We start from the raw sequence: 144,179 nt of genomic DNA, 5'->3' as shown, positions 1-144,179 counted from the left end.
GAGGGCCAATCAATTGGTCGCCTAAGACTCCACACCAAACATTAATACTAAAACGCGTTTGAAAGGATTGTTCCCTTGTCCGGTGTGGGTTTTGTTGATCCCAGTGGTGCATATTATGACAACTGAAAATTCCTGCTCTTGTAAACAATGACTCATCAGTCCAAAGGACTTTTCGAAAAAAATGACGCTGCTCTATGTCTCTCTGTTTAGCAACCAACGACAGATTTGTACTCTAGGAGCATAATCAGTTGCTTTCAGACCTTAAACAGGCGTAAAATGGTATGGATGGAACTTATTCTTATGTAAAATGTCTAAAACCTTCCATTGTGATACACCTACGTCTCTAGCAAGTTGTCTACTACTAACTTCTGGATGATTCCGAACTGAATTTAGAACTACATCATCTAATTCTACATCATGAACAATGTGTCCTACTTCGTTAGGTCTTTTGTGAACTGTACGTCCCTCCACAAGACGTTGATGGAGTCTTGAGAACACAGAATGACTGGGAAGTCGGCGATCAGGGTAGCGAGCTTCATACTCTCTTTGGGCAGCACGCGCATTTCCATCACAAAACCCGTAAATAAAGTGCATATCAGCGTATTCTCGAGTAGTGAACTCCATGACAGCCTACACTTCACTAAATTGAGCAGAAAAATAGTTTATTGGAGGTAGAAGTAATTCATGTGGGCACTGGTCTTACAAAACAAGATAAGGAATTAATGTACAATACTGGTAACAGTGATAAGATAAGGAATTAAAACATTGATAAATTAATGATGTGACCATTAATCCATAACTAGCATCCACAAATTATTTTAAACTGCTTTACTTTTTTGTAATCTTCAATTCCTTGTTTTATGAGGCAGTTTTATAAAACATAAAAATTAAGTACAATTGTTATTAAACTGTTTTAATCTTTTTGTAACTTGCATGTTTTTTAATATTCAAACCGATAAAAGTACGTAACCGAATACTTAACTATGGTCATATGGCATACCATTTCAAAGCCTATTAAATGGCAAAGTTTTTAATATCAACTTGACACATTCTTGTGTACAGGGTGTGGTAAAAAGATGGGGTTCAATGATATTTCAGTTTTTCTTAAACTTAGCAACTTTGCCATTTGAATCGATCTGAAGCTTAATTTTCTTTTCTTACTGTTTGAACCGTTAACTTTTTCAAAATGAAAATTTAACGGAGAATATTAAATGGCAAAGTTTTTAATATGACTTGACACATTCTTGTGTACAGGGTGTGGTAAAAAGATGGGGTTCAATGATATTTCAGTTTTTCTTATACTTAGCAACTTTGCCATTTGAATCGACCTGAAGCTTAATTTTCTTTTCTTACCGTTTGAGCCGATAACTTTTTCAAATTGAAAATTTAACGGAAAATCTAAAAATGATGTAGTTTGCTCACATATGTTTATACGTTGCTGAGAAATATCAGATTTACGTACAAAAACACAGGTGTTTTAGAAAAACTGAAAATAATTCATTTCAGACGTAATTTTTGTAGTTAAATTTTTTATAACCACCATTGTATCACATTTACGTTGCATTACAACCAAAAAAATTGTGTCACACCAAGAGCCACTCACCCTGTATATTTAAATTCTCGGATATGGTGTTGCTACGAGAGTATTTACGGATATACAATCTGTGCTGAGGGAATTCAATAATAATAATAATAATAATAATAAATATCGTAAAAGTAAAGTTTTAATAATAAATAATGAATGGATTCATTTATTACTGCTTCTAGTGAGGGTGACACGTCACCTCCTCCCACCCACAAGCCCCAGCCCCGACAAGGAGAGAGGAAGAGGCAGGAGATACATATTGTAACGCTCCCGACTAGAGAGGTCTGATTGCATTTTAATCAGTGACTGGGAGCTATAATCAGGCCTCAATCACAGCGGTCTGTACAACATGGAGAATGTTTGTCACTCATACACCGCCCCAGCCTCATCCTCATCCTCCTCCTACTCCTGCTGCTGCTCCTGCCCCCCTCACCAATAGGTGCTGCAGCAAGGCAATAACAGAGCGCAAGTCACACAAAACTATGGGCAACCGTTTCCTGCCTGAAATATGGCTTTTAATATTTTCATGGGTTAATTTTTTTACTTAAAGGCTTACGACATTCCTTCCAGTTTTTCTGCTAAACATTATAAGGTGTTCATGTTACGGTTCAATATTTACGTTACTATGCGATTTAAAAGTATGTTGTTTATTATTAAAAAACAATCAACTAAGTTATGGTTTATACGTTTAGTCCTGATGGAGCGCAATTGTTTCACGATTCTATTTATTTAAATATTATTTAAATTAATAGTTTAAATTAATATTATAATTATTAAATTTATTAATATTACCAGAATAGTTTATGTAAACCATTCAAACACATTAGTTTGCAAACCTGCCCAGAATGCGTGTTTCTCAAAGCTTGTTAATTAAAATGTGCAGAGCTTTCAATAACTATCCTGCAATATGGTTTTATTTCTTTTGTTAAATGATTTACCAAAGTTTATTGAAATACTGAATAAGACTATTTATATTATAATAAAATATTATAATATAATATAGCTTTATTTACTATGAAAAAATTACTTCTTCTCAATCATGCATAAATAAAAAATTAGAAAAAAATACATTTTATAAGAGTAGACCTAGTAAGAATGGATTAGGTTTTCTCGTGCGAGTAGAAGACACGTCTAACCTTCATTATTGGAGGCAATTTAAACCGATAGAGAAATTTAAACTAGGCAGCACCAGGACGTCCTGAAAGACTGTTTTTATTAGTTAGGCCCTTTATAACTGAGATAAATAACAATAACAATATGGTGATATCCTGTATGAGAATTTCAAAATCCCTCATCGATAATTTCTCCACCAAGTCATTCGTACCTTGGTCACTTAATGTATATATATATATATATATATATATATATATATATATATATATATATATATATATATATATATAGATAGATTGCCTGAACGCAAAAGAGTTGTTTACAACTAAGATAAACCGATTTTTATCATCAGTAAAAGCACATTGAATGAGTTAAATATCTTTTTAATTTTATATGGATTTTTAAACAAACCCAAACCTGAGACATAAATTATTTATTATCATTTGATTTAAAGCAAGAATTTAAAATCTGCCGGTTCTTTAAAACAGTGACTTTCAATTTATCTAAGAGTAGATCATAAGGAGTGAAAGAAATATAAAGAAATAAAAGTGGAAGAAAAGAGTTTACAGGTCTTAAGCGCGTGTAAACTCTCTAGGAGTTGTGTTTGATAGGGAGAAGGTGACTGTTATGCAGAAAGGTACATCATTTCTTAGTATCTATCTCATTCGTATCGTTCCTGGCCACACCCAGGATTGGCCCATTGTGCTCGTTATGAAGAGTTTAATAAAGCAGTAACCGTGGATCTGGCTGTGAAATGTCATTTGTGAAGTTGCAGATATTTCCCCTCTTATGTTGCCCAACAGTTATAAGAGACCTTCACCGACGCAGTTGTATTATAGATGTATGTCACATCTTACCTCCACCAATATCGCTTGAGTATCACCAAGTTAAAGATATCTGCTGTAATATAGGCTCCCTAAAGTAGAAGTTATCCGGGTTTGACATTCGGTTTTTTGTATGATGGATAGGGATTTTTATATATTGGGAGTGCTTATCTGCCAAAGCAGACTGAGTCACTGATATCGATTATCAGCGTAAATTAACAGCAGGTAAAAGTCTTCAGCTTTATATGACTACTTTATCTTGATTATGAAGACAAAGTGATTATCCCTGACAATCTGGAGGACTTTGGAAGAAGTTGTGTTTATACTTCAGATTTCTCTTCTTTACGTCAATGATGTTACCTCAGTGTATACTTAAAGGTCTAGTTAGGTCCAAATCATTTCTTTAAAACTCCATAGCGCTAGAAAACGTTGAAGGCTGAGTTTTGTTTCCCTTCGAATCCCAAGATGACTTATAAAATTAATTCATATTTGAATTATGTAGCATACCTTTGAATAAATAACGATGACAAGTGGAAGGCGATGTTTGGAAGATCTGTGTCGATCCGATCTGCGTGTGTCAGAGATTTAGGATCAGAGTTTCCAACGAATACCATATAGGATAGTATCTGCAGCTTTATCTTATGCTAGTTATACTTTGGCATGTCGTAGCAATTGTTCACCATTTCAAAAAGCACCTTTTGTCCCATATGGTCAGTGAGAGGTAAAAATTTCAGTTTAATTGATGTTCAAGTATTTGTTTTATGAGTGATTTGCATATCTTGAAAGTGGTTAAATGGTAGTTTATAACCCGTCATTAGGGTTGGTCTATGAGACCGCATTTCTTTCAGAGTTTCTACTCAACATTTTTGCTTCTAAGTACAATATCGATTAGGTTTTCTTGAGTATCTATACAAACTTCAGTAAGTGGAACAAAATGAGCACGAAATTGCAATCGCAAATTCCTCAGGTATAGTATTCGGTGAAAGAAGTGGATATCAATAGTCATAGGTATCAGCTTACATCTTTTCTTGCCATTCCTTCCCATGCCGATTACTTTATTCCTTTTAAGCTACTAAGAATGCTAAAATTGTTGGTACAGGTTAATTTGAATTTCAACCGAAGGGTATTGCTGATACCAGGAGGTGTTACTTCTGGCTGCATCATACCTTATATTTCAACCTACACTTCTACTGCAAAACCGATGTCACACCTTGGCAACTCATGAATACACATAAATACCACTAACCGCTAATGTCAAGATATTGGAGTAAAGAAATCTAGTTCTAGTTTACAGCGGAGAATGAGTTGGAGTGGGTGGGGATTCCTTCATTTTTGAAAGCCAAAACACGTACAAGTGCCATCTCTTGCCCACTTTGATTGGAAGATGGATCAGAGTTTGCCTCCCCTCCTCCAAGGTGGTATTATTGATATATAGTGACCATGACTGAGAGATGTTGGGTTTAACGTGGAATCATGACAGGAGGAGGTCTTTATACCCCAAGTTATCCATCCTGAATATCCTGGAAATGCGTAAGCAGGCCAAAGGTCCTTTTAGAACTAAGTGCAGAGTGACATTTCGTAAGCTTCTTGTTCCACATAAACAAATAAATGATGTCAATAAGACAAGGTCAGTATTGTGGAAGAATTATTTCTAAAGAAATCTAACATGATGGCCTCATTAAATCCCTAATTTAAAAAAATAGAAAAGGAAAACCAATTTGTTAGTGACATTAGTATAAACATTATTCACCTTATGTAATCAATATCTTGAAAAGGAACATTAACTTGAACAGTTTGTATTCAAGGTTTTATGTTACTTCTGATAGAACGCCTAACACTTCCTCTGCAAAAAGTTAAAAACTTATATTAAATGCGGTTGTTTTTATATTTTATTGATTCAAAGTTTCAACGTTGTCGGTTTATATCCATTAAATTATAAAGCATTATGTTCCATAGTGCTATTCCTTTAATATAAGAGAGTATTTGAACTTGATATTTAATCACTTTCCATAGCTACGATGGATTACGAAAGTATTGCAGTTTTCATATTGGTAAGAACAAGTCAAACTATAGGGCTATGAGGTACAGTACAGTCGGTTAATATAATTTTACTATGCATAAAATATACTATATTTTTATACACTTGAACTATCTTTGTAATGAATTCTTTATAACGTTGTTTACTATGATTTTAACGCTGCATATTTGGGTAAATGTGTAATAGTTATGCCAATTGATTAGGTATGTGCACTAAAATTAATAAACAATTATGTAACCTCACACTCACATATTTTCTATACGTGCAGGATTCATCTAACTTATCTACAAACTCTACATTGCAGACAATCATTGTTCTCTACCTTTTATTACGAATGTTTTTACCTTTGTATTTGAAACTAGATGTTACCCGTGGCATCGTACGCAAATCGGATTCCTTATACTATTTAATAAAAACAGTTATGATGTAATATGATGGCGTTCTATAACATTTTTCAAACACAAATATACATTAGTACACAAGTCATACATTAGGTAGATATTATTTAAATTTTCATTGTTAAGAGAATCAGAGTTTACCCTGGCTCGTATGTCATGTTTTTCCACGTATAGGAGCATTTCTGGTTCATATATCTCCAATACCATAGTTCAGTCTACCTTGTTACCCACTTTCGAGAAAATACAAAACACAGGTCTCGGAATCCTACTTTGGCCAAAAAGCGTTTACTTCTAGCCCTTATCATATACTTCCGGTCTAAGATATATCCAGTAGCACAGTAGAGTTTGCCTTGTGTCACGACGAAGAAAAAATGTATACATACGCGAGACTGAGAGGCCTATAAGGCCTAGGGGGAAATCCTACTTACTTATGTTATAGCCTTACTAAGTTCAAGCAACATTCTAAAATAATCGTTTATAGGGTTTTGCTATAAAGCAGGCTTTATTTTATTTCTTAATGTAATTTCAGAAAGAATGGATTATTGAGGCATTTTCGTGTTCATTTCTCGGTTTTTCTATTAGCTACTTTAAAATGCCATATCACATTGTCAATGAAGCCCACCAGTTTGGAGCACCCTATGTGAAAACATTCACACCTTTGTTCATTAAGGGTGGTATTATAACAGTGTTTAAATAGTATTTACAAAACGTTAGATTAGAAATTTGTCACTGGCCCAATCTAGAGTAAAATTTAGATATTATTTTTTTATTTACTATCTGTATCTACTACTGATCGAGCACTTTATACTTAATATTTTATAAAATTCCAATGTAAACGCATGTTTTGGCCATTTCTTTTTCTTTAGCATATGGTGTCAACAGATATTTATTGTCAGTTAAATTTGGATTACGTTACGTACATTTTTATGAAATTCCAAAATATTTTCTAATATTTTTCTTTAATATACACCTCCTCGGGTTTCAATGAATATTTACAAACAGAATTAGCCGAATTCGTCCAGCCGTTCTCAAGATTAGCGCACATTTTACGATTCATTTTGATTGATATGTTTTGAGAGGTTTAGTTCCATTGATGGTTAAAATATGATCACACTTATCTGTTACGTCAAGTTCCTACTCTCTTCAGTGAAATTAGACGAAACATCTGACTGTATAATTCAATGCAGGTAGCAGCACCAGCCCTGAGAGTGTTAATTTTGTTCTATTTATCTGTCCTTCCTTCCCATAAATAGGGTTTTGCAAATGAAATTTACTTGTAATAGCACAGTTTCTAACAAAATGTCCAAATATGGAATTTAAAATTCATCTGTTTGCAAAATAACATATAGCTATTAAGAGAAATGTTGTGGAAAATGATGTAAGAAATATTCAGAATACTTTAGAATGGCTGAGACTATTAATTTGAAATATTGGTTTTCGCAAGATCTTATTTTGATTAACTTTTAGTTATTTGTAGTATCACTAGATAAAGGAATACAACATTTTACAATATATATTTGTTTATTTTGTGCAAGGCCTTTCTGAATCAAAGATTCCATCATCAGGCACTTCACAAATTATCAAATGTTTACATTATTGTAATAATAATTAATAATAATTTTTGTAATAAAAATTATTATTACAAAAATGTAAACATTTGATAATTTGTGAAGTGCCTGATGATGGAATCTTTGATTCAGAAAGGCCTTGCACAAAATAAACAATTATATATTGGAAAATGTTGTATTCCTTTATCTAGTGATACTACAATTAACCGTTTTTCCAATGCTCCAAGATTCTACAACTTTTAGTTATGTTGTTTTTTTTTTACAAAATAAAGACGTCCTAAAAAGTTTTGCTTATGGATATAAATTGTATTTTGTACTAAATGTAACTTTGGAGATTATAAAGTTTAGACGATTATTAATATGGAGCTGATGTCAACTAATCTTTATGCTGGGATACTCTGGATAGTATTTGTTTATAATCTTTGGACATCTGATAGTGAAATATGTCAAACATAATTTTACTCTCAGGAGGACCGAACACTGATATATCAACAATCTCACATCAATCTTAATTCGATAACGAAAATCACCCTTTAAGTGCCTCCCCTCCCCTCTCCACACTCAGATTCAGTTATACCGTCACTCCCCACCAATAACATCTAATCCCCGATAGCACCGATTATCCCGGTACCGTGATTGTGTTAGCGTGCACTACACGCGCCCTGCCACGCACATCACAAGACGCGGTGTCCACACACCCGGCCCCGGCCCCGGTAACCGTATTACCATGATGGCCCCGGCCCTCGACCGTGTTTGATGCACTCATAATTATTGTTCAAAAATTATCCGTCAATAACTGGATTAAACGATGTCCCGTCATAGTTGACGCGGCGCCCTGCGCTTTTGTGTTTTACATTGACCGTCGTTTTTAGCGGATGCGGGAAAATATTTTCATCTCCCGGGACCTTCGGGTCGGAGCAGATGTCGTTTGTTGCCACACTAATTTTGTTTTCAGCTATAATTATTGGCAGCCACCAAATAATTGGTTAATAATGAATTAAATCCGATAAAATAATTATGGAATTCAATTAGGTTACTAAAATGTAACTTGTATGATCATTGTATTTATTTATTTTAGTACGTATCACTTTTTAATTAATATTTAACTCTCAGAGTGTATCCTTTATGCATTGAAATATAATAGAGATATGAAATGATCACATCTCAATAGAATACTTTTTTCGAACAGACAGAAGTTCGTGAATATACCAATCAGTCGTCTTGGATTAAAACTAGATAATTATTTTTCAGTTATGATTTGCCTGCATACTTTCTTCTGAAAATCAACAAAGTTATCAACATTTTTTTCAATCCAAGGACTCAAATAGAATGAAACATTATTTCAGCAATATATTACGTGGCAAATTAGAGTAGAATTTGAATTCATAGTTTTTCAGCCTCTGTGACACAAATATAACGTCAAGTTAGAATAACGGAGTGGAATTTGTTTATATAAATATGTTTCATATACTAATCCTAATAATATTATAAATACGAAATTGCTTTTGTTTAAACACATAAACTATTCAATCGAATGTACTGAAATTTTACATTGACATTCTTAGGGTCCCTCGGGTGAATATGGGCTTATTCTTATATCGAAAATCTCTCCTTGCTACGCCCTACATACTGGTCTCTAAAGCAGTAAAAATCCCATTTTGGTCTGTAAAGTTGTGTAATACTAATTGCTTGTTAAGTGTAATCAATAATTATACTGTATAAACATTATATTATGACATCTAGACCATATGTTTAATTATTTGATAAATACTTTCAATTCGTTTACGTTTATAGAGTGAAAGAACAATAAGAAAAAACACTTTCATATTAAAATAAATAATGCAAACCAATTAATTTTTTCTGGATTTTAGTGGATCTTAATGAATTAAATTGGGAATGAGTACATGTAAAATATTGAATTTTTCTTCTTTACATATTGTGGGTTGGCGTATCTACAGTAACTGAAGGAACACAATCGAAGGAACTGGGCATTAGCATGATTCAACAAACCATTCGCTCCGTGACAGTGAGGAGACGAGCGAGCACAGTGAGTCCTTGATTATAGCAAGTGGAATCACAAAGCAATAAACGAGACACTAAATGCAATTTTATGACAGAAAATCCAACCTCATTACAAAATAATATATAGGTCTATTTATATTGTTTCGTAGCAAAATAGTAAACTCCAATTCAGCGTTTGAAATATAATTAATTTCAACTAGATGTTCAAAACCTGAAATAAGAATTACTCGAAATTTTGCTTAATCTCCTATTAATCATGATGCATGATATATGAATTCCATTGTAAAAATATCATAATACAACACAAGCACTTTTACCAAGAAAGCTATGAACTTCAGAATTCCTCTAGATTGATATAAAATAGTTCGTGTTACTGAAATCGTGGGAGCAATTCAAACAAATACATGGAATATTGCGTAGAAAATGCGGCCGAAGCCGCAGGTATGTGCTAGTAAGGTATATAAGTTTCGTAGTCGGAAAAACACTTTTAGCCCATTCTCATACAACTAAAGTAATCAACTAATAAAGAATGTTAATAATATAAGTATTATCGTTGGATGTTTAATGGTGCCTTCATAAATTAGTTATATAGCAGTCAGCAAACAAAATTTCACTATTGTAAATATAGAATTCTCCAGTAGAAATACATGTTTGATACACCAACACCAAAAGTCATAAATCATTTTTAACTAATTCAAGTAGAGCAATTTGAAAATGTCCCGTATGCACTTTCAATAACTGTTATGTTCTATTATCGCCTTTAAAACATTAAACAATGGACACAAGATTATATTTAAGTGTTATGTTGAGAAAAGAATGATTCCTTCAGAACGAACAGAATATACTCGTATAAAGTGTTATGCTCCAAGACATGGTTACAAAGGATCCAATCCATAGCTAGGGATTATAAGTCTGTTCTGTATGTATCAACAATTCAAGATACTGAAATATCCAAATACATCAGACAAACTAAATACGTTTTCGTCCATTCATTGCTGACAATTTAAAATGAGAATTCACAAATACTACTATGTTAAGCATGTAAAAGCTTTAACTTTATAAGAGAATAGACTTTGGATTCTTATGTTGTTAGGGTTTGTTAGATACGTAAAAACATTTATGTCTTATTAAAGATAGCATGTTTAATATTACTGTACAATGCATTAAATGTATACATTTTAAATAGTAACTATTTATGTTACTAGCGCAGACGGCAAAAGGTTTTAAAATTAGATCGCATCTCAAGGAAAGATACATGACCAGAAATATAGTTACTTGGATTTTTGTCATTGCTATTGATGACCTATCCCTACTCTTAAGACCACTAAAATTTTTTTTAATCAACGCAGAAAATTTACTTTTTATCATAATCTCACATATTTTATCTTCAATGACAATCTACAAAGTCATCTGAATGTGCTCACAGTAGAAATAGGACGTGGCTTTCCTCTAAGTGCTGTAAATAAGGAATTTTATAGTATATCTTGGCTTGTTTGGAATTGCCATTTAATTTACAGGGCCCACAAAGTCCCTCACCATCTGAAATTTGAGGGTTACGTTTTCTTGATTTTGCCCTAGCGGCATGACACGCTTCACATACGAGGTAGTGGGAAATTAGGAAGCTCATAAATCGGTCTTTGAGAGGCTACATTTAAATTTTTGCAAATCTCTGTACAACTACATATAGTCTACATCTTGAAATCTAATGAGATATTGATAAACGTACAAACACTTTTTGAAAATGTATATTAAAGTCTTTTAAATGTTGATCTACTATTGCCGATACCTATGATGAAATCATACACGAAATTTAAATTTAAATACCTGCCATTTTATAACCTATACGTGTATGGAAAAAATTATTAGAATTAACTCAATTTTCGGAAGATTAAAAATGTAATTACTTTTTATAATGGATGTTTATATTTTGAAAGATTTTCAACTATTGCTATTTACAGTTCTTAAACGAAGTTTTTTGGGATTAGGGGATAAAAAATGTAGTCTTTGGATTAAGCAAGACGCGATAGGCAGAGATATAACAATCAACTTAAGGGTTCTTGGTGACGCATTTTTTATATTGTACGAAATATGTATTTATATTTATATTATAAAATATGTGCGAAGCAGCTAAGCTATGACTCAAACCACTGATGTATGTTATGGAATTTTTGTGAGCTGCTGTAATATTATTAAGATAAATCCTGTTTTGTAGTACCCCATGTAAATAAAATAAAATAAATTAATTTAAAAAACGGCTATTACACTTAAATTATAACATTTTGGTAATATTGTATACAATGCACTTGTCATACACAATGTTTTCAATATTGAGATATATTGATTACAATACATTTCTAAGGATAATTAAATATGGATAAATAGAGGGAAAGTCCAGATATTTGTAGATAAGAGACGATAACAATCCTTATCGTCAAGTCAATATCTGCCTCCGTAGAACTGGTCTAGCTCTCTATTATAGGAGTTTGTATTATTTTAGCTCGTAAGCATTCATGATGAGACACTTTAGTATTTTTATATTTTACTTGTATATGTACTGTTTTTAGGGATGTTTCCATACGTCACCATGGCCGGAGACATTACTCGTATATCCTTTTGTTAATGAGAAATGCGTAAAGAGTTAACAATAATAAAATAATGTAGGCTCATAAAAAACTGAAACCTTTTAACATTCTCGTCAGCGACGAATGAAAATATTCCTAGAGATATCACTTATTGGCAAAATATCAAAATTCGAAAGAACCTGATAGTAAATCGGAATGATTGAGTGCTAAAAATTTATAAAAACTCATTTACAACCAGAATATGTCCTATGAAGGCACTATGAAATCATTAATCACACGAGAATGAACATAAACTATTTTAAAATAATACCTATCGTGTAGGAGGATGTTTAAAATGAACAAAAAAAACAAATTACGTATGGAATGAACTGATGAAGTCCGTAAAACATAGAATTAAAAAAGTCCGTTTAATTTGGAAATTGAAAAATAATTTCTTTTAATCTTGTTGATTAAAGATGTACGAGTATTACAAAGACGAAAGGATAAAAAATGTATTTAAAAGTTCATGGATCTTTAATGTAGATTTGTCTAAACGTGTCAAGGATTTCAAAAATATGTTTAACAACGAAACAAACAATTAAACGTTTTGATGTTTGGAGTTCGTCGTAAACGTAGTTATACCCTGTTAACCACAAATATATGCATATCATTTTATCATTTTAAAATGTCTATCTTGATAAACTGTCATTAATATTCCATATAGAATATCATCAGCTACAAATATACAATTTTTATTCAATATCAATCTCAATTTCACGGTTATGTTGGTAACCAAGAGACGACAAGGCAGCTCCAACTCTCCCAGCTATGTGCTGAACGCCGAGATGTAAGAATAGATCAAAATTCTCGCTCACATCGCTAGCAGTTTCATGTTTTGATTGTTTAATAATTATTTCTTGCTTAGTTTATTTTCTCTACAGGCTATTTCAAATCAACTAACCTATACATTTTCATTTTAAATGTCTACTTTTAAAATATTTTATATTACTGTATTTGAATTTTTTATCTTACTTGGGTGCTAGCTAATTTTTAAATATGCTAAAGCATTTTGCATATTTTTGTAACCATTTTTTGGAACTTTACTCATACTTGAATCATGATAATTAAAAGTAATAAGAAAACTGATACTTTAGGTAAATCTTCAACATTTTATTTTTCGTTTGTCGGTAACCTATTTCCGGTATCAAGATGATAAATAGATTTCTTTAATTAATAGAAATAGTTTATTTGTTGTCCAAATGCCTGTAACACGTACCATAGCAGCATTGCTAAGTATAGGATGGAACCGCCATCACCTTCAACGTACTCAACCCTGTTTATAATTATATATGTGTAATTACAGCACACATTTTGGTTATGGGTTTCAAACAGATTATTTATTGCACATTTACATACTTTTTATCCGGAAAGATATTAAATTTCATTCAATTACGTAAATGCATGAAAAAATCCCACCTTTTCATACAATCCATCAAAGCCAGCCTTGTCCAAAAAGCCTCTAAAATATTTGATCCAATCTGACGAATATTGAAGTGGAATCGCCGATTAATTTTTTCCACTGCACTCTGAGGCCTTCTCTCGGCTCACAGCCCCCTAGGCACCCGGTGAGCGGACACGGGCGGGGCCATATATTATTGATGGCACTTATATCGTTAAAATCAACGCACGCAACAAATTGGTAGCGATACGTGTGACTTTGACACTTGCCCGTCGATGTGCAACTGCATTTCGTATGCATACAGGGAATGCTATATGCAAGGACGGTGCATGCTTCTTTCATCAAACCCTGATTGGACCGCCGCGCGCCACGCCGGTGTTTGTTTGGTTGCAGTCAGTCCCCGAATCGGCAAACAGGTCACAATTTACACACCTTTATTTCTCCGTTGGTGGAATCACACTGGTATCGGATGAATTTTTCTGTCAATCCACTCACTTCCATCAGAACTGAAAAGCTTTTGGCATTCATGACCTGTTTGTTGCGACCCGTCGTGATAGTCAAATCAGCAGTTCCATCCAAGTTTTTTTTTCCAACTTTGACGAAATGTCCAGTCCAGAATTAATTATATACTTCTGACTCGATTCCATCAAACTACAGATACAGATGTTAAACTAGTATATTTATGGAATTCGAGTGACATATTAAATGTTCAAAGGAACGTACTAAGCCCGTACATAAAGAGGCCCTTAAAGTTAATGTTAGTATGGTTTGAAAAAACAATAAAACAAAATTATTTAGGATAATGCCTAAGCGATTTCTGGATATAATATTGTTTTTTAAATTTTTAATGTTGTACAATCAATATTTTTTACAAATATATATTTTTCATTGGAACACAATACATTTATGTATGCAATTCCTTTTCGTCTATTTTTTGCGAAAAGGAGACGTGTACAAGAATTTGAAGAAGTATGAAAACAGTTTAAGAACAACTAGTTATGGTTGATACTTTTCATCACAATACAAAATATCCGTACAGGATTACTTCATTTCAAGTTAATGAACTCAGAGTAGAAATAGTTATTTTAAGTACTACGTTAACGATTTTGACAGCTGTTTTATTATTTGCTAGTTACTAAGAAACCATAGTAGTATACAGCATATTAATCCATATTGTTCAAGTTTGGAGAAATTAATTTGAAAGTTTACTACATCAAAGGCATTCTTCTTCTATTCTTTTTCTTCCATTGCTAAGCACTTGGGCTGCAGTTGGCTTTGAAGAACCTATTGCGCACTCCAGCTGCAAAAATATTCAATTTCCGCAGTTCTACTGACCGCTAAAGGTCAACTAACCAAGTCTTACCTTGGAAAGTTACCATCCTTGTACAAAGTACCAAAACTGGCAAAAATTAACTAGTTTCATCTTTGTTATCAAAGGCATTACTCGGGCTACATCTGCTTGAACCAAAACACAAGACAGTTTTTTGTATTCATATTGTTTATTGTTTCAATCTTCCCTCACGCACTTCATACTCCTACACACTAAACCGTGCAACTTGAAATCTATGTCATTAAAAAAAAATAAGTATGTTCTACTCATAGCAAATTAAGATTTACCTTCTTCGATCCCATGAACTCTAGTAAGAACAAAACTTGTTCAAGTGCAGCCAAGTTAAATAGCGTTTATGGTTGACTCTCGTATGAAGGGTGCCCTACGTGCTTGTGATCTTGCACGTTTTCAAGTACAAATACAGCATTTATTATAGCCTATAATTTAAAATATAAATATACTGCTGCAGGATATACAGTACTTTATTATAGACTAATCATGTTAATATGGACACATTTCACGATATCAACATACAGTATTTTTAAGACATTATTTAAAATTAGTATTGCTGTAACCTCCTATACAGTATCTGTATGCCCATAGCTGGTGTCGGCCTGACATCAACTACAAGAAATGTAAACACAATACGAGCTAAATTCATGGATGTCAAAACGTGACACGTAGTGTTCCCAACCGTTTTCTAGTCCATTTAAAATTAGTATTGCTGTAACCCCCTATACAGTATCTGTATGCCCATAGCTGGTGTCGGCCTGACATCAACTACTGTTATTCTCGGAAGAAATGTAAACACAATACGAGCTAAATTCATGGATGTCAAAACGTGACACGTAGTGTTCCCAACCGTTTTCTAGTCCATTTAAAATTAGTATTGCTGTAACCCCCTATACAGTATCTGTATGCCCATAGCTGGTGTCGGCCTGACATCAACTACTGTTATTCTCGGAAGAAATGTAAACACAATACGAGCTAAATTCATGGATGTCAAAACGTGACACGTAGTGTTCCCAACCGTTTTCTAGTCCATTTAAAATTAGTTTTGCTGTAACCTCCTATACAGTATCTGTATGCCCATAGCTGGTGTCGGCCTGACATCAACTACAAGAAATGTAAACACAATACGAGCTAAATTCATGGATGTCAAAACGTGACACGTAGTGTTCCCAACCGTTTTCTAGTCCATTTAAAATTAGTTTTGCTGTAACCTCCTATACAGTATCTGTATGCCCATAGCTGGTGTCGGCCTGACATCAACTACAAGAAATGTAAACACAATACGAGCTAAATTCATGGATGTCAAAACGTGACACGTAGTGTTCCCAACCGTTTTCTAGTCCATTTAAAATTAGTTTTGCTGTAACCTCCTATACAGTATCTGTATGCCCATAGCTGGTGTCGGCCTGACATCAACTACAAGAAATGTAAACACAATACGAGCTAAATTCATGGATGTCAAAACGTGACACGTAGTGTTCCCAACCGTTTTCTAGTCCATTTAAAATTAGTTTTGCTGTAACCTCCTATACAGTATCTGTATGCCCATAGCTGGTGTCGGCCTGACATCAACTACAAGAAATGTAAACACAATACGAGCTAAATTCATGGATGTCAAAACGTGACACGTAGTGTTCCCAACCGTTTTCTAGTCCATTTAAAATTAGTTTTGCTGTAACCTCCTATACAGTATCTGTATGCCCATAGCTGGTGTCGGCCTGACATCAACTACAAGAAATGTAAACACAATACGAGCTAAATTCATGGATGTCAAAACGTGACACGTAGTGTTCCCAACCGTTTTCTAGTCCATTTAAAATTATGTTTTAGGAAAATGTTGATGCTCGACATTTACAAACATCAACCACCTATACACGTGAAGATTCTACGTATACAATTTATTCAATTTTAACGTCTCCATAAGTTTTTCCACATCATCAAAATATATCATCATGAATTTCTTTTTCAGAATTTTGAGTTTATTAAGTACCAGTTTTCCTTTCATATTACTATTAATTTATTTCATGGTGTCAAAGTTAAACTTTTTTGTTATACCGATTTTCCATGTAAACTATGATCTTAGTGCTTATACTATTGTCCCAATTTAGCAATAAGATCATCTCAAAGTGGCCATCCTTCATCTTTGTGGTTGGTGAATTGTAACTTTTTAATTTCTATGGTCTGTTCTATGGTAGTTTCTATATATATATATATATATATATATATATATATATATATATATATATATATATATATATGTAAGTAGCAATTAAGACTGCCATACCATAGAAATAAAAAAGTTACAATTCACCAACCACAAAGATGAAGGATGGCCACTTTTATTTGAACTTTGTTTAAAACAATTTAATATTATTAATATTACATTATATTCATTATAGACAAACACCAGATATAGTAAAAAATTAACACTAATTAATTATTATCAATAAGTTTTCGTTATAAATTTTATATCGACCACCTATATAAAATTAACAAATATATATATATACAATAATATATATATATATATATATATATATATATAGTCAAAAATTAACACTAATTAATTATTATCAATAAGTATTATATATATATATATATATATATATTTGTTAATTTTTATATAGGTGGTCGATATAAAATTTATAACGAAAACTTATTGAAAATAATTAATTAGTGTTAATTTTTTACTATATCTGGTGTTTGTCTATAATGAATATAATGTAATATTAATAATATTAAATTGTTTTAAACAAAGTTCAAATAACTCATTAATAATAACTGAATTGGATAATTACACAACTACATGATTCTTAATACAACTATGTGCTTTATAAACACATTCGCATGGAATATGTCAGTGATTACTAGTCTAATGTCGTTACATACATTTCATAGATCCAAAAATAAACTTTAGAAACGCGTAATTATGAAACTGTTGAATTTTAAAAATATTTAAGAAGAGTGTACGTATATAGTGGAATAATGATTTTCTGTGTGCTCTTTTCTATTTTTATAAATTTGACAAAGTTAAATACTACTAAATAATATCTTAACTATCAGTATGCTTCACCCACACTGGTGTGAAAGTGGTTTAAAACTAAAATAGCACAGGTTTACCAAAATATACTTTTTGAGTAAACAGTGTCGTTACTTAATCATTTTATATATCTGACCTAATACATACAATTAAGTTTAAAACAAAATTAGCTGTCCACCACTGCAATGATAGTGATTTACAGATACTAAAAATCAAAACCATGCCTCAAGGCGCTAGAAAAAACTGCAGATTAAAAAAGTTCTCTTATAGTTTTAAATTGTAATATTTAATTTAAGATTACTGAGATTTAAGATGGTTAAAGTTAGCTAAATCCGTAAATAAAAACCACATGCACGGTCCGATTATCTTGAATTTCAGTATATACATTTAACAAAATAAAAATGCCAAGATAATTATTTAAAACTTTAACAATATTTACACTTCTTATGTTTTCTCTCTGACCTATTGTTATTAAAAATACGTTATACGTTTTTAAATTAACTCCAGACCAGCAGAAAACCAAATATTAAATATAGTATTAAAATAAATCAGATAATTATCAAGTAAAGTTTAATTTTGAATAGAGTGTAACAAAAATATGAACTATTATATTAAATATTAAAAATTTCTAAAACCTTCCCAAATTAATTATTTAAACTGCTATCAAAATGCTAAATTAAAACGTGTTTTTGAAGCCATTAATTTTAGTGAACTAATTAAAATAATAGAAATTATGACAAATAGGAAAAGGTATTTCCGCATCTCTTGGACCAGTATATTTAATTTGATAGATTGTGACTACCCAGAAGAGCTGACAAAACAAAATGAAGCTCCTTTCGCACATATTTCAACAAGGTCAGACATCTTCTAGACAGGAGTTCTTCTGAATGACCTTGACAGTAAAATCTGAGCAAACATTATCCCTATTCTAGACGACAGTGGAATAAGCAAGATGAGTACGCAAAGCATATACATGTAACGAATCTTTGTTGTACACCAAGATTAAGTATTCTTTACTTTCAAAACATTACCAATTTCTGGTTTTCTAGAAATAGTTTTCCTATTTTAGTAAATTTAAATTATATATTTATTCATACTACACAATAATTTTTAACATTAAAGTGTTTAACCATTAAAGATCTCGACCATCAATTGAATAATTGTTTTTTACAAGATAGGCTTTTGAAAATGTTTATTTAATATTGACCAATTTATAATTAAATAGATTATTATAAATAGCTTATATCTCAATACCATATTTGAAGAAACCATCTTAAAAAATCCATTTTTTCATGTAAGATTTGAGACATTGAACACCAAATGGCGTCCAAAGTCAGGCTTTTAAAACTGTGATAGAGTGAAACACTGAAATCTATACTAACTCATGTTATGTCATATTTTACTCTTTTCATTAGTGTGATATTCACAAAATTTGTACTGCGGATACACAAATGGTACTAATGACAAAAGCGATATATTGTAGAATTTCACGAACAAATTAAATTAGCGCCATAGAAATATAAAAAAATAATACCCCAATGAAACACTTTACGCTATTTTCTACCAGTTACTGTATGTAAGTAAAAGTATTTATAGTTTTTATCACATTGTGGAAAATGTGTCCAAGGGCGCACCAAGGAGGGGGAAGGAGGGGAACGAACGGGACCTACTTCCCCCCAAGAAAATTTTATTTCAAAATAATCGATCATAATAATAGTCTATTTTCGACTAAAAATAGCACCTTTGTTGGAACTATTTTAATTTACACAATACACAGCACGCACATGTAATTCAATTTAGTTCAAAACGCTAAATATATCAACGTAGCAACTACGAAAGTGAGGTTAGTATTTACTATTTCGTTTGGTTTCTATCTGTACCCAAACTTTCAGCAACCGAGTGCAAAATGTACGCGTACTGATTTAAAATCCTGCATTACAGAGTACTCCTAAAGCGTTCCAGTTACTGATAAACGAGTCCGAGTATTTTATACCAGGAACGGCGGTTTGCGGTACTCCTGTACTCTCACCTGTACTCTCAGGACGACGTGTAACCGATGCTAAGTATATTTTGGAGTATTTCCGAAATAATCAGTGGTCAAAGTAGTGAGTATGTTGCGAAGCCCTTAGCAGTACTTAACTGTGTTGCTTTGTTGCTATCCTTTGTCACTTCAAGGCAACATCGCCCTGGATCGCAGTCTGACGATTTACGCGTTTAAACGAGCTGTTGCAGGTTACGATAAGTTAACAAAACCTGTTAAATGTTATCTGTGTTAAAAATTTAACAATTGTAATAGTGATTAAAAAATTACACGCTCAAGATCACGATTAAGAGGTACATGACGTGACCAATGCCGAATTTTGATGACCACCCGGTCAAGAATAAAAGTTGAGATGGTATATTATTATAACTTTATATCCACACTATTCTAAAATTGAATTATTAAATTACAGTATACTTGAATACTCGTATGTCTTGCATTTACAATATTAATGTTTATTGAATCAAATGTTTTTCATTTATGAAATTTCAAAGTTACATTTCTGTGGAAAAGTGAAACAAACCTGTATTTTTCTCTTTGCCATTATTATAAAACCTGAAAGTTATGTTAGTAAACTGTTTAATATGAAGAAACCCACAAATAAAGAAGCTACATTTTAATATAACTCCTATTATTGTAGCTCTATAATTTAGTTTGTGGTCAACTTTCGGATATCTGTACCTAGTTTTTGACGCGAGAGTAGACATCGCTTTAGTTTTGGTCTTGATTTGTGAAATAAACTTAACTACTTTGTTTAATATTTTATTAATGTAACTATTACCTTTTTAGCTAAACAAACTTCATATAAACTGTATTTGTTACAGAAGATTTTAATTACCGCAGTATAAACTTACTGGTGATAGCTGGTAGAGTGGTATTACTGCAAACTTTATACATTTTGATGACCCTTCACTTTGCCCTCCTTTTACTAGTTCAAAGTACTACAAAATAACCATTTCTGGACCTAATATCTCAAAAATTTCCCTGGCCCCCTACTGATCTGGGAATGTTTACATTCTCCGACTCAAGGGTGTTCTGGATACCTTCCAGAGAAGATTTCTGGATGCGCCACTGAATGTGGCGTGTTATTTAAAGGTACCATAGTTTAACTATGCTCACCACTATCCAACTAACGCATTGTTCAAACCAGATGCCTGTTTAGAAGATTCATGAGTAAAACCCAATGTAGTGATTGAAACCAGCCAAACAATGGCATCAGACCTATAAATTATCCCTCGAGCGACACAATTTCCGCTGAACTATTCTTATCGCGCCGTTCCGTTCAGCCACAATGGCGCATCAATAAGGGATCCACACTCGACGCACTCTACGCACATGTCAGGTCGTGCCGCCATGATAAAACGGAAGTTGAGTGGTGGAATAGGATAATAGCTATTGTTTCCGCCAGCTTTAAGCCCATTAGCATTGTCCACGTCATGTTTTACTGAGTGGTTTCATCCCGACAGGTGGAATTGAGGGATCCTTCACATTTCCCGGGCAATCTCCGCTTTTCAAAAATAAATCTTCCACTACACGGTGCATTTTGCAGGGGCGGGAGCGGGCCTAATTGTGTAATCATTTGGTTGCAGCTGCACCGGCTGAAAGAACTTTGTGACTGGGTGATGCTTCGCTCCCTGAATTAGTGACGTTGCCGCGAGTTCCGGTCCAACAATGGATCAGCTGTTGCCACACGGAATACCTAGTGACTTCATATTGCATGCGTCTCACATTTCAACAAGGAAATACGCTATTTTCAGTTTAAATTTGCTTTTCATATGATTTACATCATTAACACAGTTGGAGGTTATGCGGCTCATAAAGAATATTAAAGAAGCGTTTCAATTTTGAGCCTGCTTTTACTGAAATAATGCGTTTTAATACTTTAAACTGGAGTTGGTAAAAAGTTAAACGAACAGTATTTGGATTACTCCATTTTCAGCGGATTTTGATTCAAAATTAATAACGCTCATACGTTTTCTCTTCAAATATGAGCTGTTTTTTCTTACTTGGAATATTCAATTTCAATGAACGAAATTATGTTATAATAGTTGTTTTTAACATTTTCAATAAAGTCATAATGTAGGTACTTAATTAATTAAAATTTAAAAAACATGTTTTACAGTAAACGTGAAAAAATAATACAAGTAAATTGGCAGGGTAGCGAAAGTATATCGTTAAGACTTTTCTATCGAGTTCCTAACCACCAATAACTCTCATCGAAACAAAATCTACCGTCAAAGTCTCCCAGGGAACCACAGCGCCACGTCTCGCCGTAACAATATCTCCTATCATCATCTCTTATAATGAGCTGCTGTATAAGTTTTCCACTCTCCTTTTACACTGCTGTCAAAATATTCACCGTCAAAGTCTCATGCCGGCAAGAAATCTCATAATTAAAAATGAATCACAAAATATGTTGCTAAGCTCTAATATTGTGAACGGTTGGACCAATTCGGATAATTCCTTTAGTTAAATATTAGTTGAAATTCGAGGAAGGTTCATACGAAGAAAATTTTAGTTTTTACCTGAAATATTTTGGACTTCTGAAAAAAAAAAAATGGTAATATTAATATTTTATGATCCAAATTTAACAGACGCTAAAAAGCTGTTGAAGCTTACGACTGAATTTCGAAAAATAGCTAAAACACCTGTTTAAATTAAATTTTTGTAAAATACAGTGATTGATTGCAATAGTTCAATGGAGATACCTAAGACAAAGTTATATATAATTTTCACTCTAGATTCCCCCAGTGACTATTAAAAACAATTAAAAAAATATAATGCATTGTAAATACTTTCTATACATAAGATAGCTATGGTGAGATGAGTTCATTAAGGTTGAATACTGTATTCCGTTCACCTTCCACTTAGTCATCTGAAATCTGCAAAGTATCTACGTCACATTCCAGGCCCTGTACCAAGAGAAAGGTGAACTGGACATAAAGTCAACATTCACGTGTAAAACCTTTTATGAACCCAACATTAATGAACAAAGCTGTGACTGTTTTCACATAGTGAGTTACTCTTCTTGGTGCACCTCGATCGTGTTATATGGCATGAACAATAACATGCCTCAACGATCCATTCTCCCCAGACGTAATGGGAAACATAGCAAGACTTGTATAACGAAAATCCTTATAAATAATTATTTTGAAATGTTGCATAAACATAATAATGATTTCCCCTTTATACCGGAAATAGATAAAGGTTAGGTAAGAGTTGCCTCTAGACCGTAATAGGCTTTCTCCGTCTATTAACTAAGTATATTTTCTACATCGGTATAACAAGGCAAACTCAACTATAGCACTGGAAATATCTTAGACTGAAAGTAGATTACAAGAGCCAGAAGTAGACGCTTTATGATTGGAGTAGATCTCGAGCTGCATACGTATATTATTTTTTGATCGGAGCAACGACCAAAACAACTGTGTTACCGTAAGTGAATTTTAACGGCCGGAAGTAGAGACCTTTTAACCAGTGTACTTTTCTCAGTCCTCTACGTATATATTTTTTCTTCTTTCGAAACAGCAAGGTAAATTGTACTATAGAACGGGGATTTCCAGTGACCTGAAATGTATGACATGGGCTAGAAGTAAACAGTTTTTGACCTAAGCAGGTTTCCAAAACATATGAATTTGTATTTTCTTTATCGAGGCAAGTCAGGCAGACTCAGCTACTCGTATAACGACGGAACATAATTAATTCTAACCAGAAATATTTCTACAAATTAAAAAGTTGACACAAGAATCAGGTTAAACTGTAATCCTCTTAACCATGATCACTCAAATAAGAAGTACCTTATGTATGCCTATTTATGTTGAAAAATGTAAAAGCACTTCATCATATCACATCATAAGCGCCTTTACAATATAGTATAAAATGTGCGAAGCCACAGGCACTAGCTAGCTAGTACATAATAACATCTCTCAAATTCTGAAGATCCACTGACACAATACACACAATACTCTTTGAATTTACAGATATGATATCTGACCTTAAATTATTTTACTCAATTATTGTGAATATTTCCCCCACCAAGGTCTTCCCTCGACAAGATCCCCTGAATGTATCTCTGTGTATCCCTAACTTTATCCATAAATTACTTCAGTATTCCTCACCAAACGTCTTAAAATTTATTCCTCGTCAAGACTTCTCCAATAACGTATTATCACGAAGATCTTTTGCCATCAATGTCTTCTAACTCTCGATTTCAGGATCTCCAGTGGTGGGATGTATGAACGTTGTTCAGGAGGTTCACTACGGAAGAAAATTAATCTTTAATCCTCTCTTTACTTCTTTTTGCTTTTTATGTAATTTTACTATTTAAAACTGTTTTTAATTAAATACTCAAATTCAATAATAATAATTTTTAAATCATCATAAATCTATATCTTGATACATTCGACAAGTCTCGCCTTAAATAAAACACATAAAAGCCGAATCTCAACGTATTTAGTAAACTGATAACATTTAACATTCTTTTAATAAACTGATAGCATTTAACATTTTCATTATATGTTGTTGAACATTAAGCCCAACAGTGTTATTATGCCTAATTTACTGCTGGTTTTTAAAATAATAAAGAATTTTTTATGAAAGTGTAATCAAGAATCATTCATTAAATTATGTTTTTTTAAACCAAAATTTAGAGGACGAAATGATAAATATCTATGTAAACATAAAGTGCAACCAAAACAACTCCACGTACCCCAAGGGCAAATTAAAGGCAAATTAATTTCTAACTCAAATACGGATGTGGTAAGATATCCAATTAATTATCGACAGCTGTGCAGAGCGCCGCGACGCGATGTGACGGCGTCGCCGCAGGCAACATCGACATCATTCTTAATGGAGCCGCCAGAGCATAGCTGTAGCGCCGGCAGGCTAGAGTTCGGCAAACATGGGGCCCTCTATAATTACTGACTCATTGATGATTGGTGCAAACACACGGGCAATTCATCTGGCTGGCTGGTGGTGCATGTAGGTCTCTCGGCACCGAGTATACCGTGCAGTGCCTCCAGGGGGGAGGCCACTCACTAACTTACTTAACAGGGTTCACATATGGAAAAAATACGTAAGACTCGTAAAGAAATCTAATGTATTTTTACATTATTTTTCGGTTTTTTTATCGTCCAAGCTTTCCGGTTCCCACCACATTGGAAAATTTTTGGAATTGTTGATTGATTATGGCCTCACTTTGGTGATCCATCGTCAGCCAACAGATGTTAAACCAAAACTGGAGATGTTTAAGTGAAATATTTACAGAAATTCATGTTTGGGCGATGTTAACTATAAAACACGACCTAAAAACCTTAAGATTTATCACTGTAGGTAAAATAATGAAATTTGAGCTCCAAAATTTTCTTTATTGTAATACATATATTTTCTTTAGTGTTCTATTTTGTTATTCTTTTATAAGGATATAAAAGTCCTTCTGAAATGTCACCTTATCGAATATTATCCATTTTACAGAAGTTGTTTAATATGTTTCACGTAATAACCCTCTAAAAATATAACATTTTATTGTAATAGTAATTAATTTGAAATATCTTTTCTTAAATCAAACAAAAAATAAAATAGAAAATACATAGTAAAAGTTATGTAATTATTACACGCAGATGTAATCGGATTTATTTTAAATAAATCAATAAATTAGAATAACAATAATTTTATTATCATTTTAAAGCATTTCTCAGTTGCAAACTGCTTTTTCAGAAGAAACTCAAGCCGATATAGCTTACATAACAAAGTAAGTACTTACAATTCCAAAATATTCACGATTAATTGTACTTAAATATTAAAACATCGTAGTAGCATTGTCTTTAAAACTGCTTGATGAGCTTGTTTCAAGGTGTCCAGGGTATGATATTGGGACAAAATAAGAGTATTTTTTTCGGCCTATTCAAGTTTCACTCTTTTAAGGGAAAGGTTTCGGTCACAAGTAACTGTGAGTACTCATCGCGATACCGCAGCCTCTTACTCACGTACTGGAGTTCCGTAAGTTTGAAAGCTTTGCGATTCACGCAGTTGGCCACGGAAAACACGCTGCAACACGTCATCGACATACCGCAGCCTCTTACTCAGGTACTGGGGCTCCGTGAGTTTGAAAGCTTTGCGAGTCACGCAGTTGGCCACGGAAAACACGCTGCAAGACGTCATCGACATACCGCAGCCTCTTACTCAGGTACTGGGTCTCCGTGAGTTTGAAAGCTTTGCGAGTCACGCAGTTGGCCACGGAAAACACGCTGCAAGACGTCATGGACATACCGCAGCCTCTTACTCAGGTACTGGGTCTCCGTGAGTTTGAAAGCTTTGCGAGTCACGCAGTTGGCCACGGAAAACACGCTGCAAGACGTCATCGACATACCGCAGCCTCTTACTCAGGTACTGGGGCTCCGTGAGTTTGAAAGCTTTGCGAGTCACGCAGTTGGCCACGGAAAACACGCTGCAAGACGTCATCGACATACCGCAGCCTCTTACTCAGGTACTGGGTCTCCGTGAGTTTGAAAGCTTTGCGAGTCACGCAGTTGGCCACGGATAACACGCTGCAAGACGTCATCGACATACCGCAGCCTCTTACTCAGGTACTGGGTCTCCGTGAGTTTGAAAGCTTTGCGAGTCACGCAGTTGGCCACGGAAAACACGCTGCAACACGTCATCGACATACCGCAGCCTCTTACTCAGGTACTGGGGCTCCGTGAGTTTGAAAGCTTTGCGAGTCACGCAGTTGGCCACGGAAAACACGCTGCAAGACGTCATGGACATACCGCAGCCTCTTACTCAGGTACTGGGTCTCCGTGAGTTTGAAAGCTTTGCGAGTCACGCAGTTGGCCACGGAAAACACGCTGCAAGACGTCATCGACATACCGCAGCCTCTTACTCAGGTACTGGGGCTCCGTGAGTTTGAAAGCTTTGCGAGTCACGCAGTTGGCCACGGATAACACGCTGCAAGACGTCATCGACATACCGCAGCCTCTTACTCAGGTACTGGGGCTCCGTGAGTTTGAAAGCTTTGCGAGTCACGCAGTTGGCCACGGATAACACGCTGCGAGACGTCATCGACATACCGCAGCCTCTTACTCAGGTACTAGGGCTCCGTGAGTTTGAAAGCCTTGCGAGTCACGCAGTTGGCCACGGATAACACGCTGCGAGACGTCATCGACATACTAGAGCCTCTTACTCAGGTACTAGGGCTCCGTGAGTTTGAAAGCCTTGCGAGTCACGCAGTTGGCCACGGGTAACACGCTGCGAGATGTCATCGACATACTAGAGCCTCTTACTCAGGTACTAGGGCTCCGTGAGTTTGAAAGCCTTGCGAGTCACGCAGATGGCCACGGATAACACGCTGCGAGACGTCATCGACATACCGCAGCCTCTTACTCAGGTACTAGGGCTCCATGAGTTTGAAAGCATTGAGGGTCACGCAGTTGGCCACGGATAACACGCTGCGAGACGTCATTGTCGTGGTTTTCTAATGGGTGGTTCAAGAGCGCCGGTTTTAAAAAGACCGGTAAATTTTATTTTATCGGTTGGCAACAATGTTTGACTTTGATTCTATTTCTGACTACATTCCGATTGTTGACGCAGCTGATATTTCTCTCATTAGTGCATTCTGTGTCTAACCATGGAGAAGTTTACTTGTGCGCAACGAGTGTTAATAGTGAAAACGTTTTATCAGAGTGGAGAGAGTTATGCGGCTACTGTTAGGCGACTTCGCGGTACTCTAGGACGTAATGAAGCACAGAATGAATCAACAGTTCGCAGACTCATGAAAAAGTTTCAAGAAACGGGTTCAACAGTCGACCTCAAAAGTTCTGGACGTCGTCGTTGTACCCGAACTGAACAGAACATTGAGGTGGTTCGTGACATGGTGGCTGTTAGCCCAGCGAAATCAATACGTCGCCGTTCTCAACAGTTGGGTTTAAGATGTTCTTCTGTACGGAGAATTCTTCGGTACGATCTCAAATATCACCCCTATAAAATTCAGCTGACGCAACAATTGAAAGTGGCAGATCACCAGAAGAGACGACAGTTTGTTAATTGGGTATTAAGAAAATTGCAGGAGGAAGAAAACTTCGCAATGAATATCATCTTCAGTGATGAAGCGCACTTCCAATTGAATGGATTTGTTAATAAACAGAACTGCCGTATCTGGGGTTCAGAAAACCTTCGCATGATTAACGAATGGGAAATGTATCCGCAACGAGTGACAGTTTGGTGCGGCTTTTGGTCGGGCGGCGTCATCGGCCCTTATTTTTTTGAAGATCAGGAAGGGCAAGCTGTGACATTGAATGGAGACCGATACCGTACGATGATTAGGGAGTTTTTGTGGCCTCATTTGGATAACATAGACATTTACCAGTTGTGGTTTCAGCAGGATGGTGCCACCTGCCACGCTGCCCGTGAAACAATTGTGTTGCTCCGTGACCGCTTTCAGGAACGCGTCATTTCTCGTAATTCCGACCATCAATTGTCACCAAGGTCGTGTGACTTAACACCTTGTGACTTTCATCTTTGGGGTTATCTAATGTCATTAGTTTATGCCAATAAACCCCGAACCATAAATGAGTTTAAGGAGGAAATTCGACGGGTTGTCGGCCAAATTGAAGTGGAAACTTGTCGTGCAGTCATGGCTAATTTCATGGACAGAGTTTGTTGCGTGCCAGCGTAGCAGAGGAGGACACATGCATGACATTATTTTTCATACATGAAATCGGAAGGTTAGATGAACATATTTATGTATTTGATTTCAGATTTTCATTAAAATAAATCTCTTAATTTGATATATCAAAACCGGCGCTCTTTTTGAATCACCCATTATAAGGACAATGTAAAAATATTCACTAACGCTCAGCCAAAACCCAAAACCCCGAGTGGTATGCACCAACATCGATTTCAATGGTGCATATATAGAAATAAAACTTAGTGAAAAATCTACAGGTGAATCCATTTTTGAGATATCATGCGGACAGACAGACAGATAGACAGAGACATAGAAATAAAATTTTTCGAGCCCTCCAATTGCTTTACTAGCTCTTAGCCTATTAAATATATATATATATATATATATATATATTTATATATTTACGTGATATATATATATATATATATATATATATATATATATATTGCACGTAGCTATAGTATTCAATTTCCTTCTTTTTAGGTATTTACAATTACCAATTATACAATTATTTTTATTATTCCGTTATTCGTTAGAATTTATGCTCCGATAAACAAGGTAACGTATTTAAACAGATATCCGTTTAGGCTGACATTACGAGTACAATGGAGAGTAACATTATAATTTGTACTAGTGAAATTACATGAGCCTTATCGGAGCTCCCATCTTCAGGGACCGTTGACTCCCAACCCTCATATCATCCGAATGTATCAGCCCAATGTATTCATCTCCAGCCTCTGACACATGTGTATTATGTAAGGTAACTTGCAGGACCTCTGACACAGTGCCCGCGCCTCGCCACCGCCACGTCATCAGAGCCGCCTCTGGGAATCTCAACTAGTTCGTCAATGTCAGTCAAGTTTCAACATGACAGGTCAAATTTATGTATTGGGCTAGTTATTAAAGCATCTGATCTACTATATTATTAACATTACTATCAACAATACTCCCAATAACCATAATATCATTATGTGTTATATTGTGTACACATAGCGTTAATAGAGGGTATACATGAAATTATTAAAGATTATATCCAACATTGAAATCAAATACACCAATATTTTATAGAAAATCAATTGTTGGCTTATTTTTAGCTGAGACATTTTATCACATTACTAAAGTTGAAACGTAAAATACAATTAATTGATTATGTGTCAAATAGCTTTAACTAACTAATAGCTCAATATACGAAAGTCGAGTGATAAACTACATGGGTTGAAAGCAACTAATAGAGTCTTGAATGCTGTGTATAGCTCCATTTCACCTTATATTGCAGAGTTTGGTATCTGACGCTGTCTCAGATTTGACTCCTGGAATCTGGAGCTATGTTCGTCTAAAGAGATCGAAGGAAAATCAGCCTCGAAAATCTTAAAACCTTTTACATCTTTTCAACATTAGAGCTATCTATAAATAGGGGAAGTGGCATTCTCAATGTCTCATCAGTTGCAGAATTGAGTGCACTAAGATGTTTCTGACACGATCTCTATGCACACTGGAGCACCGAGTTTTGTACACATAACGTAGCTATGATAGGAAGGGTTGATTCAGTTTGAATGTTGAGTATAGCTCCAGTTCAACTTCCTTTTATTGTGAACTGAATTCCAGTTTCCAGAAGTCAAGTATAAGACAGCGTTAGATACCAGATGCAGCGTCTAAGATAAAGGAAGCTAAACTGGAGCTATTGTCAACATTCAGACTGAATCAATTATTCTTCCTACCATAGCTACGTTACGTATAATGGAGTCTTGTTTCAATTGTAATCTTAGACTAATCCTTAATTAAATTTAGTAAAGGTAATCAATATTGTATTGCAAGTTCAATTAAATAAAATGATATAACAGAATATGAAAGGACTCAATGATTACCATTATTTTAATTGTAATTTTCTTTAATACTGACATTTTGACCCCCAAAACATTATTAATAAAAAGAGTCATGTTTCTTCGAACTATCTGTCAGAAGTTTCCTCGCGGAGACGGGCGGACAACGGCACACGTTTAAGAAGGTCCTTGATACATTTCTCCCTTAGCATTAATTATATTTACCTTTCAATGAAACATAAAAATTCCTTTCACTGTCACGTTCAGTTATTATTAGACTTGTGTAGCAAGCAAACTTTTCAGTTATCAGTTGCCCCAGCTACTTGTACAGAAATTATTGGCAAGGTATAAACAACCAGACAACACATATGCTTTAGACCTGCGTTAAATTAATTTACAGTTTACGATTACTTAAATAACTCAAGATCCACCTATTGATTAATCTACCACAACTTTGACATCCAAACACCGATGTTCCTTGCTGTCGTCTGCTGCAGTAGTCCTTGCCCTTGCACCTCATCTCTCCACTGTGGATTCCTAAATCCTGAACCGACCGATGCGCATCTCAGTAGCAACACAAGAGCTCCTCGATAATAGTAGACGGCAAAGTTAGTAATCCATATTCTTAATACTCCACATGGCTAACTGTAATTTATTTTTATATCATACTGATTGCTTTCATTTAAATAGTAGAACGAATAGTAATAGGAACAGTAAAACGTTTCAACGTTTTTGAAACGAGTTTCAAATTATAATCTGATAAATATCTAACGGGTATTTAGAATTACCTTTAATACATACACTTACTTTGTTGCTACAGGAGTAATCTATAATGCAGCAATGTCCACTGCAGATGTCGCAAGATACGGTAAAGGGGTCACAGCGAGTTACAGACGAAGGAGGCAAATCAGTTGGCTCAATTAGTAAAAGATGCATAGTCCGCCATGCAAGCGGCGCCTCGGAGAACCGTAAAAGATAAGATGGAGCAAGAAGCTCGGGGAAATTGCCATTATAGTGGAGAATTGCTGGTCCATCCATCCGTTGGGGCCCGCGGGACATATTTACCTCCTCGGTTGTTGTTTTTTAAATTGCTGAATTTCCCTGTTCCGCCGTTTTTACCCCAGTCATTCCGCGTGACCTCCCTGAATGCTAAGAACGCTCGGCTATAAAGCGTATTGTAGCTACCTGTGTGTACGTGCGCTCCCTGTTGGGCCGTAACCACCCCCCCCCTTTAAACCCCTCCCCCTTACTTAAGACAATCCAGCACAGCGCCTACCCTAAATATTATTGCCTCTCTATGTATATATTTCACTTTATGCGCGGGCTCCCTTTTCTTTATTGTCCATGAATGCATTGCTACCGACACTGCACTCCCTGAATTACTCTTCTCCCACATTTATTTGTTTTGTTTATCTCCCCGGCCCGAAAGTGTCTGTAAACCCTAATGTAATGAAATTTCGGTATAAAATAAAACAGTAGTTTTATATTCGAGCTCCGACTCTGACAAACGTTAGCCACGTACAATGGTGTACGTTTGGTGTGTACGTTATACTCGTTATGTGGAGACGTGTAAGTGATACACGTGCCGGCACATATGAACAGAAGTTGACGATAGAACCATAAAGTCCTTAGAATACTTTATTCTAAATTGTGCTTTCTAGATTTAGTTCAGTTAGAAAGTTCCAAGCTTTCGAAGAATATTCAGCCTTTAAATATGTAAAGAATATATAATACGATACAGTCGTATTGTCATATTTTATTTGTTCACACATAACTATATTTTTTCCGGCTTGTCAATTTTAATTTTTAATATTTCAAAACGTTTATGTCTGATTTGATTTTAATTCCTTCCTAATTTGTAGGCAACAATTCGCTTTAACTTTATTGTTTTTATGGCACTATAATTTTACATTACAACACTTTTACTTTTACGTTTTACTTTTCTAAAACAAAACACCATTTTAAAATGGCGTGCAGAAAAACCAGTGCTTTCTATATTATGATATTGCCCGCTTAAGCCTAAGATATAAGACTGAAATATTGTTGGAAGTGAGTTTTTTTTTAATTACAAATTAACACATACTAGTTTACGGTAAGACAGTTAGTAACTGGCGTAGAAGATCAATCAACCTGTTGTCTTTTTTTTAATTATAAATTATTAAGTAATATATAGAACTTTTAGACAGCATGTACTAATGAATGCGTAAAAAAGTCATTAATCGAGTCAATCAAACCATGATCATTCTTTCTAATATTTCGGCCATGTTTTATAAACGTTTATTTGGTATCTGTTTATTCAAGAATATGCTATCATTACATCTAACCGATAACTACTAACTAAATATTCCTAGGTTATTAACATTTCTTGACATTATTTATAATTATTAACGCTCCACCAGGACCATAAGTGGGCCCTTTTCCTTTCCTCAACAATAATGCCTACTTTTTTATATTATTTTACATTTTCAGTTTATTCACAATGTGGTCAGTTACATCACATGAAATGTTTCTATAACATCTTTTCCATACTATTTGTTTAATTCTAGCACATACTCGCGGCTTTGCCCGTAATTTCTATTCTACATTCCTTGTATTTGTGTGATAGCTCCCACAATTTCGGTAACTCGAACTATTTTAGATCAATGTAGAGGAACTCCAAAGTCGAATTTATAATTTTCTTAATGACAGCACTTATGATGTAACATGATATATAGGGCCTATGATATTTTTAAAGTAAAATTAGTCATATATCGTGCATCAGATACAAAGTTTACTGTTTTTATGATTAAGAGGACCATAAGGTATGCCAAAGTTTGAGTAATATTTCAGTCAGAGACACTTATAGTTCAAATTAATTATATTTTCAAAGCAAAATCAGAATTTGCTATTGAAGTAAACCTTATGCGGTTAGATTCAAAACAGTATAGTTTAATTAATTGTATGGACACAGATATTCTTATTGAAAATTAAAAACTAAAAGCATCATAAATAATACTAACACATTTTAATACTTACATTATGACAGTTGCCATCCACATATAAAGATAAATAATACATAATACAGTTAAGTTCTTGCTTCCCGATCCATGTTCGATAGTCTAGAAATTTCAGCATTTATATACCTAATCAGTATAATATACCTCATCGACGATTTTCTGTCATAAAAATTGCATTTAGTGTCTCATTTACTGCTTCGTGGCCAAGAATAAAGAAATTGGTTTGCCTTTGCATGATTTCAAAATAAGAGAATTTGCAGTGTTGCTTTCTTTTTTTATGTTGTCAGTCTATAAATGTAAACAAATTACAAATATTGGTTAAAACAATTATAGATATGCTTGTGTTGTCATAATACAATGTTGAATATATTTAACTTTCTCTTTGAATTCACCTTAAATAACTTTAGAGACCAAGATGGGATATTTTGCTGCTTTATAAACTACGCCAGTGGGGCGTAGTCCGGAAGGATTAACGGATTAAGAATAGGCCTATGTTTATCCTAGGGACCCAAGGAATGTCCATGTAAATTTTACGTACAATCGGTTGAATAGTTTATACGTGAAAGCAAAACAAACTAACGAAGGGACTTTAGCATTTATAAAATTATTAGTATTATGAATATGTTTTAGAAAACATGAAATAATGTAATAACATTAAAAACATAAACATGTAAAATTTTATTACAAAAATTTAATATTATTTATATAAATTACAATGTTAATTACATGCTGTTCCCTATTTTACACATTTTCATAAACAGCTGTTTACTTTGGCATCCAGTTATGATATATCAGTTTATAGCGCACAATATAATATTATTTAAAAGTGAAGCACCAGGCAAGCCATGGCTTATCACCGAGTAGCACAATGCCGATATCAGGTCACTGATGTGGAAGTGATGTTATCTCGGTTTGTGAGATGCCTAGCCACTTCACTTGAGTAAATCACAACGATAACGCTTCAGTCGGTGACAGGGTAGGGCTCATATCGAACATGGCTGCCAGTAAACCGCCAACCGGTGAGTACGTTCTACAACTATATGCTTTAATTAATAATTATAAAAATACACTCCATAAGGGGATAATCCGAACTTTAACGGCAGTGAATTGTTTTATGTATGGTTTAGCAAAGGTCTCGGCTTGGATAAACTATAATATTCTTCTCGGCGTGTTAAAAGTTTATATCATTCAGTTAGTGACCTTGCATTACTAAAACTACAATTTGTTCATTCTAATCACGAGACATAAATTAAGAGACCTACATTTAACCCACATACCTGCATATTGTTATCACTTAATAGAACGAGCTGCTTTAATAATAAAGTGACTAACCTAAAGATCATACCAACAAAACCACATTGAATCACATGACAAAAGTTATGTATTTGCACACGATAGTGACCAACCCTAATAAAAATAGAGTATAGGCCTAAACTTAATTACTCCCATTCACCATATGAATGATAACTTTGTTCAGTCTGTGTTATTGGATTTTCGTAATTTCGAAGGTGTTCAAAACGCTGATCTTTCTTGTATCTTGTAGTCAAATCATAAAATTATCGATAAAATCTGATCATTCCACCTAGCCAAAACTCTGAAGGAGTGAGGTCTATTAAGATTAGGTTAAGACAGGAAGATTCTATTAAAATTAAAAAACCTTAAACAGAAGATGGACCCACACTAAGGTATTACTATTTTTTAATATTGTGTAAGCTTTTCTTAGAGACCAATATAAAAATACCTATGTGTCGTAGGTATCTTGATGCGAGGAAAGTCTTCCATTCCACTTTGTTATACTTGAAAAGTTACGTATTTCCTGTCGAGTTGTACAAAAACATCCGTTGGGTCGCTAGTGATAGTAGTAACTATCTTTGTAACTCATCATGTCATAATACAAAATACTGTACATAAAGCTTGACGAGTATTTCATTTGCCTAGTTTTATAACTAATCGAGTTAAATTGCTTACTTTATCTTACAAAATCTAAAACATTGTGCAATTAACCCTGTTAATCAATCCTAAACTAACCTTTCCGAGTCCACTTTGAAACCTCAAAAATAACTGAACTAAAATAACGCATATCTCACACTATACCGTAAGCTTATTTATTTCATTCCAACGGCAAAAAAGATATTACATAAATAGAAACATGCATTGATGGCTACATAAAATGGCCTAGATAGGAGAAGCTAAAATACAAGAAATAATAATATGGACAATTGTTGTGCTACAAAGGAGAATGAATATTATAAGTAATACAATGTATACAATTATAAAGAGTAAAAAATATCTAAAAGTAAAAAACAAGTGCAAAAAAGCTCCAAATAAATAATAAGTGCATAAATATCTATAAATAAATAACAAATACTAAAGTGACTCTAAAATATAAACAACAATACTACATGGAAGGGGAAAAAGGATTATGCTCAGGTAACATCCTTTCAGCAAGACAACTTTTCTTTTCAACGATGTGCTGAGGAGCAAAGAGCACACACATGATAATCACTGCTTCAAAAACAGTAGTATTAACGTCAATATTTGGCGTGTTTCAAGTATAATAAAATAATTATTTGTATGTCACGTGAATGTAATTCAATAGTTAATAGGGTTTCAACCATATTCTAAATTCTATCTGATCTTGTAATTGTTTTCTACTGCAGTAAAGTCAAACAATAACTGGCTATGAAGTACAGTCGGTTAATATAATTTTATTACGCATAAAATACACCACTATCTATATATGCACTTGAACTATCTTTCTTATGAGTTATTTATAACGTTATTTACTATGATTTTATCGTTTCTTATCTGGGTAAATGTGTAATAGTAATGCTAATTGATTAGTTGCATTAACAAAGTCTAAAAGTAATACACATTTATGTAATCCCACTAATTTTCTATAGGTGAGGAATACATCTAATCCATCTTTAAGCCCTATATTGCAAAAAGGCATTGTTCTATACATTTTAGTATGAAATTTAAAAAAGTACATCTTTTTATTTTAAACTAGATGTTACCCGTGGCTTCGCACGCAAAGCGAAGACTTTATACCACTTAGTAAAAGCACTTACCTGATGTAACATTAGTTCCATACCATTTCAAACATAAGTAGGCATACATCAGGTAGATTTTATTTCATTTTCCATGGCTAAGAGTATCATAGTTTGACCTGTTTCTTATATCATGTTTTGCACGCGTAGAATCATTTCTTACCTAAATAAATTATATTTCCAACGTCACATCTGAGTGTAACGTGTTAACCCGATCAAGAAAATATAAGTAAACAGGTCTTGGAAATCTAGTTTGGCTAAAAATCGTTTTAATTCTAGTCCTGGCTATATATTTCCAACGTCACATCTGAGTGTAACGTGTTAACCCGATCAAGAAAATATAAGTAAACAGGTCTTGGAAATCTAGTCTGGCTAAAAATCGTTTTAATTCTAGTCCTGGCTATATATTTCTAGTCTACGGTATTTCCAGTACCATAGTAGAGTTTAGTTTAGCCTGATAAAAAACAAAAAGTATATGCGTATGTTCTTATGAATAATCTAGTTCGGTCAAAAAGCATCTATTTCTGGCTCTTGTACTCTACTTTCAGTCTAAAATATTTTTTCAGCGCCATATTTGAGTTTGTCTTGTTGTCCCGAAGAAGAAAATATACTTACATACGTAGGGCTGAATAGCCTATTACGGCCTACTTTCTATCTACTTCCGCCTACCTATTTCATCTCTACTACTGGTATAAGGGGGAAATCTTATTAAGTTCATGCAACATTCCAAAATAATAGTTCATAAGGTTTTACGTTATAGAAATCCTGTTGTTTATCTGACTGTAACCTGGGAGAGAATGGTTCGTTGAGGCATGTTTGAATTAATTTTTCTGTTTTTCCATAAGCCAATGTTGAAATGTAATATCACAATGCCAAGGTTGCCCGCCACTTTGTGGAGTACCTGTGTGAAAACATTACCAGCATTTTTATTATCAAGGCGGGTTTTATAACAGTGTTTAAATAGCATTTACAATGCATTAGATGTTATAAATTCGTCAATGGCGCAATTTGGATTAACAATTAGATATTAATAAAATTTTTATTTTCTATCTGCAATACATTAAATTATAAATATTAAGCACTGTATACTTAAATTAAAAACATTTACATGCAAACAGATGTTTCAACAAATTTGTTTAACTGTAGCTGAGAGTGTTAACAGCTCTTTAGTATAAATTAAATTTGAATTATGAAACATAAATACCTAATTTCTTTCTCAATTCCAAAATATCCCAGGCAAATTTTCTAAAAGTCTCCTGATATAAAACTTCCTCGGTTTTCAATGAATATTTTACAAAAGGAATTAGCGAAATTGGTCCAGCCGTTCTCCAGACTAGCGCTTAGCAACACATTTTGCGGTTAATTTTGATTTATTGTAAAAAATCGAGTTATCAGACTTTTTTAGAGATATATATATATATATATATATATATATATATATATATATATATTTAACAAATTTAGGTATATATATATATATATATATAAATTTATTAAGTATCTAGATCAGTATACTGAGTGTGTGAAAATATTCCATTACTATATTATTGTGTACTCACAACGGTATAATTGTGTATTTTTGGACATAGTAAGTCCTAAAATGATATTATGTTCGTCTATATGGGAATATTATATGTTTAGAAAACAATTCCTCAAATTGGATAAAAATGAAACTCTATAAACGCTTACGGTATAACAAATTGGCAAACTTTTTTTAACTTTTTTATTTGGTAAAACATAGCAACTAAAAAAAATTCTAATTTTAAATATCTTTTACAAATATAATAAAGCGAAATAAATAAATGAAAATATAAACTTTATGTTAATGAAGACACACTTAATCTTTATGACTTTGTTTATATCTTTCAGTTTATCGGGATAACTGCTGCCCAGAGTTCCTAAATTATGTCTTTCAGACTGAAAAATACATTTTACCGTTGAAAACAATATTTATTCTTCTGAATGTTTCTAAATTGTAAGGTTACACCTCATTCGTATAGTATTTGTAGAGAAATAGTTTAAGATATTTATAACAAGTGGTTTCTTAAGTACTTTTTTAAATTATATAAAATAGAATTCAAGCTTTCCCACAGTGTATTCTAAATTGATTAAAATAGATAGAACAATGGTATTTAATAATAATACTTGAATATACTATAAATAATCATTGCATTGTTTTTTTTATGATTTATACTACCTTAAGTGTATATCGTTCTCAATTGAACTGTTTTAGATAATAAATCACTGATTTGTTTCAGTAATATGTTCCTAATCTGTTTTATTAATTCAAATTGTGCCTAGGTTTTGGTATTGGTATTTTAACCTGTCATTGACTGTCTATTTTGAAGAAAGAGTGATGTGTAACATTTAACTACTACCATATGTGGTATTGCTTTTGGTGTCGTCAGAAGTTCTAGCCTGAAACCACTTGCCATATTACTTCACGCTAGGCTCTGTTATTATAATACGCCAGCTTGTGAAAATACAGTCCTCAAACAGAGATTCGAACCCGTGCACCTGGCATAACAAACTGAGAAACTACTAACTCAGCTGCCGGGGACTACACCGAACATTGTCCATGCAGGTTCAAACATTGTCTATGTAGCCTACTGACATGCATGTCCTGACATCTACTGGAAATTTGTTAAAGAGGAATCGAATAAAGTTTAATAATGACTCAAATCAAACGTAAACCCCCTAGCAAAAGAACTTTAACCTTATTCTTTAGCATTAACGTTAGTCGCATTTTCAAACACAGATAAGGTTTCTGGGGGAAAAGGATTTTGAGATGTTTAACAAGGAAAAATTTAGTAGATGAGACCAAGTCTTTGGCAGTGTGCACAAATGTCTACATCCTAATACTGGAATGTATATTTTAAGGAATATTGTAGGGATACTTTTTTCCATACGACGAAGTCAACATGTGCAATGAAGAGGAAAATTAAAAATATGATAACAGTCATGATAACAAATAAATACAATTGATATCTTCACTTATTTTATGTCTCAATTCATTGAAATGTATTGTGGAATATTCAACCCACTTGTGTGTACCTTCAAAGGTAGTCTATAATTTGTGATGACCGGCACTATTGGCCGGGGACGTAATCAACATGACTATGCACTAGGCTTTGTCAACATAGAATAGTGTCTTCTAAGTAGAACAGGACTGTGTTCAACAAATCTCATCACCTCAACATTTTCGAATTAGGCTACTCGTATCTGACCAAGTACATACTACAACATGATTCTAAATAATCCTGTCGCCATTTATTTGATTTGGGATTTCATGGGTTTAAAGACTGCATTTAAAAATTACTTGTGTTTAGTGTCACCTTAGATAAATACTGAACGTGCGTTTTCCATAATACGTGTCATAAATAATATTATGAAAGTACTTGAATATCCTGCATGGCTATAATAAAAATACATCTTACATTGCATAAAACTATTAGAGACGTCTGAATATTAGTTTTCTACTAGGAAGAACCGGTGGCTACACACGTAAGGTGTTGGTTTTGGAGATAGTGAGGGCGCAAGTTCTAATATTGAATTTAACAATAGCACTTGTTATCGGTACTATGTTCTAATCTTGTATTTAGCAAAAGCTCTTATTATCGGTACTATATTCTAATATTCTTTTTATCCCTAACACTTGTTATCAATACTATTTTAATCTAATGTTTAGCCATATCATTAGCCATTTCATCTCACTTGCTATTAGTAATATATTCTAATCCTGTATTTAGCAAAAGCTCTTATTATCGGTACTATATTCTAATATTCTTTTTATCCCTAACACTTGTTATCAATACTATTTTAATCTAATGTTTAGTAATGTAATCTAATGTTTTAATCACTTGCTATCAGTAATATATTCTAATGTAATATTTATCCTTAACACTTGTTATCAGTACTATTTTAATCTAATGTTTAGCCATATCACTTGCTATCAGTAATATATTCTAATGTAATATTTATCCTTAACACTTGTTATCAGTAGGCTACTATTTTAATCTAATGTTTAGCCATATCACTTGTTATCATTAATATATTCAAATTTTACATTTAGGCATAGCACTTGTTATCAATACTACTCGTATATTCTAATCTGGTACTTAGCCATAGTACTTGTTATCATTACTATCACCCATATTCTGTGTAGCAAGATAACAGGCTTTAGAGTCATAGAGACGGGTAGAATAATATTAAAAGTGAGATTGGTGGCTTCTTTTTAAGGAAATTAAACTAATATAGCTGAAGTTCCCGACAGGAATAACAAAACCGTTATTGAACAGAAAGAGAGACAGACGGACGGGCTGCTGCCCTTTTACCCACTGTTACCTTTTGATCCCAAAATCAAGAAATTTCTCTCTTGGACCAAAAGGAACATGTGTACCAAGTTTCAAGTCTTAGGACCTAGCTATATAGACTATTAAGAGTTATTGAACGCACACACATTCAGTCGGTCAGACAGATGGCACACAACAATACGATTTTTAGAATGTTTAAGATCCGTTTAAGGGCACTCCATAACGTTATTGCAAAAAATGTTATTGCATGTTTACATCACAATACGTAACAGCATAGCATTTAATGTTTGTAGTTTGATATACTGGCAGTAAAGGCCGCCATACACGTACCAGCAAGCCGGACGGTCCTGCCTGATCACACCATACACGTTCAGTTGAATCAGTCCGGCAAGCGGTAATTTTGTGTGTAGTGAATTACTTGCAATACGTTTTATGGAATTGAAATGGCTTTATTTGGCCAATTTGGCTTTATTGGTAGTCTTACATGGTAACAGAAAACGGCGAAAAATCGTTGTGGTGTAAACAGTGTGTGTCTTGGTACATATATCTCTTCTCGAGAAGAACCGCACCTCGAAGAATCCCTCACCTTCTTTAGTTCTTTTCTGTAAGCTGCTCCTCAAATTGTTAACTTTTTACAAATAGTAGATTTTTTACTGTTGGAATCTATCTGTTTCCACACTACAACAAGCCGTACGTAAGCCGCTTCTCTTCTCGTCCTATCATGATACTCCGATGACTTTATTTTCCATAAACACTAATAAATTCCTTGAGATAATGTCTGAACAACCCACAAGAACTGTGTAAACTACGCTGGCTCACAGTCAGGTGGCCGGAAAACCCCACACACGGACCGGCTCGCCTGAATCGTCTTCGGCCGGCCGGATGACCGAATAGATTTTCGACTGTTCAGGCAGAAATTTCCGGCTTGCTGGTACGTGTATGGCGGCCTTAAGAGAGCATGGGTTTTCCATCTGGGTAAACGGTATCCTAACTTCTATCGTCGTAGTAAAGAGACAGTGTGAGTGTCCCAGTCTAATATCATAATAATGTCTGTGTAATGCTTGCAATCTCGCATGGCTGTAGCTAGAGACAACATGAGTATTCTAGTCTGATATAATCGTAGCTAGACACAATGTTTGCAATCTCGTATGCTCACTGCAATAGGCAGCATAAGGTATCGTCGTAGCTAGAGATGGCTGTGTAATTTTACATTCTCGTACGATCACATCTATAGATATCAAGAGTGTTCTCACTGTAGTATGGTATCATCGTAGCTTGATGTGGCCTTGTAATGTTTGGTATGATCGCAGCTAGACATACCATGAGTGTCTGATTATAGTCTGGCATCATCATAGCTATAGATGGCTGTGTAATGTTTGCTATCTCGTATGATCGCAGCTAGAAACAATATAAATGTCTCTGCCACGGTTCGATCGAGAGCTGCCGCGGGCTCTCCTGTGAAAGGAAGTGAACCAATTAATTGTGGGGCATTGTACAGCCCTGTACAATGTGCCTTGTGTTGACACTCCACGACAAAGCGTCTTTCATCCCGCCTCACCCACTTTCTACCCGACTACGAGTAAATGTTTCTTCCTTTGTATCAATGGCTGTTCTTCGATACTCTTAAGAATACAATTAAGAGAGCAAACTCTCCGCCCCTTCCATTCTTTCTGGCAAGGCAAGATCACGTCTTGCACACAATATTCTCAGTTAACATAAAATATATTGTACTCTAACATTTTTACTAATTAATTTTCAAAGAGTTTATTATCTCAAAGTTGAGATGCCGCTTGCCGTTGAAAATGTATTTATTATACAGATATTTATTTATTTATTTATTTTCAATTTTACATGACAGCTACAGGACATGATATAGCACAAACAAAGTACAAAACCTTCAATTATTCCCAAAACAGCTATCTTAACTAAAATTAATGTACTCTTAATATGAACTTTAACATAACAAACTAAACTAAACTAAACTGCTGGCAGTTACACAAATTGATATTAAAATTTCTTTACACAACACAAATAAATGAACTCTATAAAATTTAAAAAAATAACAACTTGCTTCATTGTACACATACACTTCTACAATGAACAATAAATTAAATCAAAATAAAAGGTTGCTGCATATCTTTAAAATATTTTCCAAATTATCATTAAAAATATCTATGTTTGATTGGTTTAAATTAAGAAACCGTAGAGTCTTGTACAAAGGAAAGTTATAATGAGAAACTGTTCTACATGTAGGTAAAGCAAATAAATTAAATTCTCTAAATATATGATGTGGTACATGCAAACCTATGTGACTTAACAAATACGAACTATCAACTGAATTATTAAGTAACTTACATAAAAAACTTATTGAGGCTAGTTCCCTTCTTATGGACAATTTTTTAATCTCAAACATTTCCCTTAAATTAGAAGTGGGCATGTCGTAAGGACATACATAATTATGTTGTTTGTAAAATAAAAAATTTAAGAAATTTGTTTTGTATTATCTCTAAATTGCTACACTCTAACACATTTATTGAATTCCAGATAACAGAACAATACTCTAATTTACTTCTTATCATAGTTTTATACAAAGTCATAATTGTCTTAGTATTATGGAAATATCTTGAATTTCTCTTGACAAAGCCCAGAAGTTTGTATGCAATCGACACCAGCATGTGGACATTATAGTATTGCTAATTCTTGCATCCAGGCAAAGCATTAAAGAAAACAAATATCAAAGTATTAAGTCAATAATGAATCTCAACCTAATTTAACCTGAGAAATATGAAATACGAAACTAATCTAATCAAAACTATTATTGTAAAATTACAATGATACGATACCTCATAAAGTCTTTCAATACTATTAAATATTAAAAAGTCATGTTTAACTTACAAGTAGTGGTCCTTGCGTTCACAATAACGTAGACTTCTGATGCTTGAATCCTCAGAGCCATTTACTCCTAAATTTGTTCCTGCGATATTTTCGGTAGTTAGGTAGTTTTATATTTCTTCTATTAGTCTGAAACAAGTTATGACATTTCTTACTGAAATTATTAATAATTATGAGTTTTGCTTATATACTACCATTATAATTGAATGTAGAACATTGCAGTTTTGTGGTTGAAGTTATAGCTTGTGTGAATCAATGCACCTTTTCTTTCTTTCAATACTAATAATCTAAGTTTATAAATGCAAAAGTGCTTTTGTTTGGTTTTCACGTATACAGTATTCAATCGATTATACGAAAATTTTACATGGACATTCCTAAGGCTCCTAGGATGAACATAGGCCTATTCTTATTTCGTAAATTCTTCCAGGCTACTCCCTATTGGTCGTTAAATCAGTAACAAAATCTCATCCTGTTCTTTAAAGTTGTAGCCTATAATTAGAATTCAAAGAGAATTAAATGTATTCATCTGTTATGTGTAATCATTGTATTATGACAGTACGGCCATATGTTTGACTATTGTAACCAATATTTTCAATTTGTTTACATTTATAAAACTGAACTGTGCAAGAAGATTGGTTCCTCTCAAAGCAGCTTTTGAAATAAATGTTCCAACCTCATTACAAAATTGTATATAGGTCTAATTATATTGTTTCTTGGGACAAATTAACATACTCCAATTTTGTGTTGGATATTTAATAATTAGATCTAGACGTGCAAAACCAGAAATAAGAATTACTCACACTTTTGTTTAACTTCTGGCTCTCTTAATCATGAACCCTGTAAAATAGGTACCTGATGCACGATATAGGATTAATTCTAATTTTAAAATATCATAGGATCCTACCATATTACATCACAAGTGCTTTCACTAAGAAAACTATGAACTTCGACTTTGGAGTTGCTCTACATTGATCTAAAATAGTTCAAGTGTTACTGAAATCGAGGGAGCTATTCAAACAAATACACAGAATTTTGAATGGAAATTGCGGGCGAAGCCGCGGGTATGTGCTAGTCAGAAATATTTTTAAAACTTTTCAGTGCCACTTGCTTACTTGAAATGTGTTTTATTTGTTTTGAGTATTTCTAAAAACTATAAACATTTATTAAATTAATGTTTGCACATTAAGAGAAAAAATGAAAATATGGTCAGACAATGCTTTACAATTTGTTATCCTCACAGAAGTCCTTACATATAAACATTGCGCTATACTCCTGTGAAGTGTTATTACATGAAAAACTTCACGAACTTCAAGATTCGTCTTAACCTTAGAAGCAGAAAAAACCAATAGAGGTTCATAGTACTCTGACAATAAAGAGTGTATAAACAAATAGCATTTATTGGTAGCCTCTTTTCTTTGCAGTTGGCAAGAAAGTTGGACTAATTTATAAAACAGTAATAGAGAAATTGTTTACGAACGAAAACATCAAGGTGAGCGTTTAAAGTCCCATTAGGCGCCAGTTTTAGCAGGCATGTTGTCACACCAAAACTATTACTTATTCACTTAGTCCACAGGTTATCTAATACTGATTAAGGCTGAAGTACAGTCGGAGCGGTATCGATTCCACTAACGTCCGCGGGATCGACGTTCTCAGGACGGTACCGGTGCATATTTCATGCGGAACGCAGCACCTGTAGGTCGCGTGCTGAGGAGGAACGCCCACCACTCTCTTCGGGTTATTACGACTTCTAAGAAGTAACCTATATAGGAGGATTATCTCTTTGTAGTACCTGTCTAATCTTTGAGTGGAATTCCTCTCAATACTCATATAGAAAAGGAAATGGAGAGAATGGTAATTAGCTGAGCGTTAGCAAAGATGTCTCGAAAAGTAACCAACCAGTAGACTTGAAATTTTGCACGAAGATTCATCTATATATTAGCAACACTAAGTTCGATAATGGTATATGTCACTACGTGCGATTTGGCTGAGCGTTAGTGAACATTTTTATTGTAGTCTTGTGGGTAACCGTGATTTTATCGAGAACATTGCAGGATAAATAAATTTGTAAACGAGCTGAGTACGGTGATATTATTTTTAATGTAATATAGATACACTGGTAGCCTATTAAATTGGCCTGTTGACTTGGGATTTTTCATGTAACAACAGCGAAGCCTGTTAGGCCTGGTTCACACAAGCGGACGGTACACCACTGTGCATTTACGCTACACGTGGTTCTTCTACATTGTTCGTAATAATGTGGCCTTATTCATAAGATTTGTCTCTTTATTTCAGTTTATGATTGTTGGTTTTCTATCACAGCAAGCAATGAGTAGCACTGTCGTTAGCCTCAACGTATGAGATGAGCCGAAATCTAAAGATCCAATGGAGCCGAGACGTCGGCCAAACTAGAAATAACTAACGCCCGTGAAATTTAAAATGGCCCCAACAATTAATTGAGAAAAGTTTTGTGCAGATTATTAATGTGTAATTCAACGTTTTTCACCCACTTGATGTTAATCTAGGTTGTGGAATGGAGCCTTGTGGCTGGAAGATTTTCTTCCTCTTTGATCCTGGCTCTGACGATTTCGCAAACATTTTTTGACCAGCCAGCTTTTGGCTCATTGAAAACACCTCAGTACTAATCAAAAATATCCCTAAGATACTAAATAGGCACGTTTCCAGTTGTTCTTAAATATTCCAAGTGGAGTTGTGTTAGCTCTCGAAATCATAGTCCCAAGCCGTGTCGAAGAAAAATACGATTGAAGACGCTACCAAGTAGGATTTAAGCCTGTATCAAGTGGTACAAACTTCTCCCGTGTGGCCAAGTTCCGAGATAATCTATCATGGATATTAAAGCTGGTGTCGCTAAAGAAAGATACAATGGTGAGGTCATTTAAGACCTATCGTCATTCACAAAACCCTTGGGTCGATAGTCATAGAATGTGGGAATATCCTCGATTTTCGTTGTACTTATAGGCTTCTTTAACAAATCATGAATAGAATTTTGTTTTCCTAGAAAGGTAGCCTTGGTCATTTTACCTAGTAGTACAGGATGGCTTCAAGATTGTTCTTGTACAATTTGTTATGTACTACTAGGGGTCAGTTGTTTTTCGTTCAACCTAAGTAGCAGTGTTATTTACTTACAGCTACTTATCTATTTCAAATGATGAAAATATTTAATGAAGTCAAATTTAACTGCGTAACAATGTGCAACGGCTGTGCAATTGCTATTGTATTAATGGTCCGCAAGATGTAGTAGAATACATTTTAGGCACTGAAGAGCTTAAACAGGGTTTAACCTACGATCGCATTTTTCGCAGTTTGCGAATCAAACCGAGAAAATGAGAAGCTGTTGGGAAAGCTCTCGCAAAATTGCAAGAAAGAACAACTAACCGCGAAAAGTATATAGGCTTTTGAAAATCAGTTTACAATGATACAAATATTGTTTTTCAATGATACTAAGATCATATATTTTCTCATCACATTTATGTATATATATATATATATATATATATATATATATATATATATATATATATATATATATTAATAATCATAATTTCATATATTATATAATATTAGATAGGCACTGTAGCCGCCGGTCGATAAACTGTCTGGTTGAAAAACGTCTGCCTACTCTAAGATTTAAAAGAATAGATACCCGAGTTTGAACGTTAATCACAAACTAACTAATAGAGCTAAAACTATGGGAGTTACATTAAACTTAAGCTTGTTTATTTCTGCGTCAGACGTATAAAGCAAATTATTTAAAAACAATAACCAAGGTTTGTGTCTGTAACAATATAAGAAGGTATCGGTTTTTTACGCTTTACTACTAAACTGCAATTTTGAAAGTTAAATTATTAGTTGTATCCTGCCATTGGAGGCCCAAAGCTCGTATGAAAAAGCTGATGGTAAATTATCAAATATATAATTTACTACGGCTTCCTCTTGTACTTAGGGCGCGAGTGGACCGCGGACGATAGTTGCTACATCGCCTCGACGGTCTGGCGGTTCGCGCGGAAAATGAACAAAATCTGTTTAATTGAGTTAGAGTGGTGTTAAAACTGAAGTTTTAATTTGATAACAAAAATAAACTTTCTATAAAACAAAAATATTGACTATAAGCTTAATAACGTGACCAATGCCGATTTGTTTAAACGAACCCGGCTGAGAATTAGAATTAAAAAGATTTACAAACAAATGGTACGACAACAACTTTTATTCATATAATCCTAAAATTCTAAATTACAATCTCTAATTTAGTACTATTGTACATATCTTGTTTAAAACTTCGGTCTTAATAGAATTACAAGTGTTCTAGCTTATGAATGTTGAAATCGAAATCCCATGCATTTTGCTTTAACAGCGGTTCTGATACTGATACAACAGCACCGTGGCTGACACATCTTGTCTTGTCTTGGCGTCTGTAACTAGTACTGGAGATTTGAGGTTATTTTATAGTCAGATTTTATTTTGAAATGGTTAAACATAAATGGTTAGTCAGACATTCGTGAAAGGTTAAGCATAACCAATCTAAGCAATTTGTTAATGGTGTCTGTTGAAGGCACTAATAGAAAGGTCCATTTCAATGAGGATTAAACGTTAGTGTTTACAAAACAAAAAGTAGCTTACAGTTTGAATGATGTTGGTAGGGATTAATTCGTTTTTTTAAGATGAACTGATGTTAATAATTACTTGTTTTATAAAAAATACCACTTAATTTTATTTTGTATTTTAGACTGAGAAAAAACTTAGTTTTTTGTATATTTTTTACAATAAATTAAAATTTTTATTTTATAACTATACTGCTTTTAATAACATATCTTAATAAAACATCGTTTAATTATTGAGATTTTATATATTTTAACAACAGTATATAAGCATTATTGTAATCTTCGCGGAATAAAAATAGTATTAATAAGTGCTACAAGACAAACATTTTTGCTAAAATGTCTGAAGAGCTTGTAGCATTTTTGCTACGAGAATTTTCATCTCAGCTTAAACTCTGAGCTTAATGTCTTTGATTTGACTACAATATGGGAGTATTTTTTTGCAACATTTTCAAGACCCATTTGAAAAAGCGCAAACCGTGTGTCATTAAACCTATACTGAGTAATTATACGTAAGGACAGTGTTAAAGTCGATTATGCCATCTTCTTTGCGTACAATCATTTGGTAGGGATCCTTGACATCAGTGCTGTTTATGCGAACTGCGAATAAGCTTCTTTAATATAAGATTTAGAGGGTGGAATAAAATAGCCACATCGGATGTACCAAGGCTCTATGGATAGAGTTGGCCCACATATCCAGGTTGAAAGTGGGCCAGTTAGAAAAAGGTCATTATTGTTACAAACAGAACCATATAGCTCAAAGAGCGGCGACCAGCGTGTGCGTACGAGCCACCCTTCCCTCTCCGGTCAAATCGAAAGCACCTGGTACAGTCTAAACCAAAAGTAGTGCTGTCACTTTACTCGGTCAAGCCATGAGGAGGGTTGGCGGAGGTATGGGGGCTGTATTATCATTCCCGCGCTAAATGGTTTGGTCTGTAACTACTAATCTATAATTATTTTCTACTTATGTTTAATTCGGTTTACCAATAATTATGTTTATGCTGCTGGAAAAATTACTGATAATATTGTTGACAGCGAAATTCTCATAGATAGGAAGGCCAAGATCAAGGTCTCAAGCAGATGTATTAATGTTAGCCGTAATCATGTTGAAGATTTTTAGTTTGCAATATATTTATGCCAACATTCTATAGCCAACTTAGTTTTATAAAACTGGTTGTATCTGGCCGTAGCTCTCTGTAAGAACTACACTAGCACGATCCGTATGCAGTGTCGAGGTTACAGGCCGTGATGAAGGAGAGAAAGCTAACGAGCAGATTTAGCCGAGTATTTCCCTGATCACCGGAGCGCGAGCGCGGGGATGAGTCACTGTTAAACTCCCCGTTGTTGTAAGTGAGCTGTTTCTCAAGGTAATGTCTTCTCTCAGGATACGAATGGCGCTAGTCATCCATTCTTAACTCGCTAACTCCTCCGCTCCTTTCTCAGATAATTAGCTTTAAATTTATGCATGATCCTCACGAATACTTCACCACTGTAACTAAACTTGCCCTTTTTGTTTGCCACTCACTCGAAGTTTTTGCAGACAACCCTTTTCCTTTTCGGTGTTCAGTACTGTATTGTAGTATTTACAGGTGTGCCAATTTACATGCTGTTAAAAATAAAAAATGAATTTGGTGAACAGTAATAATATTTTACTTTGCCAATGTTTCACAGTGGTTTACGTTTGCATGGGGTGAAGAAAAACACAAGGACCTATAATGTTAATTTGTTCTAATGATATTTGAAATCTGCTTGACCGAATTTAATGTTTAAAGTTTGAGATTTTACTATAAAAGTTCTGCATGATCTCTGATGATATCCTCAGTAATATAAGTGACATTTTTTATCTGTCGAAGATCTTTAAACATTTACTTATGGATTTAGAGCTTTCATTGATTAAAGCTAGAATGTTAAACAATTCAGACATAAGTTGTTAAAGAAAAAATCACGGAAGGCAATAATGCAAACACATAATAAATAAATTAACGTTTAGAATAATCCAAATCAACCAAGATTAGCTTACTCATCATCATAAACGTTACCATAACCTTATTAATTACACCTGATATTGTATCAGATGAACAAGTAATTTAAATCATCATCTATGTGCTTAGTTCTCCCGTATTATGATAATGATGTTATAAAAATGCGATTAATATAATTTTTTCTTATCAAGTGAATATTATAAGGGTAAATCCTAAATAAAAAGAAACCTAAATAATTTTTAAAGCTATCCTGTTTACAGCGTAGGAAAACATTGCTAACTCAATAGTTACGATCTTAAAATATTTAGCTTTCTATATTGAGAGTCACTTCAGCAAAACAATATTCCAACCCTGTTAGCAGTGTTTTGACTTGGTGTCCACCGGAAATCTTTGAAGATAACTAAAAATATATAAGTTGCACGTAGCAAGTTTTTTAGTTTCGTCCAGTTTCAATATTTTCGTGTAAACGATTTGACCCTTCAAGATCACTATATTAATTAATTTTAACTTCATTTTAAATTTAGAGTTTAAACGAATTGCACTCACCACCTTGAATGTCTATAGCTATGCTAATCATTTTCTGTTTATCTGTTGTAAAGGCTTAGAATATTTTAACTTTTAATATTATATTTCCCAAACAGTTCTGAGAATATGTACATATCTTATTTAAGTGTCGGCTATAGTAAAGTCTCCTTGAGTCTTTTCTCCATAAGAACAATGTTAAACCTCATGCAGTCTTACGCCCTTATATTTCATCTTAGCGTTATGGGAGATGTCTCATACAATTAAGATATACTTAATACGGATCTAAACGCTTTTTTTATATTTTTGTAAATTATATACTTTGGAATATTTAAACAATGGAGTACAACAAAGTCTGACTTTTTTCTGAATAACCATAAAAATATCGAACATACCTAAAAAGCGTTTCGATGTGTGTTGGTTATATACTTAAACGAGACGCTTCTATAACGCTACGATCAAAAATAATAATGCGTAAACATTTGTCAGGTTGACATTATTCTTATGGGGAAAAAAACTAAAGGCAATTTTATTACAGCCGACTCTTAAGTTTTCTATACATTTTATGTATGAGCATATATTGCCTTTTTATCAAGTAGAGATGACAGGTTTTCAATTGACTTTGTCTAATTAATAGAAAATTTGGATTTATGGGAACCATTTACTTAGTTAACACAGTACCAAATCAAATCATTAAAATTCTCTACATTTAAAAGTTTTCATTAATCAAAAAATCTCTTCTACCGTGTTATGTAAATAAATTTTGGTCTTGTACTTTTTCATATTCACAAAACATAATAAAAAAATCAATTTTTAGAATTTACAATTATGGTTATAAAAGTAATTTAAAGTATTTAATTATTTTACTTTGTTTTACAGCTCTCGCTCAACAAATGCCCAATGGTTTGCTCCCTATATTTGATTGTGCTGTAGAAATCCTAAAGAAGTAATCAACCAAGTAACAAATATGATGTTTTTACATTGGTAGCTTGTTAATTGAATTTTAGTAACAATATAGCTTGTGAAGAAGTTTACTTCTTATTTCAATTGTATTGGATTACAAGGAAAATTAAAATTTCAACATCCCAATACAAGTGATATTGTTAGCTTTAACAATCAAAAGGTATAAAACAAAAGTCTCCTGTAGAATTGTGAAGCTAATGAAACCCCAACAATGGCTATACTTTCTTGGACTCGGAGATGAAGAAACTTCTTAAAGGCAAAACCAATTTTCTCGCCCTAAATTATAGAAAACCTCTCAATTTCCGCGGTTGTCATCTTAAACCGCAGTCTTTGTGATATAATGGTATTTACCATAGGAATTATCCCAGCCAGTCTCGGCTATTTATTATTGACCGGGCCAAATTGTATAAGAGGAAAGAAACCTGCGCTCCTTGATTCTTGTACAGCAATGATGAAAAGATGCGATGAAATATGCAGGACTCGCTTGCCAGCGCCCATTGTAACAGCATCTTTGGGCGGGCGAGCTGGGCTTTTCTCGGCCGATTTCTTTGAGCGCTCAGGCCCGATGTAAACATGTATTCCCCCTTCCCCTCCCCATCCTCTTTACCCAACCCCAGCTGACTTCTATGAAGATCTCGTTTCTGTGTGTACATAGTACTACATACATAGAACTTCACTCAAGAAGAAGGTATTTGACCGAAAATATCAACATGGCCTTACCGTCTTTGTAGTTACCTTGATTTTTTTATTTCTTTAGAGTAATCTTTAAAAATTTTATTCTTAAGTGAAAACCCTCATACGATTTTATGTTACACAATTTCTACTCGTTATTTTAATTACCTGACTCTTTCGTGTCATCATGGGCCGCGAATAAAATGAGTCGGTTGCAATCATAGGCGTGTGCAGGACTTCAGTAGTGGTGGTAAAATTCAGAAGAATTGAGTCTTAATGATTGATACATTTAGTATACTTAACCATGTATAATGATAGTAGTTCTACGTACTAATTTGTATAATACATGCAAACAACTTTGGTTTTTGGAATTTTTATTTACGTCCAAGTGCACAGAACAATATTAGAAGAAACACAGTGTATGTTTTATCGATGTGTTCTGTAAACAAATCAAAATAGAAAAGTCAGGGTTTATTATTTTGTAGTTGAAGAAGTCAAAGTCGAGACCAAAGTAATACATGTTTCTTAAACGACAAGAACTGCACGTTTCACATCACTCTATAGTCACCCGACGGTTTGAATGCAACACTGTTCTCGAAGATATTAATTATATCACAAGTTCTTATGTTAGCCACTAGTTCTTGTTCCACAAACGGAATCATCAAGTTTTCTAAACGATCTTGACGCATTGTAGATCTGATCTTGGATGCCTATTTTAACTCAGCGTCTTTCGTGACGCTGAGTTTTCAGAAGACCTTTTGAAATTCGCTGGAACTTCTACAACCAGTCAATCAATTCCGGCATAGTTTTATGCGGAAAATGTGTATAAGTTTTCCCATGCTTCTTTGATTTCAACATTCTACCGCTAGTTTTGCAGAATTTACATTGAATTTTTTTGTGAGAATTACATTGAGATTTTGTATTCTAAATTTTCTTGTAGCGGAGATCACGTTTTTGTTTCTTGATCAAATCGAGTATTCAAATTACTTCAAAGTTTTTTTTTACTAACAATTTAATCAGTAAAAATTTTAATTATTTTCTTTTGTGAGTATAGAATAGGGAAGAAGAGCAACTAGAGTCTTCTAATAGGACCGATTCTTTTCTTTTCCGTACATTTAGAATTTCAATATCTAATGTACAACACATTTCCTTTATTTTTATAAAGATTTTCTTTATTTTGGAACTGTTCCTCTTTCTTTCTCATTTCTACCAAAGCAAAATCTAGACTTTTAACATAATAAACTGCTTGGCGAAGATCTATTTTATCTGTTATGCTTTGTAGAGCTTTACTCACTTTCACAAGAAGTTAAAGTAAGGGATTGTATAATTTGCAAAGATGAAATAAAATTAAAAGATTTCACGCGTAGCACAATACCTTTACCGGTGGTCCTAGTTTTAAACAAGTACTAAACTTCATACACTCTTCATTGGCTTTTACAATTTCATGTAAATTACAGACAACTCCTCTGAACGCCAGGCATCTAGTGTCTGAAAGTTTTCAATTTAATTGCAGTTTGTTTGACGATGTCCTCAAAGACTATCTTCTCTTTGGGCTATCTTCAATAAAGTTACAAATAATCTGTACTATTGCAAAGAAGTAAAAGATCATTGCATTTTCCCTGTGATTTGCGCATTTACTAACCAAGTCAAAGCTTAAACAATATGATGCATAACAGTGAACATAAATAACATACATAATGGATGGATTGACTTCATTACATCTAGCCTATACGCCGGTGAGTTCACCAGCCATTGCTGAAGCCCCGTCAAAGAACACACAAACAATATCTTTCCACAGCACACCTACTTATCGCAATGGCCGCTGATGGCACATTTCGTATATCTGGTGCATGCTTCACGAAATGAAAGTTAATTTAGATCAACATATGAATTGGCTATTAAATAGTGCTGCTATAAAAATCTTGTAGTTCGCTGGTTTATACGTAAATCCCCATTCTGCTCAGACCAAATCTCCACCTAGTGGTGATCCCACGGCACCGGTGGCCACGCCTATGGTTGCAATACTCTTTACATGCCGATTTACAGAACTCACAGGAAAATAAGAACACATTCTTCCTCCATAAAACATTTTAAACATCATATTTAAATCCAAATCGCCGACCTTCATGAAGGTTTTATGGTAACTTTTATAGAATTTATCTATATTCATTATATCAGAACGTACTTACGTTGGATGTTGTATATTTAATTACCATAGTAACATTAAGTAACCACTGTTACTAACTGCTACTAGTACCAACTACCATTCACCGCACTTGTGTTATATGGGGAATGCCCAATCACATGATGTGATTATTTTAACTACCGTACCTCTTTCTCACAATATCTCACACTTATTATTTTTATATTTTAACTTTTCTTTCATTAATACAAACACTTTTCAATAAAATCTTATGTCTCAGTTTTATGGATACCATCCAATAAAATACATCAGATTCCATACCTTTGATAGGTCTTTGTGGCATCCTTTAGCTTCAGAACAACCACATTGCCTTAAACTGAAGGCTCGAAAATAATATACTGTAATATAAGATAGCAGGGAAGAAGTTGAAAACAAGAAAATAGTCACAGATTGAACTATTTAAACACTCCTTTCAAACCATACTACGAGTGTCCTACAAAAAAAATGTAAATAGTAAGTACTACAGACATAGATGGTCTGAAACACGTTTTAATTGTTCTCAAGAAGTCGAAAACATTTTACCATTGCCCAATATCGGAAAAACCACCAATAAGATTTTGAACAATCTGTTGATCAACAAATTATAAAATTATAATAGATAACTTAAAAATTAACACAATAGAGCAACATGTTGCAGATCCAAATGTTTGTAATGGTGTCCTTATTGTTTTGCTTCAAATATTTTTAAAGTATTCTACTAGAAATTTTAATTATTTTACTTACGATCTTATCACAAAAAACGGTTTAATAAATAATGTAGTATAGTCATTAATATGAAAAATTCAAGGGAACAGAAAACTTTTATACATTATACATATATATCAATAATTCAGAGTTTTGTTGTTATACTATTTAAGATAAAACTGGTTTTGAGTTTTAAATTCTTTTATTAAGAATTTTTATTCCAAACTAGATAAACTGAATAATGATTTTTTGGGGTTAATAGAAACGTGCTATCTTTTGTACATATCAGTAGTGACATGCATTTCAGTATTTTTTAGGGAAAGAAATTAAGAACAAAATCATAGATTTGTCAGACACTTGATGAGATTCAGTATCTTAAAATCATGTAACAATATTATAATTTAATTTTAACCATTGATGAATTAGGCCTGACATTTTCTCTTCTTTCTTAGAAGGAATGGGGGGCGAATAGTGTTAAAACTAAAGTGTATAAGTTGAAGCAAGAAATTATAATTATAGGTACCAAAATTATCAACAAGTAGATATTACTTAGTTGTAATAGGCAATACATTGTCAAACTATTGACACTTATCCAGTGATAACTGAGATGACATGCAAATAACATAGTTTTCTATAAACATGCGATGTACGTTATTGATATACGTACATTAATAAAATATGTAAAGGAAAAATATTTATTGCTGATCATTCTGCCATAAAATGACACAATTTTATGGTGGTTTCAGAATCTTTTTATTTATAGGATCAAACTAAATAAACTTTAAGTGAAATTGTGTTACTTGAATTATTGAAATATCACATATATTTATAATTGTATTTATATTTTAAATAAGAGTTTTGAAAAGTAGGTACTTACTAATTTTATTAATAACTATATCTTGTGATTCTTCGAGAATTATATTTAAAAGTTTGGTTTAATACGAGTACTTTTCCAAATAATTGCGTAATTAAATTGCTGGACACACATGCAACTTAATTTTAAACTCTCAATACTCTAATCATATTAGGCTAATTCTATAAATGGGAACTTGTGTTAAGATATTTGTTTGTCTGGGTGTTGATACTCAAAACCTATTGTACCTGTTGGGGTAGTTAAAATTACCACATCATATGGTTGGGCATTCCCCATATACATACAATTGTGCGGTGAATGGTATTTGGTTCTAGTAGTAGTTAGTAACAGTGTTTACGTTATGTTACTATGGTAATTAAATAAGCCACATTCAACGTAAAAGTACGTTCTGATATCGTGAATATAGATAATTCTATAACGGTACCATTAAACCTTCATGAAGGTTGGAGATTTGGATTTAAATCTGTATGTTTAAAATGTTTTATGAACACAGGAAGAATGTGTTCTTATTTTCCTGTGAGTTCTCTAAATTGTCATGTAAAGAATATTGCAACCATAGGCATGTCCAATGGAGGTGCCACTAGGTGGAGATTTGGTCTGAGGATCAAACCATACAAAACCTAGTGGACAGATTTGAATTAAATTTGTCATGTATCTTACTTAGATATAAGAATAAAATATATACATTTGTTTATTCCAAAGTATCATCAAAACATAATATTAAAAGTATAAACTTATTCAAACCAATTAGTATATTCTTTATAATCCTGGACATCAATACATCTCATCCGCGTTTTTTATATTCGAGAGTTACAATAATGACTATATAAACATATGTATAATTCTTAGACTTAAGCAAGGAAATAAGGTAATATAGACAACTGGGATAGGGAAGTAAAATAATACGTACAGTATGATGCTTAAATATAGTCATACCTTCAAAGGACGAATACCGAGGGTGTAATAAAAACGAGTCGGGTGGCTCTTAAAGTAGGCATACATTTTCTTTTAGGAAATGAAACTAATTGTAAATAAATTATATCGAGAACCGTTTGGTGTACAGAGGAGATATTTGGTCCCAATGTTGGTGCACTGAAGAGTAAGCCAAAGCCGGAGGTTAGAATTTTTCACTCTATTCCTCATATTGGAAATATAAATTTTTTCGATGGGGAAAATGCTAATGTATGGTCAGCGAAACTCTTCGGTGAGTGGCATTCATACCCATTAAGAACACCAACGGTCTGAGTCTTCACTCTCTCTCTCTCGGGACTGCTTTCCACATTACTTCAAGAGGGTGTCTACTTAAGCAAACAGTCGAGGGCTCCGACGGTATCAGGCTATCGGTTGGACAACACCGAGACTGTATTAAATTGTTTATAATTTCTTGATTTTCAGCACCCCCTGTGCACAAGCGGGTAAAATATTTCAATTCTGTCCGTCAGAAACCATTTTCCGACCAATATTGCCTGGCGAGAGTTGGCCTTTGACAATCCCGAGTTACCTTTCGTTTTCCAATCGTCAGCAAAAGATAACGTGTGGCTAGAGTCGTCTTGCTCTGCATTCACATAGTGACATTCCGAGCTTTCAAATTTACCCATCTTAAAGAAGTACATGTGGTCCTTGAGCGTGAGTTTAGTATCAAGCGTTATCCCGAGATCCGTCACAGCATTCTTTGTCTCGATAATCTCCCAGTCCACTTGGAGCTGAACGATAGTATCTGGTGAGAAATACGATCGCAGAAGACTCTTTGTCGCCAGTCAGGCTTTTTTCACCCATCCAGACCAGCACTCGTCGCATGACCTGGTCGAGCAGACTTTATGCCTCGTCGAAGGTCTTTGTAATGATGGCCGTAGCAATACGTCCGGATATCCTACGAGGAAGCTCCCTCCAGGCATTTCCATTTGGAGGATCCCGTCGTAGGTGATGTTCCACAGGTCCGGTCCCAGGATCGAGCCCTGAGTAGCTATCCCTCGTTATCTACCCCGGCCCGTCGGCAGTCGTATAAGTTAACCGCATATCCCTGAGATAGCTGTTAAGCATTCTCAGGAGGTAGGCAGGAACGGGGAAATCGTCCCGCAGAACGTTTAGTATATTAACCCACCTGCACGCATTTTGCACGTTCAGTTCTGAACGACCAAAGCCACGCATGGATCCCTGACTGAGCCCCCACGACGACGTCTAAAACCTACGCCAATGCCCCCACTGTGGAACCACCTACCCGAAAAACCGCGATGACGGCAAGAAAGGCCACCATCACTTCGCTGGCCAACATATTCCTGATGATTGCTCACTTCAAAGCCTGTTTCGATGTACGGAATTTTGGGGTGGCCTCGGAAAATATACACCCTCTCCTCCGTCCGCGAGCTATCATCCGCTTTATGCTGAAGCATCTTCTGTGGAACAGTGTGATGTCCTCGTTCCACCGGCATACTGGGGCTATACCCTGTCTTAGGCCTCTCTTTTAGGCATCGAGGCGTCACAGCCCCTCACGATAGGCTACATCGTAGAGTTTTCATCGCCGGTGGCCCTCGTCACTTCCAAGACAGCGTTTTTCCCCTAACGGTAATGTAAGTCGGAGTGTCTTCACTTAGCTTGGCGACGTTCCAGCCTTAAAGTTGTTGGCGTTGACCAGATCGCAACTCCTGATTCATTGGTACTATACTGGAGGTGATATACTTGTGATCAGTTCCAGTAAAGTCCTCCAATATATTCCAGTCCGTGATTCTTCGGTAGAATATTTCCACTGCAAGTATATTCGAGATGATATAGGTTTATCCTGGCCGTTGGAATATGGGAGTGTTTCCCAAATTCAAGGCAACCAGATCAGCCCGTGCAGTCATATCTATAATGCGGTTCAACGTTCTTGTTTGGCTCCCAGATTGCAGTGGCGCATAGGGTATCCCGGAACAAGTATGGCTGTGCAATCAGGTGCACAATTAAGAATCAGTGATGAGACAATAAGAATACACCTCATCATCTAGATTACAAAATAGTTTTATATTTTAGGCGTCTCTAAGTTGTAGTATGTTATTCTCGTAAGATTTACGTGTACCCAATATCTCTAAGATCGTTTAAGAGACAAAAACATTGCATAAAACAAAATGTTTAGAACACATTATAAGTATATCAGGACAAATTTAATTTAATCTCTAGATTTATAATTAATGTAGTTGTGACTTTTTTCTGAAGTTTGAACGCTCGCCACAACACACAGGTTTGAACGAAATGGTGCACAAGCTGACAAACGAACTCATATTATAGTTAAAATATTTATAAGAGCAAATTTTGTACCAGAGTTTTGAAATTGTCTTAGGAACCCTATTGTACATTATGGGATTTGCATGTAATCAATACCTCGAAAACCGTTCAAGTAACCAAAAGTTGTTAAGTACCTTCACACTGTTTTTAACATTCTAGAATACTTGTGTTTTCCCTCTGGGTTGATAAATGACGTAGTTATGAATTATAACATTCGAACGGCCGTCATATTAAAAGGAAATGACGCACCAAGCTGGCTAACGAACGAACTAAGGTTTAAAAAAAATAAATTATTGTACTAAGTTTCAATTTCTTTTGGGTTTTCCCTCAAGACAGTTAACATTTCCACTAGCCGCTTTATTTAGAATGCATGCTAAATGAAGCGGCTTTAGGACACACACAATTTCAATAAAGATTGACACAAGAGGTACCTACTTCGACGAGATTCGAACACGGATCTTTCACTTGACGGGAGATCATGCTACCACTATACCACATACCTATTACTTTTTAGGATTTAGTTATTTTGGTTGGACGTTTCACATATATGTTTAAATAACCAAACTAACATATGATCGGAAAACCAAGTACCTGTCAAACGACTACTTACATGAATATTAAAGTTCTATGGACGGCAGTCGCCTAATTTAATTTTAATAACCATGAATCACAAAAAGTACCTGCTCTACGTAGATTCGAACCCGGATCTCTCACTTTCCGGACAAGCATGCTACCTTATACCACAGAATTCTTACTTTTTACGAGTCAATTATTTTCTGTCACATATATGTTTAAATGACCCATATTATAACATTTTGAACGGGGGATGGATTTGGGATTTGGCAGTCGAGTTCGGTGAAGTTGTGTACAAATTTTTGTAGAGCAAGTGCTACAGTGAGAACAATAAATTATGATAGACTGATTATTATACACAATCTACCTAAATCTGCGTTACTATATAGCTATATCTCGCACCCATTGATAGTGTCTTGTGATAATAATTTATACTATCTCTTTTACTGTACTTGAATGGTTATCCCAGTGCATAGTCAAATCACTTAACTCAATCACTATATCTATATATCAATAACACACAAGGGTTCACATGTTTTTTTTAAATGCGGTGTGGTTTTCAATTTTGTCGTTTGTCAGTGAATGGACTTTTTTAACACTATTTTGTTAATATAGTAATATATGTGATATTATGTAAATATTCTAGTAACAAAACATTCACAATATTAAAATTTCCTATTTTTTGGAAAAGTAAACAAAACTATAGGTTATACGTCTCCGAAAGGTTTTCGACATTACTATGAAATATATATCATCATTAAAAGTGGTGATATGTTTCAGTCAACAAAATATACTTTCTCTATCCCGTTTCCTATCCTATCTCTCTGTTACTGCGTTTCCGTCAGTTGACAATCAGCTGGCTTTCCTCAAATGAAAATAGAAATTATGAAATAAATAAACATGGCGTCACCAAGGCCTAAGTCACCTCGCCCTCCTGTTTCTGCTGGCAAAAATGATAAAGAAGAAACATTTTGGGTTAAAATAGGAACTATTGGACGTAAAAAGAAGATAAAGGAAGGTTAGTGCTATATATTTTGAACTTAATATGCTAATATTTCACAAAATGTGTCATACTTTTATACTTCCGATCAATATAACCTTATATGGTCATAAGTCAAAACTGTTGTGGGCGAGTAGAAAATCATTTGCACAAAAATATAAAATATGCCATGATATAATATTGTATAGACTGGATGTAAATTTCAAGAGAGGAATATACAAGCCTTACTGTGATGAAACATTTTTCTTAATCAAATAAAACACTAGGCTATAACTATTTTGTTCAATTCGCAGCTGAGTCTCATTATTTACATCCAGTCTAGATAGACAGACACTCTTATCAGTATAATTAACATCTTACTTCATCCTAATAACCATATAAAGATATCAACATTCTTACCATACAAAATTTGTGAAAGTTTATACCAGTATGGTTGTCATTTCAGAAAAACACCTTTATAACCCTCGCATAATTAATTTCTTAAGCTTAAATTCAGTAATATAGCCTAGTGATCAAATAATTTCTGTCCTCAAGATAGCTAGTCATTTCCAGATGATCTTTATTTCAGGGTGATTTATCACTATGTTTTGTGCATTTGGCAACATTAAGTTACTACAGTTTCTACTCAAATGGGAACTGCATGTTTTTTATTGATCATAGTGAGTGGCATCAATAGGTTGCTTGTTAATCCTAGATCCAGTGTCATAGCTAATTCTGTTTTCATCACTTTGTAAACAAAAATCATCGAAAACTTAAACCTATACCTTGCCCAAATTATGGTATGGGAAAGTGGTACTTGTGGAAAAATCATCACTTTTGCCAATATTCATAAAAAAATACTTGTTAAACACAATTATTGTTTTTATTTACAGAAAAGCACTGAAATATAGAAAAAAGGGGTAAATCTTAAGATCAGCGACTACCGCTCCAATCGCCTTAATTTTTTGCATACTAACACAGGTTAACGTAATTTCACCGAAAAAATAGTCCCGATTATTGCTAACATATAAAAACCAGTTTTTCGGCAGTAAAATGTTGGCAATACAAAACACATAAATAACAAGATTTTCGGTAATTATCATATTAACGGCCGGGGCGGAAAAATACGAGTTTTGCGTTAAAAACTTATTGGAATCGTCATATAGAACAAAAAAGTATAAGGTTTGATGGGGTGGAAATGAGAAATAACGAAGTTCTAGAAAATGAAAAATTAAATAACTTTTCAGTAATATCTCCATGTTCTACATCCACGTCTAGCGTCACGTGACCTTTTGTGGCCAATGATTGAACCTCGTGATGATGTCACCGGTTGCGCCGCCATCTTTGCAAACGTAAATGAAAAATAATACAGAAATGAGCAGAATTTTTATAAAAATAAATGTTTTTCTTAATTTCGAGAAAAAAATTAATTACGAGTGCCTCCGGCCATCACCGCGGGCTTCGGCAGCTGCCCCGCGCTGATGTCAATAAAAGAAAAACATCCCTCGAGATAGTACCTATCAGTAAAATATAAAATACTAGAGGGGCTGATCAAAAATATAAATTGAAATGTAATGCAAAGGCAATTATGTAAAGTTAAAAAACTAAATAAATCATGAAAAACTCAAATATATAGATGGATCAGAGAACACATACCATTAGTGTGTTGGCGGATACAGCTGAGCAGCAGCAAAAAAAAAGTCGTCTATCACAACAAAACGACAAAGTCTCCCGGTTTAAAAACACCACTCGACCGCACGACGAACACATACACTCATTTTTAAAAATTCCATGTTCAATTAAAAAAGAGATAATTTCGTTTTGGTTAAAACGTAAACTCTTTACGTGCCCTACGAAACACTCCGACACACACAATTCACTAGGGTTGGTTGAACTAGTGGATGGTTGATTCATCATTGTAAACGCACTCACTCAATCCGACCTACTGAACACGATATCTTGTGTAGAACTGACCCATGCCCCGGAGAACTCAGATAACAGGTACGTTATCAGGCTGCTATCAGTCCCGGCCGCAGATAATATTCAAGTAAACAGATTATCCAGACACAGCACACAAACTGAACATTAAAACATTAGGAACTTAACCACTTATCAATATACCCCCTAAAATCATGTTATTTGTCATTTGCACCCCATAGTACTATATATATTTTTTTGTTCAGGAGGGTGAGCAGAATACGTTGGTAACGTCAAATTCGTGATTTGCCGCCCCGGCGTTTAATCTTACTGGTACGAGATTTTCGACTATCAAGCTAAAAACAATGGCCGACCATAGTCGTTTTGATGAGTTGACAGTAGTCACATGACAAACAGGAAAGTTTCCGATTGGCCGGGCGGGTCACGTGACCTATAGGACGGCTTCGATTGACCGCTAGACGTAAACAAACAAACCCACATGGACAAGGAATAATTAGTGAAGTTATTGACATGGCGTGCGATGGTTCTTGTCACACGCTAAAAAGACCCTAGCTTGCCTATTCAAAATTCACATCACGTGATGCTTGCCCGTTGCGCAGCACTTCGCGCTGCTTGCTCTTTTAGAAAAAAAAATTAACTCGAGCTTGCAAAGTCCAAGCCCAGATCACGCCATGACTGCTTACACACACAAAACTCAGACAGAACTAACGCAGGTTTCATTACAGGCAAAAGGTAAGCAGCGCGCGTTTATCACTGATAAGATAAGACGAGTTTATACTAGAACTATTACCTGGACTACTGCCCTACGAACTAATAAGACCAAAAAAACGAATAAATGCAATGTCAGTCAGGTTTTTTTTTTAATTTAATTTTTTCCAAAATTGTTTTCTTGGGCGGCTACGGCGATAATCGGGATTATTTTTTTCTGTGAAATTACGTTAACCTGTGTTAGTATGCAAAAAATTACGGCGATCGGAGTGGTAGTCGCTGATCTTAAGATTTACCAAAAAGGGATAGACTTCAATAAGCGGCCAACACTCGTTATTCGGTTGTTTTTATCGAATGGTTCGATGTTTTTATCCGAAGGAATAATTCAATATTAAAATTGATTTAACTTATATTTTGAGACTTTGGAAATGGCGCCAAATAGGAGGAAAATATGTGAGATATTTCTCACAAGTGCTGAAATTTGTTTAAGTGGCTTTAATATGTGGGTTTGATTCCTGGTAACCCATGGGGAAAATTCTTTCCTTCATTTAATAAAAGCCATTACATAATGATATCAAGCTGGGCAAGTTATAAATATTGTGATGTTTCTTTAATACTAATTCTATTATCTTTAGTACAGTATATTTATTTAGTTTTTATTTACAATTTAATTATTTTTATGTTGATTGAGTAAAAATATCAAATGTAATGTTCACATTACATAGTAGGTTATGAGTGTTTCCTGTATAGACACATAATTATAAATAATCTGTCTCATGTTTAGTTGTATGAGCTATTTATAAGTAAAGATTGATACCGTAGCAGGCTTCACTTAGTTGATGTAGGTAATCTTTATTTAGATTAGTTGCTCTAATTTAACTTAAATGATGTACCATTAGAAACAAACAAATAATTAGGCCTTCTCTATCTTGTAAAGCAAATCCTGTGCAAGTACAGTTTGAATCTCAATAGATACTGTCATCTCCTGTAGATGGCACTGATACACAAATTTAAAGGTTCTTAAAACCCTGACATCAACACTGATGGCCGGAAGCATTCCTAATCAGACTCTCTTGAAGTTTTGTGTTCTCCTATACATACTATCTGGATATATGTTTATCAATGATTATAGGCTAAAACACACCTTGTCGTACAATCCTGTAAGAAAACCCGCTAATGTATTTCAGTATAAAAGTACCATCATTGGTATAAAAAACGATCAGCATAACATTCGTAAACAAAAATTGCTCAGTTACATAACACAAACAAACAAAAACCAGTAGCTAACCCGGTACGAACATTTCAGGTGCTCTTATAAGACTGCAGGATCAAGTTATGTTGCTGCTGTCGCTACTGGTAACTTTGTTATCAGCTGGATGTGGTCTGTTTGTGTAATTTCATTCCCTTTAAGGATATGGCGTTAAAGATATAGTGTGACGAACTATGGTTTTTCATTGGTTTGTTCTTTGATGTAAATTTTGTACTCTCCCCAACATGCTCGATTTTCATGCTTTGTAGCATTAAATTAGATTTCCAAGGTCATTCTCAATTGTATTCACTGAACGATAGTTTTATAAACACCCTATAAAAGCCTAGACTGTAAAATTTTTAGTTTTAGTTACAAAACTTACAGGATAAAATTTGTTAATTTGTATAACAATTGTAATGAAACGAGGGAAGACTGAAATATACCTTAGACGATAAATTAGGCTGTCATTATTTCAAATGAAACATAGAAGGATTGTGTGTGAACAAAACTTTACAGCTAATTTATATTTACTGTATCAATAATTTATCTTTCTTTCAGTCCAAGAGGTTCAAGAAGAAGGGAAATATGCCATTGACTCTCCAGGGAGCCCAACGGCTACAGACATTCCTCCTGAGGAGTATGACTTGGGTGAGCTTTGTAGCCTATGAAGATGATTTTTAAGATATGCCACCATTTTCCAATATGGAAATTAAAAAAATTAATTTATTATTATTAATTATTTTTAAATGCTCAGAATTTTGTAATAATTCCAATAAGTAATATAATTTTAAGATGTTTGTAATATTTTCATTTTCCCTTAGACGTTAGAAATGTTTAATGTACAATGGTGACCACCATATTTTTCATCGATCATTCCAGCTAACAAAACAAATATTGGGAGTTCTTTTCACCCTTTACCCAAGCACATAATCCTGATTAATCTACGTTTTGAACTTTTCATTTGCTAATAAACCAAAAACAGCTAATTCAGGGGGGAAAATGTAAAATATAAAAATGTGTTTACAGCAAAATTTCTGTTTGAAATTAAAAAATGCATAGTGTTTAATGGGAAAAAGTAAAGTTGATCACAATATTGGATCAATTTAAAAAAATACAGATTTTTAAAAAGTAGGCCCTTAAAGTGAAGTTCAATTAAGTTCATTGGATCGATTTAAAAAAGTTTTAATTCAATTAGTAATATTGTTGATTTCATAATGTCTTGCACAAAATATAAAATTTGCATTGGAAAACTGTGTCATTATTACTTGTTGAAAGAAAAATAGAGTTTTGGACATTTTCCATTACTATATGTTACAAAATCTATATAAGTTTGCTATACATTTTGTCACTTTTAATGATGGCAAGTGTCCAAAATCCTATTATCCTTTCAAATCTTCTATTATCATTAAACTTTATTACTAGCTGTATTGAACTAGGTGAAGTTCTTCATTTAAAGTTGTTCTATCTCCGCAAGAGTAAGAGATCCCACAGGTATTACTCTTTAAAAATCACTCTGTATAATCCACTATTTGATTGTATACTTTAAATTAAGAGGATGGATTTGTTTAACACTTTCACTGTCGACAATGTCATTTGACGTAGCACATGGGATCCTTTAGACTGCCGACAACGTCGTTTGACGGTACCGTCTTTTACAGTTATAAAAATGCCTTTAAACTTATTTTGACTTTGGCATATTATAAAAATTTCCTCATGGAGTCGGCTTTAGTCAAATGACCTTAAATTTTATTCCATTTAAAAAAGTATTTAAACAATGGAGTACAACAAAATTAGAGGTTAACCAATACAAATATTGAGTAGTTCTGGCTTAATCTGAAGAAGTAGGTAGATTTTGTGGTAACTGAAATATTGTTAATTTATTCTCATGAAATCCATGTGTACTCAATATCTTGAAAACGGTTTTATATTAAAAAAATTGTGTAATAAAAAAAATGTAGGAAATCTTATGTCTCAGAGAATACTTCTTGCTTTTTCTCTAATCTATAAATAGTGGAGTTGTGAATTTAAAAAAAGTTTGACCGGCCGCCATATTGAAACAAAATGGTTCCAAGCTGACCAACAAACTTAGTCAAGAATTTATAAGATAAACTATTGTAACAAGTTTGAAATTGTTTTAGGATTTCTATTCCCAGTTCTTGGTAATAGAAAAAATTGCATGAGATTTACATGTAATAGATATCTCTAAAACTTTTGGAATTAAAAATGCTTATTATATAATGTTTTGAAAATGTTATGAGCATCCCTTTTTGCTTTTACAACTAGGTTCATAAGTTCAATTTTTTTGCCAAGTTTTAAATTGATTTGGCAATTTTGGAACAGTTGTAGTTTCCACAAGCCACGGTATGTAGCATAGATACATATATACAATATTGTAAATTGAGGTTGGTTTCGGGCTCTGGGGGTCATGTTCAGTCATATTATGCAGAAGTCTTTCTTAAGTGCTACCATGAGGACAATTACAATAAGCTGTGTTGTATGTAATATATACCTAAAAAATAAAAGATTTTAGATGCATATTAATCTATATATATAAAAATGAATGTTTGTATGTTTGTCCTTTATGGAATCGTGAACTATTGGACCGATCATGATGAAAATTTGTACGTATATGTATTTTTCCACGGAGAAGGTTTATAAGCTATGCCCATCCCTTTCCCGATTCAGGATTCCGCCCCACTGGTTACAGAAATACCCATAAGAAATGCATTGCAGCAAACATATGTTAACGTCTTTTCAAATTTTTAATCAGCTGTTCTTTGTAAACATATATTACACTTATAGTTTTAAAGCATAGAGTAAGCTTAAGAGAAACGACAAATTTTGTTTAAACTGTTTTTGCAATCACTGTTAAACATAGACTTTACTATCCAGATAATACAATTCAAATTTGACGTAAAAATTCACCTTTAACTGCAATATTTATTTAATATAAACCATGCTCATGCTTGATCAGAAGAGTAATGCAGATATCATAATAATTACTATCTTATGTTGGCTACAAATATAAAGAATGTTATAAAATCAACCTTAGTTGTTTTTTTTGACAGAAGTATGGTTCTCAAAACTCCGTGTGTACATATTCTCTCGATCGAGACAACAAAGCAAGCTCAATCGTGGCATCGGAGATATAACTAATTTAATCTAAAATTTATTATAGTAAAAAAAAAAATTTACTAAGTAATATAAGGACTTCGGTTCTTAAGATTTGCGTGCGAAGCCGTGGGTAACAGCTAGATAGAGGCAGGAATATGGTACATACCTTCATAATACGCCCAAGAGGCTCACGATGGAACGACTATCAATTATCTCAGCAATGTTTAGAATGTGATAGAAAAAGAATAAGTGAATATAGTGTACTGTTTTCAACGGGAAATTGCGTGCGAAGCCGCGGGCAACTTTTGCAAAAAAATTATTGAAATGCGCAGCAAAGCGCGCCGGGCCCGCTAGTATATCTATAAAAACAGATATCTCCTATAATTCCACTACTAAATATAAGGTGATAAAAGCGTTTAAAGTTTATTTTTGTTCTTATGGGGTTACACTCAAAATAATTGACAGCACAATCGGGCTTCTAAATAAAGAAATTAGGTCAATTTTGTATCCAGACTCAAATAATAAGAGATAAAGATAAAAATGAGAATATTTCAAAATTTGTATTAATGCATGAGTTATAGCTTCAGAGGGTGACATTGTTTCATAATAATTTATGACATAGAGCAATGCAATTTTGTTTAATACAAAAATTAAAGTAACTGATACATGATTTTAAATAAAGTTTTAGACATGAAAATAAAATTTGTTGTTTTGTTCTTCTTTCTATTTATTTTATGTTTTGTTATTATTATAGTCTACAAGCTTGCTAATTCAAAAACATAACATTTGTTTTTAAATTATACATTGGTGTTTCTGTTAAAAGGAATAAGTAAATGAATAGTTGAGCTCTATTGTTGTAATAACCTGAGACTATAATAGCTAATGGCTGTTCTGGTAGATTGGGAGTAGTTTTAGAATGAAGTATGTAATTTTATTATTAATTTACCTAGAGGAGAATGAAGAAAGGGCGATGATTGAGCCTCGCTCTTATGACAACCCGAAACTGCAAGAGCTAATGGCTGTCCTGGTAGATTGGATCAATGATGTTTTGGCAGATCATCGAATCATCGTCAAGAACCTTGAGGAAGATCTATATGACGGTCAAGTTCTTCAGAAACTTTTGGGTAAGTTCACATACAAGCTTCTAAAATTGTCTATTGTGTTTGCCAAGGTGGGAATGTAAATATTACCTAATACTCATAAGATAAATGATTGTAGTCTTATATTCTTATTAAAAACAGCATCATGGATTTTTGATAGTGATATAGGCCTACATAAAATGTTTTATGAGCACAAATAACAAGTCCCTGGATTGTGCAATGGTAAACCTGACCTGTTTAACCATATTATAATGAATAAAATAAAAAGAGCCCACTGAAGTTAATCACAGCAGAGTGGAGAAATTAAAAATCAAGATACTTTGATCTTACAAAACATATTAGCTCAAATCTTTTAAAAATATCTAAAAAAAATGTTTTACAACTTTTAATTAACATTTAAGGTAGTTATTTTAATTTTGTTTTTGATTATGTTAATTTGTATATGAATTGAATGGTCTTTGTGAGTATTTCTCAGTATTTTAAAGATAAAACACTAAATCATGTTAGTATCACTTGTAGAAATACAAACAAAAATGAAATAAAATATTTCTTTGCTTGAGGCGAATAAAGCCTTAACAAATGATACAAAGACACACCAACACTAACACTTAACATCATTTGTGGTACATGTGCCTGTCGTTAACACAGGCATGGCAGTCATGGGGTTAAAGGATCTAGAGACTGTAAATACATAGTTTTCTTTTGGTCCAAAGAAGAAATCTACTGATTTTAGGATAAAAAAGTGAAAGGAGAATCTGTTTGTTTGTGCGCTACCTCCTTCATTATGTTCTCTAGGTGGGTAGACAAAATAATGAAACATTGCCATTTTATAAATAATATTTGACTTGAAGTTCATATTTTTTAAGTCCATATTCATGTATTGGCACAAGTTTGATTCGTCTATGTGTGAACGAAAGCTATTTGGCAGTTAACAAACAAACGATTAATAAATATCAAAGTTTTTTTATTGTATTGTTAATGCTTTATATTCACTCTCCTATTAGTTCACCCGTGGACTGTGGTGTTACAGAGAAGCTCTCTGGAGAGAAACTGGATGTTCCTGAGGTTACTCAGTCAGAGGAGGGCCAGAAACAAAAACTGGGAATTGTGCTTGCAGCTGTCAACAGAGTAAGTGATGTATTGTACTGAAGCTATTTTATACCTCTCATTAAAGCAACATACATTTGTCCGTACATCAACCATTATTTATAACTGTGGTGGCAGTGAATAGGACAGAATGAGAAGCAAGAGGGTTTATAAAAGGTGTATTTATGAAAATGTTTGGAATTTGGGTAATTCAAATTTATGAACATATATCTAGATATAATAAATAGATAAGGTGTTTCATAGAGAAAAACATTCAGTCAATTAACTAATGATATGTGGAAGAAATTATCTAAAGTCTAGCTAAATATCTAAGTTCATAAGTTTTAAAGATAAGTTTTAAGAAATGCAGTTGTTCCAACTGTCAATAATTAAGTTTGCTAGATTTGAAATTGGCATTGAACCTCAGTGCAGTCTGTTACCCGACATTTGGTGTGAGAAGCAGATGGCTGTTTTCCATGTATTTTGCTTTGATAGTGTTGCAGGTACTCGCGTATTCTGCCTTAAGTTTGTTTTAACAATGTTCACATAGTAGTAATTAAAATTGTCTGTCCTTGTCTGAAGTTTGTTATTGACAATAGATAATATGATAGGATAGTAGAATTTTGGACATTTGCCATCGTTTTATGTAAAAAAGTGTAACACTACTTTTGGAGGTTTGAAATCTACCCTCTTCCTAAGGTGCCAAAAAACCTAATACACCACAAATTTTTAAAGTAAAAAAGTGCGCCAATTTACTGTCACTCTTAATTTCACGTGATGCCTGATTGGTACGCCAACAGCATAAACTCCAGACTAGATATGATGAACTGAAGCCATGTCACTGTACAGATGCCGTGAACAGATTCTCTATGTTTATGCACTAATTGTTTTTTCAGAATATCAACTTTAAGTCATATTCTTTTTGCTCTTGAAAGTGTTTCTCATTCATCACATTCAAGTCCTGAACAAAGTTCTTTTTCAGGGGCTTAACAATATTATTTTTTACATTTTCTATTACTTTGTCCCATATGACATTTCTTGTTTTTCTTTGATTATTTAAGAATGTAAAGGCTGGATGAGTGCAAAGAAATCTGAACTATTACATTAAGTAGTTCATAGGAATCATTGGTATTTTGTACAATTAATAGCTATTCCCAGTTCCATTGATTTAGGAGAGATATGAGATTAGTATTTAAGTTATGGTTACTTAAAAACAGCTATTTATTTTGATATTATGCTGTTTAGTGAGGTTAACAGTGACAGATGAGCTGTATGGTCAGATAATCTAGGCAGAATTACTTGTACTTCCATATATCCTTTTTCAAAATTTTAGTAGATCTCTGAGATGTGAGAGTAATTCTGATTGTTATAACTTGTTTGGAGATTGTTTAGTTGTTTCATTTTCATCACACTTATTATAAATATTGATGTATCTCATAATGAGCAACTTTTTCCAGTTTCCAAAGTTTTGTGCAACATTTCTGTAAGTACATTTATGACATCTTTGATATTTATTTGGTCTAGTGAGCTGTAGTAGACCCCTAGCACCAGAAAGATTTCTTCCACTCCTTAGTTCTTAAAGTGTTATTTCACATGTTAGTTCAGATATCTTGTTGCTGGTACTAATGAGCTTGACTTTTAGTTCTGTTAGTTGCTCTTTTACATTAGCAACTTCTTTGCCCTTTAAAGTGATTTTTCCTGCACAAATCTCCCACAAGTAAGTAGTTCACCAGTTTAGTAAGTTGTAGGTTTGATTCTGTTGTCCCGTGTTCTGTTAAAAGTATAAGGGCTGGTTTATTTTCAGATGGAAAATGAGTTATCTGTTCAATTTTGCTTGAGAGGGTGTCAATATTTTGGTGTGTTATTTGAAATAAAATGAAATGAAAAATGTCTTTATTTACAGAGGCGAAGTTAGGACTTAAAAGTCCTCTCTACCACTTAACCTCCAAACAAAACAAACAAAGTAAAATATAATCATACCTATTACAACATTGTAACTGACACGTAAACTAAACAACGTGTTAGATTAGCACGTCTAGTAAGCTTCTTGGTATTAGTTTTGTGATCTGGGTTGAATTTGAGGTAATTTTTATTTTGTAGATTTTTACTGTGATATCTCTTCCAGTGACTTAGGCATAAAAAAGTTCCATTCCCTACTTTCCTTCTATTTGTATCTTTCAGTGTCTGGGGGTTATAAAACATAGGTTTTTGGTCTGCATCTGATTGATGCCCACTGTCTATTCAGGTGTAAGATTTTTAGTCTGAAAACAAAGTGATTACTATTATTTTACATTTTAACATAGTAAAAAAGTAATGAGATTACTTTATTTGATTTATTAGTAAGACTTTCATTGTTGTGTCAGGTCCATCAATCCTCCTTTGTATAGATTTATTTGTATGTAGACAAAATAGAGTTTAATGATGCCGTATGTTTCTCTTTGGAATTTGGTTGCTTGTTAGCATAGCCTAACTCATCTTGATATCTCAAGAATGTTACTGGATTCTACAACAACAACTACAAAAAGCCAACTACAATCTCGGTCTTAGTATAAGTATCTCCCCTTCCTATGATTTCATTACATCATTATTGATGCTCATAACTGACCCCAGCACACTTCCAATCACAAGCAAATAAGATTCATAAACATCCCTATCATCTCTATTCAAGTGTTTTAATAAAGAGAGTTATCCTGTAGACCATCTGACTTTCCCTCTTCCCTCCTAAATAAACTAGTTCTATCAACATATGTAGTTTCTACAGTATTCTTTCTTGAGAAATTGCACCGAATAAACCTATCCTATAAAATTGTATTCCATAAAAGGATTTAAATGAGTTATCTTTTTAATTAATGTAAATTGTTAGAGTGCATTTATAACTGAAGTGAGCAGTAGCGATACGCATGCAGTTGAAATGTGAATGGGAGAAACTTACTTACAAATGCCTACCAAGTCATTGTTTTCCTGTACAACTGGACATAAATTTCTTTAGAAGGAAATTTTACTGCAGTCTTATATTTTCGGACAATCTGCTTATCAGTTATACCAAGAAAACTAGGATATTTGGTACACGTGTGTAGGAAATCGGAATGGTAAATAGATTAGGTTGGAACTTTCTGGTAGTTTAATGCAATTAATTCATTGTTACAACTGTTCTTAATATCTATGTAGTAGCAGCCAAAAGTAAATAATTACAACATTTGATTTATATTCTGGTGTTTGCAGGTGCTGGGACATCCAAGATGGTCGCAGCAGAAGTGGAGTGTAGAAAGTGTCCATTCCAAGAACATCATCTCAATCCTCCATCTATTGGTAGCCCTGGCCAGACACTACCGAGCTCCGGTCAGGCTGCCAGAGAATGTGGCTGTGGGAGTGGTCGTTGTCCAGGTAACTTTTGGTGTGGCCCTTCGTCATTTCATAAACAAACGTAGATACAAAAATTATGCTAGAGTGAGAAATTGGGAAGTAAGTTAGTGAATTATTGAACAGTATAGGGAAATTCTGTTGAGTTATCCCCATTAATTTGTACTTGTTACACTTGTGAAATTTAGTACTATCGAACTCATGATACTCTTATGGAAAAAAGCTGTCACAGTCAAGGTGACATGTACTTAATTAACATTAGTCCAACATGTGATTTTATACTGCCAACCTACCCAAAGCCAATGTCCAATCTGTTTTTTTAAGTGATGGTCAAAATTACCTTCTTAGTTTTTTGTTATTTCTCCTCATGTCATCAAAACATTGTCTTTTCATGGTAATCCTCATTCGTGGAATAAACAAATGAAATTTGAGTTTAGGGCAAGAAATTCATATCCGTATCCAATGATAAAGCCCATTTGCTTAAAAAAAAAACAATCTGTTTTAATTAAAATTTGATTTCAATAATAGTTTTTTGGGGGAGCCGACATTGAGTTTCCTATTGGCTTACTTTTTTATTTAGTTTATATCTTTTCATAGTCGCAGCTCTCAGGTCATTTTATGCTGTATAATTTTTGCAAAATCTTGATTGAAAAAGCTGAATTATTTAAAAGTGTTTTGTTTTGACATCTAATAACTTAGTCACATACACAGTACTTTAAAATAGGGACTAAATAAGCACTAATATAAGGTGTACAGGGTGTTTTAAAAAGAATGTACGTATTACGAATTATTGTTTTAATCAAACTATTGATTGCTGCATCTCGCTTGACTATTGAAGAAACGAATATATAGTGTAGTTTGTATTAAAAGCCACTACATGTCATTTGTCTTCTGTTTTTTGGTAACCATCAGATGGTATTGACAGTTTTTAGATACGGGATGTGTATGTAAAGGATAGAATTCTGGCCGCCCTCATGTTCTGGAATAAAATATTCTAGCCTTTTTGTGAAGTTGAAATACACGCAATCAAATCAATACCCACCAACTGCGACCTGCCCAGCCCAGCCCGGACCGGTCTTTTATACTCTGTCTAAATGCACACGATCAACTGGACACCCGACACTGCGAGCGGCCCGGCACGGCCCGGGAAGACTCGGCCCACACGGCACCCGAAGAGCCGGATAGGCCGGGCCGGTTGCAGTGGGCGGTGCTAGGCCGGAGTGAGCCCGACCCGGCCTTTTTGTGAAGTCGAAATACACGCAATCAAATGGACAGCCACCAACTGCGACCGGACTGGTCGCAGTGGGCGGGTTTCCATTTAATCGTATGCATTTTGACAGAGTATAAAAGTCCTGTCTGGGCTGGACCGGGCCGGTCGTAGTTGGTGGATGTCCATTTGATTGTGTGCATTTTGGCAGAGTATAAAAGACCGGGCCGGTCGTAGTGGACGCCGTGCCGTGAATGAAGATATTGAAGCAACAGTTCGATTATGTTCACATCGGTTTGAAATTGACAGAATACAAAGGAAATTTGAAAGTAACTCGCTTTTGTTGCAGTCGCCAAAAATGGCGCGAGTTTAGTATGTTTGACTAGAGATGGTAGTTATATATGTTTAATGTTAAAGTAATTTTGAGAATGGCTAAATAACGTACGTGACTATATATTGTACTTTTAATATTCGCCTCTTGAAGAGGTTGCCCAATTCTTTGAAACATAGTGATGAATATTAAATGTTTCAATTTAAACTAATTGTTTACATTAACATGCCCATTGATCAATTATGGTGTACAATTGGATGCCTATAGGTTTTTATTTGAGATATATAATTAATACAACACTTTTTGAGTAATGTTTATTTACCCTTGCTATGCTATTCTATTAATGGTTGTTATAATTTAACTTATTGTCAATAGCCTTTTTATTTGTTTTAATTAACTTGTGCAATGAGTAAAGGTGCAATACATCGTTAGCAATTCAAATGTTAGAGTTTTATGACTTTCACACATGTTTTCTAAAGAGAGTAAAACTTTTTCTGTGACAAATTTATTTTTTAACACAAAATAAATTGTAAAAAGGGTTCAACATTTGAATAGCCCATGTTTTCGACTTTTTGAGTTTAATCCTTTTTTACAAAATGAACATTAATATATTTTTATTTCTTTTAACAATTATTTTGTTTTTAAGAAACTTAATTCACCTAAAACTAAGTTAACCCTCAACTGGTTTAGAATAGTATTGGGTTTGATGTTGAAAGTGTAAGTAAAACTTCTTTAACTTGAAAGTAAAACTGTTTCTTTACTATCCTGTGTTTTTGAGGGTTTGTTTTCAGACTTCAAATAAAAAATTTAAATCATTTACCTATTTGGATATTAAAATGTAACAAACTGTTACAATATAAACATTAAATTAGGCTTTGGTACTTTATCATAATTTCTTATAGGCCTACAACGTTTTTTTACTATTTTTTTTTTATAGTAACATTACACTGAAATTCATTTAAATTAATTGCCACGTTAAGCACAGTACTGTTTAAATAATTAAATTAACATATTTTATAGGTACTATTAACAGTTCAAAGTTTTTTAACACAAGGAAGTTCAATTATAAAACTTATGTTATAGGTTATGAAAAAAACCTCATTTACTGTAGATTTTTCAACAACGAATTATAAAATGTTGTTAATAATATATAAGGACATTAGTAATTTAAACATAGGGCCTACTATCTTTTAGCATCGTATGTATTCTTTTAAGCAGTTATTTTAAAATATCACAACGCTGTTATTAGACCTAAAATATTTGAGAAATCTTTATTGTTACATGGAAAGTAAACACTATTTCGTGACTTGATTTTGGCTTGTAAAATTGTTAGTTACCGATAAACAACCAAAAGTAAACCGCAACTAAAGCCTTGAATTTTATAATGTTGACCCTTGAAAACCTTGAGATGTACCGGTACTTGAATTTTAGATTTGGTCATCACTGGACACCCTGCCACTGGAAAATGTTTTATTAATTAATTTTTAATTTCTAAGTAGTTGTTGATTTTAGAATGTTTTACCTTCGATCTGGCAGACTGCGCTGCGACATGTAATACAAAATTAACTGATACTTAACAGCTGTTAATACTTTCAGCTGAAGTTCATCAAAGAGGCAGAAACATTTGTTTACATTAAAAATTTATAAAATTATTATTGTAAAGTGCTTGATTAGTAGTGTAATGCAGATTGCATAGACAAAGTTATTACCTAATTTTAAATTTAGATTGCACCAATGATCAATAAACTATCTAATGCAATGAAAATACTATTGAACGCTGTTATAAAAACCACCTTATTGTACAAAGCCGTGAAAGTTTGTACATAAGGTAATTGAATTTGGTTAGATCGAATGTAAATGAAAAGAACCGAAAGAAGACACTTTATGATCAAAATTGGTTTTCATTGATACATTTTCTTGATCGGAGGACAAGGCAAACTCCACAATAATACTGGAAATATCTTAGACAGAAAATTAATTTGAACAAACCGAATTTGATTCTTTATAACCAAATTAGTTTATCAACATTCATCTATATAAAGTAATTGTACTGAATAACTTATCAACACCTAGCAAAAACCTCGAAAGACAGATGCAGGAAATAAGGTACTTACCTTCATATGCGCCCGAGAGGGTCACGAAGGAATGTCTATCAATTATATCAGGAGTGTTTAGAATATGATAGAAAAAGAATACGTGATTATAGTGTACTGTTTTTCAACAGGAAATTGCGTGCGAAGCTGCGGGCAACTTCTAGTTTGTTATATGTAACAGAGACTAAAACATTATGTTTCTATAACTATTTGTGTCTTCTTCAGGTGTAAAAAAAACCAAATGATATACCAAAGTTAGATATAAGTATATGAAAACAATTCAATAAAAACACGGTGATGAATATATCTGAGTAAAACTTGATAATAGAAGAGTTCCACTAAAAGAAAAAACGTATGTGGTACTCAGCACCAAGGGCAGAAGCAGGACAGAGTGATTCATGAAACACTGAAGAGAAATGAAGATTAAGTAGGAGGAAGTTCCTTCATGCCTAGTGGGTGGGCTGGTATTTAGACAAATAAAAGTTAGGTTGGTGAAGGAGGAAAGGATAACACTCAGATAGACTTCTGTCTTATTTTATTTCTCGATTTTGTTTTCATTTTGTGTGAACAAATTTTATTTACTAAGGTTGCTTTTATTGTTATAATTATGTTAGGTTTTGTAGTTAATTTTTCTTTATATTCACTGCCAAAGTGGTCAGACTTCAACAGATAGATTATTGACTTAGTAGCTATTCTGGAAATGTTACATATAAAACCACCATTCATTTTTGCTTGAAAAATTGTTATCAAAATATTTTATGTACGCTTCATTCCACTTTGTGTGATGATATGTGAACCAGTAATTTGAAGCAGTTTTATAGATTTCCACTAACTCCTTTCTTATATTATCGTATTCTTAAACTCTCACATTTCAAGGGTTTTTTCACTTGCCTATGTAGGCTACTCGTTATAGTTTTTTACTTCTTTTTAGCTCTTCATTGAGTTTAAGCTTATTCCTCTTCCAAATGAGTATGCAACAGATTTTCTTTTAATTTAGATATTGACTATTGTAATTTTACCTTTGATGAACTGTTGTCTTAATTTATAAATATTTGAAAGGAATTGTATTTGAGAGTTCTACCTCAGTGGTTTGGCAAGTGGACGGAGAAATACTATTTAGTTGGACAAAAATTCAATTAGTTAGTATTTACTTGAAGGAAGACTATAAAACTGTGATCTGCATATTGTCACCAAATCCTCAGTTTGAATAGAGTTGAAGCCAAGGCTTTTTCTCAAAATCTTCCATAACATACTTTGAAATATGTGTTAAAGGAGACCTCATTGCTATTCCCTTATCATAATGGTAAATTGTACTATCTATTATGTTGCATTGAGTGCATAATTCTAACAGTTCCATTATTATGGGTAACAACTTTGAAATTCAGCTCTCTTATTTATTGTATCTTTTTAATCAATATTAAATTAAGTGTTTTAGGGACATTAGTCAGCTGAATTTTCAATTTCAATTATTTGTAGCCTATCAGTTTCAGCCAATTTCAAAGAGTTGGATCAATAGAACTTTAGATAATTGCCTATGTGCCAAATTCCAGAAACGTATTGTTGACTGTAGAGGAGGTGTATTTAGGGAGACCATGTGTGTACAAAAGTTTGGTGTGGTGAGGAGCTATTGCAGAAGAATTTATCTATTATTTGTTACTTATTTTAGAAATGTTAATGTTTTTAAGAGTGCTACTCTGTGATGTAAGGATGGATACTTGTTTAGTCTAGATTTTTATCAAATATTAATGAAGGACTAGTTTAACAAGTAAATGTAACTTACTGTTTTGCTGAGGTTCATAGCAGATGAAAAAGTTGTTTTAGTTCTAAAATAATAATGAAAACCAGGTTCTTGCCTAACAAACAATTATCTTGCTGAGAATTAAAATTATTTATACATTTTTGTTTACAGTAACACCTAGAGTGCCAACATATAATGCTACTGACACTATTTAGGTATTCACAACAGTTTACATAAGAATTTGGCACCAAAAATGTTAACAACACATAGTATAACTAGCAGCCTACCACTTATATATTCCCATGAGTGCCAACATTCAATGCTACTTGACACTATCACGAGACTCCAGAGTAATGAGGTTAAGTATATTTTAGTAAATAATGTTAATGATTACATTGTGTTGCCAGAAGAAGGAAGGATCTCTGAGCCACCGTACCATCAGTGAAGAGCTGACTAGTACTTACGATGACCTGGGAATGAGGTGCGAGAGAGATGCTTTTGACACTCTCTTTGACCATGCTCCAGACAAGCTGCAAGTTGTTAAAAAGGTAAGTTTAGGATTGAAGGAAGCAGATTTATATTTTTCTACAGTTGCTGTGTATCTGATCAGAATTAGAGCTGAAATAACATTTGCTGTTGTTAAAGACCAGAAGACAAAAATATGTCTCCATTAATATGAAGCGGTGAACCAGTTTTGAAATTTAAGCGTTATAAAATTGTGCCGCCTGAGACTTCAACCAGGTAGTCACACCCTCCCGCACTTCCACGCCATCATAAAAACGAAGCCTTGCAAGCCACTTCTTCATTGCTGGAAACAGGTGGTAGTTGCTGGGTGCAAGGTCAGGAATGTAAGGTGGATGTGGAAACACCTCCCACTTAAAAGCATCTAGGACTATCGAGACTTATTTGTCGTGTGTGGCTGGGCGTTGTCATGCAAAAACAAAATTTTTGAACTTATCTTTCCTCTGTGCTTGTATTGCTCTTCTTAACTTTTGCAAGGTTTCACAATACCTTGTACATTGATGGTTGTCCCATTTTTTAAGAAATCAACAAGAACTCCTTTCCTGTCCTTAAAAAAAGTTGCTGACAATGTTTGAATGCATTTCCTTGGTTTTTTGGGGAGTGTGCGAGCTCATTCCATACACTGTAATTTGGTTTCACAATGCACATGTTTATCCAAGTCTTGTCTCTTGTAATGATTTAATCGAATAGCGAGCCACCATCATTTTGGTAAAAATGTCAATGAAGTATCCATATGCGGATGTTTATGGGTTTCTGTTAAGATTTTCGGCACTCGTCTTGCACAAAATTCATGGTAACCTAACTTCTGCATAACAATTTTGTGCAACAAACTTCTAGAAATTGAGAAAAACTAAGTGATAGTTCTGTTATTATGAATTGGTGGTGTTCATTAATCTTCTCATTGACTTCAGAGACAATTTCATCAGTTACAATGCTTGATTGTCCACTTTATTCGACATCATGCACATTAGTTCGCCCATTTTTAAACCTAATGCATCACTGACGCACTTTACCTTCAGTAATCGCATCGTTCCCATAAACTCCACAGAGTTTTTTTTAAAGATCAAATTCAACGTTTTAAATTTCTTCTTTTAACCCATCTTTGTCTTAGCACAAGCTCTTTGCTCAGACAAAGTTTATCTTAAGAAAACACACACAAGCTAATATCTAAATTTTCAATCAAATAACCTAAAATCTGTCAAAGAAGAAGAAGCATACTCATTGTTTAACCCTTTAAGGAGTATGGACGTCATATGACGTCTTCTTTTGATAGGCTAAAATAAGTAATGGATGAAATCCAAAAAATTACCAAAAGGTGTAAAAATTTAAAATCTCTTAAAAAATTTTTATTTACATTTGAAAGCTTAATAAAAAAGGACTACGTGTTCTACAAGTCAATATTTTAGTACTTTTTCAAAATCAAATGTCTTATTTCCTCACTACGGCAGACTCAATCAATATTGTTTGCCATTTGGACAACAGTAACAAACTAGATGGTTGTTTAACAAATATGTCACTCTCACAAGATAAATATGGCCACAGTATGCAGGCCTTGTATGTATACAAGGAATGGTTAGTATAATGTGGCGGCATATTTGGACAGCAAAGCGATGTGCGCTCAACACGACCTTGAGTCAGTGACTTCTATCAGGTGGCTACTGCGATTTGGTGGTAAAATCAGATCAGAAGTGAATGCGAGCACAAACATGGTAGTTAAGTATGTTGCCGATAGATGGAACCATTTTACAGACTAATCTACTTAAAGGCAATCAATAATAGCAATGCATTTACGATAATACAAAAATACAGAGGCTAAACGTCATATGGCGCCCTTACTCATTATGTAGAGTTTACACGTACTCCTTAAAGGGTTAAACAAAGAGTATGCTTCTTCTTCTTTGACAGATTTTAGGTTATTTGATTTGAAAATTTAGATATTAGCTTGTGTGTGTTTTCTTAAGATAAACTGTTGTCTTAAGGACATTCCTATCTCTTACTACACACACACCCAGAAAGGGTAGTTTGTTTTGGACTTCTACTTCTATGGTAAAGCAAATGGAGGGATAAATGCTGTTAATTTGGGACATAAACTTGATAAGTTCAATGTCTCCATGAGGAAAGACGATGCAAGTGTCATCCACATATCTCCACCAGATCCTCGGTTTGAACTGAGTTGAAGCCAGGGCTTTTTGCTCAGATTCTTCCATAAAGATATTGGCAAAAATGGACGATAGAGGAGATCCCATCGCCATTTCCTCATCTTGACGACTCCCTCAATCCAATTCCTCCTGTGAAACGTATTATACCTTTCACAGAGTTGGCAATAAATCTCAATTGGTTTATTGTGCATAGCTATCAAAAACCTTATTACCGACCCCACTTTATAACTCATGGGATCTACAGATTGAAACTTAATCTACTTTCTGAATAGCCCTCGTTTATAGTACCTTGATCATGGAACAGTTTAATATAAATTATTTCACATCTACCTTTAGAATATTCTGTTTATGACTAAAGACAGTTAATACATAATATCAGGGTATCCTCTATAGGTACCAGTAGGATTATGTAGTTTAATTAAACAGTTGTCATACACTATTTACAATACTAGAATACAAACATCTTGATGTTAAAGGTGATTTTTTTATATCATATATTTATGGACAAACGTACAAACAACATATATTACAAATTTTAATTTCATTGTAGTAGTAGTATACTTAATGCATTTTCATTAATGTTTTTAACTAATGCTTATCTTAATTTCCAGTCATTGGTGACGTTTGTGAACAAACACTTAAACAAGGTAAACCTGGAAGTATCAGATCTGGATACACAGTTTCATGATGGTGTCTACCTCACACTGCTGATGGGGTTGTTGGAGGGTTTCTTTGTACCTCTCTACAGTTTTCATCTCACACCCCAGGACTTCGACCAGAAGGTGCACAACGTCAGCTTTGCCTTCGAGCTCATGCAGGACGTGGGGCTTGCAAAACCTAAAGCCAGACCTGAAGGTAGGCAAACTGTATCATAGTGTTAGATGGAAAGACAAAGTTAGTAGGTTTTATGTAAGAGTAAGCATGCAATAGTACTTGTGTAGTAACATGACTATACAAGTACTATTTTACTAATGTATACTAATAGATTACTGATCAAAATATGTCACTTAGCATAGCAACAATGTTCTATTGTTTGTTTGCCTACTTATAAAGAAATAGAATAACTTTTCAGCTATAAATAATATTAAGAATTACCATATAACTGATTACATTAGAACTGATGAAGCACTTGTAATAATTGTTTTGGATATATTTTCCTGTTGAGAATCTACTCACAGGGTTTTATAATATAAGCTTTTAAAATGAGATTAAATTAGTCTTTAAATATTCTCTTATTGAATGGTCATAGCACAGGTGTGACACTTTAAAGGTGCTAGGTTGAGAATTGTCTTGCTTCATAACAATAGCCAGTTACATTTTGCTACCTCTACACAATATCAAGTCAGACAAAGGCAGGATCATCAGGAAATTCAACCTACTGATGTGATCTAACTCTCTTTGACAATCACTTGTTCCTCAAATTAAAAAAAATCTTTGTGCAGTTAGCAGGATAAAAAATGTCACAAATCAAATGGACGACTTTATTAGAAACAAATTTTTGAAAAGACACATTACAAAAGCTTGTTTGGCAGATGATAAGATGTCTCAACAATTGTGGAAACTTAACTAACTATGTAAATCAGGTTCATGCAATTGCCTATATAATTAAAATGAATGTCTATGTTGTTAAGATTAGTGGGATTAGGAGACCCATACAATGTGTTAATCATATCTCCCGTGTGGGTTATTGTTCAGTAACTAAAAATATCATAAATTTCCAGAGTTGTTGAATACCTGGGTAGATGGAAATTATATTATATGAAAGGTGGGTTGCTCTAGCCAGGCAGGACAAAGGATAAGCAACAAATGTTATACATACCACTGACTAGCATCCAATTCAAAAGCTATTGAATGCCTGGGTAGATGGAAAAATTTGTCATGTGAAAGGTGGGATTGGAGTAGCTAGACAGGCCAAAGGATTAACAACAAATAACGCACATACCATTGACTAGCATCGAGTTCCAGGGCTATTGAATGCCTGGGCAGATGGGAACATTTGTCATGTGATAGGTGGGTAGCTTGGCAGGCCAAAGGATTAACAACAAATAACGCACATACCATTGACTAGCATCGAGTTCCAGGGCTATTGAATGCCTGGGCAGATGGGAACATTTGTCATGTGATAGGTGGGTAGCTAGGCAGGCCAAAGGATTAACAACAAATAACGCACATACCATTGACTAGCATCGAGTTCCAGGGCTGTTGAATGCCTGGGCAGATTGGAACATTTGTCATGTGATAGGTGGGTAGCTAGGCAGGCCAAAGGATTAACAACAAATAACGCACATACCATTGACTAGCATCGAGTTCCAGGGCTATTGAATGCCTGGGCAGATGGGAACATTTGTCATGTGATAGGTGGGTAGCTAGGCAGGCCAAAGAATTAATAACTAATGTTACACATACCATTGACTAGGTCTGTTAAATGACCTGTCTCGCTGTAAATAAGGAGTATCATCTCTGACCTTTGTACCTTCCTATATATAGGCTAAAAAGTTAGTTTCCCTGCCAGTTAACAAGTAGTAGATCCTTATACGCTATTCACACTCTTGGAACTTTTTTAACCCTTTCAGTGCCAACGTCCGGGTCACCGGACGTTTTAAGAACATGCATAAAGTGCCGACGTCCGGGTGGCCGGACGTTTAAAAAACATGCATAAATTGCCAACATCTGGTTTACCGGACGTTTTTAAGAAAATATATTAAAAATACAATACATTATATTTTTACATGTATTTTATATCAATTCGCATTAAAAATAAACATACTTGCTTTTAAGCATGTTATAAATAGCACAAACACGGCTGATCAATCTGTAATAATGACGAAAGTTTACGATCAAGTTGGCCGGTCGTCGATCATAAACTTGTCGTTGATCATAACAAATGTCGTAGCCGTGACACTTTGTTTTCGTAGTTGCCGGTGTGCTGTTTCAGTGAGTGTTCTGTTGAGGTTATGTTTACGTGTTTGTTTATAATAATGTTATAAACAAATTGTGAATTGTGTAAGCAATGTAATATGGATCGTTTAAGGTCCCCACTGAGTGAAAATACTCTTAGAAGAGTAGTAGAAGAAGAATTGCTAAATGACAACTTTGTCAGTGATATTTCTGAACCTGAAACATTTCAGGATGAAAGTAGCAGTAGTGTGGGAGAATGATACAGATAGTGACCCTGACTACTTCAGGGTCTGACTTTTCAAATTCATCAGATGAAGATGAGCTTAGGCCTACCCATAGACCTCAAACTTTGCCAATTCCACACCAACCTAGGGCAAGGGGTAGACCAAGACTTGCTAGGCCTAATGAACAGGACAAGAGTAATGAGGACAATACTGATTCGGAAGATGGGACAGGTTGGGTGGAAGTTGATAAAGAAAATGACAATGACTATGACCATTTGTTCACATTTCATGAAGAGCCAGGGATCAAACATTGCCCACCTCGTAACTCATCACCTGTAAGTTATTTTGTGTTGTTTTTACACCTATGCTTTTGGACACAATAGTAAAATTTACAAACAAGTGTGCTCAAGAATTTATCAATAATAATATGAGATTGAAGGAAAATAGCAGAGCCAAGTCTTGGAGGCCTGTTACCAGACTTGAAATTCAAGCATTAATTATTGCAGTTCTTATGAATAAGGGGCTAAATCAGAAGCCTACTATTGCAGACTTGGCAAATATAACACCGACTAGAACTTTTTGAGGTGGCGGAGATCCTGACAATATCCCAGAACAAATTGTAAAAATACCAGAAAACAGGGAAAAAACTGTTGCAGATTTGCAGCAAAAAGAGTACAAAAGAAGGTGGGAAAAGGAAAAAAATCCACTTTCATGTGTGTTCAGTGTAAAAAAGGACTGCATTTTAAGTGTATAACCCAACACAACTGCTAAACAGGTTGTTTTATTGTGTAAATATTTGTAAATATACAAAATCATGTTAGGCCTATTCTGTTTATTTCTATTCTACAATTTTATATAGCTATTATTATAGCTATCACATGTATGAAAAATAAAAGTTAGTAAAGGACTTGGACATTTTTAATCAATATATGCATTTTAGTTCCTCGTAAAAAAAGTGAGTGGCGTTAAAAAAGAATGCTATAATGTTTATATTTTTTGTGCTAGTTTGATAAAAATTGGTGTATATCATTAACATAAAGTGTTATTTTACTGTGCTTGACTTTATTGGGTGTAGGAATTTTTTTGGGTATTCATTTTAAGTGTAGAACCTGAAAATTAAAAAAGAAAAAACAAGGTAATATTTTATTTTTTTAAATATTTTATTTTTCTTGTAGTATAAGATGTTATAGAGTTCATTTAGTGTTAATAGACACATTTGTGTACAAAACAAAACAAAAATTATGAAAGTTGGCTAATAAACAACAAAGTTATGTCATTTTATAATAACTGTTTCCAAATCGTTAAAAATGACATGGCACTTTTGGATAACATTTGTAAAAATAACCTTGGCATTTTTGACTAACATTCCAAAAAATGACTGGCACTGAAAGGGTTAACTAGGCTTATTGAAGAACTTCTAAACCAGATAGCAAAGAACTTGATAATAAATAAATAATAAATATGATGGCCCTGCAATCACTAGGCAACAAAGACCAACAGTCCATTCATTAGCAAAGTTCAAACTCATGTGATTAAGTGTATCTGCTCAGTCAGAATGAAATGTCTTTTCAAAAGCCTCATTAGTTTCTCTAAGTCAACCTGGAAGAGCTGAAGAGAAACCAATGAGTCTAGAAAATTGCCTGTAACATGAACAGCATCTTTTCCTGTAGTCAGTGTTTGTCACCTAAACAAGTAAAAAGTCATATACCTAAGATCCTACTGAAAAATATCAATATTTTAATTATTGAACGTAGTGAACTTTTTAACTACAGGAAAGGATAATATAACTTTCTCTAACGTAAAATTAGAAATGTTCTGTGGATTTAGATTAGGCGCTGCATTCTACCTATAGACTGCCGCCTTACATCTGCAGCAATCCGTCTTTTAAAAATATATTGCCAGCATACGTCAGTGGCGGTGTTCTCCTGTCCTGAAATGATTTTAAATGATAATTGTCTATTTTAAAGCACTGAACATTTCTTAACAAGTGAGAGCGAATGAAGTTCCTCTTATGATTTAGATTGTTTTATACCGAAGCAAGTTCAGTTGGAGTGAACTATCATGATTTAATTTTTGATATTGATGATGGTGAAATAGTGGAAACACCAGGTTGTGAAGTTTATGTAGATGAAGATAACATCCAGGTTGTCAGTGTGGGCACCGAATTGATTTATGTCCAAGAAGATGAATAATATGTTTACGTAGAAGTAGGCCTAGTTGAAGGTATTAACATGGAAGATAATGAAGGCAGGCCTAATGTAATACATCTTGATCCTAATGTACAGTTTGTTGTAAATGCTGTTCATGAATGTTATGATAATGTGCAAGGTTTGTAGAAAGACACTATCAGCCACACATGTTTGACTTTACTGGTAGAGAACAAATAAACCTACAGACCAATGATCCAATGGAAGTTTTCAATAGTATGTTTGATGATATCGCTGCTAGATCAAATAAATTGTCACATGAACGAACGAAAGAACTGAAGTCTATCAAGGAAACCCTCTTCCTAAAAATACACTTCTTAACAAATGAGTCAATATTACCAAAGACAAAATGAAAAAGTTCTTAGGCCTAACCATGCGCATGGGTAATGTAGGCTTCCCACTCTGGAACACTATGGTCGAATGATTCACAATATAGGCATTCTATATTTGGCAATACAATCTCACGCTATTAGTGTTAAACTATTCTGCAATGTTTGTGTTTTTATGATTCTGAAACAGATCTGACTAATGGCAGAATGCGCAAAATTAACCAATTGCTAAATCACCTTTTATGAAATTGTGGTGATGTTAACAAACGCGGAAACTCACTGTCTCTGTATGAAGACTGTCATATTAAATACAAAGTACACATATACAGGGTCTGTATAATAAGTAACCGGACTGACTTCAGGAAATTTTTTATTGGCAAAATATGTACAATTTTTCTTTAGAAATCTTCAAAGTAGTCCCCATTGGAGTCTATAACACGCTGATACCGTATTTTCCAAACCCTGAACGCTCCCTGGAAGTCGGCAACCTCGATGTTGTCTAGAGCCCTCGTCGTAGCACGTTGAACGTTTTCCAGAGTCCCGAACCGCGTCCCCTTAAGGTGTCTCTTGATCTTGGGGAACAGAAAGAAGTCCGGTGGTGCCATATCCGGGCTGTAAGGAGGCTGTGGCAACGTTGCCCTCGACTGTTTTGCCAACTGTTCGGTGACGAGCAGGCAGGTGTGCGACGGTGCATTGTCGTGATGGAGAATCCACGAATCGGCAATCTCCGGACGGACTCGGTGAACCCGGGCGGTTAGTCGACGGAGCACCTTTCTGTACTACCTTTCTGTAGTACTGGCCGTTTACAGTTTGACAGGGTGGCACAAACTTTTTGTGAACAATGCCTTTCACGTCAAAGAAAGCAATGAGCATCGACTTCACCTTCGATTTGCTCATGAGCGCTTTTTTCGGTCGTGGTGACGCCGGTGTGTGCCACTCCAAACTCTGCCGCTACGTCTCAGGATCGTATTCAAAAACCCACGTCTCGTCTCCTGTAATAACGTGGTTGAAAAACTCTGGTTCGGTTTGCAGTCAATCAAGGATTTCCGAAGCAACAGCAACACGACGCTTCTTTTGCTCATCAGTCAGGTGTTTGGGTACCAGCATCGCGCAGATCTTCCTCATGCCCAGATCATTCTTAATAATGTTTTGAACGGTCATCTTATCAATTCCGACCTCATCTGCGATAGCCCGAATGCTCAGACGACGATCACTGTTCAACACATCACGCACTTTTTGCACATTTGTGTCCGTGTGACTCGTTGATGGAGGACCGACGCGCTGTTTGTCACGGACGTCATCACGGCCCTCCCAGAAATTTTTGTGCCACTAAAACACCTGAGTTCTGGACAGAGCATCCTCACCGTAAGCCTCTTGAATCATTTGAAGAGTTTCCGTGGCCGTTTTCTTGAGTTTGACACAAAATTTAATGCTAAAACTTTGCTCGATCGTACTCTCCATTTTCACTCCGACGGGGTAACTGAACATGCACTCCGCTCTCGCTCGATACTAACTCTCCAAGTGCTTGGAGGCAACTGCTGCAGCCCGGTTCCCTTTCACTAGACCCCCCACCACCACTACAGCACCAGATACCGGTTAGCAGACGCTTTGACGGAGCGGGGCAGGCTCAGTCCGGTTACTTATTATACAGACCCTGTCATCATCATCATCATCATCATCATCGTTAGACGTTTCTGTTCTCACGGGTCGTCGTACACAGCCTCCTCCACTTTAGTCTATCGTTCCATGTCTCCTCTTCATCCACCTGTATTTTCTGTAGTCCCCTTCTCTCTATGTCTTTCCACACTTGGTCCTCCCATCTTCCTCTCGGTCTTCCTCTTGGTCTTCTTCCTCCTTCCTCCTTCTCCAGTGCTATTCTAGGCATTCTATTATCTCCCATCCTCTTCACATGCCCCATCCACTGTATTCTTCTTCCTTCCATTGTCTCTTGTAGTGAAACTACCTTCAATCTTTCTCTGGTTATTTCGTTCCTTATTCTATCTCTTCTTGTAGTCTTCTCTATCCCTCTTAAAAATCTCATTTCTGCAGCTTGCAATCTGCTTAAATCATTTTTAGTCCACGTCCACGTCTCTGCTCCATATAATAAAATTGGTTGGAAATAAGATTTATACATCAATACTTTTGATTCTTTCCCAATGTTCCAACTCCACACAATCTTCTTTACCATATTGAAAAACTTTCCACTCTTCCATATTCTGTTTCCTATCTCTTCTCTTATTGTGCCCCTATCTGTTATGATACTTCCTAAATAACAGAATTCCTTCACCTTTTCAAGTCTTTTTCCTTCAACTAACACGTCTTTGTTATTTCCATCCCTTCTCTCTACTTTCATTACTTTACATTTTTGTATGTTCATCTCTAAACCATATTTCTTTGCCACTTTTGCCCATTTGTTTAACTCTCGTTCTAACTCTTCTTCCCTATTTTCCCATATCATTATGTCATCCGCATATGCTATTGTCTTAAGTTCTTCTGCTCCTCTGTTTCCTTGTACTTCTAGAATAATTTCATCCATTATAATATTGAAAAGGAAAGGTGACAATATGCTTCCCTGCCTTACTCCTCTCTCTGTTTTAAAAGTATCTGTATATTTTTCTTCAATTCTTACCCTGTTTTTACATATGCCGTACAGGTTCTTTATTCTTTCTACTATTCCCTCACGCAATCCTCTCTTTCTCATACTCTCCCATATCCTTTCTCTCAGTACCTTATCATATGCCTTCTGTAGGTCTATAAACGCTACCATTGTATCTTTTCCGTATTCCCACCTCTTTTCTAACACTTGTCTCATCACAAAAATAGCATCCACCGTTGACCTACCTTTCCTAAAACCACATTGCTCCTCTCTTCCTGTTTCTTCCAGTACTGGTCTAATTTTCTGCAACAGTATTTTTTCATAAATTTTTTGTGTATGGTACAACAAAGTTATTCCCCTGTAATTCTCGCATTTTTGCTTATTGCCTTTCTTAAAAATCGGCACTATTATTCCCATTTTCCAGTCTTCTGGTATCTTCTTTTCCTTCCAAATCACTCTCATCACTCTGTACAACCATTGAATTCCCAATGGGCCCGCCGCCTTTATCATCTCAGCCGTCAGCTCGTCTATTCCCGCAGATTTCCCCTCTTTCATCTCTTTAAACCGCTTTTTCCAATTCGCACATACTAAAATCCTCTTCATCTTCTGTTTCCTCTGTCATATCTCTTCTTTCCTCTTCATTTTCTGTTCCTTCCAGTAGTTCCTTAAAATACTCTTTCCACGTCTTCAAAACCTCTTTCTCCTCCCATTTGATTTCCCCTGAAACATCCACCACCTTAGTCAACATTTCTTTAGGTTTCGTCTTGTTCCTTATCACCCCATAAAAAATCTTCTTATTTCCTTTGAAGTTTGATTTCAGTTTTTCTTCAAAATCCTTCCATGTCCTCATCTCTCCTTTGCCTCCTTCATCATCTTTGCTGATGCCCTTGCAAGTCTCTTCCATTTATCCCTCTTTTCGTTTGACCTATCCTTAAACCATTCTCGCCAAGCTCTATTTTTGTTTTTAACTGCTTCAGCAATTCTTTCATTCCACCAAGGGGTCTCTTTATCCCTTCTTTTACCTGAAGTTCGTCCACATGTTTCTTCTGCAGCTTTGACTATAGCATTCTTGAAATTTGTCCATTCCTCCTCTCCTGTTTTGACCTCCCCCTTGGGTATCGTTCCTCTAATGTTATTTACAAACTCCTCTCTAACTTTCGTATCTTTTAACTTCCATGTCTTGATTCTTGTTAGTCTTTTGCATGTATCCTTTCCAAACCTCATTCTTTGAAAATCAGCTACCACCAGCCTGTGATCTCCTCCCATACTTTCACTGGGTATAACTTTTACATCTGCCATGTATGGCTGCAGGCATTTTCCTCACTAATATATAATCTATTAAACTTGGCTGTTCACCATTCCAATTGTATCTTGTGTATTTGTGGCTATCCCTTTTCTTGTTCCAGGTGTTCCCTATCACTATATCATTCCTTAAACAAAAATCCAGTAAATTTTCTCCTTCTAAATTCCTTGTTCCTACTCCATAACATCCCATTACCTCTTCATATCCTTGTCTAAACTTACCCACTTGTGCGTTAAAATCCCCAATTATTATTGTTCTCTCTTCTTTTACTTGTCTTTCCAGATCCTCTTCAAACTCTCTCTTCTCATCGTCCGTGCATCCTGTTTGTGGTGCGTATACCTGTATTATGTCCATTATCTCCCCCTCCATTCTGACCGTAACCTTAATAATTCTTTCACTTACCACATCCACTTTCATCACTCTGCTTGTCATCTTTTTGTCCATGACTATAGCTACTCCATTTCTTCTTCCAATTTCTCCTCCAGACCACCAAATCCTGTATCCCTGTCCCACTTCTCTACTTCCACTACCTTTCCACTTTGTTTCACTGATTCCCATTATGTTTATTCTTCTTCTCTTCATCATCTCTACTACCTCTTCTAACTTGTTCCTAAGCGTCACAACATTTATTGTACCAAATCTTAACCTTAAACAATTGCCGGGTCGTTGCCGTAAATTTCCATCCTTTCCGAGGCTGTTCTTATTTTTGAAAGCAAGTTTTATCCACTACCGGCTTGCTAGACCTGACGTAGCTTCACCAGAGCCCCGTTAGCCGTCTCTTTGAGCCGTTGCCCGTCCCTCACGACGAGGACGAGGGGTTGGACTTAGAGGGACCCTGTATGTCTTGAAATTATAGGAATTGTGCACATCAGACAGGTTCATTCTAAACTTTACATTTATGAAGGTTTAGAGTGAACTAAACAAGTATGAACTGCCATACTACTTGATTCCAAGGAAACCCCTTCACTGGTATATGAAGATCTTTCATCTTATGTATATCACATTCTAAAATAGTTCCTGTATCTTTTCAAAGCTAACGGAAAGATGACATACCTTAGCTTCAGAGACCTGATAATCATTAAATTTAATCAAGTCAAAGAAGTGCTATAACTTTTCCGAGCTAGCACATCAAGGGATCATTTACCCATCAAAGTAGAGAAAAGGTTGAGATACAAAATTTACTGAGTTTAAGAACAGAAGAGAAAGTACACTTTATATCCGTACATATCTTCTATATAGTGCAAGATGTGCAATGCAAGATGGTGTAGAAGTGTAATCTCATTATAAATTTTTAAGATGAAAATGAGGGAGAGTAAGGTTAACTAGGAAAGTAATGACAGAATGGACATTGTTATGCAGAGTACTGACCCTTGCTTGACTAGATTCTTGTGTGTGTAAGTGTGAGAGAGAAATCAATATGTTGGCTAATTAGCTACAATTGGCCCAGTATTTCACACCTCAAATTTTGAATTTTGGTACCTTGCCTGTAAACGCTACAAAGTTGGCTTGAAAAATGCAGTTACTGGGTAACTGAAAACAGTGTTGAACTATTAAGTCTTTATCGCCAAAAGGGTATGTTTGATCTGATTACAAATACTTAATCATTCTTTGTTATTAGTCATAGATTATTTGAAAAGATAGTACATTTGCCATCATTACATGTTACAAAAAATAAAACATATTTTGAGGATTGGAATCCATCCTCCTTATCATTAGGTTTCTAAAAACTTTAGTTCACTGAATACTATTGCATGCACCAAGTATAAAAAAATATAGTAAATATGTGGCTATGAACTCTCATCAGAATCATAGATAACAACTGAAAAGTTATAACAAAGACTTAGTCATACATCTGGGCGCTCAAGGTGACTGGAGGGGAAGCACTAAACTTGTCACTGAACAAAACAAGTGCACTGAATATCTCATCTGCAAAATAACATCTGATATTCACCAACGCTGGTGGAGGACTGTGGCAGTGCAGCATGCCATCAGAAAAATATGGGAAACAGGATAGCAGTGATAAAAGGCAGCTGGTATTCGGCCTATATTTTTATCTGAAAATCGTATATGTATTATATTTTAGTGATTGAGATTTCTTTGAATTTTACAATTTGTTTATGTTTCCTGGTAAAGTTGGTTTTTTATTTTTAATATTGGAAACCAGAATGGTCCAACTTTAATAGAGGATTGAGTTAATGGTTGATCTGCTATTTTAAGTATGAGGGCTTTATTAGTGTGTGTTTAAAAACATGTTAGCCGTGAATTATGTTGGCTTTATCCCACCTTACGTGATGATTTTCAGAACAGCAATGTTGAGCGATTTTTTATAGCATATGAACCTCTGACAAGATGTGTTGACACCTAATGAAGAAGATAGGTTCCAATTCTCAAAATGTTATGTTATATTTTTGTTACATATAAATATGGTAAATGCCCAAAATCTTATTTAATCTAGTCTATTAATAAATGGCTTCATTAGTATTGATTAATAAGATATGATTTTTGTTCCAGACATTGTTGATTAATAAGATATGATTTTTGTTCCAGACATTGTAAACTTAGACTTGAAGTCCACACTGAGAGTGTTGTACAACTTGTTCACCAAGTACAAGAATATCAGCTGAATTCTATGCTCCGAACATTAACGAACATATTTTAACACGAGTCTCTTTTTAACCTGTGTAACTGCCATTAGTTTAATTTTTATTTATTTGTGCTTGTAATTTGTGTTTGAAGTGTAACTTTAATAATTATCTATAAATTATTGACTCAACTGTGCCTAAACATGGGTCTATAAAGACTCTTATTATTGAGGTTATTTGATATGGAACCTGTACAATTATGTTAACACTTACTAAAACAAATACCACAAATTTATGTTAATTGTAAAAACTTAATATTATTAAAACTACATGTTCTTTACATTAGTACTCACTAAACTAAGAAGGTGCTAGATGCATAACCATGTACAAGCTAAAACTACTGCTGGAGCAGTACAGTACTTTTAGACATTTATTTGCATTGTAGGTAGAAAGAGAAAACATCTTCTGTTATGCCAAAAATTTTACTGTACAATTGTGTTCATATGGTGAGAACTGTAAAAATTAAGTCCATGTGTTTGTGTTATTTAAAATTTAGTGTATTAAAAAAGTGTACTTTAGAGCTTTGTTTCACTATGTTTTACAAGTTTACTCACACTATCTTTGTTTTCCAAATTTAAAGATAATATTTTTGTTGAATGCTAAAAGTGAAATGATTAGAATGATCAGAGGAACAAATGCTATGTTTAAATTTAAATACAAAATATACCTCTTAAAACATTGATTTGAGCTATCATGTTTAAAGCATATAATAAATTAAGAAACACAGTATAAATAGCCTGTTAATAATAGTAATAGTGAGTTACTTGTCCAGTAGGCAGAAGACATATATATTCAAGTTATCTATGGACTATGTTTTTACATACATTCATTTCATGTTAGATTTTAAGTTTATAAGTGTACATTCAGATTCATATTTTCATTATTATTATTTTTAACATAGACGGGATAAAGGCCTGATATAAACACTCTCGGTGAATGTGAATATTTTGGTTCTCCTAAAGCGCAATAGACGATAATCATAGAATGGAATGTGAAACACATGTGGATACGTGCCATTGTCTATTGTGTTATTTTACGTAGTTTGTATTTACTTAATGAGACATGCTAACTTTGCTGCACCTGCGGAAAATGTCAAAATGTAAACTGTACTACATGTAATGGATTATTCTCTGATAAAATTCTTAATCTTTTTGAATTATTGGTGAGGATTAGTACTGTTCCAACTTGTTGGCAAGGTATATTTTCTTTAAAAGAAAACTTTTGGATTTATTACTTTTTCAGCCTGAATATAAAGTTTCATGTATTTTGAAAATTTAGAAAGATTATATAACTGTTGAAACTTATTTTGGTGCATGAAAAGACAAATTACAAATCGTGTATTAAATTTTCACATTTTGCATTAAAATTTCTTAGATTTAATAAATTGATAATATGACGAATTATACTTCAACCGGCTTTACTCTTAATCTTTAATATATAATTTCTTCAATACAACTTTCCTACTAACAAATAAAAAATATTAGAAAAGAAATTAGCCTTATAAAGACTCTTTGGTAATTCTCACAAATGTAGACAAAAACATTGTTATATCACCAATTAACTGTCAGTTAGCATGTGAGAGAAGAGCCAACTCTAAAATATCCATTGGTAATGGAAAACAAATCTGTGGTTTTCTGTTTACTTTGTCTGTTATTTGATCTATTTAAGTGAGTTTTGCTAGGTTTTAGATCACTTTCCTGGTTTAGAGCTGATCCCCTGTACTTACAAGTTCCAAGATAAAACATTAAGAAAATGTCAATTTCACATCTGCCTTATAAGTGTTGCCAGCTTCTAGAATAGATTTGTTGTTATTGTTGTTAATATTTTAATTTGTAATATTGTTGCTTAGGACTCGATAAGTGATTTTAAAATGATTAAATAGCATACAACAGTTTAGTATTCATGTCAGAACAACTATACTGGAGATATGCAACCGTAGCAGCTTCCAATGGTCTTCCACATTGCAACAAGCAGATTGTGTAATTGTTGCCAAACATTAAACAATAAACTATCTCAAACTATCATTATTGAATTATTTGGCCCAGCTCCTTCTTGTGTTTTATGTGCATGTTATGACGGTAGGCTGTATAATGTATATAATTAAAATATCTAGTGAAAAAGTGTTGAATATAAATCCCACTTTAAAAAGTTTAGAGAGTTCATTTAATATGAGACAGTTCAGTCACTGTGTGTTTCTATATATTTTTATACATCAGGATTAAATTGTTATGTTTTTTGCAGATTAATATTATATTATTTTGAATCATTTAATGAAAATGTTGAAAATTTAAGAAAAATCACAAACTATGTTAAAAGTTCATTTTGGAAGGTGAGCCAATGCACAACCTTTATACTATTTAGGTTGAGTGTTTTAACTACTTAAATGTTTCTGTATTTTTTTATTGAACGGCCAAAGTCTTGTAAGTGATTAAAATATTCTTTGTTCTGGATCTAAGGTGGCATATAAGTGACACTAGCAATGAATTTGGATTTTCACTCAATTGAACATTGAAAGTAGTATTATAACCCGTCTAGACTACCTTTTAAGCCCAAAACCCAGTTTTTACAGTCAAATCCCAGTTTATTATTGAAAACACTGTGCTTTCAATAGTGTATGAAAAGACTGTTTATAAATTAGACTTACATGTTGAATTTTGGTTTTAGTAGTATACTATCTGAATCTTTCATAACTATTGTATCTCTAATGGAAAGATTTAGTTTTTATAATTTTGTTAAGATATTGTTTTTGTTTTCATAAGAATGGTCCAAAATTGTTTGACTATAAAAACAAAATTGTATGTGGTGTCGTCACAACAATGTAACAGTAACAATATTTTATTGCCTTGTGAAGTGCCATGTTTTCAGGTGGGCTATGAAATTTCTCTGCCTTATTTAAGTTCATATCTTAAAAATTATAATGTTTAATTTCATACAAATAATCCTTTGGTGTTGGCAGTATAATATAGATTAAATGCAGTATTTTTGGGGACCTTGTGAATAGGTTGATATTGTGTTAGTCTTGCGCAAGTAGTTGAGAATATTTTGACTGCAGTATTTTTTGGAAACTTTCGAATGTTAATAATTGAAGTTAGGTTATTCAAATATCAAATTTAATTTCTTTATATTAAAAAAGGTGAAAAAACTTATCAGGATCAATGGGAGGGAAATGGATGGATGTTACAATTTTACTGAATGAGATTCATAGGTGTAGGTCATAAACATAACCTGGATCCAAAAACAAAATATCACTATTTGTCAAATGTAAATCAATTAATTCACACCCTGGCTTTGACAAACCACTTTTTCCTCAGCATTTTATCTTACTTCCGCAAAAGCAATAGAAAAGGGAGAACCTAAATATAACTTTTATGAAATTTAGGGATGAAAAAGTCTTCATTGGGTTTCTTTCATTATGTCCAATAAGAGACACACCAAGTTTGCCATAAAATATTTGAAGTTTGTGACTACCAAACCCTACACACAGCCCTCTATCATAGTGGGAGGACAGGATGGAATAATCCATATAGTTAAAAGTTTTTCATGGTAAATAAAACTAGACTTTTTATTAATAACTCATAAAAAAGGCTTTAAAAAAATTTGGCCAATTCCAAAATAATTTTGGTGCTTTCAAATCACTTAAATCTGGTTAAAAAAAAAAAATGAAAGCTACTGACTTTATCAAAACAGGTGTAAAAGACATGTTAAAAGTGTTATGGATATAGCTAAGTTTATTGTTTCATCTTACCTTCTTTAAGTTTACAGTAAATAATCCAACTGTTTTCCTTCTGCAGTTTGGTAATGGACTAACTGATTGTAGTAGCCATTCATAGTAACAGGGGTTTCTGCAGCTTCTTGTAGTATTTGCTGTGATGGGTTGTTAATGTTATTGGATCTTGTTTCATAAATATTATTTTTTAAGTATCCTCAAAAAATCATCTAAAGGAGACTGGCCGTTTCATTGGTCCTCTCCAACCTACCCACCTTTCTGGAAAAGTGATTCAACAGATTTCATATATGTACAGCATATAATAAGGGGATATTACCATCTTGTCGAAACCAAACAAAATTTAAGCAAAAGATTGAAAAATGTGTGAGTCACCATATGGTAGTAAATTCTTTCATCCAAATTACCTTCAATAATGAAAGGACCAATGCATGATCTTTAATTAATCCAACAGTTCCTTGCCTTACATTCTCACCTCTTGGTGATACTCTATATGGGCCTCTATTATCCAATGAGTGTTTGTATCAGTCCAGTTCATACTGTTATGTCTGTCCATATTTCCATTTAATGTAAGTATTGCTTTATTTGTAAATACAGGGTGACTGCCGGGAACCGGACGTATTTTAAATGAATAGTACAACCTTATTTTATATAGTAAAATTATTTAATTGTGGAATATATATTGGTGAAAACATACCATTTCAAAAAACATATGTTTTATGGAACCTTTTATCCTAGTTTGGGTTTATTTCTTAAAGATGATATCATGCATGTGATGGCCGTTAACCTGGATACAGGTTTCCAACCTCTGGAGAAAATCATTACGCACTCTCATCAACATGTCTTGTCCAATCAAATTCACCTCTTCGGTGATTGCATCTTTTAGCTGCAATAATGTTCGTGGTTTGTGAACATAGACACGAGCTTTCAAATACCCCCATAAGAAATAGTCACAGGGCGACAAATCTGGTGACCTCGGCGGCCACGGCACGTCACCAAAACGTGAAATCAACTTGCCAGGGAACATCTTCTTCACAACTCGCATCGATGCAGCGGCAGTATGCGCTGTAGCCCCATCTTGTTGGAAGTAAACATTTTTCACGTTTATTCCTCGCCTCCGAAGTTGTAGCTTGAGATATGTTTCCAACATGTGAACATAGCGTGCAGAATTCACTGTCACTGTGACTCCATTTTCCTCAAAAAAATACGGACCAATTATCCCAAAGTGGCCTACAGCACACCAAACCGTTACTTTTGGAGAGTGGAGTGGTTTTTCATGAAAGTTACATGGATTTTCAGGAGCCCAATATCGTAAGTTTTGTTTGTGCACTGAACCGTTTAAGTGGAAGTGAGCTTCGTCGCTCATTAACACCATTACATCAGGATTATCAGTAAACAACACCTGCATACGTACTGCGAAATCTTCTCTTTGTCCATAGTCCCTCTCTTTCAGTTGCTGTACCACCTGTATTTTATAGGGATGAAATTTCAAATCTGATTTTAAAAATTATTCTGACAGAATCGCGCTTCATGCGTAGCTCTTGTGCGTGTCTTCATAAAAAATACTACTTTGACACACTACAAGTAATTCATTAATGGCGAATGTAACTTATTTGGTTGATATAGATTACAAAAAAAAGAAAGGGTTAGTTATATTTAGAGTTTTATATGTATTGCATTATATTATTTTCAATCTTTAACATATTACGGAGTGGAGGATTTTAGTACATGGTGTCAGCAACTTGAACTCATTAATACGTTAAAAAGAAACAGAAAACTAATAAAAAGTATCATGTGGACAATGATAATTGTACAAATGGAGATAATATATCACCTAAAAGTGATCATCTATCCAACAACAAAGGGAGCAATATAAATGTTTTTATCACAAATTAAACATGGAACCACCTAGGAGTTTTTTATTTATTGCAACAGAATGGAAAACTAGATTTTTGAGATGTAGATTGGCTTGTGGGCTTTCTGAGGATCTGATTGTAAATAGATCAATACACTAATTTATTCCCTATGTGAAAACACAGACAATATTTATAATTATTTCCAAGTAGAGTTATAAAAGCAAGAAGTTACAAAACAGTTTTAGATTTGTGTGAAAAATATTTTATCCCTTGCAGAAATTTAATATTTGAAGGGGCTTAGTTATTAAGATGCACACAAGATGCAAATCAACCTCTCGATGATTTAATTGTCAACCTACACTCACTGTACCGCATTTGTGAATGGGGTGCCCTTAACTTTGAGATGGTACTGATGGCACATTTTTTGGATATTGCTAATTAAAAGGTTAGTGATTGTCTGTTGCTAGATTAGACATAACTGTGATTCAGAAGGAGTAAAGACATGTTTAAAGATGTCTGTTTAAGCAGTTTATGTTCAATCACCTATTTCTACCAGCAATCATGCTGTATTCTTGTGAAAAGGACTGAAGTATGGCTCAGGCACGGATGTATCCAGCCCAATGTAGTTGGTGTATTAAGAGACTATCTCATCACAGACCTCTGTCTCCAGCCAGAATGTGGAGTGGTGGTAGATTTGCAAAGGTTGATCATTATTATTCTGTTAGCAGATTGAAATCCACTTATGAAGTTCCAGGATGTTGAAGAAAGTGACAGTAACATTTATATGTTGGGTCTCTTTTGGAGGTAAATAGGAATGAGTTACATTACAAACCATGGGAAATTTAAATAAAATAATTTGTACGAAAACCATTATCATTTAAAGTAGATTCTGGAGCTGATATCACAGTAGTATCACCTAATACTGTTGCTGACATACTTATTTAGACCTACTTTTCTTAACCTGTAAGCAACGTCGGGTTAAGTTAAATAGTTCAGGATACATTCAAGCTAATCTTAGCTATAAAAGTACATCTTTACTGGGTAACTGACAACACAAGACTTGGAATTGGTATCTGAAGTAAATGAAAATTCTAGTCAGTTCTTTACTAAATACCATGAGATGTTTGCTAGTCTAGGTGGAATACTCTATCCATACACCATAGAGCTGTTATGGTATTTGTGATGGTGTTAAACCCTATGCAATAACAACACCTAGAAGAGTACCTTTATTTTTAATAGACAAAGTCAAATCAGAGCTAGAAAGCATGATGAGAAATGGTGTCATTACTCCTTAAACGAGCTACTGAGTTCACCAATGGTGGTCATTCCCAAAGTGAAGAGAGTGTTCAAATTTGTGTAGATTAATCTAAGTTAAATGAGTCTGTTTGTAAACCGTATTGCCCTATACCAAAAATAAAGAAATCTCTCAGTTGAATGGATTGTGCAAAAATGTTCTCCAAACTGCATGCTAATTGCGGCTTTTTGCAATTGCCGTTAAATGAAAATTACAGGACCTCACAACCTCCTAACACCTTTTGGGAGATTTAAATTTCTCAAACTTTTGGAATAACATCAGCATCAGAACACTTCCAAAAATTTATGAATACATTTTTTGGTTAACCAGACAAATGTAGCTATACACATCGACGATATTTTAATATGGAGCAAAATTAAAGAAGAGCAGGATAAAATTCTTTGGAAACTACTTGATAATCTTAGGAGTACAGGCAGTACTCTTAAGAAGGAAAAAGCAGAATTTGGAAAATCAACAATATTAAGTATCTTGGTTAAATTTTGTTGGAGAAAGGAATATCTGCCGATCCTATAAAAACATCTTTTGTACAGATGGAAGCTCCCCAAAATGTGAAAGATCTACAGAGATTTAATGGAATAATAAATTTTCTAGCCAAATTTTTACGTAACAGGGCAAAAATAACTGCTTCAATGAATTTTTGTTAAAAGCCGGTGTTCCTTAGACATGAAGCAATGGATGGCAAGAAAATAAAGTAAAGTCTATGTTGTCTAAACCTCCATGTTTGGCTATATATGATGTGAGTACAGAAACAATGATCTCATCAGAAGCTTCTCAAAATCATTTGGGTGTAACAACATCATAGATTAAAGAAGATGGGTCCGTGCATCCCATCCCTATAGGCAAAGTTCCCTGTTGCACTTGCACCTAGATCTCTTATTCCAGCTCAAAAGAATTATGCTAACATAGAAAGAGAAGCAACTGCAGTAGCTTGGGCATGTGATAAATTTAAGGACTTTATAATAGGTAAAAGAATTATCATACAAACCCTCTCAATTTCTTTTATTCTCTTCGGAAAAGAACCTGAGAAATTGCACTTTGTCCTAAAAAGACTTTTGTGCTGCTCTGGGAGTGACAGGATATTCTGGATGGTTACGTTTAGGGGTAGGGGCCATCTCTATTGATGTCTATGAGGAGGGATTTTGAGTATTAATCAGAGTCATGTCTATTTGGAAGAAGGGGATGTCAGCTGTGTACCAGCACCTCCAGTCAAAGTGAGCAGGGGGTGGTACACCCCTATGTCCAGGCTAGCATTAACACTTAGGGAGATCTACTATCTCCAACATTCATCCCCGCACTAGACTAGATCCATCGATCTACCCTTGCATCCCAATATCTTAAAATTTGCGGTTAGTGTTAAGCCACTCCTGGACATCCTTAGTTTTGCCCAGACTTAAGTGACCACTGTATCCAGTGTAGGTTCGGCTGGAAGATATAAATCAGCCAGAAGTGAACCCTCTTGGCCCTACAAAACTCTTCCTCAATTTATGAAAACTAAGCATTTAGATAATTTATCATCTAGAATACAATGTATCTGACTTGATTAATGAGATATAAATTTGACATTTACTTGTGTACCGGGTAAAGAACTAACTGTAGCTGAACTTTATGTTGGTCTCCATTTTCTGGTAGAAACCTCCAAGATACAGAGTTACAAGAAGAAAGACAGGTATATGTTCTGATTATTTTATATTTAATTAATCTCAATGATAACATTGTTGCCAAAATATCAGATGAGCAAACAGTCAGATATTTTTGTAATTATTAAAAATAAATTTATTTTACAGGATTGGCTTGCATGAACTAATCTTTCTAACAATATGAAACTGTATTTCACAGGAAAAATGAACTGAGTGTAAATAATGGAATCATATTATGTGGTAACAGATTGATATTCCCTTAGCCCTACAATCATGAGCACTCAAAAGGATACATATGAGAGTCATTTTGGTATTTTAAAATGTCATTTGAAAGCATGATAGTCTGTATCGTGGCCAGAAATGTCAGTTGCAATTGAAGAAATTGAAGAAACAACATGCCCTCAATGTGTTCAACATTCTACTAATCATCACAAGTCCCTGATTCCCTTACCATTTCCAGAAGATTCTCCAACAGACCATGCAAGATTCTTGCTGCGGATTTATTTAAAATCGGTAGAAAGTGGTTTCTGACAGTTACAGATTATATTCAAGATATTTATAAATTATAGAATTAAAATCACTAATATTATCCTATAATGTGAAATGTTATTTTGCCATCATGGGATACCGGAGGAAGTCCTGACTGATTGTGGTTACAATTCTAGGTACTTGAGGATTCTGATTTCAAAATATTTTCTGAACACTATGGATTAACATACTATATGTAGTCCCAAATTTCTACAAAGTAAAATTTGCTTTGAAGGTTGCTAAGTTGTTATTAAAGAAAAATGGAAATGATCCATATTTAGCACTTTTAGATTACTGCACTGCACACCACCAAAATGGTTTCAGTCCTACACAATTGTTGATGAATACAAGATTGTAGCGTTTTCAAAGCTACATTGATTTATTTTTTTAAATTAAAACAAATTAAATAAAAATTTTGGGATCGAAATATTGGGACTTAATTTTAGATTAGATTGTGAAATGTCAGGGTAAAATCGAACATGTAATCCTTTGGCAAGTTAGCACTGGTAGTTTTAAATTGTTAGGAAGGCAGGTTGACTGCCTTGAATTGATTAGAACTTGTCTTATTGTGAGTATTGTTCTCCTGGTTTGATACAGCTGGACCAATGAGAGAGCTCCACTGATGTCCTGCAAAGGTGATTGGAAAGGGAAGTATTTAAGCGCCACCCGCTCATAATTTTCGCCCTTCTTTTGGTTATTTTCGTGAGTAAAGTTAATTGCAGTGCGCCGTATTTCTTAAATGTTTTTCCGCGAGTGATTTTGAGGAAAAAATTAAATTCATAGAAACTACAGAGCAATCTGAATAACTTATTCTCGAAGAACAATAGAGCATAATAGAATCATACAAGTTACATTTGGTTCATGCTTGCAAGAGAAGTGAATTAAAATTGAACTTTGTTAATAACTTTAATTGAGATTTGAAAAGGTAGTAATTTATTAATATTTAACTGGAACTGTTTTATTGTGAATTATTAATTGAACTTTAATAATTGTTAGAGAGAGACTTGTAATCTGAATTGCAGAGACTTGAAAGTTAAGGTTCAAATAGTGTAAAGAGAAGTTGAAATTTTTATTTTTGAATTTTGAGTGAACTTAGAAGTGAAAATTTTTATTTTAATTATTTCCAAGTGGTATTTCATTTTATTTTAAAACTTTATTATTTTATTTTAGAAGAGAGCTCTGATTTTTAGTTTGATAATTTGATTAATATTTTTATTTCTTGCCAAAGGAATTTTTAAATTTACTAAAAGGTTTGTCAATTCTTTGTGGAAAATAGAGTGATAAAAATTCTGAAACGTTGAACTTATTAATTTGCCAGTTAAAAATAAATCCATTGTTTTCATTTAGAACTGTGATTTTTATTTTAGACAAACCAGATAATATTTAATAGTTAACAATTTTAGTAATACATTGTACTTAATATTCACTAGGATCTTTACTAATCAAAAAATATTTTATATCGTCTTGGATGTATTATTGATGATTTATATATTAATACTCTGGAATATTAAGATCAACAATCCAAGTCGTTATAAAGATTTAGGAGAGGGTTGCCTCAAATAGACGAATTATTACAAGAGAAACCTGAATTTAAAAAGCTGGTGTTTAATATGTTGACTATGGCAGACATTTTGCATGATATGATAAAAGACATTGAGTGACCCCCACTCCCACTAAACCCTTTAAAAGTTGGGGATCCATTATGGATAATAGGTCTGAAAAGAGATGGAAAGGTGATTAAAGTACCTGGGAATCTTAGATCTTACCTAATTGAAACCGGATTTAGAGCTGTTTGGAGGAACAGATATCACTTAAAACAGCTCCAAATCTCAAGGAATATACAAATAAAAGTGTTTCAAAACTCTCAATTAAAAATAAAATACAGGAAAAAACCAAAATCAAGAAGAAAATTAATAAAACGAAAGTGGCTTGAAGGTTACACAACTTAAAATAGGAGATGTTGTTAATAGAATATGTAATTGAAATCATGTGGTTGGTTAATTATAGTTTTGGTTGATGTATCGGGGTGATCTAAATTTTAAGCACACTGAAAGTATATTACAAACTATAATAGATACAGCAAAGTTTAAATCAAAAAAGTTGTGAGGTTTTAGTTATCTTTTCAGTATATCTACCATTACGGTAAGGTTCCAAATCTAGAGGCCTAGAGGCTGTTCAGATGACTCAGTTTTGTGTGCATAGTACCTGTACAATTGTACATTTCACTCACACCTTCATAAGCGAGTTTTGCACAAGTTAATGTTTTCCCCACGACTATAAATAAACCTTTAGTAATAATAGTAATGGTGTTAAAAAAACACAGCAAATTAAACTTTGTGCCATAAGCAAGTGCTTTGGATGGTAGGTCTCTAAAAAGTGCAGAATTGGCTTCAACTCCTGTAATGTATTGAGCATAGAGATTGCCAGTATATGTAATGTGCCAGTGCCAGTATTCCTTTGCCATTGTGTGTAACACTTAAAGAGGTCCCTGAGAGGTTTTAGAATAAAAGAAAACTTTAGAATATGTAACAAAACATGTTTATTGTAGTACAAAATTTGAATAATGTATTATTTATTGTACAATGTTGGTACAAAAACTATAACCAGAAGTCAGCTATGTTTATAAAGTTTGTAAAATATGTTTTTAAACCAGTTTTGTAAAAGAATGAAAAATACTAGCAACTTGACTGGCCACACTGGTGAAAAATCCTTCTTCAGGTTTCTTTTCCACTTCTTCTTCAGATTGTCGATTTATTTCATTTGATTTTACACTGTCATTGAGTGGAGGTTGGCTCTCAGTTTGTACCTTTGATTCTTCTACATTTTCTGTGTTTTCTTTCATTTCTTTAATATTTTCTGTAACTTTGTCCAAAGGATTTTCTGTTGGGTTGTTTTTTAGAGGTGATTCTGTTGTCGTTTTCTATATAATTTTCATCATTTAAAATAATCAAAGTACTTGTTGGTCGTTCCTGAAGTGAGATTTGAAGTGTTATTGTAATTATTGTTTGTTTCATTGATATATGTATATAAATTTGTGATTTTCACTACTGGTGGGTCAATCTCCAAAAAGTATCTCAATATACGTAATCCTTCGATCAGTTTCTGAACAAAGATTTGGAAGCCAATTCTGCGAAAATTCAATATACAAGTCATGAATACCTGAGGTTTTCTTGGTGGTTGAGTTACTGTTCCATTGTTCCTCTGTTAAATTAGCATTTGTATCTAGTTGTTCCCCTGCAGAGTTTGGGTTGAAAATTTGCGAGTCCTCAGCATACTTTTGATATTCTGTGAAGTTTAAGTGATACCAACAGTAGACTTCTTCAGCCTGGAATCAGAAAGACAATTTAAAAAAATGATACTTGGATTTTCATTGATCAAATGACTGAAACTTTCAAAATTTTTTCTTCAAAATCAATGAATTTTTATTTGGGCTGTAGTGTACTCACGCTAGGAGTTTTAATCACTTTTATTGTAGAGCATTTATTTGTTATTGAATAATGCTAACTTATCAACTATAATCTTGAACAATTCTTGGAAATATAGTTCAAAACTAAGTGTTTTTTCGTAAGTAATGTGTGAGATTCACCAAAGAGTGAATTTGGATAACTGATTGCAAAAGGTGACATGTTTTATTTTAAAACTTTTAAAGTTGAATAAAACAAGTTTTCATTTGTCTTAGAACAGTTTTTTTTTTTAATATTTCAGTTAAATCCTTTATGATTTATAAAGACGAATCAAGTATGTTATGTGAAAAATGGTTGGTTTATAAAAAGTGCAAAAGCCATTTGTATTACTTTAATATATTTAGAAGTTTCCTTATCTTTTTTTGTACAATGTTATTTGAAATATGTCAATTTTGAGTACCACAGAATAGCCATGGTACACGTTTAGAAATAAAAAGTTAAGACATCTCTTGAGTTTCCAAGATTTTTGTGTTATCCACAGATAGGTGGTGAGCTGAACTTTCTTTGATTCTACGATTACGAGTTTTGTCAAAATCTGGATACTTTTCATGAGCTAATTATTATTTTATAAATGAAAATACAATTTCCTTTTGTAATATTAACACATTTCAGCTTCATTGGAAAGAAAGATTCTACTATTCCTAACTTTTTCTATCAAACTAAGGAGGTTATTTATTCACTATTTCTTTCTATAAAAGCCATACATACATAATATAATCCTCTGGGCAACCTAGGTAAGATATATCTTTAGTAAGACAATCTTCAGATAACAAATAACTGAAATCTTTCAGTTTATATTACTATCATAAATAATGATATTTAATGCTCTATTTTATCTTTTAATCCCTGTATATTTAAAATATAAATAATGTATTTGGAATTGTGTTGTTTTGAGGTTGAAGCAGTTACTCCTCCAACAGTTTACACTCTTTTTTTGGCAATGTAACAAAAAACCCTGTTTGAATTAATGTTAAGTAATTTATAATACAGGATGAATAATATTAACTAATCTGTTTACGCTTATTATCTTTTAATTTTAATATTGTCTAAAAAATAAGCTTGATCTTCAACAAAAGCAAACAGTTATTAAAATTATTTTAACAAGCTGTCAACAATTTTCACTTACAAAACTAAGGCGTAAATCTCACCGTCATTATGGTTTTAGATCTTGAAACATTCTGAAGCATTGAGTAGCGGATGAAACTGCAGGCCGTGCAATATTCTTTCCACACATCCGATCTCAAGTCAATGATGAGGCGATTTTTTTTCGTATAGAACGACGCATATTCCTTTCACTGTGACTCTCACTGCATTAACATTTTCTGGGATTCGAATAGTCACTATAACCCCCAGGAGGTTTTTTCTTTAAGGCCGAACCACCTCCTCTTCAAAGTCCGATATGCATGTGAAGAAGAACTCGAACCGCGGGAGAAATATCATAAGGCGTCGAACACTTGTTGTGTAGCTGTTACACTGACACACCTTTTTTGTTATACGCTCTCACGGCAACGGCACGCTGCCGCACCACTCCACTGCTCCATCTAAATTAAATGACCGTTACTACTTGGCGTCCATGACTTCGTCGCCCCATTCCTACGAGACTTACAGGTGTATAAACAACAACTTCAAATTTCCCGTTTTATGCGCCACTCTGTAACAATAAAAATCTAAAAACATATTTTAAGACTAAACAGGTCGCCCTGTATTAGTCTAACAGGCTATCACTCTGATCACGTCCCGTGAACTGCCAAGTAAGGCCGTAGAAGAACCACCCTACTAAAGAATGCTTTATTTCTTTTTCAACAGTGCTTCCCTCTGTTCCTCACAAATACCGATGGGAAGCAAATGATCAATTTGAGCTCCGACTTCACGAGCATAGGTTCATAAGCTCGAAGCCTGTGCTGTGCCGCCCTTAACACATCCTCACATCCCTCCCCCAGTGATAGCCATGCACGTCTCTGCCACGTGTGGTTTTACATTGTACCGACAGACACAACAAGACATTTCGTACATGTAGAGGGATGGAGTGTTAGGCAGTTCAAGCTTCTAAAACATCTCCTCTACATGACTCTCATGAAACACAAGTTTGCAATTATTTCGGCATTGCTCATTTTTTGACACACACAAAACATCTGGTACAAGTTGTGATTGTGAACTAACCACCACATAGCGTAATGACAACACACAGACAATGATAGGGTATATAAAGGCCGTAATAAATGCCATTTATAATGTACCCTCATCACACAAAATGTCGCTAAGACTTCTCACGTACAAAAAAATGCCAGAGGATATACTTTTCCACAGACAACAACATCGACAGAGTGCCCAAGGTAAACATACTATCAATATGCCTTATTCCAGGAATTTATTACGTCTTGACCTCCATCGATTTCTTTTTCAATGTAATATTAATGATGTATTACAACTCTTGGTGTAAACCTTTTTCCCAGAAAAATTAATAAAATTAATTATTTTGAGTCGTAAGTACGCAAATTTAGTCTGTTCAAAAATTGCTAAGCAAAGATTCTGACCTCAATTAAAAGCATTGCTTTTTCAATGCCTACTCCTTACTTCCTTTGATACAGAGAAATAGTTCCAACGCATATTAACAAAGCCATTGCTGAAGCTACATGAGAGAATCTGTAGAGGCATTTACATAAATTTAAAAAAGTACTGGACCTAAAATTCGACATCACCTGTTGGCGAGCTATGACATTTAAAAGTTTTTCTTGACGTGATTTTTCATTCTTGGACTGCAACATATTGGGATCTCATTTCATGTAAGTACGATTTTAGCCAACTGGTGGTGTTACCTCGTATCCCATCCAGCTACCTCTTAATTTCCAGATCACTATTTGATGATCCACGCAGTCAAAAGCCTAAGTCTATGGAAAATGCTGATTTGTAGGTTTTCTACTGTCTAGGCCCTCCAGAATAATGTCAATAAGCTGTTGACCGCATCAATTGTAGATATTAAGCCCCTTATAAATACCAAATTGTCCTTTGTATTAGGAAATCTCAAATCGGTCCATAGAACGGAGAGAGTCCTAGAAAGGATATCTTTCAAACACTTACTACTTTAATGCGGAAGAAACTGGAGATCAACATAATTACAGTGTAGCGCATTGTTAAATGTCCAAACAATCTTCAACGTCTAAAAGAAATTTAAACCCAAGGCACTCCCAATTTTCATGATCTAATAATTTGCGGAGGGTCGTATGTGGGGGCCCTTGTGGATTGACTAATGACAGCCCTGAGGAGGCGAATGGCAGGGGAAGAGTCTAATAAGTGACTATACTGGGGCGTTATGGTCAAGACGGTTTGTGACAAAGAGGGATACCAACTCATCTGAAATGTTTTTTGATAACTATTTAATCGCAGTGGCAAGGTTGCCGTTACGCGGGTCCCCCGAGTTAACGGACCAATGAAGACCGAAAGTTTCTTTCTGCAATTTCCCGAAAAGATCAGTTTTCAATCGTAGCCTTCAAAACGTTTATGTTAAAGTCGCCCCTTATTAAAAATTATCTGCTATGGGAGCACACAATTTTGCAAAAAAACCCAATATAATAAAAATTTTTAAAAAAACTCCCAATCAAGCTCAGAATCCCCTCGCACCTAAACAAAAAATGACATGAAGCTAAAAAAACAAAACAGGTTATAAAAAAACTAAAATGTTCCGTTGTCCTAACGATTTCTCGGTCAAATTGGTGTAGTTTCAAAACACGTTATAGCGAAGCATAAAACCCCCAAAGAAAAGCCCAACAAAGGTGCCATGTCCGTGTTTGGTTTTAATTAACAATGAACAAAGTGCCGAAACATTTTAATGATTAAAAATACAATACGTCAATATACAATACTTAACAATAAAAATACAATAATTTTAGTGACTGATTGTATTGCTCAGCCTTGCACATGATAGCTCTCAACTATCGACTGTGTAATTCTGACGTGAGAGGTGATGTAAAAACTACTGAGCGAATATCACTTCTCATTTTACCCTATCCACAACAAAGGGCAATAATAAAAATGTTACAAACAAATAACATAGACAAGAACAGAAGAACCAAATTTAGAAAGAACATTATTAAACCAAAGTGTTTGAAAGTTACACACCTTAAAATGACAGGATGTTGATAAAGAGCGAATAGCGTATAAATTAGGAAAACCATGTGTTCTGGTTAATTATACAGGAGTGTTGGTTGTGATAAAAGTAAAAAGGTTTGCTGTTTTTGAGATTTATATGTATTGCAATGTATTATTTTCAGATTTTAATGTATTATCTATAAACTGGATTCTAGTATAAGCGATATATTCATCCAACAAACACCATTTTTACCAAAGCAATCACAGTCAAAATGTTATCAAAAAATTACAAACCACTCCAAAAAACACAAAACCAAACGGGTTGGGAATTAAATTAGGCAGAACATAAATTATTTTACACGCAACACAAGAAATTAAACACAACCCACTATCCCAAGTTTAGGCAAAACACAAACTTAATTGACTGAGTTGGATCCTTGTAAAGCCACTCAAGTAAAAATAATACAAACACGGAAGGAAGTATGATAGTGAACATTATGGTAAGTTTTGGATAAGTGGGTAATGGGAAAATAAATTATTATCTAGAAGAAGATACATATAGGTCTAGATTATAAAACACATAACGAAACGAGGATTGTTAAATCTAGAGTACTATTTCGGTTATTATTATTTTGTTAATTAGTAAAATCCCCAAAACGCGTTAAATGAATTAGTTTGAAACAGAAATTTTAAAAATATAGCCTCTCATGTAATAACACACTACGATAAGTTTTGTAATTGAATTTGTCAAATAATACAAGTGAACGTGAATAATTATCTTGTCTACTCGTTATAAAACGGAGAGCGGAAGAGTGAATCAGTATACCCGTTATACGGTCTTAAACAAGAAATAATTGACTTAATTTGAATTGTGCAGATTAGACTGATGACGATTACCGTCGAAACCCCAAATTAGTTTTATCATCTGTTTATAGCAAAATACACAAACATAATTTATATGTGACAATTTCAAAAACAAACACAGATTATCAGGGAATGTTAAGATGAAAAGAATTTTGTGACAACTTTTTCATTGAATTGAAACCATTTTTAAGGTTCTTAATATCATCGTAGTTTTGGCGTTCGTGTGAGGTACTTATAACATGGTTCACATGAAGAATTATTAAAATCTACCGTGAAGTTGATATGAGATTTCTCAATCAAACCGCTTGTTTATGCAATCATTCATAAATTAAGCTTCCTAGATGGTAATCATAATTAAGGATAATATTTCAAGAAATATGGTATAGTAATTTTTATTCCATTAAACAAAGTATTATTTATTGTACAACGATGGTACAAAAACTGTAATCAGCAACATAGCTATTTTTATAACATGATTTATTAAAACCCAAGTATTGTAAAAAATGAAAAATACTAGTAACTTGATTGCCACACAGGCTGAAAAATCCTTCTTCAGGATTTTTCTTTTTCCACTTCTCTTCTTCAAATTTGCGAAATTTATTCAATTTGATCTTTACACTGTCATTGCGTGGAGGTTGGGCTCTCATTTGTACCTCTGATTTCTTCTACATTTTTTCTGTGTTATTCTTCTTCATTTCTATTCTAATATTTCACTTTACTGTGTCCAAAGGATTTTCTGTTGGGTTTGTTTTTTTTAGCGATGATTCCGTTGTACGTTTTGTCTATATAATTTTCATCGAGTTTTAAATAAGTCAACAGTACTGCGATGTCGTTCCTTAAGTGAGATTTGAATGTTTATTGTAATTATGCTTGTTTCATTTAGACGTGAGATAGACAAATCTGTAGTTTTACTACTGGAGGGTCAATCTCTCAAAAAGTCATCTCAATATACGTAATCCTTCGATCATTTCTGAAACAAAAAGATTTGGAAGCCAATCCTGTTGAAAATCGATATATAACTCATTAATACCTGTAGTTTCCTAACGTTGAGTTTACTGTTTCCATTTGTGTCTCTTGTTACATTAACCATTTGTACAATCCAGGTTGTTTCCTCTGCAGTTTTGGTTGCTAATATGCGATCCTCACATCATTTCTGATATTCTTTTTGAATTAAAGTGAGGACCAACAGCAGACTTTCTTCAGCCTGGAATCAAAAGTATAATTAAATCCAACAAAGTTAAAAATAAAAATACACAACTGTTGTGTGTGAGCTGACAGGAGCAATGGATAATGTACCCACGCCATAACTAGGTCTAGATGTGTTTCTACGTAAAGTGAATCCTTGTACCTCTGAACACTAAACACGAATTGTAGTTAAGTTTTACGTCATCTTGAGAGATAACATTTCAACCTTTGTGTATATAAAATTGCCTTGAGAAGAAATGGTCACTTTCTAGATGTTTCTTTCTGTTTCACACACTGGGGAACTCTCTCTCTCTCTCTCTCTCTCTATCTATACTGACATTTTTAATTTACCCAATGTAGGTTTTTTCGTGCTAAACTAAATCAATATATAAAATAGATGGATTCTCATAACAACTCCATTTATTTTTTTATTCATTAATTGTATATGTAAAAGTCTAACTCATACATAAAAGAATCCTGTGGGCAAACTCAATTAGACATATATTCAGTAAATTCTCGATGCTTCAGATAACTAATTACTGAAGTAACAATTGAATTTTCTACATATTTCTGTACTATACTTTACTAATATATTTTTACTGCTTAAATACCGATATATTGCATAAAAAGAATAAAGAATCTGAACTAAAACCCTTTTTAGAGATAAACTATTTAATCTTTACAGACACGTGTTTCGGTATTAAACCATCTACAGTGTGAACAATTCTGAATACAAAAAATGTATTTGGCGAGTTTGTGTGATTTTAAGGATGAAGCAGAGAATTAGCAAAGTTATACCCTTTTTGGATGTGCAAAAACGTATTAATGTTATACGAACTTCACATTACATAACGAAAAAATAGTGAGTAAACTGTATACTGCCCTATTACTTTTCCTTTTCACTATTGCCTAAAAATAAGCTCGATCATATAAATAAACAATTATCTTACTTATTTGTAAAAGCCGACAACTATTCTCTTAACTGAACACAATATTCATGTTGTCATGTTTTCCTTCTACCCCATTGTTTACTTTTTTCTAGGCACAGATTGTCAAGGAATTTCAGTGTTGCTATTTTGGTTTCTCTCAATAAATATTCAGGAGTATTTGGACTTTCATGAAATTTAAATAGAATAGAAATAATAATAAAAATACTTTGTGTACAATTTGTTTTATATTTGTATTACTACTAGCCTTTACCAACAGCTCCGACACACAATTAAAAAAAAAAGATCTACTTAGTAAAGCACTACATGTAATTTGTGGTTGGCTCCCTATGATATTTTCAACGTGCAGTAGGTATGACCAGTATATCCAGGTATACATAATATACAGTGTTCATGATTAATATGCTCAGAGTTTTCATGAACTGACACTTTCATTAGGTTTTCTTCGTACAGGAAAATTTCTGGTTGAATGAATTATACTTTTGGTGCCACAGCTGAGTTGTCACTTCGTCAAAAAATCTATCACATAGGCTCTTGAGGAAAACCCAACTTCGTAAAAATCCGTTTATTGTTGTTAAAGCCTTGTTTAATCTACTTCCATCTGACATGGATTTACTTCCGCTTCTCAGGAAACCCTATCTTTCGGTCTAAGATATTTTAAGTTAGTCAATAGTAGAGTTTTACCTTATGTCCCATCTTAAATAAATCTATTCAGACCGATACGAGAAGCCTACAACTTCAAAACACACCTACTTCCGGTAAAAGCGAAAATTCTACAAAATTCATGCAAATTTCCAAAATAACATCTACATAATTAGGTTTTGCGTCATAAAAGATCTTTGTTTTTTCGAACTGTAGTCTGAGAAAGAATGCGTCCGTTGAGGCAATGTCTATAGTGTTCATCTTCCTCGTTTTTACTTAAGTTTTGAGCACTTAAGTTCACAGCTTTGCTAATAAGGTGTTATTAAAAAAGTTTCTTTAAATTTTACATAAATAAAAAATTTAAACAAAGTCTTCAAAACGCATTAGATGTTCTTTTACATTCCTTCATGGACGCAATCTGGAATGCAACAGTTCTATAGGAAGTAAACTTCGTCTTAGTTATTTACACCACACAACTCATCAACACACTCTGTGCTCTACTAAAATTTTACGAAAATAAAAATGTAAACAAATGTTTTAGCTTATATGACGAACTTCAGCTGTCAGGCATCAAAGAAAGTTTTAAAATCGTCACTAGCTGTTTTAGTATCAGTTAAATGCGTATTATAAAACATTGATATTATACATTAAATTCCAAAATTAAATGTTTCTGGGAAACCTTCTGCGATCTTTCTTTCACTTACACATAAGACCCATTCTAGACTTCAAAGAATATAAAACCACAATAATTAGCTAAATTGCTCAGGTCGTTCTCGTGAGATAGAACACATTTACAAATAATTTTCAATTTATAAGACTTCGCCTAAACTAGCACAGAACAGTTCATCATATAGACCCACCGTATTACATTCCGGAAAGAAGCTACACTTTAAAATCTGAGTTGTACACAGGGTTAATCGGGTAATACATTTACTTTTTGTTTTATCTCATTAAAATCGTTACGTGAATATCAATTGCCAATATAAGTTTTCCGTACTCTCCTGTTAAGCACTCTTACTCTTTTTTAATATGTGAAATCTCATGATTTAAAATAAGATCAAAACAGTAGACTTACTAGATGGTAATTCAGTGCATTGTGTGCATTTTAATCCCTAATGTTATAATATGCACATTTCAAATTTAACGTGTATTATCATTTTAAAAGTTCACCTACGCGTGCTTACATCAGCAACAACGGTCTGGAGAGGAAGTCTTACATTTATACTATAAGAAGACACTGCATTGCGTAGTAAAAACTCTTTACGTACCAGAACAGTTGAGCGAAGACCAATGTAGCATAGATGGCACCATGAGGGCGAGCGAATATCACTGGAACACAAGGTTGTGAGGTGGCGACTGGCAGAGTACACCAAGTGTGCTGTCTCTTGGCAAAACAACATGCACTAAAGTACAGATCAGTGACACCATCATAAGCATTAGTCTGAAAACAGTCTCATGGATTCCAACATATCAAATTTTACACATGTACTAAAAGCATCTTTACCAATATAAATAAAACTAGAAATCTTTATTTCTATCTTTGTAAAGAAGAAAAAGTCTATCTACTTGGTTTTTAGAAAACAATTTTAATTTCAGCAATTTACCATAGTTTAACTCTCAAAAAATCATATGAGTGTTTGTGTATCTCTATTATATGTGTAAATAATGTAAAAGTAATTACTTTGTCTTAAGCAAGTAAACCACATTAGTATTAATTATAATTTTCTGTTGCAAAACAATTTTTCATAAAATAAGTAACCAAACTTAATTATAGTATGAACACTATTTGAATACTTGTAAGAAACTGACAACACTTAGAGTACATGAACAGTTGTCTCCATGCCCTATTGGCAGTTTCTACGAAATAATCTTCTGATCTACAAAAGATAGTTTTCTATACTAAATTTAAGTACCCATTATTACAACTAAAATATAGAAAGCAAGCACTGTTGTCATTGTCTGTAGGACTTAGGCTATACCATCCTCGTTCTTCTTTTGTACCTGTATTAAAATTGTATCACACTAGTTTTTCTCAGTATTCTTGATCTCTTTTAAGGAAGTCCTTACAGTTTTTATGCTTGACACGTAGTATGATAAAACATTCTATAAATTACTGTTGAATAGCTTTAAGGCAACTTTGCAACAGGTATTTAACATGTAAACTACATTTTTGAACTTCTCTGTATTAAATTATACATACGAAGCGTATCAAAAAGTAATTATTTAGACATAACTAGCACACCATCATAATATACTTTCCTCTGGACCTGGGCAATTTCTGCTACCTTGAAAGAGATAGAGTATTGTAGACGAAATGGTCGAACAAAAAAACAAATCTTTCTTAATTTTTAGTAAAATTATTGTTTTGTAATATGTAATGTAATTTCTATTATAACTGTAATTTTTATTCAGTATTTATGTGTAATTACTTGATAAGTAAAATATACATATATTTAAAGCTAAAAACTATAGTTATTATTTACTCTAAAATACATATACAATTTAATTATTGGGATAACTAAATAAACTCTTCACATTACCTATTGTCGCAGACACGGACGGCATTTTAAGCACTCATTGAGAGATTTCTTCAAAATAAGCTTAACTTAAAATTTATAACAACGTTTTATTCTTACTTTAGTTTAAAAACAGCCTTAAAATTCATTACTCAGAGCATTAAGTTCAAAAATTTTCCCCGGGTGACACCCCCCGAATCCTCCCTTCCCTGAGGGACATTCCATGCGCACCCCCACATTCCCCGGTGGGGATGACTTTTCATCCATATAACGCTCCATGGCTTTTGTCTCCACACTCTACCACGACTAAATGAAAGATTCAAGTGAACCTTATGTTTGTTTTAATTGTTTTGGTACATGTTCTCCATCGTAATGTTAGGTTTTGAGTGCAATATGGTCTATAATTAATCTTTCTTCAATGCTAAGCTAATCTCATTCTCTTTTTTTTAAAACAAACGTTAGAAACTGACCGCCACAATAGTTCTTTGTTCTTCAACTCAACACAATAGCGAGAGAAGATGTAAACAGTCTTTACCAGCGTATTTGCGCATTTCTTTCTTACATACTTTGCGCTAGTGTATACAATATTAGATATTACATTTATAACATTTTCCAATCCTTTCGAAATTGTAGTATAATATTGTTTTAAAACTCTCGTATTCACATTTATCATATTTTTGGAGAATGACTGGGCGGTCCTAGAATCCGACTCTTCTGAAAGGCTGTTCCAACTTAGACTTGTTTTATCTCCTTAATGAAATGTGAACAAAATACTTTTAAATCAATCCAATGTCTCGGAGTTATTTTTGTAATACACTATTTGACACGGGAATGTTTTTTTAAAAGAAGCATCACTGAAACAAGTAAGAATTAATTTATCTAAAGTCAATTAAAGAGCCAAAAAAGAAAACTTCATAGCTTCACCAATTGAGGAGCGAGCTAAACCTAAAACGCAACGTTTAGGATCGCTAGTGAAAACATGTTGTAATTTTTTGTTGGATTGAGTGGAAAACATAAAGTTTCTGTATTTTTTTTATACCGAGTGTTTTTGTGCAATATCCAGATTGTTTATAACATATCATAATAAACACTATAATAGGTCTCGAGCTATTACAATTAGCGAATTAAACTCAGAGTTTATAAGGAGAGGCCACAAAATATTTATAACTGGGGCTAGAAGAATGAGGAACTATAAGAGGCTAGGGCTTCCAATGCTAATAGATTGTTCCTCCATATACCAAATGTTTACTCATTTGACTTTCTAACATTCTGGCTGGGGTTCTAGAGGTTTTTAGTTAACCCCACAAGGATGCCTTAGGCTGCTCTCTCAATGCACGTTTGTAAGCTCAGTTTTTTGAGAAAATACAATAGAAATACAAAAGATAATAATTGTTAATAATTTTTTTTCAGACTGTTTCCCTTTAATGAACTAGTTGGAGGATTTTCATGAGTAATTGCCTTCAAATGTGTAAGTTATGAAAGGATAACTCAGTCAATGCCAATATACTCAGGCATGCGGTATAATGATGATCTCTCGCCTTGCCCTTTTTAGAGTGAGAGAGCTCAGATATTAAATTAATTTGAACTAGCAAAGTTGTCGTGGCAGCAGTGGCTAGCTCCGAACTCAGAACTGACTGAACTAATTCCCCCTGTACCTCACAGAATTGACTGAACTAATCCCCCGAACCTCAGGCGACGACTGAACTTGAATCCCCCGTCTTCAGAACTACTAAACTAAACCCGCACCGACCTCACAACAGACTGAACAAATCCCCCGGTACTTCAGAACTGTACTAAACTAACCCCCCCGGATCTCACAACTGACTGAACTAATCCTCCGGACTTCACCACTGACTGAACTAAATCCCCCAGACCTCAAAACTGACTGAACTCATCACCCGGAACCTCAATCTCTCTACATAATTGAATGAATTAATTTTTTCTCCCTATAACTAATGTAACACTTAGTGTTTAAATAGATATAATTATACAGAAGCATTCCAGTTTAATTCATTGCTATTAGGTATTATTATTTGAGGGTTTTATGTAAAGGAAACTTGAACAACACTCAGCCTAAGTACTAGAGCCATTTGTTGATTTACAACTTCGAGAGTTGATGAAATGACAGAATCAATCGTTTTACTTTAACACTCTGTGATATAAAATCATACTTCTAACTCTTTAATACATCTATTGTTATCATAATCATACTTTTTTTCTAAACATTGATCACTCAGATAAAAATTATTTCTTAAAAGTTTGCAGAGAGCAAATTCAATGTTTGATAAGCAAATGTCCCAAGGTAAAACTACTAAACATGCAAATTTGCACCTCCAAGCGAGTAGTAATAACACGTTTTCCAGGATGTCACGCAACGACGCTTTTCATAGGATGGCTTATTCTATCAGCGACCAGTTTCGTAGAGCACTCTGAGTAAATTATAAGCATGGCGCATGACAACACGTCTTTTCGGAATCCTGCGCTTTTAATTTTTTCTGTCTTTATTGAATGATCTTTACAATAACATCGATGGAACTAATATATTTGCTTAGTTAATAATATAAAAGTTTCAAGCTGTGTAATTAATGTTTTAACTTTCTACAACCGTGACGTGGGTCTGTAATCAATGACTATCACTACTTTACTTATCGATTGAGTAAGACAAATAATTCTGTGTTATTATAAACCCAATATAATTTTGCAATTATCTGTTACGTTTTGAAAAGTATTTAATAGTACAATACAACAAATAATTTATTGTAGATATATTTTATTTTTTATGATTGAAAACTAACTGTTAAAGCATCATATAAATCTGTTTTAATACTTTGTTGGCGTATATTAATTATATCACTCTAATTATGTAATAATTACACATTTTGATGTTTATTTGCACCATTCTAGTGTAACGACATAACCTGTTACAAAAACTCTTATTTGACTTAGAGATAAATCACTGTGAATCAAATTTAACATGTGATACTTTACAAATATTTTCAAAGCATATATATATATATATATATATATATTCAATATAGATAGTATTATATATATATATATATCTATCGTGGTTTCAACTTAAAACTCTGAATTGCTAAAAACTGAGAACAACAAGAAAAAACACACGTTCTATTTCAATATGAAAATTTTCAATTCCTCCAATTATACATTAGGGGGAATAGCAGATCGAAAGTGACAACATCTCTTTTAGAGGAAATTTCAGCTTTAATACCATAAATTGTAAAATATACTACTCTACATTTTGTTATTAATGTATTAGATTCATGCATAATATTTTTGCTGTTGCGGTACAAAATCTTGTTGAGATAATGTGGATTTGTAGAACTCTTTATAATATAAATACTGACACTCGCTAAGCTTTAAATAAGTCATCCAGTTAATACCACATTAAAGTCACATACAAGTATCCCCCCCCCCCCCTGGGGGGGGGGGGGGGGGGGGTGGGGGGGGGGGGTTAGGACATGACACTACTGGTAGACATCTATGGTGCGTGTTTTAGCAGAGTGGTATTTATTGGAAATTCCATGAGGGAGCCATCCACCCCAACACAAGTTCTCCAACCAAGCTAAAACCTTTAATAAATTGGGGGGGGGGGTGGGAGGGGAGAGGGGTACCAACATTACGAAACCCCTTTAATAAAAAAGAATAAATATAATAAGGGGGAGGGGGGGGGGGGGGGGGGGGGGGGGGTGTACGAGATGTAGTTAAAAAAATAAAGGGAATAATTAGGAAGCAAAATAATATAAAAATATGACATATAAAATTAAAAAAATAATAAAAAATATTTATTGAAAAGATGAAATATTCATTGTTAAGACAGATGTTATATATAGGGGGGGGAAAAAAAAATAAATATTAAAGTTATAATAAATAGATTATGATATAAATTAATAATAAAAATATAAAAAATAAGTAAATGAAAATTGTGTGTACATTTTTTTGGGGGGGGGGGGGGAAGTTAAAAATATTAAATTAACTTAATTATTAATATTAATTATATTTGTTATAATTTATGTTTATAATAATATTTTTTTTTATTTTGTTTATTTATATTACATTTTTAGTATGTTGGAATAATAGTTTTTTTAGTTGTTATTATGATGGTAGAATTATTTCAATGTTTTTTTAATTCTATATAGTAAAGTTTCGTTTGATAATATAGGATTATTAAACCGATAATAATAAGTAATTAATAAATCAAGCATACAACACCAAAACAGAAACAGACTAAAAGAAGCTCCTAAGACCAAAAAACACAAAAAAAAATTTTTAAACCTAAAAAAGCATAGACATAAATACAAACGACAACAGCGCCTCAAAAAAAAAAAAATAAAAAAGACCTTAATCATCACAAAACAAACAACCAAATAAACAACCAACCAAAAACATTCAACGATCAAACAAAAGAATCTAATAAAGCAAGAAAAAGAAACCTACCAAGACAAACAAAAACCCAAACAATAAACAAACTCGAAGCCAATAGATAATAAGCCCCACCCCTCCCCCCCATAACAAAAAATTCAGTAGGAAAACAATATAAAAAATAACATTTATAATACACTGTGAATCAAAATTATGTAAAAACCTATCTCCAGTAGAACTTATAAATAAAAAAATGAAACATGATAACATAATTAATTTTCGATTACCAGTATTCTATCTATTCTAAGGAATAGATTAAATAAAAAATATAAACTTCATAAAATCAATATTCTTGTACATTTTATTGAAAAAATTTAATCCATCTAAAACTAACAATAATACTGTTAAACAAATACACTGTCAAGTTTAGTTCGCTTTTAGTTTTACCATAACTCCACAACTTTTCTATCAATTATTAAACATTTGGGGGGGGGGTGGGGGGGGGGGGGGGTGGGGGGGGGGGGGGGTGGGGGGGGGGGGGGGTGGGGGGGGGGGGGGGTGGGGGGGGGGGGGGGTGGGGGGGGATGCCTGGGCAGATGGGAACATTTGTCATGTGATAGGTGGGTAGCTAGGCAGGCCAAAGAATTAATAACTAATGTTACACATACCATTGACTAGGTCTGTTAAATGACCTGTCTCGGTGTAAATAAGGAGTATCATCTCTGACCTTTGTACCTTCCTATATATAGACTAAAAAGTTAGTTTCCCTGCCAGTTAACAAGTAGTAGATCCTTATACGCTATTCACACTCTTGGAACTTTTTTAACCCTTTCAGTGCCAACGTCCGGGTCACCGGACGTTTTAAGAACATGCATAAAGTGCCGACGTCCGGGTGGCCGGACGTTTAAAAAACATGCATAAATTGCCAACGTCTGGTTTACCGGACGTTTTTAAGAAAATATATTAAAAATACAATACATTATATTTTTTACGCGTATTTTATATCAATTCGCATTAAAAATAAACATACTTGCTTTTAAGCATGTTATAAATAGCACAAACACAACTGATCAATCTGTAATAATGACGAAAGTTTATGATCAAGTTGGCCGGTCGTCGATCATAAACTTGTCGTTGATCATAACAAATGTCGTAGTCGTGACACTTTGTTTTCGTAGTTGCCGGTGTGCTGTTTCGGTGAGTGTTCTGTTGAGGTTATGTTTACGTGTTTGTTTATAATAATGTTATAAACAAATTGTGAATTGTGTAAGCAATGTAATATGGATCGTTTAAGGTCCCCACTGAGTAAAAATACTCTTAGAAGAGTAGTGGAAGAAGAATTGCTAAATGACAACTTTGTCAGTGATATTTCTGAACCTGAAACATCTCAGGATGAAAGTAGCAGTAGTGTGGGAGATGATACAGATAGTGACCCTGACTACTTCAGGGTCTGACTTTTCAAATTCATCAGATGAAGATGAGCTTAGGCCTACCCATAGACCTCAAACTTTGCCAATTCCACACCAACCTAGGGCAAGGGGTAGACCAAGACTTGCTAGGCCTAATGAACAGGACAAGAGTAATGAGGACAATACTGATTCGGAAGATGGGACAGGTTGGGTGGAAGTTGATAAAGAAAATGACAATGACTATGACCATTTGTTCACATTTCATGAAGAGCCAGGGATCAAACATTGCCCACCTCGTAACTCATCACCTGTAAGTTATTTTGTGTTGTTTTTACACCTATGCTTTTGGACACAATAGTAAAATTTACAAACAAGTGTGCTCAAGAATTTATCAATAATAATATGAGATTGAAGGAAAATAGCAGAGCCAAGTCTTGGAGGCCTGTTACCAGACTTGAAATTCAAGCATTAATTATTGCAGTTATTATGAATAAGGGGCTAAAGCAGAAGCCTACTATTGCAGACTTGGCAAATATAACACCGACTAGAACTTTTTGAGGTGGCGGAGATCCTGACAATATCCCAGAACAAATTGTAAAAATACCAGAAAACAGGGAAAAAACTGTTGCAGATTTGCAGCAAAAAGAGTACAAAAGAAGGTGGGAAAAGGAAAAAAAATCCACTTTCATGTGTGTTCAGTGTAAAAAAGGACTGCATTTTAAGGGTATAACACAACACAACTGCTAAACAGGTTGTTTTATTGTGTAAATATTTGTAAATATACAAAATCATGTTAGGCCTATTCTGTTTATTTCTATTCTACAATTTTATATAGCTATTATTATAGCTATCACATGTATGAAAAATAAAAGTCAGTAAAGGACTTGGACATTTTTTATCAATATATGCATTTTAGTTCCTCGTAAAAAAAGTGAGTGGCTTTAAAAAAAATGCTATAATGTTTTTATTTTTTGTGCTAGTTTGATAAAAATTGGTGTATATCATTAACATAAAGTGTTCTTTTACTGTGCTTGACTTTATTGGGTGTAAGAATTTTTTTGGGTATTCATTTTAAGTGTCAAACCTGAAAATTAAAAAAGAAAAAAATAAGGTAATATTTTATTTTTTTAAATATTTTATTTTTCTTGTAGTATAAGATGTTATAGAGTCCATTTAGTGTTAATAGACACATTTGTGTACAAAACAAAACAAAAATTATGAAAGTTGGCTAATAAACAACAAAGTTATGTCATTTTATAATAACTGTTTCCAAATTGTTAAAAATGACATGGCACTTTTGGATAACATTTGTAAAAATAACCTTGGCATTTTTGACTAACATTCCAAAAAATGACTGGCACTGAAAGGGTTAACTAGGCTTATTGAAGAACTTCTAAACCAGATAGCAAAGAACTTGATAATAAATAAATTATAAATATGATGGCCCTGCAATCACTAGCCAACAAAGACCAACAGTCCATTCATTAGCAAAGTTCAAACTCATGTGATTAGGTGTATCTGCTCAGTCAGAATGAAATGTCTTTTCAAAAGCCTCATTAGTTTCTCTAAGTCAACCTGGAAGAGCTGAAGAGGAACCAATGAGTCTAGAAAATTGCCTGTAACATGAACAGCATCTTTTCCTGTAGTCAGTGTTTGTCACCTAAACAAGTAAAAAGTCATATACCTAGGATCCTACTGAAAAATATCAATATTTTAATTATTGAACGTAGTGAACTTTTTAACTACAGGAAAGGATAATATAACTTTCTCTAACGTAAAGTTAGAAATGTTCTGTGGATTTAGATTAGGCGCTGCATTCTACCTATAGACTGCCGCCTTACATCTGCAGCAATCCGTCTTTTAAAAATATATTGCCAGCATACGTCAGTGGCGGTGTTCTCCTGTCCTGAAATGATTTTAAATGATAATTGTCTATTTTAAAGCACTGAACATTTCTTAACAGGTGAGAGCGAATGAAGTTCCTCTTATGATTTATATTGTTTTATACTGAAGCAAGTTCAGTTGGAGTGAACTATCATGATTTAATTTTTGATATTGATGATGGTGAAATAGTGGAAACACCAGGTTGTGAAGTTTATGTAGATGAAGATAACATCCAGGTTATCAGTGTGGGCATCGAATTGATTTATGTCCAAGAAGATGAATAAGATGTTTATGTAGAAGTAGGCCTAGTTGAAGGTATTAACATGGAAGATAATGAAGGAAGGCCTAATGTAATACATCTTGATCCTAATGTACAGTGTGTTGTAAATGCTGTTCATGAATGTTATGATAATGTGCAAGGTTTGTAGAAAGACACAATCAGCCACACATGTTTGACTTTACTGGTAGGGAACAAATAAACCTACAGACCAATGATCCAATGGAAGTTTTCAATAGTATGTTTGATGATATCGCTGCTAGATCAAATAAATTGTCACATGAACGAATGAAAGAACTGAAGTCTATCAAGGAATGAATGAATGAATGAATGAATTGATTTTTATTTTCCCAAAAATATGTACAATATTATAATACAATCTGTACAATTCATTTCTAGATTGTTACAATACCGAACATTTTGAAATGTGAAGAAAGAATAAGAAATAATCATCATAGAATAAACAACATAAAATAAACATCATAAAAATAGCATCATGTATAAAAACATTGTCCTCGGGAAATGAGCCTGCATGGGCTATGATGCCTGTGCGCAGTATCGAGTTGTTCACGCCTGAAGAAATAACGGACTGGATTAATAAAAAAAAAAAAATGAATATAAATATAGTACAAAATAATACACCATTACACACCACACACATACATACACACACACATACATATATACACACATATACATATGCATGCACATACAGGGTGTGGTAGATAAGTAATGAGACTCAGTCTAGAAAAACAAATTTATTGATCCGATTTGTACAAAACGTTAATATTCTTCAATGTACTCGCCTTGGGCGTCGACACAACGTTGCCAGCGCGTTTTCCAAGCTTCATAGGCCCCACTGTAGACCGTTGGAGTTATCCCAGTTAGTGCCTTCGTGACAGCACGTTGGATGTTCGGAATATCGTCGAAACGATGACCCTTCAGGCATCTTTTTACCTTCGGAAATAGGAAGAAATCAGGAGGACTCATGTCAGGGCTGTATGGTGGCTGTGGCAGAACTTAAACTCCAATTCGGGTCAAATAGGAGGTCACGAGGCTTTTGTTCGCGGGAAGCACTCGGGGAACCAATTTTGCGCAAACTTTCCTCATCATCAAATCTTGCGTAACAATTTGGTGAACCGTAAATTTATTCACGGAGACCTCATCGGCGATCATTTTGAGGCTTAAACGACGGTCGGAGTCCAGGAGTTCTTTCACTTTGGCCACCGTTTCATCCACACGACTCGTTGAAGGGCGTCCAGATCGTTCCATGTCTTCAACGGATTACCTCCCGTTTTTAAATTCATTAAACCACCGGAACACTTGAGCTCTTGATAGGGCGTGCTCTTTGTAGGCCTCCGTAATCATAGCAAAAGTTTCCGAAGCAGTTTTGCCCAAGCGAGAGCAAAATTTGATTGCATACCGCTGTTCTATTGAGCGATCCATCTTCAGCGTTTTCACAAGTGTCACGGGCACACAAACAACGTAATACGCGAAGTTCGACCCTCACTGCGCCAGAGCTACAATGCGACTGCGAACCGGTCCTACTGTTAGCTCAGATCCCCCACCACGTGACCTGCATGTAGAGACCGCACTGCGAGCGACTGGGGCGCTGCGCGGCGGCCATTCTCATTACTTATCTACCACACCCTGTACACATGCGCATATGCAATGAATATATTAAAAGGAAAAAAACCGCGTAATTTTGCTTTGTACCTGTTTTAAAGCATTAAATATTATTAATTTAAAAACATATACATATTAGCAACAATGGTAATTAAGCAGGGTCACCGCAGATTATAATAGGTTATTGATAATGAATGATGATGGGATAGGAGTGGTGGCTATTTATTTACATGTCAAACTGTCCGTCCGTAGTTCGTAGACAGCACTGCCTCGGCCTCCTCAATAGACAATGATAATAACCACTGGTTAACTTTCCTTTTAAAAATAATTGTAGAAATTTCACTGAAAAAACTGAAATTTGGAAACTGTTTACTCATATTTATAAAAAGCACGTGAGCAAGATAGTATGAGTTGGTGTTAGAATAAGATTTAGTTAATTGCAATGGTAGAATTCCTGTTGATCTAGAATAACGTGTGTTATGGGTGTGTTGAGTTCTTACAAATAAATCATCTAAATTTTTATACATGTGTATTAAAAGAGATTTTATAAAAAGTTGTCTTATTGTAAACATTTTAGTTTCTTGAAATAAAATGGATGTTGAAAACCTATGACATTTTTTAAAAGCTACTTTCAAAATTGATTTCTGAACCGTAAAAAGAGGATCAAGATTTGATTTATAAGCTGCCCCCCAAGAAATTATCCCAAATGCAAAAAGAGATTGCACGTATGCATAATATACCATTTTTAGGAAACCCTCTTCCTAAAAATACACTTCTTAACAAATGAGTGAATACTACCAAAGACGAACTGAAAAAGTTCTAAAAAAAAAATGGGTAATGTAGGCTTTCCACACTGGAACACTATGGTCGAATGATTCACAATATAGGCATTCTATATTTGGCAATACAATCTCACGCTATTAGTATTAAACCATTCTGCAATGTTTGTGTTTTTATGATTCTGAAACAGATCTGACTAATGGCAGAATGCACAAAATTAACCAATTGCTAAATCACCTTTTATGAAATTGTGGTGATGTTAACAAACACGGAAACTCACTGTCTCTGTATGAAGTGATGGTTTTGTTTCAAGTAAGACTGTCATATTAAATAAAAAGTACACATATATGTCTTGAAATTATAGGAACTGTGCACATCAGACAGGTTCATTCTAAACTTTACATTTATGAAGGTTTAGAGTGAACTAAACAAGTATGAACTGCCATACTATTTGATTCCAAGGAAACCCCTTCACTGGTATATAAAGATCTTTCATCTTATGTATATCACATTCTAAAATAGTTCCTATATCTTTTCAAAGCTAACGGAAAGATGACATACCTTAGCTTCAGAGACCTGATAATCATAACATTTAATCAAGTCAAAGAAGTGCTATAACTTTTCCGAGCTAGCACATCAAGGGATCACTTACCCATCAAAGTAGAGAAAAGGTTGAGATGCAAAATTTACCGAGTTTAAGAAGAGAAGAGAAAGTACACTTTCTATGCATGTTCAGCTTGCTTGGACAAAGCCAATAAACAGATTAATATTTGTATGCGAATTTTTTTTATAAAACCCATGAGATGTAGACCTAAGCAATTCAATTATAAGTAATAATAATATCACTTAGTTTTATAAATCTACACTTTAGCAACAGTGGCAACTAGTCTATATAATTGTCCAATTGTTGTTGTTGTTTATTATTATTGTTGTTAATATTTATTTTTAATACCACAGGCCGGGCAGGGCATATGTGCAAGATGTGCAATGCAAGAGGGTGTAGAAGTCTAATTTCATTATAAATGTTTAAGATGAAAATGAGGGAGAGTAAGGATAACTAGGAAAGTAATGACAGAATGGGGACATTGTTATGCAGAGTACTGACCCTTGCTTGACTACCAGATTCTTGTGTGTGTAGGTGTGAGAGAGAAATCAATATGTTGGCTAATTAGCTACAATTGGCCCAGTATTTCACACCTCAAATTTAGAATTTTGGTACCTTGCCTGTAAACGCTACAAAGTTGGCTAGAAAAATGCAGTTACTGGGTAACTGAAAACAGTGTTTTTATCACCAAAAGGGTATGTTTAATCTGATTACAAATACTTAATCATTCTTTGTTATGAGTGATAGATTATTTGAAAGGATAGTAGGATTGCAGACATTTGCCATCATTACATGTTACAAAAATGAAACATTATATTTTTAGGATTGGAATCCATCCTCCTTATCATTAGGTGTCTAAAAACCTTAGTTCACTGAATACTAAGGTTATTCAGGTTTATTCACTGAATACTGAAAAAATATAGTAAATATGTGGCTATGAACTCTCATCAAAATCATAGATAACAACTGAAAAGTTATATATAACAAAGACTTAGACATACACCTGGGGCCCAAGGTGACTGGAGGAAGCACTAAACTTGTCACTGAACAAAACAAGTACACTGAATATCTCATCTGCAAAATAACATCTGATATTCACCAATGCTGGTGGAGGACTGTGGCAGTGCAGCAGGCCATCAGAAAAATATCAATAGAGGATTGAGTTAATGGTTGATCTGCTATTTTAAGTATGAGGGCTTTATTAGTGTGTGTTTAAAAACATGTTTGCTGTGAATTATGTTGGCTTTATCCCACCTTACGTGATGATTTTAAGAACAGCAATGTTGAGCGATTTTTTTTTATAGCAGATGAACCTCTGACAAGATGTTTTGACACCTGATGAAGAAAGGTTCCAATTCTCAAAATTTAATGTTATATTTTTGTTACATATAAATATGGTAAATGCCCAAAATCTTATTTAACCTTGTCTATTAATAAATGGCTTCATTAGTATTGATTAATAAGATATGATTTTTGTTCCAGACATTGTAAACTTAGACTTGAAGTCCACACTGAGAGTGTTGTACAACTTGTTCACTAAGTACAAGAATATCAGCTGAATTCTATGCTCCGAACATTAACGAACATATTTTAACACGAGTCTCTTTTTAACCTGTGTAACTGCCATTAGTTTAATTTTTATTTATTTGTGCTTGTAATTTGTGTTTGAAGTGTAACTTTAATAACTATCTATAAATTATTGAATCAACTGTGCCTAAACATGTGTCTATAAAGACTCTTATTATTGAGGTTATTTGATATGGAACCTGTACAATTATGTTAACACTTACTAAAACAAATACCACTAATTTATGTTAATTGTAAAAATTTAATATTAGTAAAACTACATGTTCTTTCCATTAGTACTCACTAAACTAAGAAGGTGCTAGATGCATAACCATGTACAAGGTAAAACTACTGCTGGAGAAGTACAGTACTTTTAGACATTTATTCATATTGTAGGTAGAAAGAGAAAAAATCTTCTGTTATGCCAAAAATTTTACTGTACAATCGTGGTCATATGGTGAGAACTGTAAAAATTAAGTCCATGTGTTTGTGTGATTTTAAAAATTAGCATATTAAAAAAAGTGTACTTTAGAGCATGGGATCGAAAGTACTTTATTGACTATGTTTTACAAGTTTAATCACACTATCTTTGTTTTCCACATTTAAAGATAATATCTTTGTTGAATGCTAAAAGTGAAATGATTAGAATGATCAGAAGAACAAATGCTATGTTTAAATTTAAATACAAAATATACCTCTTAAAACATTGATTTGAGCTATCATGTTTAAAGCATAGATTAAATTAAGAAACAGAGTATAAATAGTCTGTTAATAATAGTAATAGTGAGTTACTTGTCCAGTAGGCAGAAGACATATATTCAAGTTATCTAAGGACTATGTTTTTACATACATTCATTTCATGTTAGATTTTAAGTTTATAAGTGTACATTCAGATTCATATTTTCATTATTATTATTTTTAACATAGACGCGATAAAGTCCTGATATAAACACTCTCGGTGAATGTGAATATTTTGGTTCTCCTAGAGCGCAATAGACGACAATCATTGAATGGAATGTGAAACACATGTGGGTACGTGCCATTGTCTATTGTGTTATTTTACGTAGCTTGTATTTACTTAATGAGACATGCTGACTTTGCTGCACCTGCGGAAAATGTCAAAATGTAAACTGTGCTACATGTAATGGATTATTCTCTGATAAAATTCTTAATCTTTTTGAATTATTGGTGAGGATTAGTACTGTCCCAACTTGTTGGCAAGGTATATTTCTTTAAAAGAAAACTTTTGGATTTATTACTTTTTCAGCCTGAATATAAAGTTTCATGTATTTTGAAAATTTAGAAAGATTATATAACTGTTGAAACTTATTTTGGTGCATGAAAAGACAAATTACAAATCGTGTATTACATTTTCACATTTTGCATTAAAATTTCTTAGATTTAATAAATTGATAATATGATGAATTATACTTCAACCGGCTTTACTCTTCATCTTTAATATGCAATTTCTTCAACACAACTTTCTTATTAACAAATAAAAAATATTAGAAAAGAAATTAGCCTTATAAAGACTCTTTGTTAATTCTCACAAATGTAGACAAAAACATTGTTATATCACCAATTACCTATCAGTTAGCATGTGAGAGAAGAGCCAACTCTAAAATATCCATTGGTAATGGAAAACAAATCTGTGGCAAGTCTGTGGTTTTCTGTTTACTTTGACTGTTATTTGATCTATTTAAGTGAGTTTTGCTAGGTTTTAGATCACTTTCCTGGTTTAGAGCTGATCCCCTGTACTTACAAGTTCCAAGATAAAACATTGAGAAAATGTCAATTTCACATCTGCCTTATAAGTGTTGCCAGCTTACTACTAGAATAGATTTGTTGTTATTGTTGTTAATATTTTAATTTGTAATATTGTTGCTTAGGACTCAATAAGTGATTTTAAAATGATTAAATAGCATACAACAGTTTAGTATTCATGTCAGAACAACTATACTGGAGATATCCAACCGTAGCAGCTTCCAATGGTCTTCCACATTGCAACAAGCAGATTGTGTAATTGTTGCCAAACATTAAACAATAAACTATCTCAAACTATCATTATTGAATTATTTGGGCCAGCTCCTTCTTGTGTTTCGTGTGCATGTTATGACGGTAGGCTGTATAATGTATATAATTAAAATATCTAGTGAAAAAGTGTTGAATATAAATCCCACTTTAAAAAGTTTAGAGAGTTCATTTAATATGAGACAGTTCAGTCACTGTGTGTTTCTATATATTTTTATACATCAGGATTAAATTGTTATGTTTTTTGCAGATTAATATTATATTATTTTTAATCATTTAATGATGAAAATTTAATCAAAATCACAAATTATGTTAAAAGTTCATTTTGGAAGGTGAGCCAATGCACAACCTTTATATTATTTAGGTTAAGTGTTTTAACTATTTCAATGTTTATGTATTTTTTTATTGAACGGCCAAAGTCTTGTAAGTGATTAAAATATTCTTTGTTCTGGATCTAAGGTGGCATATAAGTGACACTAGCAATGGATTTGGATTTTCACTCAATTGAACATTGAAAGTAGTATTATAACCCGTCTAGACTACATTTTAAGCCCAAACCCCAGTTTTTACAGTCAAATCCCAGTTTATTATTGAAAACACTGTGCTTTCAATAGTGTATGAACAGACTGTTTATAAGTAACAATATTTTATTGCCTTGTGAAGTGCCATGTTTTCAGGTGGGCTATGAAATTTCTCTGCCTTATTTAAGTTCATATCTTAAAAATTATAATTAATGGTATAATGTTTAATTTCATACAAATAATCCTTTGGTGTTGGCAGTATAAGATTAAATATGGTGTATAGATTAAATGCAGTATTTTTGGGGACCTTATGAATAGGTTGATATTGTGCTAGTCGCTCAAGTAGGTGAGAATATTTTGACTGCAGTATTTTTTGGAAACTTTCGAATGTTGATAATTGAAGTTAGGTTATTCAAATATCAAATTTAATTTCTTTATATTAGAAAAGGTGAAAAAACTTATCAGTATCAATGGGAGGGAAATGGATGGATGTTACAATTTTACTGAATGAGATTCATAGGTGTAGGTCATAAACATAACCTGGATCCAAAAACAAAATATCACTATTTGTCAAAGTAAATCAATTAATTCATACCCTGGCTTTGACAAACAATGTTCAAACCACTTTTTCCTCAGCATTTTATCTTACTTCCGCAGAAGCAATAGAAAAGGGAGAACCTAAATATAACTTTTATGAAATGTAGGGATGAAAAAGTCTTCATTGGGTTTCTTTCAGTATGTCCAGTAAGAGACACACCAAGTTTGGCATAAAATATTTGAAGTTTGTGACTACCAAACTGGACAAACCCTACACTCAGCCCTCTATCATAGTGGGAGGACAGGATGGAATAATCCATATAGTTAAAAGTTTGTCATGGTAAATAAAACTATACTTTTTATTAATAACTCTTAAAAAAAGCTTTAAAAAAATTTGGCCAATTCCAAAATAATTTTGGTTCTTTCGAATCACTTAAATCTGGTTTAAAAAGAAAAAAAATGAAAGCTACTGACTTTTTAAAAACAGGTGTAAAAGACATGTTAAAAGTGTTATGGATATAGCTAAGTTTATTGTTTCATCTTACCTTCTTTAAGTTTACAGTAAATACTCCAACTGTTTTCCTTCTGCAGTTTGGTAATGGACTAACTGATTGTAGTAGCCATCCACAGCAACAGGGGTTTCTGCAGCTTCTTGTAGTATTTGCTGTGATGGGTTGTTAATGTTATTGGATCTTGTTTCATAAATATTATTTTTTAAGTATCCTCAAAAAATCATCTAAAGGTTACAGGCCGTTTCATTGGTCCTCTCCGACCTACCCACCTTTCTGGAAAAGTGATTCAACAGATTTCATACATGTACAGCGAATATAAGGGGATATTACCATCTTGTCAAAATCAAACAAAATTTAAGCAAAAGATTGAAAAATGTGTGAGTCACCATATGGTAGTAAATTCTTTCATCCAAATTACCTTCAATAATGAAAGGACCAATGCATGATCTTTAATCCAACAGTTCCTTGCCTTACATTCACCTCTTGGTGATACTCTATATGGGCCTCTATTGTCCAATGAGTGTTTGTATCAGTCCAGTTCATACTGTTATGTCTGTCCATATTTCCATTTAATGTAAGTATTGCTTTATTTGTAAATATAATGCTATTTAATAAATTCAGATCTGTATATCTAACCTTTGCTTCATTGTACCATAAAATTTGGTATGACCATCAAAATCACAATTAAAATTTCGGTACGACTTAACTTTTAATGGTGATGTTACATTCACATAGCCAACACTTATTGAGATCAACTATTTTGCTAAGAAACAAATATTCCAAAATTGGTTATTGTTTTTTCTCTTTCCAATTTTATGTTGATATAAAACAGACAGCGATGGATACTCATAAAAAATAATAAATCACCAAACATAACGTTGAAATATTAACATACACAGGCAGTGAAACTGCTAAACTACAATTAAATGTATGTATGTTGACCCCAAATGTTCAAGGTCAACTGAACTGTTAGGGTAAGAACAGAACAAGTGGGTTGCGATAGAGGTGGAGGTCGAGGTCGCGGTCGATGTCGTCATCCATGTAAAACAAACACGTTGTAGTGAATGGAAGAGAACAGAGCAGGTAAGTCGCGGTGGAGGTTTAGCGCGATGCCATCCAGGAGGTTTACATCGATGCTTTTGAAAATCAAATGAGTTTGTTTTACATGGATGCCTGCTGCGCGGTCTTCAAGGATGCTTCGCTGTGATTGGCGCGTTCAAGGCCAAGTTGTCAACCCCCCTCCCCTACACCACACACCCCAACAGCTCGCATGTAGTCAGGCGTCTGTCATCCCGTGCGGTAAGGTACACTTAAATCTTTGTTGCGTTGTTTTGTTCAAATGAAGGGGTCAGAAGCCAAGGGGTACAAGTGACTCTTTTTGAGTTTTGAGGAAACAAGGTTTAAAGTTTAAGTTATATAATCAAATCCAGGTACAAATATGTTCAGTAAATTTAGCACATTATTTTTTACTGGTATTTCAAAATGCAAAAATACCTTTTTTTATATTGGTTTGAATTTTCTTCTTTATGATATGGGCTACTATCTGATAAGAGGTGCCACTTGTATCCCTTGGCTTCCAAGTGGAGTTAGGAAAAAATTAAGAACACAGGCTTTTATGTCAAATAAAAACCACATTTTATTACAAAGAGTAAGCTCCTATCTTAAATATTTAGTCAGAATCACTGTCAAAAAAGTTTTCCAATTCAATGTTGACTTCTTCATGATGAGGGTGTTCCTCACAAGGTTGATCTTCTCTTGATTGGCCCTGTCTTGTTAAAGTATTCCCTTGATAGTCTAGAGATCTGTAAAATCTGTGGTGAACCGGAGGTACAAATTGCAGCAGATTAAGAAGATTCTTTTACCTAGATGCCTTTATTTTCTTTTTGTTTGTTTTTGGAGGCAAAGGTGGCAGTAGGGTCGGAATCCTTCCTGGGTTCTTAGCGATCATGCTATATTCTGAAAACGGTAAGTCTTTATTGAAAGTATTTTTGTAGAACAAAGTCCAAGGATGTTTTTTCTAAATTGTAACCACTGCATCTTACTGATACCCTTCACAGATTTAACATAGAACCTTGTGAATGGCTTCCAGGGAAACAAAATCTTCATCTGACATCTTTTTTACCATGAAATTTTTACTTGCTCCGGCAATAATCTCCATCCAATCGTCAGGAACATAAAAGCCGCTCTTCGTGTTCCTCTTCATATTTTCAATCTTCTCAAAGTCCCTGTCACAGTGGTTGTAAGAGTACCCAGTAAGCAGAAACTTCAAATCAATGGTCTCAATGTTAGTTGTATTAACAACGTGAAACCAGAACTTTACTGTGATGTGACTCTTGTTCTGGCCCCCAAAATTGTCGCTAAAAGCTGTCAAGTGGGTTACAGTTGGAGGAAATGATTTTATATACTGCAACAAACAAGAGACAATTTCTTCGCACCCTCTAGAAGCTTGTGCTTCATGCCACATGAACATGAACGCATTACCTGTACAGATATCATGGACGTTGAAATTATAGGTCCAAAGTTGACGAGATTAGTAAATTCTAGTACAAGTTAGTATTGGGGTTGGCAACATTTTTTGGAGGTCAAAACATATCGCAACATGGGTTGGGTCATCTTTTATCTCCTTTTTCGCATATTCCATTTCAGTTTTAGCACTCTCAGCTTGACGGAGGTGAAATTCTTTACCTGAAGTAGCAGCTACCTTTGCTTCTTCATCTCCGTGTTCGATGGTGTTTTGCAACTTATCACACGTATTGCAAGTGTCTGTGTGTGGTCGATGGAAAGTAAGGTTGAAACAGGTGTTAAAAATGTGTCTGTAATAAAATACAGTAGTAGGTTCCACGCCCCGATCTTCACAGAAAAGCTTGTAACATTCATACATCTTTTTTATGTTAAGGTTACTGTCAAGATATTTCCTGTTTGGATTTTGATGTCGAGAATAGTGACTGGAGTATCTTGGAAACATTGCAATATGCTCCTTGACCACGTCAAGTTTTTTCCTGCACAATTTTGTTGGTAGGAACTTTACGCCCTCTTTTGTCTCGAGGTGGAATACCTGTTTCAGATATGTGTTTCTTAGAAGCAACATTAGTAATTCGCGTTTGAACAATGCAGTAAACAGAACACATTCCAGAACAAAATGTCTGTAGCTGTTAGAGGCCAAGGGATACAAGTGCTTGTACCCCTTGGCCTCTAACTAAAACAGCTGATGCTGAAAATAGTTTTTCATTTTGCCGCTAGATCTCAGCATTTAACAGAGTTCTACTTATACCTGTTGGCCACAAACATTTTTAATACACTCAGGATATGGCTTCTGCAGTTAACTCAGAAAAAACCATAAAGTCACTTGTACCCCTTGGCTTCTGACCCCTTCAAATCAAGTATGAAGGAAGAACTCATAGCGATTGTGCATCTCACTCCCGTATTGTGGGACAAAACCCACAGACAACATCATAACCGGCATGTTCTAGAAAAGGAGTGGAAGAAGATAGCAACTCAACTTGGAACGACAGGTGATTGATACAAGTTACAATACACAAAATAAAAGGTATCCAGTTATTATAGAGACATATTATATAAGTGTTTTTATTTCAATTATCAACAAAAACATTTTCTATAGTACATTTATAATAGGCTATTTTATTATTTCATCATTTATATTTATTTAACATTTATTTTTAAAGGATTATTTTGCCGAAATGCGAAAATGCCTCAATAGGCGAAATAATTGTAAAAGTGTACAAAACTTTATACTCATTAATAATACCGCGGAACACGGAGTGGGCTTCGCGGCACTCAAAGGGTTAATCTAGAGTTGTTAAATAGCAGTCAACTGTTCTTAAAGAATTAATAATTTTTATTCAATTTACTGTACAGCTGTATTACAAAGGTATTTTTACACACTAAATTGGCCTATCTTTCTAGTGGATTGTTTATGAAATAATTTACAAACTTTCTTCTTATACACTTTGTTTCTTTTGTGGCCGCGTTTCCTGCCCTGTTGAGGTTTGATCTTGCTGGAACGGGTGGAAGGTCTTCAACGTCACCACAGAATCCATCCATATCAATAACTAAATTATGTAAAATACAAACTGCTTTAATAATATCATCCACAGTAGAAGGATTAGTTTCAATACAATTACTCAGGATACGCCACTTAGCAAAGATTCCAAAAGCACATTCGACAGTTTTTCTAGCCCTTGATAGTCTTTTGTAAAAAATCTCTTCAGCATCGTCTAGGTTGTTTCTTCCAAAAGGTCTCATGATGTTATCTTTTAGTGGGTAAGCTTCATCTGCTATGAACACATGTGGAACTTTGATATCGGTAAAGGAAATCTCCGTGTCCTCAGGTATAGGTAATTTATTATTTTCCAATAAACGACCAACATCGGAAGCAGCAAACGTACCCCCATCACTTTGTTTCCCATAACCTCCAACATCAATACACACGAACTTGTAGTGGTCGTCGGCTACTGCTTGCAAAATAATAGAAAAGAAATGTTTGTAGTTGAAATACATGGAGCCAGAAGGAGTGGGACACTTTATTCTGCAATGTTTTCCATCGATTGCACCAATATAGTTTGGAAAGTTCCACACTTCATTGAACCGTTTAGCGATGCGTTGGAATTCTGAAGTAGACGGTGCAGGCATGTGGAGAGGTTGCAGAACCTGCCAGAAACACTTGCAGACATTTTTCACTATAGCAGCTACAGTTGATGCGCCCATTCGAAAGGAAAATGCAAGGGATTTAAAGCTACATCCTGTTGCTAGATACCTGAAACAAAATAAATTCACTTTCAATTTACTATACATACATATAAATAAATTTATGTATAGTATAAATGTATAAGAAATGTATATTTTTTTTATTCTTTATTTTCAGATAAACAAGTGAGACATGTATGGAAAAACCTTCGCCAGGAATTTGGGAAGCAGCTAAGGAAGACCTTGAAGTCAGGATCAGCTGCTCCAGATGAGCCCTCCTCTCATTGGCCATAGTTCGAGTCAATGCTTTTTTTTAACTGATTAGTTCATTCCTAGACCATCCAGTGGAAATCGTGCCACTAACTACGATGATAGCAGTGTTATCGTATCAGAAGATGGGGAAGAAGAAGGAAATGGGGATGATGTCCAGATTGAACAGTTAGAAACTATAGTTCTAGCTAAAAATCACCCTACAAATGAAGCCTCGGGAAACCTGACTAATGTAGCAGAATCCCGAAATGTATCAAAGACAAAGACTGGATACATCAAACGAGTAACACCTCAAACTGTTATTGGACAACAGCTGTTGGAACTAGAAAAAGAGACACTGAAAATGAAACAGAATAAAGCACCTGAAAACCCGAATGATGAGGATATTGGTTTCTTTAATTCTCTGTTACCACACGTAAGAAAACTGTCTTCACGTGACAAATTACGCTTAGGATGCAAGTTCAAGGGATCCTTTTTGACATGGCCTACCCACATGAACAACCAATGACAGCCTCGAGTACTCCATACATGGCTCTTTCCCCACAACATTCCGCAACTTCAAGTTCAACTTCGTTTTATCCACTTTATGAGAGTGGTCACGAAGACGCCACGACTGGTAACACAGCTGCAGATGGTGGAAAGTATTATAAGTTGTAATTAATTTTACTGTATCAAAACTATGTCTCAAACCAATAAACTTGGGTTTATAAATTAGCGTTTCATTATCAACCATAAACTAAAACTCTTATTGGCCAACCCAAATGTAGCTAAAATATTAACTAAACCTGAAAAACGTGTACAATAAAAGCCATAATTACTATATAAACAAATTATATTAAACCTCGTTTGATTTTAAAAATCAATAGATTGAAATAAAAATTCTTTTCTTTTGAAAATTATAGTCAAGAGCTCGTCAAATAAATAAAATCACAAAAGTCTGAATAATAATAAATGACTGTATGACTCTGATTTTATAAATTACTGCATTACAATAGTAAATAACTTATAAAATAAGTACCGTAGCCTAGGGGCGTACTTTATAAACAAATAATAATTTATTCTCATTTTTACAAACTAGGTATTAATGTTATTGACTCAAATGATCAATGTTAAATTTTGAAATAATATAGTTAACCAAATATTTATAATATCACGTTTTAGTTACCTGATTGTTACCACCAACTTTTCTTCTGCTTCAATTGGAGTTCGATGAAAGTTGTGGTGAGAAACAGAGCAAACCAAAAACGGAACGGTTGTTTCCAATAAGTACGAGAATGTCACAGGCGTCATTCTCATATAAGAATGAAATCGTTCCGAGTCATTTTTCAGTTCGAGAAAAAGATGATGGTATTCCCCTAGACTGCTTCTTCTCAAATTTATTGGATGAACTGGAAACCGTCTGTTGGGTATATTACCTATCAGCCACCACTTGGTGACAACTGACATTTCATCACTGTCATCACTTGACTCATAAAGCATAAAAGCACAATCTAGTCAGTAAAATTTTATCAAACGAATTCACTGGACAGTGGTCGTAGCTTGACTGAGCAGCGTTGGTAACCTCCTTGCTATGTGCTGTCGACATCGACCGCGACTTAACTAGTAGCATCCACCGCGACCCACTTGTTCTGTTCTTACCCTTACAGTGGTGTGCAGGAGGGGTAGAGGAAAGATGTCCTAGGAAACCACGGAAATAAAAATACTACTTTGACACACTACAAGTAATTCATTAATGGCGAATGCAACTTATTTGGTTGATATAGATTACAAAAGAAAAGAAACGGTTAGTTATATTTTGGTTTTTATATGTATTGCATTATATTATTTTCAATCTTTAACATATTACGGAGTGGAGGATTTTAGTACATAGTGTCAGCAACTTGAACTCATTAATATGTTAAAAAGAAACAGAAAACTAATAAAAAGTATCATGTGGACAATGATAATTGTACAGATGGAGATAATATATCACCTAAAAGTGATCATCTATCCAACAACAAAGGGAGCAATATAAATGTTTTTATCACAAATTAAACACGGAACCACCTAGGAGTTTTTTTATTTATTGCAACAGAATGGAAAACTAGATTTTTGAGATGTAGATTGGCTTGTGGGCTTTCTGAGGATCTGATTGTAAATAGATCAATACACTAATTTATTCCCTATGTGAAAACACAGACAATATTTATAATTTTTTCCAAGTAGAGTTATAAAAGCAAGAAGTTACAAAACAGTTTTAGATTTGTGTGAAAAATATTTTATCCCTTGCAGAAATTTAATATTTGAAGGGGCTTAGTTATTAAGATGCACACAAGATGCAAATCAACCTCTCGATGATTTAATTGTCAACCTACACTCACTGTACCGCATTTGTGAATGGGGTGCCCTTAAATTTGAAATGGTACTGATGGCACATTTTTTGGATATTGCTAATTAAAAGGTTAGTGATTGTCTGTTGCTAGATTAGACATAACTGTGATTCAGAAGGAGTAAAGACATGTTTAAAGATGTCTGTTTAAGCAGTTTATGTTCAATCACCTATTTCTACCAGCAATCATGCTGTATTCTTGTGAAAAGGACTGAAGTATGGCTCAGGCACGGATGTATCCAGCCCAATGTAGTTGGTGTATTAAGAGACCATCTCATCACAGACCTCTGTCTCCAGCCAGAATGTGGAGTGGTGGTAGATTTGCAAAGGTTGATCATTATTATTCTGTTAGCAGATTGAAATCCACTTATGAAGTTCCAGGATGTTGAAGAAAGTGACATTAACATTTATATGTTGGGTCTCTTTTGGAGGTAAATAGGAATGAGTTAAATTACAAGCCATGGGAAATTAAAATAAAATTTGTACGAAAACCATTATCATTTAAAGTAGATTCTGGAGCTGATGTCACAGTAGTATCACCTAATACTGTTGCTGACATACTTATTTAGACCTACTTTTCTTATCCTGTAAGCAACGTCGGGTTAAGTTAAATAGTTCAGGATACATTCAAGCTAATCTTAGCTATAAAAGTACATCTTTACTGGGTAACTGACAACCCAAGACTTGGAATTGGTATCTGAAGTAAATGAAAATTCTAGTCAGTTCTTTACTAAATACCATGAGATGTTTGCTAGTCTAGGTGGAATACTCTATCCATACACCATAGAGCTGTTATGGTATTTGTGATGGTGTTAAGCCCTATGCAATAACAACACCTAGAAGAGTACCTTTATTTTTAATAGACAAAGTCAAATCAGAGCTAGAAAGCATGATGAGAAATGGTGTCATTACTCCTTAAACGAGCTACTGAGTTCACCAATGGTGGTCATTCCCAAAGTGAAGAGAGTGTTCAAATTTGTGTAGATTAATCTAAGTTAAATGAGTCTGTTTGTAAACCTTATTGCCCTATACCAAAAATAAAGAAATCTCTCAGTTGAATGGATTGTGCAAAAATGTTCTCCAAACTGCATGCTAATTGCGGCTTTTTGTAATTGCCGTTAAATGAAAATTACAGGACCTCACAACCTCCTGACACCTTTTGGGAGATTTAAATTTCTCAAACTTTTGGAATAACATCAGCATCAGAACACTTCCAAAAATTTATGAATACATTTTTGGTTAACCAGACAAATGTAGCTATACACATCGACGATATTTTAATATGGAGCAAAATTAAAGAAGAGTGGGATAAAATTATTTGGAAACTACTTGATAATCTTAGGAGTACAGGCAGTACTCTTAAGAAGGAAAAAGCAGAATTTGGAAAATCAACAATATTAAGTACCTTGGTTAATTTTTGTTGAAGAAAGGAATATCTGCTGATCCTATAAAAACATCTTTTGTACAGATGGAAGCTCCCCAAAATGTGAAAGATCTACAGAGATTTAATGGAATAATAAATTTTCTAGCCAAATTTTTACTTAACAGGGCAAAAATAACTGCTTCAATGAATTTTTGTTAAAAGCCTGTGTTCCTTAGACATGAAGCAATGGATGGCAAGAAACATTTAATAAAGTAAAGTCTATGTTGTCTAAACCTCCATGTTTGGCTATATGTGATGTGAGTACAGAAACAATGATCTCATCAGAAGCTTCTCAAAATGGTTTGGGTGTAACAACATCATAGATTAAAGAAGATGGGTCTGTGCATCCCATCTCTATAGGCAGTTCCCTGTTGCACTTGCACCTAGATGTCTTATTCCAGCTCAGAAGAATTATGCTAACATAGAAAGAGAAGCAACTGCAGTAGCCTGGGCATGTAATAAATTTAAGGACTTTATAATAGGTAAAAGAATTATCATACAAACCCTCTCAATTTCTTTTATTCTCTTCTGAAAAGAACCTGAGAAATTGCACTTTGTCCTAAAAAGACCTTTGTGCTGCTCTGGGAGTGACAGGATATTCTGGATGGTTATGTTTAGGGGTAGGGGCCATCTCTATCGATGTCTATGAGGAGGGATTTTGAGTATTAATCAGAGTCATGTCTATTTGGAAGAAGGGGATGTCAGCTGTGTACCAGCACCTCCAGTCAAAGTGAGCAGGGGGTGGTACACCCCTATGTCCAGGCTAGCATTAACACTTAGGGAGACCTACTATCTCCAACAATCATCCCCGCACTAGACTAGATCCATCGATCTACCCTTGCATCCCAATATCTTAAAATTTGCGGTTAGTGTTAAGCCACTCCTGGACATCTTTAGTTTTGCCCAGACTTAAGTGACCACTGTATCCAGTGTAGGTTCGGCTGGAAGATATAAATCAGCCAGAAGTGAACCCTCCTGGCCCTACAAAACTCTTCCTCAATTTATGAAAACTAAGCATTTAGATAATTTATCATCTAGAATACAATGTATCTGACTTGATTAATGAGATATAAATTTCACATTTACTTGTGTACCGGGTAAAGAACTAACTGTAGCTGAACTTTATCTTGGTCTCCATTTTCTGGTAGAAACCTCCAAGATACAGAGTTACAAGAAGAAAGACAGGTATATGTTCTGATTATTTTATATTTAGTTAATCTCAATGATAACATTGTTGCCAAAATATTAGATGAGCAAACAGTCAGATATTTTTGTAAGTATTAAAAATAAATCTATTTTACAGGATTGGCTTGCATGAACTAATCTTTCTAACAATGTGAAACTGTATTTCACAGGAAAAATGAACTGAGTGTAAATAATGGAATCATATTATGTGGTAACAGATTGACATTCTCTTAGCCCTACAATCATGAGCACTCAAAAGGATACATATGAGAGTCATTTTGGTATTTAAAAATGTCATTTGAAAGCATGATAGTCTGTATCGTGGCCAGAAATGTCAGTCGCAATTGAAGAAATTGAAGAAACAACATGCCCTCAATGTGTTCAACATTCTACTAATCATCAAGAAATCAAGAATCTTTATTGTTGTCCCACTTAAAAGTATTAACAATGTCAGAGCTGGTATGAGTTAGGCCACATAAATTGTCACATTTCTTATAACTAATTAAAATTCCTTAAAACCAGTTTAAAATTCAACATTTACAACTAATTAAAATTCCTTAAAACTAGTTTAAAATTCAACATTCAATGTTATTAAAATCACTTAAATAAACTTCCTCAACTGAATAAAAGGCTTTCACTTTTAGCCACTTAATTAACATATTCTTAAAGTTCTTAGTGCTCATTGTTTTGGCGTTGAGATGTAACTTATTAAATAGTTTTGTACCAATGTAGATATAGCTATGTTGGGATTTGCTCAGCCTAGTATATTTCACATCAATTAAGTTTACAGATCTGGTATTATAAGAATGTACAGAGTTTCTTAGGCTAAACGAAGTCAGATTTTCTTTGATAAAAACCAGGCTTTGCAAAATGTAAATACTTGGCAGCGTTAGTATGCCTAGCTCTATAAAAAAAGGTTTACAAGAATCTGTTTCACTTATGTTCACAAGGCATCGAATAGCTTTTTTTTGACATTTAAATACTTCCTTTGCACCAGCAGAGTTGTCCCAAAGAATAGTGCCATACAAAAGGTGAGAGTGAAAAAGTGAAAAGTAGGCATTGATAAGTATACTAGGACTTGTACATAACTTGAGTTTCTTTAAACAAAATATAACTCTAGAAAGGCGAGAGCAGAGTGAGTTGGTATGAACACCCCAAGTAAGGCTAGAATCTAGATTAATTCCTAGAAGTTTCACAGATTTATTTTCAGAGCCTTTAGGTCTACTACTTAAACTAAATACAATGTTTTCTGTTTTTTCTTGGTTAACCTTTAATTTGTTTGCATGAAACCATATGTGGGATCTTTCTTTCATGTAATTCAAAATTACATTATTCAGGTTACGATCTTTACCTGATGTTAACAGAGTTGTGTCGTCTGCATAGAGTATGGTTTTGTTAGGCACAAAGGCAGGCAAGTCATTTACAAAAACAGTAAACAAGAAGGGGCCCAGGACGGAGCCCTG

At 34.0% G+C, this 144,179-nt stretch overlaps 1 protein-coding gene across 3 annotated transcripts; it reads left to right on the top strand.

Annotated features, from left to right (window-relative positions):
- The first annotated feature begins 34,468 nt into the window (after positions 1-34,468).
- LOC124361393 (beta-parvin) lies at positions 34,469-131,229 on the top strand. 3 transcript variants are annotated; one of them, XM_046815459.1, is made up of 8 exons: positions 34,469-34,509; positions 65,522-65,611; positions 69,028-69,201; positions 70,208-70,305; positions 73,486-73,647; positions 79,400-79,540; positions 82,285-82,528; positions 93,778-95,896. In XM_046815459.1, the coding sequence occupies exons 1-8, from the start codon at positions 34,485-34,487 to the stop codon at positions 93,852-93,854; spliced, it is 1,011 nt and encodes a 336-aa protein (XP_046671415.1). In that variant the 5' UTR covers positions 34,469-34,484; the 3' UTR covers positions 93,855-95,896. The 3 variants fall into 3 exon arrangements, with proteins under 3 accessions (XP_046671415.1, XP_046671408.1, XP_046671401.1); XM_046815452.1 differs by lacking the exons at positions 34,469-34,509; positions 93,778-95,896 and adding exons at positions 60,959-61,107; positions 129,082-131,229; XM_046815445.1 differs by lacking the exon at positions 34,469-34,509 and adding an exon at positions 60,959-61,107.
- The last annotated feature ends 12,950 nt before the right edge of the window (positions 131,230-144,179 follow it).

The sequence above is a fragment of the Homalodisca vitripennis genome, chromosome 1, assembly GCF_021130785.1.
Source record: "Homalodisca vitripennis isolate AUS2020 chromosome 1, UT_GWSS_2.1, whole genome shotgun sequence".
In the NCBI taxonomy this organism is placed as follows: Eukaryota; Metazoa; Arthropoda; class Insecta; order Hemiptera; family Cicadellidae; genus Homalodisca; species Homalodisca vitripennis.
Note: the sequence above shows the minus strand (reverse complement) of the source record. Positions and strands in the feature narration are given on the sequence as shown.

What these genes read in the sequence shown, in the direction of transcription:
- LOC124361393 (XM_046815452.1), top strand. Translation starts at nt 60,990, where the DNA reads ATGGCGTCACCAAGGCCTAAGTCACCTCGCCCTCCTGTTTCTGCTGGC. An exon ending in TCCTGAGGAGTATGACTTGG is followed by an intron (nt 65,612 to 69,027) that starts GTGAGCTTTGTA and finishes TAATTTACCTAG; the next exon opens with AGGAGAATGAAGAAAGGGCG. An exon ending in TGGGAGTGGTCGTTGTCCAG is followed by an intron (nt 73,648 to 79,399) that starts GTAACTTTTGGT and finishes TTGTGTTGCCAG; the next exon opens with AAGAAGGAAGGATCTCTGAG.